At 37.3% G+C, this 144,179-nt stretch overlaps 2 protein-coding genes, 2 long non-coding RNA genes and 1 pseudogene across 9 annotated transcripts; 4 read left to right on the top strand and 1 right to left on the bottom strand.

Moving 5' to 3' along the window:
- Positions 1 to 2,802: 2,802 nt before the first annotated feature.
- Positions 2,803 to 10,501, top strand: CD69 (CD69 molecule). Its single transcript, XM_077169988.1, has 5 exons — positions 2,803 to 2,940; positions 6,525 to 6,647; positions 7,679 to 7,878; positions 8,238 to 8,341; positions 9,421 to 10,501. The coding sequence occupies exons 1-5, from the start codon at positions 2,877 to 2,879 to the stop codon at positions 9,527 to 9,529; spliced, it is 600 nt and encodes a 199-aa protein (XP_077026103.1). The 5' UTR covers positions 2,803 to 2,876; the 3' UTR covers positions 9,530 to 10,501.
- A 24,403-nt stretch (positions 10,502 to 34,904) lies between these two features.
- On the bottom strand, positions 34,905 to 115,035 carry LOC143691476 (uncharacterized). 3 transcript variants are annotated; one of them, XR_013179538.1, is made up of 5 exons: positions 114,861 to 115,035; positions 60,651 to 60,696; positions 41,070 to 41,380; positions 39,809 to 39,913; positions 34,905 to 36,804 (listed from the first exon to the last, which is right to left on the bottom strand). It is a non-coding gene; the product is annotated as an uncharacterized LOC143691476 (long non-coding RNA). The 3 variants fall into 3 exon arrangements; XR_013179536.1 differs by having other exon boundaries at positions 34,905 to 39,913; XR_013179537.1 differs by having other exon boundaries at positions 34,905 to 39,913; positions 41,134 to 41,380.
- CLECL1 (C-type lectin like 1) lies at positions 50,862 to 89,156 on the top strand. 4 transcript variants are annotated; one of them, XM_077169986.1, is made up of 7 exons: positions 50,862 to 51,048; positions 76,078 to 76,143; positions 78,114 to 78,200; positions 80,471 to 80,569; positions 81,954 to 82,123; positions 88,110 to 88,222; positions 88,819 to 89,156. In XM_077169986.1, the coding sequence occupies exons 3-7, from the start codon at positions 78,155 to 78,157 to the stop codon at positions 88,934 to 88,936; spliced, it is 546 nt and encodes a 181-aa protein (XP_077026101.1). In that variant the 5' UTR covers positions 50,862 to 51,048; positions 76,078 to 76,143; positions 78,114 to 78,154; the 3' UTR covers positions 88,937 to 89,156. The 4 variants fall into 4 exon arrangements, with proteins under 4 accessions (XP_077026101.1, XP_077026102.1, XP_077026098.1 ...); XM_077169983.1 differs by lacking the exon at positions 50,862 to 51,048 and having other exon boundaries at positions 75,929 to 76,143; XM_077169985.1 differs by lacking the exons at positions 50,862 to 51,048; positions 78,114 to 78,200 and having other exon boundaries at positions 75,930 to 76,143.
- LOC143689810 (uncharacterized) lies at positions 89,530 to 107,720 on the top strand (annotated as a pseudogene).
- Positions 115,036 to 137,214: 22,179 nt separating the features above from the next.
- LOC143689773 (uncharacterized) lies at positions 137,215 to 141,483 on the top strand. Its single transcript, XR_013178912.1, has 2 exons — positions 137,215 to 137,737; positions 139,922 to 141,483. It is a non-coding gene; the product is annotated as an uncharacterized LOC143689773 (long non-coding RNA).
- The last annotated feature ends 2,696 nt before the right edge of the window (positions 141,484 to 144,179 follow it).

Here is a 144,179-nt window from a genome sequence, read left to right as displayed (position 1 = left end):
TGTTTAAGGATATTCCTTCTCTTTATTTATACCCCACAGACTTGGGAGAGCTCAAATAATGTTGCAGATTTATAACAGTGATTTTATCTCATACATTCTTCAAAACATGGCATATGTAATTAGTGGCAGAATGTGGCATTTTAACACAAATCACCTTACTCTAAAAGGATAAACATTTAAAAATGGAGACTTTTAACTCAATGGAATGAGCAAAAGCATTAACAACAGGTTCTGCTAATCCCAAAGGTAGTAAGGTTAAATCCTTTGTCATTCATCAGCAGTATCCAAGAACACCATTCCTAATCAATGACCCTCTGTGCTGGTTTAAAAGGATGTACGCCCACTAGAAAAGCCACGTTTTAATCAAAATCCCATTTCATAAAGGTAGAATAATCCCTGTTCAATACTGTATGTTTGAAACTGTAATCAGATCATCTCCTTGGATGATGTGATTTAGTCAAGAGTGGTTGTTAAACTGGATTAGGTGACGACATGTCTCCACCCATTTGGGTGGGTCTCGATTGGTTTATTGGAGTCCTATAAAAGAGGAAACGTTTTGGAGAACGAGAGATTCAGAGAGAGCAGAACAACATAGCCACGAGAAGCAGAGTCCACCAGCAAGCAACCTTTGGAGATGAAGAAGAAAAATATCTCCTGGGGAGCTTCATGAAACAGGAAGCCAGGAGAAGCTAGCAGATGATGCCATGTTTGCCATGTGCCTTTCCAGATGAGAGAGAAACTCTGACTGTGTTCGCCATGTGCCTTCTCACTTGAGAGAGAAACCCTGAACTTCATCGGCCTACTTGAACGAAGGTATCTTTCCCTGGATGCCTGTGATTGGACATTTCTATAGACGTGTTAATTGGGACATTTTCTTGGCCTTAGAACTGTAAACCAGCAACACATTAAATTCCCCTTTTTAAGAGCCATTCCGTTTCTGGTATATTGCATTCTGGCAGCTAGCAAATTAGAACACCGTCTAAACTCATACATTTCTCAATCCTACAATCTCAATGACCTCCCTGAGTATCACCCCATATTTGAGGATTTTTCTCATTTTCATGCATATTTTTTCATCCATTCATATTCATTAATTACTTCCTTCATTCAGCAAGTATGTATTTAATACTTATTAGGTTTCAGTTATCCTGTCAGGTGTTAAAGACACAGAAGGGCAAATCAAATGCATTCCTTTCATCCAGGCAACTTATATTCTGATAAGGCAAGTAGATAATTAAAATGATATATGTATTATCAAATGTTGAAGAGAAAGATAAATGTAAGAATAGACTGTGATGTTCTATGTTAGATATGATGGCAAGTGAAGACCTCTCTGTGTCTCTGGCATTTTTGTGAAATAACAAAGCGTTTACTCTTGGAGAGGGCAATGACTAATAAGAGTGCTAAAGAGGGAATCAAGTGCCAGATCTTGTATAAAGCTTTCTCAGCAATGAAAATATATTTGTACTTTATGGTGATTCTATAAGAAGCTTGGGGGCAGAAGAGGGAAGAGTTGAACATTTTCACCAAAATGATACAACTTAATTTTAAGCAATCTCTCTGTCTGCTCTGTGGGAAATGTACTGGAAAATTGACTGAAAAATAGAGTGGAAGCAAAGAGACTATTTAGAACCAATATTTGCTACATTATGTCGTAGGCAGACAAACACATCTAGCCACGCCACCATAGTAGGTGATGATTTCTAACCCATCAAAGCATACCATTTTCACAAAGGCTTTACTCGAAGAGTATTAAAATGTTAAGCACCAAGATTATTAGCCAGAGTGGTATTTTGATCCCCCTTAAATCATTATACATAAATAGTCTACATTCACTTGTGTTGAGCTTAATAATATATCTGGATGAGATTGATACCATAGTTATATCAATAATCACACTACAAATATCTGGAGTCTTCAGAGATATCTGAACTGAATAACTTTAGAAGGAAGGACAAAAAAATAGGAGAATAAGACATTAGGTGAAACAGAGGAAGGTTAAATGACGGTAAACTATGACCAAAAAAAATAGCAGGAAATAAATGAAACCGATAATTTAAGATAAACAATTTTAGAACATAGCAAGGAAGTTTCAGACCACAAGCTTTCTCTTTCCTGCATTAAAGCAACTATTTTCTAAATGAGGCCCCTAAACTTGTAGACTAAAAGAATTAGTTTTCAGGGGAGAAATGAAATGATACGTAAGTAGAACTCTTCCAAGCTGGTTAAAAGGATCTATGTGGATAGAAATCTTAAAATTCTTATTCAACAGCATATCATCTGGCCCCAAATTATGTACAATAGTGCATGCTCAGTAATATTGATTGTTAAATGTATGATAAACGGATGAAAAGGCTCCAGGGAAATGCCATACTCCTATTCTCCAAAATATTTAAGTCCCAAAGATAAGAATCCCAAAACAAAGAGGAAAAATCAATGCCCCAGAAGATATACCCAGAATTGAACTTCATAAACTAAGAGGTTCTACTGAAATCCAAAACTTTCAAATCTTTACTTAGATTATGCTGTCCTAAACTGTTTTTTTTTTTTTCTCCAAACTTAAAGAAAAATATCTCAGGTTCAGGGAAATTCTGCTTGCCCCTGCCTGCTGCACCTAGGGTTGAGGGAAAGCACATTTCAGACAGTAGGGAAAACCCATACCTCACCACAACAAAACATCTGAAGTTGTCTGAACCACTGGAGCATAAATTAAAGAGAACTGGCGTAGTTGAGCAAGTGGGAGGCAAGAGGAAGGGGGTGGAGACAGCCTAACAGAATATAAATGCTGAGGTGCCACAGAGGCCGGAGACTCACAGACTGAACAAGAGCTCCAGCAGATTTTTATTGCAGATTGATTTACCTTGAGCGGGAGAGAAATGAATTCTGAAGATGGTTCTATAACAGAGAGCAGCTCCTTCCATCTTGAGAGTGGAGAACAATGTAAGTCAGATCTGATTTCTTATATATTGGTGATAGATGATTCATTGATAGACAGATGATAAATAATAGATTAAATAGATAGATAGATAGATGAGAGAGATAAATAGTTATGAAAGAAAATGTAGCTTTGTCTTTTTTGAGAATTTGATTAGGTTCTATTTAAGTAAGGATAAAGGAGAAAATGGGAACATATGAAAAAGTAAGATAGCTGAGATGTGAGAGGAACCCACGAGGTGAACTTCAGCGGCCTTTTAAAGATCCTTTTCTTTGTTTCAAAGTACATCATCTCAGTTTTTTAGATTTAATTAGAAAACTCCCTGTCCTAGGCCAGTGCACATGCCATCATTTTGCCATATCCATCTGTACATACTCCAGGAAGCAGCACCTGTCCTTATGGAAAACTCTGTGTTCATTATAAACAATCTTGATTGCCTTCCATGTATCTTTTGCTTCTTCTACCTCTGACGTGAAGGTTTAGAACCCTTGAAAAAATAGCCTTAAAAGTATCTGAATCCTTGAAAATGCAATCTGCTGCTTCAGTATGTTTATGGGCTCCTTTTCTTCTACTTGATCCTCCTATCTCTCTCCTCGATCCTCCTATCTCTCTCCTCAAATCATAGACTTCAAATTCTACATGAATCCTTTATTTTTCTTTGAACCCAATCATCTTAGCTATTGCTATTTGTATATTCTGTCCCCATAACTATTCTATTTCTATTACTAGGATTTTCCCTATTGTTTTTCCATATCTGTAAAGCTTTCTTGATTTTTTTCCTGTTTATCCCACTTTCTCTCTAATTAAAGAGTGCAGAAAATACTAACATTTAGAAATTGGAGTTTATTTGAGCCAAAAATATATAAGGGAAGGTTTTTTTTTCCCCTATGCATCAGCTAGACTGGTTTTCTGTAGAATAGCATAGATTTATTTTGATAAATCTGTCCTTTGCCTAAGAACACAAATCCAAGTATGAGTGACAATTCCAAAGCTTGCAACGTTTCAGCGAACCAGGTGAACCATAAGTTATTGCTTAGTTGAGCAGCCAGAAGGAAAATAATAATAATAATAAAACTATTCAACAAATAATGTGGTTGAAAGGAGGGCCTGATGAAGGAATTTACTGAGATCATCCTAATTTTCTGCTGAATTTTTACCCTATGCTGTACCAGAGTTGCTTCATTAATATGAACTATCATTGGGTATCACCCTTGATACAATAGGAAATAGATGGATTTACTTTCAACTTCTACATCAGTGACCCATACCTGCAATCAGAAAAGAAGGGTGCTGTAGAGAAAGCATTAGTCACCCAGGAAATGAACCAAATTGTGGATAACCATAATCCTCACGAATGGATATAAAGTACCATCTGGGAGTCATCTCCATGGCTCTATCACTGGGTGAGCCATTGGATTGAACCAGGCTCTGTAGGGCATGGGTATTTGGCGGAGTGGGGACTTGCTAAGGAGACAGGGCTTTTGCCATATTAAGTCCAAGCAGCATGAATGACTCTCCACGGTGAGAAGTGAAACTAGACAGAATTCTGAACTTGCTACTCTACCTGCCAACGACTGCTTCCGGTGATAACTGAATAAGGGTGAGAAAGGAGGATCCGCTTTGAGAGGCTGAGAGAGACAAAACTAGACAGGAGTGAAGTAAAGGCTTCTCTTGCAAAATCTGAACGTAAGTCTAGGACAGAAAGAGCAAACCAGACGAAGCAACGCTGATACTGTAACACAGGACGCGCTACACTATGTGGAAGAAAGCAACACCCCTTACCTCTTTTCCCCGTTTAACTTCAGATAGAAGTTTTAAGGGACAAAAATGGATTTCAAGACATTTCTTATGTATATGTACTTTTTAACTATGAAACTCATCTACTTTGTAAAACAGGAACGTTTTTGCATTTTGAGACTATTTTCATGCTCAGTTACAATATCGTTCAAGTCACTGTTTATTTCCATTTTTGAAAACGGATTTTTTTTTTTTTGTGGAGTCAGACTTAAAACAAACACTGATAGCTCATCCTAGCTAATGTCAATTCCAAAATCCAAGTTAAAAATTCTCCTCCTCTACTTTTTCAGTTACATAGATTCGAGAACAGAGATCTTTCTAGGTTTTTTTTTTTTTTGTAACTAAGAATTAGCATTCACATCATATTCATATTTAAAATTCTTTCACAGAAATTTTTCTTAATGGTGAAAAAAATCTTTGACTTTGTTTCACATTATACAGATGGATAAGTGAAAAAAAAGATTAGCTTCTACCCAGTTTGGTCCATAATATTGTTGTGGTTCCTCTAATTTCTATTCTAATTTCCCTTAGAAAATTCAAACATTTTACTGCTCTTTCATACAGCTTTTTTTCCCCCCACCCTTACTCTAAGCCCTGAGCTGCTTTATAAGAAGGTGAGACAAAATGATTTTTAACTGCGGTGTAAGTTATATATAATTGATACCCAATCACAAATGCAGTTTCCTGCGTTTTGAAAATTGTAATAACCACAACTCTAATCAACATGTAGAATATTTCCAGCATCTCAGAAAGTTCCTTCCTGACCTTTTCTAGATGGACGCCCTTCCCATACACATAAAGTTAACCACTGCTTTGATTTCTATCATCATAGTTTAGTTTTGACCATTTCTGAACTTCCTATAAATGGAATTATAAGGTATATAATCTTTCGTGATCAGAGATTTTCATTCAACATAATTTTGAGATTCTCCATGTATCTAGCCACAAAAAAATTGCATACTATATAATTCCACTTATATGTTCAATGTATCTTTTTTATTTTTATCGCTAATTAGAATTCCTCTGTTTGGATATAGCATACTTTTTTACCCATTCTCCTGTTGATGAATATTGGGTTATATCTAGAATTTTGTTTTTATGGGTGAAATTGCTATGAACACTTTTGTACAAGGCTTTGTACTGACATATTTTCATTTCTCTTGGAGAAATGCATAGGAGTAGAATTGCTGGATCATAGGGTAGGTGTATTTTTAATTTTATGAGAAAAGTTTTCCAAAGTGTTTCACCATTTCATATTCACGCCAATAATAGATGAGAATTCCAGTTGCTCAAGTCTTCACCAAATATGGTACTGTCAGTCGTTTGTTTTTAGTCATTCTAGCTGTAGATATTTATATATCAATTCAATATTTTATTTTATCACATTATCCACATTTATCCCCATTCTCATCATGTTACTATAGGGAGGTTAAGACATTGTGCCTGGATATTTTTTTTCATATATCTTCTTGGGTAATCTGATATTTAATATGTGTTCTGATTATTATTAAAATAATAAAATTATGATAAACTTACAATTTGTGTAGCTACTAAGAACACATATGGGTTTTATAAGGTTACAGTATTATGCCTAAAGTGTTTAATTTCTAATCACCAGTTTAACTTTCCAAATTCATTCAAGAGTTGGGGAAAACTGACTGTTAAGTTTCATACAAGGAGAAGGGGAAACACATAACTAGGTTTTTCATTTAACTGCCTCAAGAGAACATGCAATGTCCCTGCCTTATTTCTAGAGTCTGCTTGACTTCATCAACAACTCTCTCCTTCCCAGGTAATGCCGCCCGTCCCCATTTTGTGACACATCATGAAGGGTCCCTGCAGGTTCCTGTTCCATGTGCTGTCTTGGCAGTAGTCATCACCGTCAGTTTAATCATAACTGTCATCGCCTTAGCAGGTGGGTCAGCACTTCATGAATTCATTCAGAGACTCCTAGGGGTAAGACTCCGCCCAGCTGGAATCAGTGGTGATTGTCTCAGTCTAATTAATCAGAAATTCTGGTTTACTCAGGAGTATCACATATATAATATATGGCTAGTTACCTAAACAAAACTATATATAATTCCATGCTCCTTTGATGATTAATGCAATACTTTTGAGTTGTCCAGAATGTTATAAGTACTAAAAAGTAAATAGGATATTAAAAGTGCATATGGTTTATGCATTTAGACAGGAGAAAATTATATTTGAGCAGATATTTGGATCTGGAATGAAGGGAGCTGATTTGGATTCTATGTAAATGGACATTTAGTTGGAAAAAGTGCAAGTTTCACATTTATTGTTGGTGAAAAAATAATTTCTAAGTCATAAATACATAAAGAATTGGTCAGTCTTTTGTCTTTTATCTCAAAGACCACAGAATCATGATTATGGATAATTAGGAGTATATCTAGAATTATCAAAGCACCTGTAGTGACTGGTATGGTAGCCAATACATATAGTCATACTAAGATACATTCATGTCTTTTATAAACATACGTTTTACGATTTTATGAAACATCCGCAGTCACAGACCTTTATGTATTTTTTACTACTTCCCTACAAATTCCTCTCTTAATTTATTATCACATCCTTTGCATCTTAAAATTTCTCTTATTCTACATTCAGATTACTTGGAATGTATAATGCACTTTACTCTTTTCTAGTCCAAAGACCATTTTCAGGATTTTTCTCTTTTCCTGCCACTTTCTGACATTATGGCCAAAAGGACAGCTCCTTATCTCTCATACCCTGCACAGTAATGTGGGAGAAATGGAGGATAGATAAGATGAGAACCTGCTGTCTTCTTACTCTTCTAAGAATGTTTGTTCTCGGCCATTATCCTTTATTAGCTAACAGTACGAAATCTCCAGAGCTACTTTTATATGCTGTGGGTATTTGGTTCCTTTTTTTTTTTTTTTAACCAACAAACCATTTTCCTGTTCACAGTGGGCCAGTACAATTGTCCAGGACAATATCTGTCCTTGGTGCCTCCAGACAGCCATGTCACTTCATGTTCAGATGAGTGGGTTGGACACCAAAGGAAATGCTATTTGTTTTCTACTATGAAGAGGAACTGGTCCTTGGCTCAAAACTCTTGTTCAAACCATGGTGCTTCTCTTGCAGTCATTGATTCTGAAAAGGATATGGTAAGATAATAGTATTCAAAACTGTTTCAAAATATTTATATTTTATTTTTTATGTGTAATCTGTGGTTTCCCTCTCTGCTCCTTTCTAAGAGAAGATATTATACCTGAACCCCATGTAGGAAAAGTGAGTCTCAGAAAGTCATATACTTAGTCTGAGGTCAAAATGAGAGTTCAATTTTTTCTTTTATATTTGTTTTGATTACTTATTTTCAAAGATCAGGAACCCAAATGAGCTGATTCTACATAGAAGTAGTAAGCTATCATCTTGGTTATCATACCTTTAACTGCAAAGTCAGAGAAATAAGATTTATTATATACTTACCCAGAGGGGTTAACATACATTTTGTGCTTTCTTCAAGATCTTTCTAAAACAGTATGTGGGTGGAACTGAACACTGGATTGGGCTGAACAGTGAAGCTGGTGAGACATGGAAATGGTCAAATGGCAAAGTATTTAGTAACTGGTAAGTCTCAAGAATTCACTTCCCCTCCCTAGTCTGGCAGCTCAGGAAATCCATTTTCCTTCTCTCCTTTTGAAAGCACTGTTCAATATGACATTTTTGCTTTTTATGAACAAAATTCTAACCTCTTTTGTAGCTTCTGTTCTTATTTTTTTATTATTATCTTTTTATTCCCTTGAAATTCATGCCACAAATGCTTTCAGTAATTTGCTCTCAGTGAACTTCAGTGTACATAAAAACTCAATTACATTGGAAATATTCCAGGCATAATTATGACGATGCAAAAAAATAAACCCCCAAGCACAACATTTCCAATCTCATGTTTATATTTTAGTGATCAGGTAGTTACTGAAAAAGGATTAACTCTTCCCTTTCCCCAGTTCCCATATCCACAAGAACAAAGAACAATATTTTCAGTGGCTAATCAGAAGCTTCTATGGGCTTGAGAGAAAACTTGGCTCAGAATTAAAGATAGTGACTCTATTTTCCTTACTCCTAATAAAGCTAACTTTTAAATTTTGAAGGGTATTTTATAGATTTTGTGTTAATTCATGCCATCTTAACATTCAGAGTTGAGTCAGTTTCTAGCAATCTTAACAGTTTTATGATACTTACCAACATCATATCAAGAAGATGAAAATGCAAGTCTCTGGAAAAGGGAATTTTATTTTGTGTCCCATAGCCTCATATCTAGGACAGGCTTCAGGAATCATACACCCCCTAAAATTGTATGCACAAGCACACATAAATGTTGAATGTATATACTTTCTAAAGTGCTTCTTGATGGGCCTGAAAATTTTAAAATGGCCAAGGATCCTTTCTCTGGGATTTGCCAGCTACGTGAATGGAGAACTTTACTCTTCACTCCACATACCACTCCTCCTTTCCACATACCTCTCCTTCCAATTCTTGTGTGTACTATCTCTGCAGATTAGTCTATGATTTTTAGACTGGCAGACTTGCCTCATGCATTCGTACTAAATAAAAGGTCAGAAGATTCAGCCACCACAAAGTTTCTTTTCCTGAAACTGAACAGAAATGACTAACTGAAAATAATTCTAAGTTTCTCTTTTCTTTGACAGGTTCAACCTTACAGGATCTGAGAACTGTGCATTCCTCAATAGCACAGAAATTAGCAGAGAAGAATGTCAAAATAATTTACATTGGATATGTAGCAAACCTTCCAAATAATGAAGAAACATATTCAGTTCTGGACTATCATGGAACAAAAAGAACTGAGTGCTGGTTGACGCTGCTCAGTGGTCAGAACTTTTCCATAAGGACTCTAGGCGAAGTCTGAACATTACTTTGGACACCTTTTTCCAAACAGGACTGGAGAACATAAAGGGAAAACCTGTGCTGTGGAATATTCCTGCCTTGAGCTAAAAACATCACGGGGTAATGGATAATCATGCCCACGAATGAGAAGTATGACTGTAAAACTTTCAGATGCACTTTATGATTTTTAAATCTAGAAATAATAAAATAAGTAGGTTTAGTGCCATTATTTATTGTTAAATGACTGCCAACAGTGAGTGCCCTTCATTCATTTGCACTATGTGAAAGAGTGAGATGGTGGTATCAAAAACTGAATGTAAACAAAGAGACTGGTGACAGTTCAGATATTTGGTCAAAATGAAGTGCTTAACCTCAAAGAACCTTTGAAAGTGGGCAAGTGCCTATGAAATTGAGTTCAAGAATATTTCTCTCTTTTTGGAGAAGTATTCCAAGTTACTTTGTAATTTTTGTGCCTTCAAAGTGTGCTTTGACCATGTATTTATATTTGTTTATTTGTTTTTTACTTCCTCAATGTAACTGTTTTTTTCAATGTTACATTTTTCTTTGCCTTTAAAAACTTATATACAGTATTTGGCAGAGAAAAAACAAAGGTAAAAAACATGAAGGATAGTTGGAAAACGGATGAAAGTGTTGGAAAGTGTGCAATAGGTGATGTGGCAAATATCTATAAGGAAAGTTCTGTGTTAGAAGCTGTAATAATACTGGTCTTATCTTAAATTTGTGTCTTCCCTAATTAATTCTGTTATGTGCAATATTTCATGTGAACTATTTTCTTTGTGCAATGAAGTGTGCTTATTTATGTTTTGAATTCTACAATTACAAGCTGCTTTTAGGTATGTGAAAATAAATTTAGAATCAACAGAATTGTTTCTGAGAAGTGTGCGTAACTTCAAAATGCGTTAAAACTTAGATATGCTAGAAAGCAAAATACTCTGACATTAACAAAAATCACATCTATAATAAAACCTTAGATTTGTAATTTGGCTTATACTTTTTTAATTGTTTTCATATAAAACAATTATACACAATTGTATAAAATTATGAAATAAATATACAAAATAAAATATAAATTTAATAATATAAATATTATATAAAATAAATATTAAAAATTAAAAATATAAATATAAAATATAACTGTATAAAAATATACAATTGTGTAAAAATATATATATATATATATATACAAGTATATATAATTATATACAACCTAAAGGGCCCTATCTAATTTTATGTATTTAGCAGATGCTCAATAAATGCAGGTCTAAATGATTTGGAAGGAATTTGGCATTTTTGAACATTTTTTTGTTTCTATTATTTATTTTTTTTCTTTTATTACTTATCACCCTCATGCCAAAAATGCAGGGAGAAATTAGGAGACACCTATAGTCCTTCCAGAATCAACGTGAGGATGTATTCATAAACTCGTGCTCTTTCTAATAAGACAATAAGTGGTCCCCATAACTGGTGCTCTGAAAGCATCTTGTTAAATTCTGAAGCAATATAAGCATTTCCGTTATCTACTTAAAATAGTGAATTAAATAGACACAAGAACTGTATGATAGCCATGTGATATTTTAATCAGTAAGAAATTAATTACCTCAAAATAATTTTATAAATATATTTTGCAATATTCTTCTCTAAAAGTTGAAAATGTATAATATATATGGTATCTTTAAATTGCTGTCACTAGTATGCCATATTGAAAAGAAATGTGGATTATAGACACTGCTAAGTGATAAATACTACACCGATTTCTTAACCTCTGTGCCTCTCAGTTCCCACAGCTGTAAGAAACAAATGATCTCCTGGCTCTAATGTCCTAACATTAAAAATGACATGCCATCAAATTTCCAGAACTGAAATAAAAAATTAGTCTCAATTTTCATAAATTTGGCCAGACTTTCACAGGTAAAACTGAAATTGAAATTAAAATGCTAATGAAATTCTGAGGAAAATATTATAGCCAAGAAGTTAGGATTTAGGGGGTGATATGATTACTGAATCATTATATAAATACTCCTTTTTATTTTCTGGTATTTTGGAGGAGACAGAAATCTGTTTCCTGAAATCTCTGAACTGTAATCAAGCTGCCTTGATCGCTGATAATAATTATATAACTACATAGCCTTTATCTTCTGATTACAAAAACTTTAGTGACTGACCCTTTATCTGGTGTTTCAAGTTGAGAATCTTAAGAAACATAGAGACCTTATGTTTATTAATGGGGGACCTGAGCCAGGCCAGAACTAAACCATGGCAATTCCAAAGCTATCTTTATAGACGGAGCTGGATCCGACTAAAATGAGCCCACCTGATATTCACAGTAGCTTAAACGTTAACCTGTAATTGACCTATAAATTCAATAGTAAAAACCACGCCCATCATCATATTAAGTCCACCTTTTTTTTTTTTTTTTTTTGCATGGGCAGACAGACACTGAGAATCGAACTCGGGTCTCCCGCATGGCGGGCGAGAACTCTGCCTGCTGAGCCACCATGGTCTGCCCAATCTGCCATCTTTTTACATACATTTTGTGACTAAGCATGTGATCAGTCTGTGCATGCTCAATAATTAGATAATTTCTAACCTCATCATCTGGAGCCATTGTGCTCATTATCCTAAAACCTGCCCATTTTTTAAACTACAAATCCATCAAACTTACTGGAGTTCAGGAAGTCAGGAAGACAGATTTCTAGGCCAATAGGCCATCTGATCTCCTGTTTTGCACCTAGAATATACTTTATCTTTCTTTGAAACCCTGGTGTCTCAGGATCGGTCATTTGAGTGCATTGGGCAAGTACCCATTGCTTTTGATGGGTTTTAGTATTGGGAAATACATGAACGCAAAGATTGCTGGTCTATGGGAAGGAGTGTGACAATCCTTATCAAAGCCTTAAAATGATTCATAACTTACATCTGACGCAGTAATTTTCTTTTGAAGGGTTTTAAAGGAATAATCTTGGATTTGCAAGACATAACCACAAAAACGTTTAGAAAACAACTGTTTTCAATACTGAAAAATCAAAAGCCACTCACTCCAAAAAAAGAAATTAGTTAAATAAATATAATTTTATTACATGATGAAATGCTTTGCCAACATTTAACAAAATAATAATGAGGAAGAACATTTATGTTTATGGGATAATACAGTTTATTGCTAAACTGGTTAAAAATACTGTATACAACATGCTATTCCAATTAATATTGAATGTTTTATAGATTAAGAGAGGAAAAACCCACCAAGGTAAGCACACTGTTTTTCCCTGAGTGTTAGGAAGTCACACAATGTTTATTTTCTTCTCTCTGCTTCTCTTCATTTTCTAACATTTTCTAAGAAATCTTTTAACCTAAATAAATGCAATATAGGATCAGAATGGCATAATTTCATTATTTAAAGTGCATTTCTATTTTTTAGTGCTTAATTACAAATACTGAAAATGAATTTGCCTTAAGGTTCCCCAGAAAAGTCCCTATGCTAAATTAAGACCGGATGTTCCCCAGACACTGTGTAGGACACCCAAAGGCTTCACTGCCATCTGGTGGCAAGATATGGTCACTGCACTTCACCCAAGGCTTTACTGCCATCTAGTGGCTAGATGTGGTCACTGCACTTCTGTTTTAAGTAGTTCACTGACAAGGAACAAAAAAGATTTCCTGAGTGTTCTTTACTCCCAAGTGGCCTTTATATTGATTTCAGTATTGCCTCATTCCCAGGTTCATGGAATAAAAGCAGTGGCAGTCACCACTCTCTCAACAAAACCTTTTATATTTTTCCTAGCTATAAAAGGAAGTAAATGATGTTACAAAGGGAGAACAGGGGATGAAGTCAAACCTCAAGAAGCCTTCACCCTAACCATATTTCTCAACATCTTTAACGCTAAGTAAAAAATCTAGTTAAGGTAATGTATGGTAAAAGAGCTGTATACACAAAAGCACTATATTAGCTTAAGCCAAGATACTTCAAACTTTTCAGAAATTAGTACATACGTATCTTTGCTCTTCCTAGCTTCTGGTGACGCCAGGTATTTCTCAACACGAGGCAGCACAGCTCCAATCCTGCCTCTGCTTTCACATGACCATCTTCTCCCCGTGCCTCCCCCATCACGTGGCCTTCTCCTCTCAGTGTCTGTCTCTTCTCTCCTCTTCAAGCAAGGACACTAGTCCCGAATCGAGGGTCCACCCTAACCAGTGTGTCTTCATGTTGACTTGGCTAATTACATCTGAAGCTACCTTATTTCCCCAGTAGGTCCTGTGGGTTACGACTTCAGCATCTATTTTGGTGGGACACAAATCAATTCACAGCTTATAGTTAACAGAAATTAGTACATACATATCCCAATAAGATATGAATATATTCATATCAGCGGAAAACCAACTGGGCTATGCTGTGCCTAGATTTCCCACCTACAGATGCTGAGAGATAAGTGGGTGTGGTTTCAAGCCACTAAATGTGTTATGGCACCAACAGAAAATCAATACAGTATAGTTCTAAAACCTCATTTTCAGCTTGTTAGTGAATAGAGATATAAATGATTTTTTTGTATTGACCTTGCATCTAGTTACCATCTAAACTCACTTATTGATTCTTAACAATTTATCTATAAATTCTCTCAGATTTTCTATGATCATATCTATAGGTGATGTGTGCTATGTTTTTGCCTTTCAGACACTTGTAACTTTTCTAAATTTATCTAAAATTGTCTAAAATTTATGTTTGCTAAAGCCATGAATAATGATGTTAAATGATAATGAGTATTTTTGTCTTGGTCCCACTTTCAAAAGGAAAACTTTCAATATTTTATTGTTAACTATGATGTTTGGGATAGTTTTGCTTGCTTGTATAGTTGGTTGGTCTGTTTTCATGAATAAGGAGGAATATATATTATCATATCAAGAAAGATCTCTCCTATTTCTTCTGAGAGCTTAACTTTAATTCTGGAATTTCTGCTTTGTTCTTATTCATTATTTCCAGATTTTAGCTCCAAATTCTAAAATATGTCTTTGATGTCCTTGAGCAAATTATTTTAAATATGTATTTAAACATTTTATATTGTTATATATTAAATATTTTTAAATATTTAAGGTATTATTTAATATATAAATGTTCTAACATAAATCTAATTTTCTTTGGATAATATTTAAGCATTGCGCCAGTTTGAAAGGATTTATGTACCCTAGAAAAGCCATGTTTTAATCATAATCAATCTTGTGGAGCAACCTTTCTTTTACTCTTTATTCAATAATGTAGGTTGGAAACTTGATTGGGTTATCTCCACCAAGATGTGACTCACCGATTGTGCGTATTATCCTTTCATTAGAGGTAGATGTGACTCCACCATTCCAAGATGTGTGGGTCTTGATTAGTTTACTAGACTCCTTAGAAAGAGGAAGCGTTTTGGAGAAAGCTTCAGAATGATGGGAGAGCAATAGAGTAGAGTTACGAGAATGACGAGAGCCAGAGCCCATACAATCAGAGACTTTTGGAGATGAAGAGGAATACACCTCAGGAGAGCATCATGAAATAAGAAGCCTGGAGAGAACACTAGCTGACCTCACCATGTGCCTTTCCAGTTGAGAGAGAGAAACCCTGAATTTCATCAGCCTTTCTTCGGTGAAGGTAACATCTTGTTGGTGCCTTAATGTGGACATTTTTGGTAGACTTGCTTTAACTGGGACATTTTCTCGGCCTTAGAATTGTAAACCATCAACTTATTAAATTCCCTTTTTTTTAAAGCCATTCTGGGAGGGGCCACGATGGCAGTGTAGTGATGTGTGGAATTTAGCTTGTCCTCCAGAGCAGCTAGTAAATACCCTGGAACAATGCAGAACTGCTGGGGCCACATCAGTGACCGGACACAGAGTGTGCACCAGTCTGGACAGGCTGGACCAGCTGCGAGTCCACCCAGAACTGTAAGTTCCCTAAGCTTCGGGGGCCAGTGCCCCTCCCCCGTGGCATGGCAACCTGGTTCCCAAGGACAAGGGAAAAAGACTTTACTAGCAGCAAGGGCTTAGCTCGACTCGTGAAATTAACAAATTCTGACTAGTGAAAATAGGCCCACAGCAAAGGTAATCCTGGAATAAGCACTAAAGGTACTAACTAGGAGTTTCTGCCCTGGCAGAGAGGTGACAGGGTTGACAGAAAAAGGAAAAAAAAACTGAAGCTTTGTGACTCAGACAGCACAAAACAAAAGCTGGAGCTTTTTGAGTCCAGAAAAGGACTGGACCCTAAAAATGGGGGGGGCGGTGGTGGCACATAGATCCTCAAGAAAGGTAAAACCACGTACCAATTCAAATTCTTGATTGACAAATCCAAAGCAGGGATTCTGTTTTGAAGGGATTTTTTTCTTTGTGTGTGTGTGTGTGTGTGTGTGTGTGTGTGTGTGTGTGTGTGTGTGTGTTCTTTGTTTCTACTTAACAGACCAGAACTGGAAGCCTTCTCGAGCACCAGCTCTGCCCCAGGCAAGGGTATAACTAAGCTCTTCTAGAACAAAGTAACTAGTCAGGTAAAAGGAGTTAATTTCTTAAAGGCTGTACCTCTCCCCCAAAAAAAGGTGGGACCCAGTTTAAATGGAATCCCTCCCCCAAGGAATTCAGGCCCCAGGGAGTGGAAAGCTGATAAAATTAAGGCCAATCTACAACCTCTCATCTATCTCAACCATGTCTCCAGGAAGGAAAGTTGGCTGCAGATAAAGGCAGTACACCACTTTATGCTGGTGGAAGCCACAGGCAGGAAAGCACCACATGCTGGGCAGGATAGGGATAGGAAAAGCACAGAGTCTAAAGACTTCATAGAAAGTCTCAAAACCTGCTGGGTCTCACCCTGAGGAAATATTGATGCTGACAATTCTTTCTTCCTGAGAAGATGCCAGTCTGATCTAGGAAAATCTGACTGGGGTCAATAATATCTGAGGAGACCCTCCTTAAAAAAAAAATGCTCCATATATGCAAGGAACAAACAGAAAAACAAGAACTGAAAAATTCTGATCAGTTAAGCAGAACCTGTGCTAGCAGTCTAGAATAAGTTGAACTGAATGTCAAAGAACAGATAGAAACAAAGCAATGCAATGAGAAATCCTAGGCAAAAAAGTGAGATGTTTTCACTCTTGCATGAATATACATGTTGTGGGTATCCCAGAAGAAGACAAGGGAAAAGGAGGAGAAAGACTAATGAAGGAAAAAGTCACTGAAAATTTTCCATCTCTTATGAAAGATGTAAAATTTCAGATCCAAAAAGTGCAGGGTACCCTAAACAGAATTGATCCAAGTAGACATACTCCAAGGCACTTACTAATCAGACTGTCAATGTCAAAGAGAAAGAGAGAATTTTGAAAGCAGCAAGACAAAAGCAATCCATCATATACAAGGAAGGTCCAGTAAGACTATGTATGTGTTTATCATCAGAAACCATGGAAGTGAGAAGGCAGTGGTATGACATATTTAAGATTTGAAAAGAGAAGAACTTTCAAACGAGAATTTTATAACCAGCAAAATCTTCCTGCAAAAATGAGGGGGAGATTAAAACATTCTCAGACAAACAATCAAGAGAATTTGTGACCAAGAGACCAGCTCTGCAAGAAATACTAAAGGGAGCATTAGAGGCAGATAGGAAAAGGCGGGAGAGAGAGGGCTGGAGAACAGTACAAACTGAATATTGTCAGTAAAGGAAAAAAAGATTGAAAAAAAAACTACAAACTAGATATAACATATAAAATCCAAAAGGCAAAATGGTACAAGAAAGTATTGCCTTTATAGTAATAACACTAAATGTTACTGGATTAAACTCCCCAATCAAAATACATAGACTGGCAGAACAGATTAAAAAGCAGGACCCATCTATATGCTGTCTACAGGAGACCCATTTTAGAGCCAAGGGCAAAAATAGGTTACAATGAAAGATGAAGAAAAGATATTTCATGCAAACAGAAATCAGAAAAAAGCATGAGTAGCTATACTAATATCTAACAAATTAGACTTCAAATGTAAAACAATTAAAAGACAAAAAAGGACAGTATGTATTAATAAAAGAAACAATTCAACAAGAAGACAAAACAATCATAAATATTTATGCACTGAGCCATAATGCTCAAAAATACACAAGGCAAACCCTGAAAGGAGAAATAAACACCTCTATGAAAATAGTTGGAAATTTCAATTCCCCCACTTTCATCAATGGATAGAACATCTAGACAGAGGATCAATGAAGAAACAGAGAATTTGAATAATACAATAATTGAACTAGACTTAACAGACATTTACAAAACATTACACCCACAACAGCAGATACACATTTTTCTAAAGCGCTAATGGATCATTCCCAAGGAGAGAACATATGTTGGGTCACAAAGCAGTCCTCAATAAATTCAAAAAGATTGAAATAATATAAATACTTTCTCAAATCATAAAAGAATGAAGTTGGAAATCAATAACAGGCAGAGAGCCAGAAAATTCACAAATATATGGAGGCTAAATGACACACTCTTAGACAACCAGTCAGTCAAGGAAGAAATTACAAGAGAAATCCATAAAAATATCAAGGCAAATGAAGATGAAAACACAACATATAAAAATTTGTGGGACACCGGGGGGCCAAGATGGTGGCTTGGTAAGGTGCACACGTTTTAGTTTGTCCTCCAGAGCAACTACTAAATAACCAGAAACAATACAGAGCAGTTCCCGGAGCCACAACAGAGACCGGACATGCAGCGTGCCCCAGTCTGGACCAGCTGGAATGGCTGCGAGTCTCCGCAGCAGTGAGTTCCCCGAGCAGCACACACTTCCCCAAGCTGCGGCAGCTGGCGGCCGGCGCCCCTCCCCCACAAGCGGCTTCCCAGACCGGCTGCAAGTCTCCGGACCAGCTGTGAGTCTCGGAGCAGCGAGTTCCCCAAGCCGCGGCAGCTGACGGCCAGTGCCCCTCCCCCACGGGCGGCTTCCCAGAGGGAAAGGAGGGAGTCTCCAACAGTAGCAGGGACTGAGTCTGACCGAACACCAATAGTGGCATTAATGAACAAATTCTGACTACTGAAAATAGTCCCCCAGCTCAGGCGAAACTGATCAGGGCGGAAGTCGCCTATTGGGCTGGCTGGAAGGAAGGAAAGGGGATGAAACAGAGCCTTCTGCAGCTGTTTCTACAGAGGCTTGGTTGCCTCTGGACTCAGCGCCGGGATTACACAGGCTGCAACTGCCCCAAACACAGAAACAGGCTGCTTTCAGGGCTGTCTACCACCTGAACCTTCCCCACAGGAGGGGTGAAATGCAACTCAGGTGGAATCCCTCTCTCAAGGAATTCAGATCCCAGGGCTTCACAATTTGAAGCCATTAAAACCAGCCTACACCCTTTCCTCTGTCTCCACCACACCCCCAGCAGGGAGAGTCTTCCAAAGTTAAAGGAGCCACAACATATTTTGCTGGTGGGACCTGCAGACAGACAAGCATCATATACTGGGCAGGATAAGAAAAACAGAGCCCAGAGACTTCACAGGAAAAAATGACGCAGGTGATTCCTTCCCCCCAAAAGGAGGCCAGTTTAGTCCAGGAAAACCCAGCTGGAGTCTGTAGTACCTATGTAGACCCTCTGAAGGGTAGGGAGGGAAAAGGCACCTTACAAGCAAGACAAGAAACAAGAAAATAAGAACTGAAAATTTACCCTCTGTTAAACAAAACTTAAGCTAGAGGCCCAGAAAAAGCTGAACTGAAGGTCAATGAACAGATAGACAACAAATTCATCTAACAAGAAAACCCTAGGTAAGATAAGTGAAAGCAATCTCCAGAATAAACTAATTAAGGTAATTAAATGTCCAGATGCCAGCAAAAAATAACAAATCACACCAGGAAAATTGAAGATATGGCCTAGTCAAAGGAACAAACCAATAGTTCGAATGAGATACAGGAGCTGAGACAACTAATTCTGAATATACGAACAGAAATGGAAAACCTCTTCAAAAACCAAATCAATAAATTGAGGGAGGACATGAAGAAGGCAAGGAATGAACAAAACGAAGAAATGGAAAGTCTGAAAAAACAAATCACAGAACTTATGGGAATGAAAGATACAGTAGAAGAGATGAAAAAAACAGTGGAAACCTACAATGGTAGATTTCAAGAGACAGAGGTTAGAATTAGTGAACTGGAGGATGGAACATCTGAAATCCAAAAAGAAACAGAAACTATAGGGAAAAGAATGGAAAAATTTGAACAGGGTATCAGGGAACTCAAGGACAATATGAACCGCACAAATATATGTGTTGTGGGTGTCCCAGAAGGAGAAGAGAAGGGAAAAGGAGGAGAAAAACTAATGGAAGAAATTATCACTGAAAATTTCCCAACTCTTATGAAAGACCTAAAATTACAGGTCTTTTACAAGAAGTGCAGCGCACCCCAAAGAGAATAGATCCAAAAAGGCATTCTCCAAGACACTTACTAGTTAGAATGTCAGAGGTCAAAGAGAAAGAGAGGATCTTGAAAGCAGCAAGAGAAAAACAATCCATCACATACAAGGGAAACCCAATAAGACTATGTGTAGATTTCTTAGCAGAAACCATGGAAGCAAGAAGACAGTGGGATGATATATTTAAATTACCAAAAGAGAAAAACTGCCAACCAAGAATTCTATATCCAGCAAAATTGCCCTTCAAAAATGATGGAGAAATTAAAACATTTTCAGACAAAAAATCACTGAGAGAATTTGTGACCAAGAGACCAGCTCTCCAAGAAATACTAAAGGGAGCACTAGAGACAGATATGAAAAGACAGAAGAGAGAAGTGTGGAGAAGAGTGTAGAAAGAAGGAAAATTAGATATGATATATATAATACAAAAGGGAAAATGATAGAGGAAAGTATTACCCAAACAGTAATAACACTAAATGTTAATGGACTGAATTCCCCAATCAAAAGACATAGACTGGTAGAATGGATTAAAAAACAGGATCCTTCTATATGCTGCCTACAGGAAACACATCTTAGACCCAAAGATAAACATAGGTTGAAAGTGAAAGGTTGGGAAAAGATATTTCATGCAAATAAAAATCAGAAAAGAGCAGGAGTAGATATACTAATATCCAACAAAGTAGACTTCAAATGTAAAATAGTTAAAAGAGACAAAGAAGGATATTATGTACTAATAAAAGGAACAATTCAACAAGAAGACATAACAATCATAAATATTTATGCACCGAACAAGAATGCCCCAAAATACATGAGGAATACACTGCAAATACTGAAAAGGGAAATAGACACATCTACCATAATAGTTGGAGACTTCAATTCCCCACTATCATCAATGGACAGAACATCTAGACAGAGGATCAATAAAGAAACAGAGAATTTGAATATTACAATAAATGAGCTAGACTTAACAGACATTTATAGGACATTATACCCTACAGCAGCAGGATACACCTTTTTCTCAAGTGCTCGTGGATCATTCTCAAAGATAGACTATATGCTGGGTCACAAAGCAAGTCTTAACAAATTTAAAAAGATTGAAATCATACACAACACTTTCTCAGATCATAAAGGAATGAAGTTGGAAATCAATAACAGGCAGAGTGCCAGAAAATTCACAAATATGTGGAGACTCAACAACACACTCTTAAACAACCAGTGGGTCAAGGAAGAAATTACAAGAGAAATTAGTAAATACCTCGAGGTGAATGAAAATGAAAGCACAACATATCAAAACTTATGGGATGCAGCAAAGGCAGTGCTAAGAGGGAAATTTATTGCCCTAAATGCCTATATCAGAAAAGAAGAAAGGACAAAAATTTGGGAATTAACTGTTCACTTGGAAGAACTGGAGAAAGAACAGCAAACTAACCCCAAAGCAAGCAAAAGGAAAGAAATAACAAAGATGAGAGCAGAAATAAATGAAATTGAGAACATGAAAACAATAGAGAAAATCAATAAGACCAGAAGTTGGTTCTATGAGAAAATCAACAAGATTGATGGGCCCTTAGCAAGATTGACAAAAAGAAGAAGAGAGAGGATGCAAATAAATAAGATCAGAAATGGAAGAGGAGACATAACCACTGACCTCACAGAAATAAAGGAGGTAATAACAGGATTCTATGAACAACTTTATGCCAATAATTACAACAATGTAGATGAAATGGACAAGTTCCTAGAAAGGCATGAACAACCAACTTTGACTCAAGAAGAAATAGATGACCTCAACAAACCAATCACAAGTAAAGAAATTGAATCGCTCATTCAAAAGCTTCCCAAAAAGAAAAGTCCAGGGCCAGACGGCTTCACATGTGAATTCTACCAAACATTCCAGAAAGAATTAGTACCAACCCTGCTCAAACTCTTCAAAAATATTGAAGTGGAGGGAAAACTACCTAATTCATTCAATGAAGCCAACATCACCCTCATACCAAAACCAGGCAAAGATATTGCAAAAAAGGAAAACTACAGACCAATCTCTCTAATGAATATAGATGCAAAAATCCTCAACAAAATTCTAGCAAATCGAATCCAGCAACACATTAAAAAATTTATACATCATGACCAAGTAGGATTCATCCCAGGTATGCAAGGATGTTTCAACATAAGAAAATCAATTAATGTAATACACCATATCAACAAATCAAAGCAGAAAAATCACATGATCATCTCAATTGATGCAGAGAAGGCATTTGACAAGATTCAACATCCTTTCCTGTTGAAAACACTTCAAAGGATAGGAATACAAGGGAACTTCCTTAAAATGATAAAAGGAATATATCAAAAACCCACAGGTAATATCATCCTCAATGGGGAAAAATTGAAAACTTTCCCCCTAAGATCAGGAACAAGACAAGGATGTCCACTATCACCGCTGTTATTCAACATCGTGTTGGAAGTTCTAGCCAGAGCAATTAGACAAGAAAAAGAAATACAAGGCATCAAAATTGGAAAGGAAGAAGTAAAACTCTCATTGTTTGCAGATGATATGATACTATACATCGAAAACCCTGAAAAATCCACAGTGAAACTACTAGAATTAATAAACAAGTACAGCAAAGTGGCAGGTTGCAAGATCAACATTCAAAAATCTGTAGTGTTTCTACACACTAGCAATGAACAAGCTGAGGGGGAAATCAAGAAACGAATTCCATTTCCAATTGCAACTAAAAGAATAAAATACTTAGGAATAAATTTAACTAAAGAGACAAAAGACCTATACAAAGAAAACTACAAGAAACTGTTAAAAGAAATCACAGAAGACCTAAATAGATGGAAGGGCATACCATGTTCATGGATTGGAAGACTAAATATAGTTAAGATGTCAATTCTACCTAAATTGATTTAAAGATTCAACGCAATACCAATCAAAATCCCAACAACTTATTTTTCAGAAATAGAAAAACCAATAAGCAAATTTATCTGGAATGCCAGGGTGCCCTGAATTGCTAAAAGTATCTTGAGGAAAAAAAACAAAGCTGGAGGTCTCACACTGCCAGACTTTAAGGCATATTATGAAGCCACAGTGATCAAAACAGCAAGGTACTGGCATAAAGATAGATATATCGACCAATGGAATCAAATAGAGTGCTCAGATATAGACCCTCTCATCTATGGACATTTGATCTTTGATAAGACAGTCAAGCCAACTCACCTGGGACAGAACAGTCTCTTCAATAAATGGTGCCTAGAGAACTGGATATCCATATGAAAAAGAATGAAAGAGGACTCATATCTCATGCCCTATACAAAAGTTAACTCAAAATGGATCAAAGATCTAAACATTAGGTCTAAGACCATAAAACAGCTAGACGAAAATATAGGGAGATATCTTATGAATCTTATAACTGGAGGCAGTTTTATGGACCTTAAACCTAAAGCAAGAGCACTGAAGAAATAAATGAATAAATGGGAGCTCCTCAAAATTAAACACTTTTGTGCATCAAAGAACTTCATCAAGAAAGTAAAAAGACAGCCTACACAATGGGAGACAATATTTGGAAACGACATATCAGATAAAGGTCTAGTATCCAGAATTTATAAAGAGATTGTTCAACTCAACAACAAAAAGACAGCCAATCCAATTACAAAATGGGAAAAAGTCTTGAACAGACACCTCTCAGAAGAGGAAATATAAATGGCCAAAAGGCACATGAAGAGATGCTCAATGTCCCTGGCCATTAGAGAAATGCAAATCAAAACCACAATAAGATATCATCTCACACCCACCAGAATGGCCATTATCAACAAAACAGAAAATGACAAGTGCTGGAGAGGATGTGGAGAAAGAGGCACACTTTCCACTGTTGGTGGGAATGTCAAATGGTGCAACCATTGTGGAAGGCAGTTTGGTGGTTCCTCAAAAAGCTGAATATAGAATTGCCATATGACCCAGAAATACCATTGCTAGGTATCTACTCAGAGAACTTAAGGGCAAAGACACAAACGGACATTTGCACACCAATGTTTATAGCAGCATTATTTACAATTGCAGAGAGATGGAAACAGCCAAAATGTCCATTAACAGACGAGTGTCTAAACAAACTGTGGTATATACATACGATGGAATATTATGCAGCTCTAAGACAGAATAAACTTATGAAGCATGTAATAACATGGATGGACCTAGAGAACATTATGCTGAGTGAGACTAGCCAAAAGCTAAAGGACAAATACTGTATGGTCTCACTGATATGAACCCACATTAGTGAATAAACTTGGAATATGTCATTGGTAACAGAGACCATCAGGAGATAGAAATAGGGTAAGATAATGGGTAATTGGAGCTGAAGGGATACAGACTGTGCAACCGGACTGGATACAAAAACTCAGAAATGGACAGCACAATACTACCTAATTGTAATGTAATTATGTTAAAACATTGAATGAAGCTGCATGTGAGGTATAGTTTTTTTATTTTTATTTTTTCTCTCTATTATCATTTAATTTCTTTTTCTGTTGTCTTTTTATTTCTTTTTCTAAGAAAAATGTACTAAGAAATGATGAATATGCAACTATGTGATGATATTAAGAATTACTGATTGCATATGTAGAATGGAATGATTTCTAAATGTTTTGTTAGTTAATTTTTTTAATTAATAAAAAAAAATTTGTGGGATGCAGCAAAGACAGTTTTAAGAGGGAAATTTATTGCCCTAAATGCCTATATTAAAAAGAAAGAAAGAAAAAAATTGAGGGATTAACTGTTCACTTGAAAAAGCTAGAGAAAGAACAGAAAACTAACTACAAAGCAAACAAAAGGAAAGAAATAATTAAGATTATAGCAGAAATAAATGAAATTGAGAACATGAAAACAATCAAGAAAATCAACAAAGCCAGAAGATGGATCTTTGAGAAGATCAATAAAATTGATGGAGCCCTAGGTAGGTTGCTAGGCTGACAAAAAGAAAAAGACAAGATGCAAATAAATCCAATCAGAAATTAAAGAGGAGACATAACCACTGACCCCAAAGAAATAAAGGAAATAATGAGAGGATTCTATGAGAGCTATATGCTAAAAAAATGGACAATGCAGATGAAATGGACAACTTCCTAGAAAGGCATGAACAACCAGCATTGACTCAAGAAGAAATTGATGACCTCAACAAACCAATCAAAAGCAAAGAGATTGAATCAGTCATAAAAAAAGCTCACAGAAAAGAAAAGTCCAGGACAAGATGGCTTCACATGTGAATTCTACTAAGCATTTAAGAAAGAATTAGTACCAATTCTTCTCAAACTCTTCAACAAAATTGAAGAGAAAGGAACACTACATAACTCATTCTATGAAGCCAACACCACCCTCATACCAAAGCCAGACAAAGATACTACAAGAAAATAAAATTACAGACCAATCTCTGTAATGAATATAAATGCAAAATCCTCAACAAAATACTTGCAAATCGAGTCCAGGAACACATTAGTATTATATACCATGAGCAAGTGGGATGTATTCCAGGTATGCAAGGATGGTTCAACATAAGAAAATCAATTAATGTCATATACCATATCAACAAATTAAAGCAGAAAAACCATGTGATCATCTTAATTGATGCCTAAAAAGGCATTTGACAAAATCCAACATCTTTTCTTGATGAAAACACTTCAAAGGATAGGAATAGAAGGGAACTTCCTCAACTTGCTAAAGGGAATATATGAAAAACCCACAGCTAACATCATCCTCAATGGATAAAAGCTGAAATCTTTCCCCCTAAGATCAGGAACAAGATAAGGATGTCCACTGTCACCATCATTATTCAACATTGTGCTTGAAGTTCTAGCCAGAGCAATCAGACAAGAAAAATAAATAAATAAAAAGCATCCAAATTGGAAAGGAAGAAGTACAACTCTCATTGTTTGCAGATGATATGACTATACATCAAAAATCCAAAAAAATCCATAGCAAAACTACTACAGCTAATAAATGACTACAGAAAAGTGGCAGAATATAAGGTCAACACCTCAAAATCAGTAGTATTTCTATACACTAGTAATGAGCAATCTGAGGAAGAAATCAAGAACAAAAATTCCATTCACACTAGCAGCAAAAAGAATTACATTTAGGAATAAATTTAACTAATGATGCAAAAAACTTATACATAGAAAACTACAAGAAATTGCTAAAAGAAATCATGGGAGACCTAAATAAATAGAGAGGTATGCGTGTTCATGGGTTGGAAGACCAAATGTAGTAAAGATAACAATTCTCCCAAATTTATTTATAGATTCAATTGAAATACCAATTAAAATCCCAAAAACTTACCTTTCAGAAATAGAAAAACCAATAACCAAATTTATTTGGAAGGGCAAGTTACCCTGAATAGCTGAAATTATCTTGAGAAATAAAAATGAAGTCAGAGTTCTCACACTACTTGACTTTAAAACATTACAAAGCTACATGGTAGGTTGGTATTGGCATAAAGATAGATATACTGACCAATGGAATTGGATACAGTGTTCAGAAATAGACCCTCTCATCTGTGGACAATTGATCTTTGATAAGCCAACTCTCCTGGGACACAGCAGTCTCTTCAATAAATAGTGCTTGGAGAACTGGATATCCACATGCAAAAGAATGAAAGAGGATCCATATCTCACACCATGTACCAAAATTAGCTCAAAATGGATCAATAACTAAACATTAGAGCTATGACCATAAAACTTTTAGAAGGAAATATAGGGAAATAGCTTATAAAACTTGTAATAGGAGGTGGTTTCCTAGATCTTACACCCAAAGCACAAGCACTGAAGAAAGAAATAGATAAATGGGAACTCCTCAAAATTAAACACTTACATACATCAAATAACTTTGTCAAGAAAATAAAACTGCAGTCTGCACAATGGGAGACAATATTTTGAAACCACACATCAGATAAAGGTTTAGTTTCCAGACTATGTAAAGAAATTCTTCAACTCAACAGCAAAAAGACAAGCAACCCAATTTAAAAATGGGCAAAAGACATGAACAGACACTTTTTAGAAGAGGAAATTCAAATGGCTAAAAGGCACATAAAAAGATACTCAAATTCACTGGCTCTTAGGGAAATGCAAATCAAAACCACAATGAGATATCATCTGACACCCACTAGAATGGCCATTATCAAACAACAACAACAATGAAAGAGAAAATGACAAGTGCTGGAGAGGATGTGAAGAAAGAGGCACATTTATCCACTGTTGGTGGGAATGTAAAATGATACAACCACAATGGAAGACAGGCGGTTCCTCAGGAAACTAACTATAGAATTGCCATATGATCCAGCAATCCCATTGCTAGATATCTATACAGAGGACATGAGGAGAAGGACACAAACACACAGTTGCACACCAATGTTTATAGCAGCACTATTTACAATGCCAACAGACAGAAACAGCCCAAATGTCCATCAATGGATGAGTGGCTAAACAAGCTGTGGTATATACATACAATGAAATATTATGCACTTGTGAGACAGAATAAAGTCATGAAGCATGTCAAAATGTGGATGGGCCTTGAGGACATTATGCTGAGTGAAATTAGCCAGAAACCAAGGACAAATACTGTATGACCTCACTAATATAAACTAACACTAATGAGTGAACTTGGAGAATTTAAGTTAAGATCATAGGTTATCAGGAGTTAGAAATAGGATAGGGATTCGGCAATTGGTGCTGAGAGAATACAGATTGTGCAAGAAGATTGATTATATCACAATAACATACGTACTCTGAATGAAGCTTAATATGAGTATGACAGAGGGAGAAGGGCTGGGGGCATGTATGAAACCAGAAAGAAAGATAGAGGATAAAGACTGACATGGTAAAGCATGAAAACCTAGAGTGTACAACGATGCTGATTAATTATATCAATTAAAAAGTGTTTTTGCATGATGGAGAACAAATGAATGCCAATATTGCGGGGCATTGAAAATAGTATATGGAGAAAAGTACAATCAATGTAACCTAGGGTCTACAGTCAACAGTGACATTGTAATATACTTCCTCTCAATGTAACAAAGGCATTATGCCAAAACTGAATGTCAATAGGTGATTGGGAAAAGTGTATGAATTCTGTGTGGAAGAAAATGAAATGTCTTCAGATAGAGTATGGTAGTGAAGGCAGGACTATAGAGTGAGGCTGGATTGTACGATGTGTGAATAAAACTGTTTAAAAATGAACTGGGAGAAACAAATGCTAGAGAGAATGTGGAGAGAGAGATATACTTATTCACTGCTGGTACAGAAATGAGACGTCTAGTCCCTTGGAGCGCAGTGTGGTGGCTCCACAGGAGGCGAGGGGTGGGTTTGCCACATGATTGAAACCCCACTGCTCACTATATACCTGGAGGAACTGAGAGTGGGGACATCAATGGACATTTGCACAGTGGTATTTCTGCTGGAAGTGACTGTGATCCACAAGGAATGGCAGTGGCCGAAGGGTACAATGACTAAGGAATGAAAGGGGGAACATTGTGTGTACGTAGAATGGAGTACTGAGTGACCACAAGAAAGAATGCAGTTGTGAGGCATGCAACTAGATGAATGAACCTGAAGAGCTGTATGTTGAAAGAAACGTCAGGATCAAAAAGACAAATATTATCATGCCGCAATCAGATGTACTAACTATAATATAATAATTTAATTCAGTGAATTAAAGTCAAGAGCATGGGTTATCAGATTGGGGCTTATTGTAAAGGGTCCTAGATTGTAAGCTCTTACAGCAGTCACATATATTTATGAGGTGTAACTGTTAATTCTAAATTCTGAGATACTGAGCTGTTTTCATAGAACATTGTCTTTCCCAGAAACTTTGGTTACTTATGTCACACCTAAGTCTCAAAGTTACAGCCCTGAAACTTTGAAAGTCAGCACTACCCCATACATGGACTGTTTAAAAAGGAAGCTGATCTGGGCAGTAGTAACGAATATCAGAAGACTGGATAAAGGAGTATATCATCCATGTTTTAAAACTTCAACATCTATGTGAGACTAAAGGAGAGATGTTTATTTGGTGCAAAATTTATATATTGGGTAGTGCATTTCCTAATTTAACTTGCATGGGCAGTTTAGTTAACACCACCATAAGTACATGGAATCTTGAGTAGAGCATGAGATTTTGTTGGTTTGTCCAGGTTAGTGTGGCATCCCAATAAATCCCAGAGTGATTTGAATAGTGAATAAAGAAGTATTTGCAAAGCTCCCTTGGGGGAATGGGAAGAAAGGAGGCAAAATTCAACATTCCCATATGGAGGATTTCTGATATTCTAGCTAGCAAGCAATGGGATCAACCAAGTCAATAGGGTGAGTCCTCGATCTTGAGGGTCACCCGTATGAAGCCCATTCCTGCAAAAATAGGCTTAGCCTACTTAAAATTAGGCCTGAGTCACCTCCAGAGAACCTCTTTTGTTGCTCAGTTGTGGCCTCTCTCTCTCTAAGCCAACACAGCAAGTGAACTCACTGCCCTCCTCCTCTATTTGGGACATGACTCCCAGGAGTGTAAACACCCCTGGCAACATGGGACAAAAAATCCTGGGATGAGATGGGACCTGGTATCAAGTGATTGAGAAAAACTTCTTGACCAAAAGGGGGAAGAGAGAAGTGAGACAAAATAAAATGTCGGTGGCTGAGAGATTTCATACATTATCCTGGAGATTATTCTTATGCATTATATAGATGTCCCCTTTTTAGTTGATGGTGTATTGGAGTGGCTGGAGGGAAGTACCTGAACTGTAGAGCTGTGTTCCAATAGCCTTGTGTCTTGAAGATGATTGCATAATGATACAGCTTTTGTAATGTGACTGTGTGATTGTGAAAACCTTGTGTCTGATGCTCCTTTTAACTAGGGTATGGACAGACGAGCAAAAAATATGGATAAAAATAAACAAATAATAGGAGGAACAAAGGTTAAAATAAATTGGGTAAATGGAAATACTAGTGGTCAAGGAGAGGAAGGGGGTAGGGATATGGTATGTATGCGTTGTTTTTTTGTTTGTTTGTTTTTGCTGGAGTGATGCAAATGTTCAAAAAAATGATCATGGCGATGAATACACAACTATGTAATGATTTTGTGAACCATTGATTGTTCACCATGTAGGGAATGTTTGTATGTTAAGAATGTTTTTGTGTTTGTATGTTATTTTATTAATAAAAATATATTTTAAAGCCATTCCATTTCTCATATATTGCATTCCAGCAGCTAGCAAACTAGAATGAGCATACTCATTTTAAAGTTGACACCATGAGCAATCACTTCTGTTCAATTTCAGTAATGGAAAGGATTTGAAGTTGAAATTAATCTCTCTCAAGAGTCCTTCTGCATCTGGGACAGTGGTTTCAACTTGGGGTGATTTTGAACCTCAGGGGATATTTTGCAATGTCTGGAGATATTTTTTTATTTCCCAACTTGGCATGGAAATAGGGAGTTAACAGTGGCATCTTAAAGTAGAATTAAGGGACGTTGTTAAGCATCTTCCAATGGACAGGACAGCCTCCAACAACAAGGAAAAATCTGGCTCAAAAGATAAAGAGTGGCGAGTTTATGAAACATTGTCATAGGGTGCAGGCTTTTCATGAATCAACATGATATATTGGTTTTACCAATCCTCCCACCACCCCTTGAAGACTTAAATTTCCCTATCCCCTAAGACTGCCAAAAGTACTGCAGAACTCCTCAGCTTCTCCACCTCTCTGAAAAATTTCTGTAGAACAAGCAGTTCTTCTTTCTGGTTTTCAGCTTTCACCTGGGTGTGTATTGTGTTATTTTTCACTAATTTGCTATCTTACTGATGTCTTTAGGATGTTTTTACAGAATTTCGTCCATCTTTACAGGTTTTTCACATTGGGGTGAGGGTTGGCATTACTTATAGCACATTCATCTACGTTTTCTTGAATAGCCAAGTAAAATAACTTAAGACTTCATGTTGCATTTAAGAAATATTCTCCATTTCTGAATAATTCTAAGAATTCCCAGAAAGTGATCATGAAACCTATGCGTTGCTTAATACATCTCACTCTTGACTGTTGCTCCAACCTGCTCCATTGATCACAACTTCCTGATTTTTAACTGCTTCCATATATTGCATTTTTTCAATGCATAACTCTTTGCTAAGCTTCACAGAACTTGTTCTTTTATGACCCAAAGCACCAAAAAAAAAAAAGTTAAAAAAGATTTATATTGGGTAATGGCAAGAAAAATAACAAAATTGCAATAAACATTTGTATAGTGCTTCTATATGCCAGGGACTATTCTAAGTGCTTTATAAATGACTAATTCACTTAATCCTGATCCCCAGAGCAGCTCTATGGCTTAAGCATTATTCATATCACATTTTAATATAAGAAAACCACATCACAAGGGAATTAAGTAAATTGCCGAAGGGCTTAAAATTTCAGATCTAGGATTCACACCCAACCAATATGGGTATAGCAACTAACACAAAAAAATTCACTCTGGGATAGAATCAACAATTGTGGTACATAAAAACATGGAACATTTAAAACTGAATATCAAATGTCACTACTGCTAAAATTTATGACCAGCCACAATCAATGGGCCTTGAGTATTAGAACATCTCTTTTTCCCCAGTTTACACCTCATGGCTGAAGCCTGTCTATTCACTTTCAGATCAGATTTTTTTTCCCCTATCTATTTTTCACCCAGTTGCTGGGCCACAGTCTTTATCTCTTGGATACTTCAAGAGAAATGCAAAAATCTGCTCATAATTCCTTTTTAAAAAAATCAGGCCTGTCAAAAAATAAATAAATCCGCCTGTCCCTCCCTTAGGCATGTCCATGTTAACCTCTTTAATGTTTACCCTCTCTCGATAAACATCTCTTTTTAATAAACTTTACTACTTATTCCTACTGGTCCTCTCAAACCTGGATCGGGGCTCAGCTGGCACAACAGCAGGGCACTGGTTGCATATTCTGGTAAGCCTGCCAGGAGTGATTTCAAAAGATCCACGAAGTGCAGCATCTTCCACATAAGACACCAACCCTCGAGACCTGCATTTCTGCTTGCAGTAAATGACAAATCAGAAATTCATCTTCAACATAAAGAAACTTTTAAAAGAAGCAAGAGTACATCTAAACATGACCTGTCATCTGTGACATCTGTTTGGAACAGCTCAATCTGGATAATTACTGAAGGTGGGTCATGGGCACCAAAACTTCTAGTTCAACTGCACACCAATATGTAGGATAGCTGAGCACATTCAGGTGGGACCAGGACATCATTATATGACAAAGTAAATGAATAGGGGGCAAAGCAGCTCTAAGTGAGCCAAAGCATACTTGCCATCCCCTGTTAGAAAGAATGCCATACCTGAAAGAGAATAAACATTCACCTGATTGTGGAGAAGAAAAGAATTTATTCACAATCTTGCAAGAACAGGTGCTTACTGGCAAAATGATGGCTGGCACAACAAACAGTAGAATGCCACAGGTATTTATATCTTAAGCCTAGCTCACAGGACCCTCCCCTGTCTCTCCACTGATTTGATACTGCAGAGGTTACAGCCTATCCAGCTATTCAAACATTCAAATTTCCTGCAGACGCTTCCTGTTTTTGATTACTCTTTACGTTTCAATGACCTGTTGTTACTTATTTAAACTTTGTTTCTACCTATTTGGCACCAATTCAGCCTCACATTAGAGGTGCTCTCTTTCCCTGCCTGCAAGGTCAGTTTGAGATGTCCTGCAGCCCTTTCCTGTGCCATTTTGTGTGAAAGTGAAACTTAATTTTCATACAAATCTCTCCTTTCTTTTTTAATTCTTTTAGTTTTCACATTTTAGTCTTTAAGAAACTTCTCACACTTTTCACCATAGGGATCTTCCTTTTTAAGGGGATACAAATTGTTTTGCCTATCCTGAATAGGTATTTGCTTGGTTAAAGTAACCTCAATGAGTCTCTGAACTAATCCTTGTGCATACTGGATGATGCAGCACCCAAATGCTGTGAATACCCCAGCTACAATGATTAAAGAAGTTAGCATGGACAGTGCCACCCCTTTCCATTTCCTAGACCAGCTTTCTAATCATCCCATGAGGGGGTTATCAATGCCTGAATTTTTCACCAATTTTCAGATAAGGCCATTAGGCCTTGTGTAGCTTTAGTGGTCATTCCATTTGAGGCTTTATTGTTGGGGATAAATGTACAACAACTAGCCCTGACCATAACACAAACGCCTCCCTTTTCAGTTAGCATCATATCTGGGCCATCCTATTCCCCCATGTCATTCAGATAGTAGCATCCAACTGTTCTGCTATTCCCTTAACTGCATCTTTATTAATTGATAAATCTTATCCACCAGAATAAGGATGACTGGAATCCTGCATCTACTTGATTCCTAGCCTTAACTCATCTGGGATTTCCCTCGGCATCCCAGATGAGTTAACTTCTTTTCTTTTTCTCCTTGGGTTAGAACTTCCTTCTCCCTTTCAAATGCCAGGGAGAATGGAATGGCTAATTGGACCAGAACATAGGTTCCCTCCCACTTCTTAGGTAATACTGGTCAGAGGATGCCCTTTCCACAATATCACCAAAGGCTTGCTTGGGGGTTGGTTAAACTGGAGAAATTGCCAGTACTGTTCTCAGTCACATCCCATGCTTGGGTACATGAGGCCATGGTCCCAAGGTCCTGGAGCCCTTCTTCCTGTCTAGACTGACAGGCAGAGCGGTTTCCTGGACCCAGGTGAGAAGCTGGTATGACCTTGATTTTTCCACCCCTAACTGGAAGGAAAAGAGAGGACAATGTACTACAATTTTCACTGGAAGTAGTATTCTGAAAAAGGAGTACCACGCATTTGAACTCTTTTCATGTTCCTCCATACCCATCGGAAAGGGCATGACAAGGGCAGGAGGTTGGCCGGTTGTACAAGCGTAAGTTGCTTTTGTCTAGACTCTGGACTGTATATTCCTAATCCATTCCACCCAGGCATTTGTATCTCTGTACCCTGTCTCTATTTCTCCAAATTTTCTGTTTTGTCTCCCTAACAACTTTGGGATCATTCTGTATTGGGGAACTAACCTCCAGCTGAATGTCTTTAGATGCTATCAAAGAAGGCGTTATTGGTGTGGGGGACAGGACTTGTATCCTGAACCTTCCTAAAAGGTCTTTTCCAGTGAGATCTGCCCTGATCCCATATATCCTATCAATTACTACTGCATCTCTGCTGCTGCCCCATGCTGGATGTTTGTCTCTTTACTTAATGGTTATCACCACTAGTTTACACTGCCTTTAGGTCTGTGAAATTAATCCCATGTTCATGGTCCTTCCTTGAAACTGGGTAGTCCATCATACATCATCCTATCAGAGTCAAGGAAAGGATCAACTGCAACACCCCCTACTCGTTTTCAACAAAAGCACTTGTTTTCCCCACTCAATTGCCATTGATTCATTAAGTCTCTTCAGTCTATTACTTGTCAAGCATCAAATGTTAGGCCTGGAGGACAGGACCCCTTCCCCCCAGGATGTAACCCTCCCCTGACAAATATTTCAGAAAGCTTCTCTTACCCCAAACTGCCCCAGCCCAGCATCAACTTCGCCCTCCATCAGCTGCCCTCTTATGATAACCTCCCATTATTCAGCCTCCACTCTCCAGCAAATGCATTCTCAACTCCCCTATTTACTATACCCTCTCCAGCATTTTATAACCCTGCATGCTTAAGGCAATGTTTAAATTTTAAACTTTACCAGTGTAAAGCTGCCAACTCCAAGCTTAGCTCCTTATTTCTGAAAACTAGCCAATAGGGACCTGCTTAACCTTTGTCCCCCAACTCCCTAACCCTAAGCCATAAAAACCCTATCCCCTGCCACCCTGGGGCAGCCATTTTTCTCTTTCCCTTGAAGTACTGCCTGTGTGGCTCTGTTTCTTTTCTTGACAATAAAACCTTTGCCTGAACTTTTGTTCCACCTCCTTCCTGGTGAGTTTACTAAGATTGCCTTTCATCAAACTGAACAGTTTGGGACTTTACACCTTCAGTTACATGTACCACCAATCTGACAGGGCTTGTTGCATCCCCAATTTGGAAATTGGGCCTTAGATCCCTCATTTGTTTTCCTTGGGTAAGACTCTTCTTTAACCAGGGTCAGTTTGATTAAAATAAAGAATTCAAACCCCAAGTCCAAAAACCCCTTCTTCCCTTCCAATGATCATCTCTTTAATATGTTTTTTTAACTGTGAAATCTAAAATATATACAAAAAAAGGAATAAATTTCAAAGTACATTTTAACAAAGAGTTATATAACAGATCTCAAAGTTCATTATAGGTTACAGTTCCACAATTTCAGGATTTTCCTTCTAGCTTCTCTAAGACACTGGAGAATAGAAGAAATATCAATATAATGATTCTGCAGTCATTTTTAAATCATATCTTCTCTGTTATAACTATTCCTTCTCCTTTGATCCTTCTCCCAATCATTAGGGATAATAGGGCTAGGACTATTCTAACTTTTTCATGTTGAAAAGGGGTGTTGACAATATAGGATAGAGAGATGGAATTAGTTGATGATCTTGAAGAGGTTGGCCCCTCTGGGTTTCAGGACTTATACAGCCTATGAACCATCTGGAAGCTATGGTTTCTGGAAAATAGACTTAGAGCATGAAGCTTTTGTAGAGACAGGGGTGTTCTTTGGGATTAACAGGAAAATATTGTTTGGGGGTTGGCAAACTATGGCAATTAGCAATATCTAGCTGAAATATGCACAAAAGTAACCTCCAGAATAGCCTCTCAACTCTACTTGAACTCTCTTAGCCACTGATACTCTATTTTGTTACATTTTCCCCCCTTTTGTTCTGGAAAGTTTCTCAATCCCACAGTGCCAGGGCCAGGCTCAGAATAACAGTCATGTCCCACGTTGACAGGGAGACTTTCACTCCTGAATGTCATGTCCCATGTTAGGAGGAGGGGTGGGAGGCGAGTAATGATTTTCCTTGCAGAGTTGGACTTAGAGAGAGAGAGAGGCAATAAAAGAGGTTTTCTGAAAGTTACTCTTAGGCCTAATTATATTAGGCTTAGCTCTTCTGCTATAGAAGTAGGTTTCACAAGAATAAGCCTTAAGATCCAGGACTTGCCCTGTTAACCTGGGAGTCCCTAATGTTTGAGAGAATTTCAGGGGTTTCTCAGGTGGGAAAGTTTAATAGTTCCATATTTTTTCTCCAGTCCCTCAAGGGACTTTGCCAATATTTTAAAATTATCTGCCCCAAGTACCCTGGAATGCATGTGGGTATTACATTAGGCTATACAGATTTATAAGCCCTCATTTCCATTCTGGGCTCCATGTGTTTGGGTTGTTTAAATGAGCTGTCCAGGCAGGCTGATTTAGGTTGTGTGTTACAGAAAATTTAGGTTTTGAACAAAATAAACATCTCTGCCTTTGGTCTTATATAGTAGGTGAAGTTCCATAGTACAGACAATATCATCCTTTGCCATGTATTCCCAATAATAACATCTTAACATAACTATCATATAGTATCTTTTCTAAAGGATCTGAAGTTGGAGTTATTTCCCAGGAATCAGACTGTGTTTTGGATACTTATTATCCAGCTCAGGTATTGGTCCTTTCACTCGGGTGTGGTGAGTTCAATCTTTCTCTGCCATCTGGATAGCCATTTCAGTTGTCAACATCTTTCCCAGGCCGGTTGGAGTTTGGATGCTTTCTATGATTTGATGAGGACCCAACAGCCAGGTTGGTGTTGATGGGCAGCAAATTCAAGAGTTGGGGTCTGGGCCAGCAAGTCAAGGTGCCTGAGGGATGACAGATTAGAGGACAAAGCCAGTACATGGTTCTTAAGAGGTCCTTTGCGAAGACATCTTCTATTCTAAGGCAAAACTCCCTTCTGGCCCTGGACCTGTAAAACTCAGAATAAGTTATTTGCTGCCAACATACAAAGGAGGGATAGTCATAGGATACATATTCCCATTTTCATAAGGAAAAATTAGAAGGAACACAGGCTTCACCATACCCAAACAGTTTAAAAAACCTGCAGGGCAAACTGCATTAGATTTCAAAGCCTGAGTCATTTATCTTCGGAGCTTTAGAAAGCAACAGTTCCATCCTTTCCAAGGGCCTACACAGTGGCCTGCATCTCTCCAAATGCGACCCTGGGAACACTGGGGAGACCACACCCCTCTTGGCTCCATCCCCTCCAAGCATCAGGCAGCACTTAGGTCTTCTGCCATCTCCAGGGCAAATGCCCAACCCCTCTACTTGGTGACAGCCAGACTCCCCAAAATCCAATAAATGTGCTCAACCCTCTCCAAGGCCTGGGGTGTCACCACTCCTCCACCATGAGGCCTATCCTCTTCCTTCTGGGCAAATTTGCCTTCTCCAAGTGCTTGAGTTGGTCTGTTCTCCAGTCCAAGGCCTCCCAACTTCAGATCCCAGCCTCTATAGTTCTGCCCCTGAAGCCATTTTTCCTCCTTGTGTCCTTCTCTGTCCCTCCCAGTACCAGCTGACAGTGGCTCTTTTTATATAGATGCTGCAATGCTCTCACTGGCTTTCTATGTAGAAGCCTTGGGTCATGCCCATCAGCCAGTCCCATGGGTACTATCAGTTCCCTTCTGTTGTAGTTTGCTAGCTGCTAGAATGCAACACACCAGAGACATACTGGCTTCTAATAAAAAGGGATTTATTTATTTCATTGGTTCTTCAGAGGAAAGGCAGCTAACTTTTATCTGAGGTTCTTTCTTACATGGGAAGGCTCAGGGTGATCTCTGCTGGCCTTCTGTCCAGGACTCTGGGTTCCAACAACCTTCCCCGGGGTGATTTCTTTCTGCATCTCCAAAGGCCTGGGCTAAGCTGCTTGTGCTGAGATGAGGCATGCTGAGCTGCTTGGGCTGTGCTACATTGAATTCTCTCATTTAAGTACTAGCCAATTTAATCAAACATCATCCATTGCAGCAGGCACGCTTCCTAGCCGACTGCAGATGTAATCAGCAACAGGTGAGGTTCACATGCCATTGGCTCATGTCCACAGCAACAGAACTAGGCACCTTCACCTGGCCAAGTTGACAACTGAATCTAACTCCTACACCTTCCCAACAAGTTACTCCCAGATTCTGGAATGTACAGCAGAGGGCTTATAATTTGGTTATCTTCTCAACAGACATTAGTAGGTTTGAAAATGGGGACTTTAAATCTTTCCCTTTTTACCCCTAAAACTGTGAAAGAGCTACTGGAGTGTTCAATTCCCTTTGGGATATGGTTCACAGAAGATTAAGCTGCACTAATTCCAACAAAAACGTGATTTCTCCCTGATATGGGCCTACCCTTAGATTTACCAAAGGCTTCAGTGGGCTCATGAGATGAGCAAACTCTGACCTCCCTAATCCTCAAAAGACATCAGGGTTATCACCTGACCTTCTTTGTTTAAACTCAGGTATTACCATTTGAAATGACCAGATTTCCCACAGTGGTAACACCCTGCTGAGTCCTATGCCCTCCTCGCTTCTTTTCCCCCTTTAGCCTAGACTGTTTCTCTATCTTGCCTCTGCCTGTCTCCTCCCTGCTTTATCTCTAATTTCTTCTTGACGATGCAGTTGATCGTGCCCAACATGACTTCAGTTTATGGCTTCTGCTTTCCTCTTCCCTTCTCACAACTCACTATAACCAAGGGCATGGCAGGGGAAACCATGCAGCCACGTAACTTGGTTTCTGCACTTGGCAGGCAGCCTGGGGAACCCCAGCCAGCATTTGTGCTGGCCCCTCAGCCAGGCCTATCCCTGGCCCACCCTGGCACTGGTTCCCACCCCCAGAGGGGCCAGCAGCTGCACAGTCCTGGGAGCCCAGGGGTGGGCCGCATGTGGCAGGAGGGTTTGGGGGCTTAGAGAAGAGAGCCAGGCAGGTGCTGAACCTACACTTTCAGTCCCGGTGCCTCTGTCCCCTCAGTCCCCACCCCCAATATGCCAGGTGGCTCTGGTTTGCCTTTCACAGCCCTGATACTGAGCAGTTCTGGGCACTGCCCTTTCACCTGCTCCCCGCCTCCCCTCATATAACATCTCAGAGAAGACAAACAACAAACAAAAGCCCATGCCTGCACCAAAGAAGGAACATATGATCCTGTATCTAAAATAAAATGTGGAAGCAGAGAAAGGGGCCTGATTGGGTCTCAAGGGCCGCCATCACCAGTAAAGTTGAATACAACAAAATGTCATAATTTAAATGCGCTTTGAGACTCTCTCAATAACTATCCTAGTGGTTTATCCCTCCACCCATTCATTTTCTGGATCTTTTTCTGAATGTCAGCTAAGACCCCTTTATGTCCTTAGGCCACAGGACTCTCAGGGTCCATCCCTGAATATTTCCTCATGACTGGTCCCTCAACTTTTGCCGGTAAGCAAAGGGAGTTTTGTTTAAACTCATTCCCCCAAAAAACGTACCAAAACATATTTTGCTAGAAAAGCTGCATAAAAGATGTGGCTAATGTCCAAGAGATTATTTAAGGTTTTTGTTTGTTTGTTTCCAAATGAAGTCTTCAGTTTAACAAAGTATCCCTTGTGTCTCTTTTAATCATCCAATCTCTCCTTGGCTCAGCTATTTGCCCAAATAAATCAGAAAGCAGCATCTTTTCTGCCACCTCAAATAATGCCAACATTATTGGCCAGAAGAAGTTGGCAGGTCCTGTCAGGAGACACCATAATCCTCCTAGGAGTCCACTTTCTACACTGACACTGCCATCAAGACTGAACTCCTACAGGAAAATGCTCCTACATCCAGATAGGTTTATTCAACGATTTGCTTCACTCTTACCTGTAGCAAGTCTGCAAGTCCTGCATTTGGCTAAGGGACTTATTATAGAGAATCCCAGACTCTGCATCAAGTGGTCACATACCATTTTGAAAAAGTCCTATTAAACTAAAAAGGCAAAACCAGAAAATTATCAGAATATCAGTAGCTCTAGATAGCTTCTTCAAGTCCCTTTTAAGTACTAAAAATTACTGGGTAGTTTAAGCTGCCTTTTTCTTGAGCCACCTCAAAAGTTTTATTTAAGTTCTGAGATTTGGGTACAGCCAATTTTATCCCCCATGTAGTGAGGTCTTAAAGATCTCTCACCCTGTCTTCCTGATCATTATTATTCAATTGAGATCTACATTGGGGAATTTCTGCTGTGCTGCTATTACTCCTTGTCTGGATGGGTGTTGCTCTCCCATTCACAGCTGTCTTCCTCACCATTTCCCTTTATTTCCCCATAAAGAGGAGAGTTGAGATAGACATAAGTTCAGACCAGGTATATAACTGATTTCCCCTGGTCCAATAGGTATCTCTCTCAGAGGGTACAGGGACTCAACAGGTCTATGTTCTTTCACATTTTTTCCTCAGGAGCCCCCCAAAATGAAAAATTCCATAATTTTTTTTTTACATTGTTCCAACTTCTTCCTCAATTGTTGAATGGTTGTGATGGTGGAGCAGTTGGCCCTGATTGCCCCTCCAGCTCCCCGGGGATTAGTTCTATTGGGACTTCACGGTCCAACAGTCCCTGCCCTGGGGGAGAAATATAGGGCAGAGAAAGGCTCAACAAAGGACCCCAGGCTTTAGCTTCTAAAGATTCAACATCTGGCTCTGGGGTTTTGATCTTTACAGGATAAAGAGGGGTCCCCCTTCCCTTCAGCCAATACATGGCATAATCAGACTCCTCTTTGAAGACGGGATTCTCTTCATTAACATATAGCATGAGGTCAGCACAAAGCCAATCCTCATTTGCCCTGTTTTTTGGACAGAATACATGGGGTGGCACAATGCTTTCTTCTTGTCCAAATGTACGTTTTCCTCTCCCCTTGGTCTTATCACTGTTGGTCCAACGTACCAACACTCTCCCTATGGACTATCCAGGGGAATGTTCTTGGGGAACTCTATAGGTACCCCTCCCTTTTTCCCCAGCTGGCCAACTGCCTCTCCCCATTCTGAGTCTTGCCTGGGTTCCTCTGTCTCAGCACCCTCTTGGTTTGTCTGGCTCTGGCCCTTTCCTTCATGGGAAAAGTGAACTGTAGATTGGGACGCCACACTCACTTACTCAACACCAGGCTCATCAGCGTTCATCCTGACTACCAAGGCAATATTAATGGTCTTTTTCTTACTTCAGTCCTTGCACAGAGATGCCTGGTCACTATGGGGCAGATTTTCTCTTCCCCATTTTCTCCTTCACAATTGGCAGATCTAAGCATCCTGGTCTCAGGTCCTTCTGGCTGCTGGAGGTGGGCCCTCAAAGGTGAAGTCTGAGACTGCTCAATCAATGGGTCATGCCTCCCTTCATCTTCTCTGGGGTCCTCCTCTGAAGCCTCGGATCTCGGACAAACCCCAAAATTGTTAGAAAGAACGCCATACCTGAAAGAGAATAAACATTCACGTGATTGTGGAGAAGAAAAGAATTTACTCACCATCTTGTAAGAATGGGTGCCTAGCTGAAAAGTGGTGGCTGGCACACCAAACAATAGAATGCCACAGGTATTTATATCCTAAGTCTAGCACCCAGGTCCCTCCCCTGTTTCTCTGCTGATTGGATACTCCAGAGGTCACAGTTTGTCTGTATGGTCTAACTCAAATTTCCCGCCAAAGGTTCCCGCTTTGAATAACGCTTTATATTTTAATGACCTTGACCATTACTTATTTAAACTTTGTTTCTACCTATTTGGAGCCAATTCTAGGCTTACATCAGAGGTGTTCTCCTTCCCTGCCTGCAAGACCAGTTTGAGCTGACCGGCAGCCCTTTCTTGTGCCATCTTGTGTGAAATCTAAACTTAATTTTCTTACATCCCCCAAATGCTATATTGCAAGCTGTAAATCTGTAACCTCCCATTCTCACACAGAGACTTGTGTGGGAGAGGTGGCAGGAAGGTTTTAAGAGTGGTAAAATGGGGTGGATTGTAACATAATATTTTTATATTTTCCACTAACCCCCAAACCTTCCAATATTGTCAGCAATTAATTATACCCATTTCTACATGTACTCTCTCAATTTTATGAAAACATAAAAAATTTATCCCTCAACCTCCCTTTAAAATTAAAGGGATTGAATTCTTTCAGTGTGTGTGTGGGGGGGGGAGGGCATTGAAGAAAGATAAAATAGGACAACTGTAAGTCCTGGGAAGCCAACTTCCTGGGACAAAAATTTTTCTAAAGCCCCCCAAACCTCCTCAAACCACTGAAACCTCCCCAAGCCATAAAAGCTTATAAAATTCTGGGTCCAAAGCAAACTCTTAGTTAATAATGGGAAGCATAGGGTCATAAAGATCATTAACCATTTGCCCAAAGACAAATTTTAGGTATGTGACAACAAACCATGAATTCTTCTATCTCCTCCTAGAATAAAGAAGACACCTAATATTCGAAGGTTACTCTGGAAACCTGGTACCTACAAAACTTTCCTATAAAACAAGCTGGTCCACTCCACTCCTTGTGTGCCCCTTGCTTGGGCACATCTGTATTCTCTCTCTTTGATATACTTCTCTTTTACTAAACTTTACTAGTTATTCCTAAAAAAAAAAAAAGTAATCACCTCATGATGTCAATAGGACCTTAACTTTGCACAATCAAAAGGACCCTAATATCTATACACACACCCCAAAGTTTAACTCTAAAATAAAATTCTTCTATCATTCCTCATTATGTAAAAGAGGTATAGAAAGATTTTATCTTTCATTTTAATCCTTCAGATTCATATTTTAAGATAGAACTACTAATTAAAATACCTCTGAAGTATTTATTGACCAACTCCAGGCCTAAAACCATGTCAGTTGTAGCACAACAGTAAAAAAATGAAGATAACGTTTGGATATCTGTAAGAATGGTGGGGCAAGGACCTCCAATTTTTTCTTTGATCCAAAAAAGCAATATAAATACTGGCAAAAATTGTCAAAATCAACTTTAAAAACTCTGGAAATTAACTACTGGCTTACAGCAATTTGGGAAGCATATATTCAAGAGAACCAACCAGATAACTCTTGGAAAGAAAAATGAGTTTTATGTCATGTTGACTTGCCTGATTACTATCTCCCCCTCCCCAGCACTGTGGTAGCTTCAATAACCAACACCTTCACAATTACAGTGACTCTGACAGCCTAGCAGTCACTAGTGGTCAGAGAATAGGTCAGAAATTCCTCCAAGCTCCATTCCAGAGAATTGTTATAATTTGACCTGCCTAGCAGTTCTGCAAAAAACACTTCTCTAATTTGATCTGGCACAGTTTCCCTCTTGCATAAGTCCTTTATCTCATGGGGTGTTTGTGGCAACTGTATCACCATAGCTACCTGAAGTGACAATAATAACAACTGGGGCAAACTAAAATCTTACCAAAAAAAAAAAAAAACTTTAAAGGAAAAACTGAGCAAGAGATGTATAGAGCAGGCTTTGAAAAACTCCATGTTCCTGTGACTCTGGATGGTCACATACACATATGGGGCATTGCATGTGTCCAGGTGTTTTTGCATGCCCAGGAAGGACCTGGACAGACTCTAAGCTGTCACTTCTAACAGATCCTGAAGCTCTGCCACAGCAGAAAATGAAAGCTAACAAATAGATATAAACTGCCTGGCAGGATGATAACAGTGTGTCTCAATGTACACACAGAACCACTGAAAAAGACAGGGAGATCTATTGGTTCCAGGCACTTAAGGAAATCTGGTTTCAAATCTTTGCTCTACTCTTATCCTTCTTTACCTCATCAATAAATAGAATAATGGTACCTACCCCTGTAGTTATTGTGATGCTGTGAGGTTAAAGCAAGCTAATGACATGAACAGTACTGAAAGTTATACCCAAAATACAGGATATTCCTAATAAAGTGCTAACTTTAACTAGTAAAGTAGCCAGAGTATATTTACAAGTTTCATGAAATTGCGGTTGCTACTTAAAGTACACATCTTTATGCGAATTCATGAAAAGTTCATCTGATAATATAACACAGTCTTTCCCTGAAATATTCCTTGGAGATATATATCTATATATTTCAGGTGTCAAGAATATGGGCTTGAAAAGTATGTTCATTAATATCATCAATCAAGTTGCTTTGTAATAATATTGGATAAATAATTAAGAATAATAGTCTATGTTTTCCCTATAAACATAAATGATTTTTTAAAATGTTTATTTCCAAGCAGATAAAATAATATTTAAAAAATTCAGTCAGGGGGTTCTTGGTAAACTTGTAATATTGAGCCATCGTATTTGTTTCTGCTTCCTCCTAGAAACTCAATTAAGATAACATTAATTAAAAAAAAAATTAGGGCAGGCCACGGTGGCTAAGCAGGCAGACCTCGGCTGCCATGCCGGAGACCCAGCTTGGATTCCTGTTGCCTGCCCATGGAAAAATTAAAAAATAAATAATAATAAATAAGTTATAAAAATTAATGCCGGGAGGCGGGGCCAAGATGGCGGTTTAGTAAGGTACGTGCGTCTTAGTTCCTCCTCCAAGGCAACTACTAGGTGAACAGAAACAGTGCAGAACAGCTCCCGGGGCAATGGCAGGGAATGGACACACAGAGTACCCCAGTCTGGACTGGCTAGTCTGACTGCGAGACTCTGCTGCGGTGAGATCCCCGAGCGGCACGCGACCCCCCAAACAGCGGCAGCTGTGGCAGCTGGAGCTCCTCCCTCCCTCCTTCCCAGGCCAGCTGGGAGTCTCGGAGAGGCAAGTTTCCCAAGCCGCGGCGGCCGGCGCCCCTCTTTTGCGGGCGGCTTCCTGGTCTGGCTACGAGTCTCGGAACAGAGGGCTACCCAAGCCGTGGTGGCCCTCCCCCGCAGGCGGCTTTCTGCTCCAGTGGTGAATTCCCCAGGCTGCGGCAGCCTGCGACTGACGCCCCTCCCCTGCGGGCGGCTTCCTGGTCCGGTAGCGAATTCTCCAGGCCCGCTGCGGCCGGCGACCGACACCCCTCCGGGGAGAGGAGGGAATTTCCGACAGTGGCAGGGACTGGGTCCAACCAAACACCAATAGGGAAATTAATAAAGGAGCCACAGGATCCCCTCAAGCCGCAACGGCTGACGCCCCCACCACGTGTGGCCCCCCGAACCAACTGAGAGAATTGGATCGGAAATCCCCAGGCCGCGGAGAACAGTGACCAGGGGGATCCCTTCCAAACATGTGCCACGAGCGCCACCTACTGGGCAGGATAAGAAAAACAGAACCCAGAGATTTCACAGAAAAATCTTACAACCTTGTTGGGTCCGACACCCAGGGAAATCTGACTAAATGCCCAGACACCAGCAGCAGAAAATAACGGTCCACGCTCAGAAGATTGAGAATATGGCCCAGTCAAAGGACCAAACCAATAGTTCAAATGAGATACAAGAGCTGAGACAACTAATGCTGAATATACGAACAGAAATGGAAAACCTCTTCAAAAAGGAAATTGAGAAATTGAGGGAGGGCATGAAGAAGACATGGGCTGAACAAAAAGAAGAAATGGAAAAACTGAAAAAACAAATGACAGAACTTATGGACGTGAAGGATAAAGTAGAAAAGATGGAAAAAACAATGGATACCTACAATGATAGATTTAAAGAGACAGAAGATAGAATTAGTGATTTGGAGGATGGAACATCTGAATTCCAAAAAGAAACAGAAACTATCGGGAAAAGAATGGAAAAATTTGAACAGGGTATCAGGGAACTCAAGGACAATATGAACCGCACAAATATACGTGTTGTGGGTGTCTCAGAAGGAGAAGAGAAGGGAAAAGGAGGAGAAAAACTAATGGAAGAAATTATCACTGAAAATTTCCCAACTCTTATGAAAGACCTAAAATTACAGATCCAAGAAGTGCAGCGCACCCCAAAGAGATTAGACCCAAATAGGCGTTCTCCAAGACACTTACTAGTTAGAATGTCAGAGGTCAAAGAGAAAGAGAGGATCTTGAAAGCAGCAAGAGAAAAACAATCCATCACATACAAGGGAAACCCAACAAGACTATGTGTAGATTTCTCAGCAGAAACTATGGAAGCTAGAAGACAGTGGGATGATATATTTAAATTACTAAAAGAGAAAAACTGTCAACCAAGACTCCTATATCCAGCAAAATTATCCTTCAAAAATGAGGGAGAAATTAAAACATTCTCAGACAAAAAGTCACTGAGAGAATTTGTGACCAAGAGACCAGCTCTGCAAGAAATACTAAAGGGAGCACTAGAGTCAGATACAAAAAGACAGAAGAGAGAGGTATGGAGAAGAGTGTAGAAAGAAGGAAAATCAGATATGATATATATAATACAAAAGGCAAAATGTTAGAGGAAAATATTATCCAAACAGTAATAACACTAAATGTTAATGGACTGAATTCCCCAATCAAAAGACATAGATTGGCAAAATGGATTAAAAAACAGGATCCTTCTATATGCTGTCTACAGGAAACACATCTTAGACCCAAAGATAAACATAGGTTGAAAGTGAAAGGTTGGGAAAAGATATTTCATGCAAATAACAACCAGAAAATAGCAGGAGTGGCTATACTAATATCCAACAAATTAGACTTCAAATGTAAAACAGTTAAAAGAGACAAAGAAGGACACTATATACTAATAAAAGGAACAATTAAACAAGAAGACATAACAATCATAAATATTTATGCACCGAACCAGAATGCCCCAAAATACGTGAGGAATACACTGCTAACACTGAAAAGGGAAATAGACTCATATACCATAATAGTTGGAGACTTCAATTCCCCACTCTCATCAATGGACAGAACATCTAGACAGAGGATCAATAAAGAAATAGAGAATCTGAATATTACTATAAAGGAGCTAGACTTAACAGACATTTATAGGGCATTACATCCCACATCAGCAGGATACACCTTTTTCTCAAGTGCTCATGGATCATTCTCAAAGATAGACCATATGCTGGGTCACAAAGCAAGTCTTAACAAATTTAAAAAGATTGAAATCATACACAACACTTTCTCGGATCATAAAGGAATGAAGTTGGAAATCAATAATAGGCGGAGTGCCAGAAAATTCACAAATACGTGGAGGCTCAACAACACACTCTTAAACAACGACTGGGTCAAAGAAGAAATTGCAAGAGAAATTAACAAATAACTCAAGGTGAATGAAAATGAAAACACAACATATCAAAACTTATGGGATGCAGCAAAGGCAGTGCTAAGAGGGAAATTTATTGCCCTAAATGCCTATATCAGAAAAGAAGAAAAGGCAAAAATGCAGGAATTAACTGTCCACTTGGAAGAACTGGAGAAAGAACAGCAAACTAATCCCAAAGCAAGCAAAAGGAAAGAAATAACAAAGATTAAAGCAGAAATAAATGAAATTGAGAACATGAAAACAATAGAGAAAATCAATAAGACCAGAAGTTGGTTCTATGAGAAAATCAATAAGATTGATGGGCCCTTAGCAAGATTGACAAAAAGAAGAAGAGAAAGGATGCAAATAAATAAGATCAGAAATGGAAGAGGATACATAACTACTGACCTCACAGAAATAAAGGAGGTAATAACAGGATACTATGAACAACTTTATGCTAATAAATACAACAATTTAGATGAAATGGATGGGTTCCTGGAAAGACATGAACAACCAACTTTGACTCAAGAAGACATAGATGACCTCAACAAACCAATCACAAGTAAAGAAATTGAATTAGTCATTCAAAAGCTTCCTAAAAAGAAAAGTCCAGGACCAGACGGCTTCACATGTGAATTCTATCAAACATTCCAGAAAGAATTAGTACCAACTCTCCTCAAACTCTTCAAAAAAATCGAAGCAGAGGGAAAACTACCGAATTCATTCTATGAAGCCAACATCACCCTCATACCAAAACCAGGCAAAGATATTACAAAAAACGAAAACTACAGACCAATCTCTCTAATGAATATAGATGCAAAAATCCTCAACAAAATTCTAGCAAATCATATCCAACAACACATTAAAAGAATTATACATCATGACCAAGTAGGATTCATCCCAGGTATGCAAGGATGGTTCAACATAAGAAAATCAATTAATGTAATACACCATATCAACAAATCAAAGCAGAAAAATCACACGATCATCTCAATTGATGCAGAGAAGGCATTTGACAAGATTCAACATCCTTTCCTGTTGAAAACACTTAAAGATAGGAATACAAGGAAACTTCCTTAAAATGATAGAGGGAATATATGAAAAACCCACAGGTAATATCATCCTCAATGGGGAAAATTTGAAAATTTTCCCCCTAAGATCAGGAGCAAGACAAGGATGTCCACTATCACCACTATTATTCAACATTGTGCTGGAGGTTCTAGCCAGAGCAATTAGACAAGAAAAAGAAATACAAGGCATCAAAATTGGAAAGGAAGAAGTAAAACTATCACTGTTTGCAGACGATATGATATTATACATCAAAAACCCGGAAAAATCCACAACAAAACTACTAGAGCTAATAAATGAGTACAGCAAAGTAGCAGGTTACAAGATCAACATTCAAAAATCTGTAGCATTTCTATACATTAGCAATGAACAAGCTGGGGGGGAAATCAAGAAACGAATCCCATTTACAATTGCAACTAAAAGAATAAAATACCTAGGAATAAATTTAACTAAAGAGACAAAAAAACTATATAAAGAAAACTACAAAAAACTGTTAAAAGAAATCACAGAAGACCTAAATAGATGGAAGGGCATACCGTGTTCATGGATTGGAAGACTAAATATAGTTAAGATGTCAATCCTACCTAAATTGATTTACAGATTCAATGCAATACCAATCAAAATCCCAACAACTTATTTTTCAGAAATAGAAAAACCAATAAGCAAATTTATCTGGAAGGGCAGGGTGCCCCGAATTGCTAAAAACATCTTGAGGAAAAAAAACGAAGCTGGAGGTCTTGCACTGCCTGACTTTAAGGCATATTATGAAGCCACAGTGGTCAAAACAGCATGGTATTGGCATAAAGATAGATATATCGACCAATGGAATCAAATAGAGTGCTCAGATATAGACCCTCTCATCTATGGACATTTGATCTTTGATAAGGCAGTCAAGCCAACTCACCTGGGACAGAGCAGTCTCTTCAATAAATGGTGCCTAGAGAACTGGATATCCATATGCAAAAGAATGAAAGAAGACCCATATCTCACACCCTACACAAAAGTTAACTCAAAATGGATCAAAGATCTAAACATTAGGTCTAAGACCATAAAACAGCTAGAGGAAAATGTAGGGAGATATCTTATGAACCTTACAATTGGAGGCAGTTTTATGGACCTTATACCTAAAGCAAGAGCACTGAAGAAGGAAATAAATAAATGGGAACTCCTCAAAATTAAACACTTTTGTGCATCAAAGAACTCCATCAAGAAAGTAGAAAGACAGCCTGCACAATGGGAGACAATATTTGGAAATGACATATCAGATAAAGGTCTAGTATCCAGAATTTATAAAGAGATTGTTCAACTCAACAACAAAAAGACAGCCAACCCAATTACAAAATGGGAAAAAGACTTGAATAGACACCTCTCAGAAGAGGAAATACAAACGGCCAAAAGGCACATGAAGAGATGCTCAATGTCCCTGGCCATTAGAGAAATGCAAATCAAAACCACAATGAGATATCATCTCACACCCACCAGAATGGCCATTATCAACAAAACAGAAAATGACAAGTGCTGGAGAGGATGCGGTGAAAGAGGCACACTTATCCACTGTTGGTGGGAATGTCAAATGGTGCAACCACTGTGAAAGGCAGTTTGGCGGTTCCTCAAAAAGCTGAATATAGCATTGCCATATGACCCAGCAATACCATTGCTGGGAATCTACTCAAAGGAATTAAGGGCAAAAACTCAAACGGACATTTGCACACCAATGTTTATAGCAGCGTTATTTACAATTGCAAAGAGATGGAAACAGCCAAAATGCCCATCAACAGACGAGTGGCTAAACAAACTGTGGTATATACATACGATGGAATATTATGCAGCTTTAAGACAGGATAAACTTATGAAGCATGTAATAACATGGATGGACCTAGAGAACATTATGCTGAGTGAGTCTAGCCAAAAACTAAAAGACAAATACTGTATGGTCCCAATGATGTGAATCGACATTCGAGAATAAACTTGGAATATGTCATTGGTAACAGAGTCCAGCAGGAGATAGAAACAGGGTAAGATAATGGGTAATTGGAGCTTTTGGGATACAGACTGTGCAACAGGACTAGATACAAAAACTCAAAAATGGACAGCACAATAATACCTAATTTTAAAGTAATCATGTTAAAACACTGAATGAAGCTGCATCCGAGCTATAGGTTTTTGTTTTGTTTTGTTTTGTTTTGTTTTTACTATTATTACTTTTATTTTTTTCTCTGTATTAACATTCTATATCTTTTTCGGTTGTGTTACTAGTTCTTCTAAACCGATGGAAATGTACTAAGAAACGATGATCATGCATCTATGTGATGATGTTAAGAATTACTGATTGCATATGTAGAATGGTATGATTTCTAAATGTTGGGTTAATTTCTTTTTTTCCATTAATTAATAAAAAAAAATTAATGCCATGGGAAAGATTAAAGAAAATAGCCACGGATGAAAAAAATTTTGAGCACTGTAAGTAACTTAGGCTATAGGTGCTCAAATATTGTAGACACTTGGCACCTCCAAAGTTGGAAATGGTGGGCATGCTCTAAAGTGGCCACCAGGATCTCTGTGTTCTGGTCCTGACACCCTTGTGTGATCCCCTCCGCTTGAGTGTGGAGGGAACCCGGGACTTGCTTCTAACCAACAGAGTACAGCAAAGGTAATAGGATGTATGTGATTACATCATAATATATGGTTATGTTACATAAGATGATAAATTCTGGCTTGCTGGAGGTAAATGTCTCCATTAATGGCTTAAAAAAGCAAGAGCACATGTTTGGAAGGCTCATGCAGCAAGAAAGGAGGCCTCTGCTGGCAGCCAGCAAGGAGCTGAAACCCTCAGTGTGACAGCCCACAGGGAGCTGAGGGCAGGCTGCACCCCACATGAGCTTGGAAGCAGATCCTTCTCAGTGGAGCTTCAGGTGAGACCATAGCCTTAGCTAGCTAACACCTTGATAGCAGCCTGCGAGACCCTCAAGTACAGGACCTTGTTAAACCATTCCCAGACTCCTGACCCACAGAAATTGTGAGATAATAAATGTACACTGTTTTAAACCACTAAATTTGTGGTGATTTATTATGCATCAATAGAAAACTAATATGGTATGGGTGCAAAAAGAAAGAGGGAATATGGATAAAACTGGAGGATGCTTTGAAACTATGTAAAAGGAGCAGTTAAATCTCTTGAAACACTTCTCTTTGTGAACAACCAAACTGCAACTTCCACATCTATGCAGAAGAATGGAACTTTACTGTCTGGCAAAATTGCTCCAAAAGAAATCTGATTTCAGAGGACTGGGGTGCTCAAGAAAGTTTGAGGGATGAGGTGTTTGTTAAAAACAAAGGCACTAATTGGAAGTCTACGCAATGGTTGGAGAAACTCTTTGATTTATACCCTAATCATATCCAAGATCTTTGATATCCAGGCTTCAGGCACCCAGGCAAAAACTGGAGGAGTCTTCCTTGGGAAAACTGCATAGTCCAATAGAAAAGAACTACAAATGCTGAGAGCTAGAAGAAATGGGCTGTTTATGCCAAAACAGTAACACCCACCAGTCTGAGACATAGAACTTCCCATTGCTTATTTAGTATCTCATGTATTAATGGGCAGTTAAGGATCAAAGATATTTAGGAAAACCTCTAAAGAAAGCACAGACCAAAATAAGCCATATAAGATGAAGTTCAGACTAAAACTGGCAGTGAAAACAAAAATTTAACAAAATCTTATAATTAATAATCTCAGGAGGCTAGAGAAAATATTTTATCACTTAAACAAAAGAGCAAATGTGAAAAGAGAATCATCAGAGAACAAGAAAGTACTCCAGAAACTTAAAGTTGTAATGAAATGTTTTTAAAAGCAAATTCCATAACGTTTCTGGAGGAAAATTTTGAGGAACTCTCATAGCTTAGTGAACCTAAGCAGAAAGAGGGAAACAATGGGGAAAAAATAGCGATATTAGAATATCAACCCAAGAGCCCAATACTTTACCAAATGGAACGTTAAAAAAAAGAGAACAGATTAAAAAGTTGAGAAGAAAATAGGAAAACAAATATGAAGAGAAATTTTCTCAGATTTAACAACATGAGTTTTCTTTTAAAATGTCCCATCAAATGCCCGACAGAAAGGATAAAAATAGACTCACACAAGAAGACACTTCATCACAGAATTTCAGAATCCAAAGAATAAATAAAAGTTTCCAGATAAAAAAGTTCAGTCCCAGACATAGGATCAGAAACTTGAATGGTAATGATTTTTAATAACAGTGACAAATAGTGCTACTAAAATTCAGAGGGAATATAATTATCAATTTAATCTTTTCTGTCAACCTAAATATATTTCAGATTCAAAGGTATAATAAAAGTCCTTTTTAGACAAATATTTGAAACTGTTATTCTTTATTCTCTCTCTTTATTTCTCTTCATATGTGTTGCTTTGTTGAAAAACATCTTTAGCAAAATCCCTAATAAAAATAAGTTAGGATACCAATAACTAAATGTCTCTGTGTTACATTTTTTATTGCATGGGCAGGCACTGGGAATCAAACCCAAGTCCCTGGCATGGCAGGTGAGAAAACTGCCACTGAGCCACTGTCACATTAATCTCTGTGTTCCTTTTTTTTGGATTTTTTTTTTTCTTTTGCATGGGCAGGCACCTGCCATGCCAACCCGAGTCTCTGGCGTGGTGGGTGAGAACTCTACCTGTTGAGCCACTGTGGCCTGCCTCCTCTGTCTTACTTTTAACATCACTTAACTAGCTATAAAATATCAGGACCTTCACTTTTACTTAAACCTAAATTTATTTATTTGGATTTGACATTTATGATTCTATGGTTTCTTTTCATCTTAATTTTCTGTTCTTTAATTCAGAACATATTTCCTCTTTTCTATAACTATCTGACAGTTCTGAATTACACAATTTCCCTTTCATTAGAGTCTCCTTAAATGTGGCTACTAGCTTAAAACATTATATTGTCTCTTTTGTGTCTTTGAAATTTTAATATTATAAGCTTTTAATCTTCTATTGTGCTGTTTGATCTTCCTAAATTGTTGTTTAATGCTTTTCAAATTAAAAAAGCATATAATTTTTAATTAAATAGTGGTTGTTCCTTAAGCATCAGTAGTTTTAGTTCCTTACTGTAAAAGCAGAAATGCCTCATTTATAGTACCAGATAATAGAAGAAAGACAAAATAGAGCACCATAAAAGGATGAGCAAAGGGTTACAGAAGTAGTAGAGTACACGTTGGGGCAAGAAGTCAGTGGTCAGAAAAGAGAAAAATAACAATATTTAAGTTAATTACATCTTACATCTCCTGACAATATTTCAATATTTATATCATTACATATCTGCAGATTAGAGTATTATCAAAAAAAAAAAAGATAAATTTGCATGACAGATGTTATTTAACCACTACATTTTGGAGTCAAGACTTAGGTTAGGGATTTTAAAATTCTAAATCAAGTTGTATTGATTTGAATTTGTGGACCCCAGAAAGGCCACATCCTTTGACCCTCATTCAGCATTGCCGGGTGGGAGTTTTTGGTTGTTCCAATGGAGATGACTCACCAGATTATGGGTATTAACTTTTTTTTTTTTGGCATACAGGCTCTGGGAATTGAACCTGGGTCTCCAGCTTGGCAGGCAAGAATTCTTGCCACTGAGCCACCATTGCAACCTGTGTATTAATTTTTTATTAGAGGGAGATGCAACTCCACCTATTCTAGGTGGACCTTGAGTGGAATCCTTTAAGAGAGGAAACATTTTTTAGAGAGCCCCTTTTTAAAGTCATGACAGAGCCTGCATAGCCAGAGACTTTTGGAGATGCAGAAGACTAATGCCCCTGGGAGAATGTCATGAAACAAGAAGCCTGGAGAGATAGCTAGCAGATGTTGTTGCCAAGCTCACCATGTGCCTTTTCAGTTGTGAGAGAAAACCTGAACTTCATCAGCCTTTCTTGAGTGAAGGTAACCTCTTTTTGGTGCCTTCATTTGGACGTTTCTATAGACTTACTTTAATTTGGACAATTTCATGGCTTTAGAACTGTAAACTTGCAACTTAATAAATTCTTTCTTTTAAAAGCTGTTCCATTTCTGGAATATTGCATTCTGGTAGCTAGCAAACTAGAACACAAGTACACTATTAGTCAGGGTTCTCTAGAAAAACAAAACTACCAGAAGATATCTGTAAAAATGAGGTTATATAAAAGTGTTTCGTGCAACTGTAAGGATGCACAAGTACAAATTCCATATTGGAGCTTCAAGCTGACAGCTACAATAAAGGTCATCAGTGAACTCCCCAGGAAAGGCTGACTGGCTAAAAAAACAATGAAAATTCTCTCTTCCCCTCTGAAAGTTTTCAACTGATTGGATTAAATCCAATGGATTGAATTCTCACATTGTGGAATACACTCCCTTAGTTGATTATAGATGTAATCAGCCGCAGATGCAATCAAATGAACTGATGATTTAAGAAACCAGCTTTGTGATTTATTATCTACCCATGAAATGTCCTTATAGTAATGGTTAAGCCTTTGCTTGCCTGACCAGACAACTGGGCACCATCACCTGGCCACACTGACACATGAACCTAACCATCACAAATACTGTTATTAAGGGTTGTGAACAAGACTTGAAACCAAGCAATACAGCAAAATTGAAGCAAAAAAAAAAAAAATTAGCAATGAAAATCATAAGTCTAAGTAAACAACAAAGTAGTTTTCTGCTGAACAATTTTCAGTACTCAAATACAGTGGGGAGACATTCAAACTCTGACAAGCCAAAGTCATCAGTGATCACCAGAACCATTCAGTAAAGGAAGTCACACCTCAATGGTGAAGATAAACCATCCTTGAAAAGAAGACTATACTAGTACCTATCGCAGCAACAGTTACAAAATGATTAAACTTATCCGCAATTAACTTAACTGTGTGACAATTTTTATATGAAGATAACAAACCCGACATTTTTAAATGACACAACAAAATTAAAGCATTCATAAACATAAACTCACATTGTCCAGAATCTAATCAGACATTATCTAACATGCTAAGAAACAGGATATGTGAACAATGCCAAGTAAAAAATAACTAAACAGAAACTGACCCTGGAATGACAAAGATGATGCAAATAACATAACAGGAAATTAAAACAGCTATTATAATCACATTTAAATATTTAATAAAAACATGAAAACTATGGGAATAAAATTAAAATTAAATAAAGAACAAACTGAATTTTAAAAAATGAAATAAAATGATAATTTCAGTAGATGGGATTGGATCAAATGAAGATTACATACTTCAGAAGAGAAGATAAATGAACTTGAAGAAATAGAAATAAAATGTATTAAAATGAAGCAGAGAGGAAAAAAGAAAGTAAACTAAGTGGGATTTAGCTACTTGTTGGGGAATTATAAAATGGGCTAATATATGTGAAACTGGGTTCCCAAAAGAAGCAGAACACAGAAAAAATGTCTGAAGAAACAATTTCTAATAGTTTTGCAAATCTAATGAAAAAATAGACCCAGAGATCTGAGAATAAGCAGGATAAACACACTGCTTACAGAGGTATGAAGATGAGAAAGAAACACATAGAATTCCTATCAGAGATTATAGTATTCAGAATACAATGGAATGACTTCAAAAAAGAGCTGGGGAAAAAGCCTGTCAAATAAAAATTCTATACCAAAATAAAGATAAAAGTTAAAATAGAATTTTTACATAATCAGGCAAAGAAAATATGAAAGAACTTGTCACCAGAAGGACTGGACTTAAGAAATATTGAATTTGCTTAAGCAAAAGGGAAAACAATGAATGGAAATACAGACCTACACAAAAGAATGAAGAGTGTGAGGTGACTTCATCAGCATGGTGACATAAACATCCCTTGAGAAAAGCTTCTCCAGAAATTTAATGAATAAAAGAACAAATTCCACTTGCTTTGAATTCTGCAGGGTAAAAGAGACTGAGAAATGACTCCACAAATGCTGAATTGAAGAAACTAAAAAATACCAGGTAGGAAAATTTCATCTCAGACCACTGGATGGTACTTGTTTACCTGCCCTCTCACATGATTCTACACAGCTCAAGAGCCACATAGAGACAACATGGCCCCAGATCCCACTGAACATGGACAGAGGCTTGACCAAATCACAGAAGAGAGCTATATTTCATGCATATTCAGGTACAGGGACTTAAGTCTGCAGAGACCCAAGGTGGAACACAAGTCACTGAGGAGTATTGCAGACAAAAAGGCCCTTGGGGGGTGGGTATAGACAGATTGTCACCAAAAGTCTGGTAAGAACTGTTGTTTCAGGCAGTTAGACAAATTAAAGGCAAAACAGACTTCTCTGAAGTGATCCACTTTTCTAGACTGACCCCATCTCACTTGCTGGGGTGGGCTATCCTAACACAGAAGAAACTGGAGGCAGTAAAGCCTCACAGAGAAAGAAAAAAGGGGGGGGCAGGTGTAGCTATAAAGAGTTCTGCTGTAAGATAGAATTAGTCCCAAAACTGAAAAGTGGGCACTGAATGAGGGAGCGAACTTAAACAAATCATAGGAGCTGGAGAGAAAAGACTAGACAAAAATAGAACAGAACAAGATTCCCAAGCAAGAAACAGAGAAATAGAAGCTTTCTCCTGGAGGTGGAACAACTGCACAAAAAATGCAATCTTAAAAACTGCACCACATATCTAGGACAAGAATCAGATGAAAAAGAGCTCTTTTCTTCCAGAAAATCTGAACAGTTGAACACAGACTACAATAAAGTTCTAGAATAAGTTAGATCAAGTGTCAAAGAAGAGCCTTAGCACAAAGCCAATCAACAATAAAATCCTAAACAGGAGGGAGAAACAGGCCTTCAGGGTTAACCCATCAGGAAAATCAGACGCGTAGAAATCAGCAAAAATCACAGGCTATACTAAAAAACAAGAAGATATGGCTCAGTTAAGGAGACAAATTAAAAACTTCAGAGAAGATTCAGAAGTTGGAACAACTAATTGCAGAAGTTCAAACAAATCTTTTAAATCAATTCAAGGAAATGGAGTAAAACATGCATAAAGAAATAATGGTCAGTGAGAGGGAGGGATAAAGGATATGGTGTGTATGAGTTTTTTCTTTTTATTTCTTTTTCTGGAGTGATGCAAATGTTCTTAAAAATGATCACGGTGATGAATATATAACTAGTGATGATATTGTGAGCTATTGATTGTACACCATGTATGGAACATTTGTATGTCAAGATGTATGTGCCTGTACATTGTTTTATCAAAATGATAATAAAATGATCATAAATGATAATAAAAATGATAATAAAAAACAATGTGTGAGCATAAAGAAGAATTTGAAAGTATAAAAAGAAACATAAAAGAAATTATGGGGATGAAAGGCACAGTAGTAGAGATTAAAATGCACTAGAGCCATATAACAGCAGATTTGAACAGGCAGAAGAAAGAATCAGTGAGCTAGAAGATAGGAGAATCAAAATTGTACAATTAGAGAACAGATGGAGAATAAGAGAACTGGAGACCATCTGGTGGGTGCAAACAGTCTAATACAGAAGCCTGGAGCTTTCAGAAGTGCCTGGATGGGGAGATGGGGAATAGGAGGTAAACCAAGCTACATTCCTTGAATATACTATCTTAACCAGCACAGTCCCACTACCTGCTACTCACTCCACACCCCATGCACCTGAACCCTGTCATCTGCCCCTATTCCCTGCACTCCAAGCCAGGGGCAGAATGGATTAAGAAACATAATCCAGATATGGGCTGCTATTAGAGACTCATCTTAGACACAAGGATACAAATAGACTGAAAGTGAAAGAACAGAGAAAGATGTTCCATGCAAGTTGTAACCAAAAGAAAGCAGGAGTAGCTATACAAATATCAGACAAAATAGACTTTAAATGGAAAGACAACATAAAAGACAAAGAAATTAATAAAAGGGACAAATCACCAAGAAGAAATAGCAATCATAAATGTTTATGCTCATAATCAAGAAGCTGCAAATTACATGACACAGACATTGGTAAAACTGAAGGAAGCAATAGATGTTTCAATGATAATAGTAGGAGACTTCAATACACCACTCTCCTCTATAAATAGAACAACCAGACAGAAGACCAACAAGGAAATAGAGAAATTAAACAACTTGATAAATGAATTTGACCTAACATATATATATATATAGGTCATTACACCCCAAAACACCAGGATATACATTCTTCTCTAGTGCTCATGGAATATTCTCCAGGATAGATCACATGCTGGGGCACAAAACAGGTCCTGATAAATTTAAAAACATTGAAATTATTCAAAGTAGTTCCTCTGATCACAATGGAATGAAGATGGATATCAATAAACACCAAAGAACTAGAACTTTCACAAATATATGGAGATTAAATAACACACTCTTAAACCACCAGTGGGTCAAAGAAGAAATTCCAAGAGAAATCAGTAGCTATCTTAGTATGAATGAAAATGAGAATACAACATATCAGAACTTATGGGATACAGCAAAAGCTCTGCTGAGAGGAAATTTATTCCCTAAAAAGGCCTATATTAAAAAACAAGAAGGAGCAAAATTCAAGGGCTTAATGGCTGACTTGGAGGAACTTGAGAAAGAATAGCAAACTAAGCACAAAGAAAATAGAAAAAAAGAAATAGCAAAGATTAACGCAAAGTCAAATGAATGAGAGAACCAAAGAATCAATAAAACCAAAAGTTGGTTCTTTGAGGAAATCAATAAAAGTGATGGGCCATTAGGAAGACTGACAAAGAAAGCAAGAGAAAGGATGCAAATTTAAAAAAAAATCAGAAATGAGAAGGGATGCATTACCACAAACCCTGAAGAAATAAAAGAAATCATAAAATGATACTATGAACAATTATATGCCAAAAAACTAGATAACTTAGATGAAATGGACAAATTCCTGGAAACACACAAACAAGCTACACCGACTCAAGAAGAAATAGAAGATCGCAACACACCAATCACAAGTAAAGAGATTCAATAAACCATCAAAAATCTGCCTACAAAGAAAAGCCCAGGGCCAAATGGCTTCACAGGGGAATTTTATTAAACATTCCAAAAAGAATATATGAAAAACTGATAGCCAGCACTGTACTCAATTGAGAGACTGAAAACATTCCCCCTAAGATCAAGAATGAAGCAAGGATGCCCACTGTCACCCTTATTATTCAGCATTGTACTAGAAGTTCTAGCTAGAGCAATCAGGCAGGACAAAGAAATAAAAGGCATCCAAATTGGAAAGGAAGAAGTAAAACTTTCATTATTTGCAGATGATATGATACTAGAGAAATCCTGAAATATCTACAACAAAATTATTTGAGCTAATAAGCAAATTCAACAAGGTGGTGGGATATAAAATCAACGTGCAAAAAATCAGTAACATTTCTATACTCTAGCAATGACCTAATTGAGGAGTCAGTTAGGTCATTGCTAGAGTAGTCACCTACTCTTCTCAAATTTTTCCAAAAAATTGAGGAAAAAGGAACACTACCTAACTCATTTTATGAAGTTAATATCATTTTAATGCCAAAACTGGGTAAAGATACTCTAGAGAAAGGAAAAGTACAGGTCAATCTCCCTAATGACCATAGATGCAAAAATTCTCAACAAAATACTAGCAAATCAAATCTAACAACACATTAAAAGAATTATGCACCACAACCAAGTGGGCCTTATACCAGGAATGCAAGGGTGGTTTAACATAAGAAAATCAATACTGTACATTAACGAATCAAAAAGAAAAGAAATCACCTTTGATCATCTTGATAGACGCTGAAAAAGCATTCAACAAAATTCAACTACTTTTCTGATAAAAATACATCAAAAGACAGGAATCAAAGGCAACTTCCTAAATATGATAAAAGGCATATATGAAAAACTGATAGCCAGCACTGTACTCAATTGAGAGACTGAAAACATTCCCCCTAAGATCAAGAATGAAGCAAGGATGCCCACTGTCACCCTTATTATTCAGCATTGTACTAGAAGTTCTAGCTAGAGCAATCAGGCAGGACAAAGAAATAAAAGGCATCCAAATTGGAAAGGAAGAAGTAAAACTTTCATTATTTGCAGATGATATGATACTAGAGAAATCCTGAAATATCTACAACAAAATTATTTGAGCTAATAAGCAAATTCAACAAGGTGGTGGGATATAAAATCAACGTGCAAAAAATCAGTAACATTTCTATACTCTAGCAATGACCTAATTGAGGAGTCAGTTAAGGCAAATATTCCATTCAAAATAGCAACTGAAAGAATCAAGTACTTAAGAATGAACTTAACTAGGTACATAAAGGACTTGTACCCAGAAAACCACATAACATTGCTAAAAGAAATTAAAGATCTAAATAGGTGGAAAGACATTCCCTGCTCATGTATAAGAAGGTTAAATACAGTTAAGATTTCAATTCTACCCAAGCTGATCTACAGATTCAATGCAGTGCCAATAAAAATTCCAATGATCTACTTTGAAGACTTGGAAAATCTACTTACCAAATTCGTCTGGAAGGAAGAGAGACCCCAAATAGTTAAAAGCATCCTAAAAAAGAACAAAGTAGGAATATTAACACTTGATAACTAAAATTTACTATAAAGCCACAGTGGTCAAAACAGCATGGTACTGGCACTAAGGTAGAAGTATTGACCAATAGAATCAAATCAAGAGCACAGAAATAGACCATCAAATCTGTGGCCAACTGATTTTGACAAGGCCCCCAAATCCATTGAAATGGGACAAAATAGTCTTTTTAATAAATGAGCTTGGAAGAACTGGATATCAATAGCCAAAAGAATGAAAGTGGTCCCTTACCTTACACCCTACACAAAAATTAACTCAAAGTGGATCAAACACCTAAATATAAGAACTAGTACCATAAACATTCTAGGGGAAAATGTAGGGAAACATCCTCAAGATCTAGTAATAGGGGGTAGCTTCCTAAACTTTACACCCAAAGCACAAGCCACAAAAGAAAAAATAAATAAGTGGGAACTCCTCAAAACCAAATGCTTTTGCATCTCAAAAGACTTTGTCAAAAGGTGAAGAAACAAAGTACAAATGTTTGCGAAGATGTGGAGAAATTGGAACACTTACTTATGCACTGCTGATGGGAATGTATAATTATACAGGCAATATGGAAGACAGTTTGGTGGACCCTTAGAAAACTAAATATCAAGTTGCCCTATGACTTTGAAATACCACTACTTGGTATACACCCAGAAGAGATGAAAATAATGACAAAGACAAATATTTGAATACTTTTGTTCATGGAAGCATAATTCACAGTAGCAAAAAGATGGAAACAATCCAAGTAAGATGAAATGAGGTTCTGAATCATATGACAACATGGATGAACTTTCAGGACATAAAGCTGAGTGAAATAAGTCAAATACCAAAGACTAGATACTGTATGATTTTTTTATTATGACCATGGTAAATGTAAACTCAGAGGATTTTAGAGCTACATAGAAACTAGGGATAGATGAATGGTTAGCTAGTGAGGTTGAACTTAAATGTAAGGAAATAGAAGTGGAAGCAGTTTACTACGGGGCCTGTTAGTATAGTTGCCATATTGAATGTGAATATGATTGAAAGGGGTTTTATAATGCCATGTAGCTCATTAATTAACACTACAAATATAAATACATTCTTGAATGAACTGCTTGAAGGGATTGAATATGGTACAAAGAGTAAAAATATATAGATAAATGTAGTTGGAAAACTACTATTGCATGCTATGTTCTATATTTCACAGGAAGATATCAGGAGTACAACAGCAATACCAGGGTAAATAATTAGGGGTGAAGGACAAAATATAGGGGAAGTTTTTTATTTTATATTAGGTGAATGTGTGTTTTTCTCTTTGTACCATTCAAAATTGTTCAAAACTTGAGAGTGCTGATGATTGTACAACTGAGGATAATGTCAGACATGGATTGTTGGCAATGTACATAACACATGATGTCCAATAGATGGAAGTTACATTGACTCAGAAGTAGAATGGGGAACTGTGGTTTATACATATGATCAAATTACAGAAAGGAACAAAGTTGTGAAGTATGCAACCATGTGAATGAACTGGGGGGCTATGTGAAACAAAATAAGCCAGAAACAAAAGGATGAATATTGTACGGTCTCTATTAGGAAATACTTATGAGAAATTGGGACATAGATTGTGGGCTTTTATATCAGTTACATCTAGTCCAGAGCTAAAATTGTTATTTTTACATTTTGAGATATTGTGAAAAAAAAAAGGTGAAGAGACAGGCAACTCAATGGGAAAAAATATTTGGACATAATACATCAGACAAATGTTTGACTTGCTGTATACATAAAGAAATCATACAACTTAACAACAAAAGAACAAACAACCAAATTATAAAATGGGCTAAAAATATGAATAAGCATTTTTCTGAAGAGCAAATATGGATGGCAAAGGAGAGTGAGCTAATTAGTTGCTTTGTGCAAGCTGTCCTTGGACCACATTTCATTAATTTTGCCACTTGGACAGGCAGGATGTCTCTACGGGTGCAGGGCTATCTATTCTAGTTGAGCAAATTTTTTTTTTTCTGCAGGGGCAATGGTCTTAGTTAGCACTATGAAGGATTACTGGTGTGTCAGCCTAACTCAGTTTGTTTCTGTTTCTTTATAACTCTCTGGATAAAAAGAAACAAGCATATCAAGTTGATTAGTAAAGTTATTAGCCATTCCATTTTCACAAGGCAAAGCTGGTGAAAGACATGGCGATAAAGGTTTTGAAAAGCTCTGACATATTCATGGGCATCTAGAAGGCCCCTCACATACATAGGGCTGTGCACATTTCCAGAGTTGTCTGCACACTAAGGATGGAGCTGAGAAAGCCATAAGCTCTCACCTCATGCTGACCCTGAGACTCCGCAAGCAGGAACTGAAAACTAAAGCAGGTTTGTAAATAGCCAGGTTGAGTGTTGCACATGTGCCTCAACTCACTCACAGGCAGTGAGTTGCTGGGAGACTTATTGGTTCTAAGTGTTTCAAGAATTTTCAGTAACTACACACACAAGAACATAAACTTTATAGTATTAGCTCCAAAGAGTAGCTAAATAAGCAAAAACTAATAAAAACAATGAATATCAACAAGCCCTTGGGAGGGGGGAGAATCTGATTTCCAAATTTGCAGCATGGTATTATTTAAAGTGTCTAGTCTTCAACCAAAAATATGACACATGCAAAGAAACAAGAAAGTATAGTCCAAATACAGGAGAAAAATAATTAATAGAAACTTTTCCAGAAGGAATCCATATGACTTTAAATTAGTTTTTCAAAATCTATTCAAGGAACTTACAGAAACCATGTCTAAAGAACTAAAGGAAAATGTGAGAGCAATGTTTCATCAAGTAGAGAATGTCAGTAAGGAAATGGAAATAGTGAAAATGAGCCAAATGGAAATCTGGAATGGAGAATTACAAGATCTGAAATGAAAAAATAAAAACAAAACCACTATCAAAATTCAACAACATGCAGAGACCTGGGTTCAATTGCCAGAGATCCAGGTTCAATGCTTGGAGCCTGTCCATCCCCCCAAAAATAAAATAATAAAATAAAAATTCAACAATTGTGACTAGTTCCACTGTGAACATCAGTGTGTAAATATCTGTTTGTGTCACTGCTCTCAACTCCTCTGGGTATATACTGAGTATTGATTTTGCCTTGTCATAGGGCAATTCAATATTTAGTTTTCTCAGGAGTGGCCAAACTGATTTCCATAGCCACTGAACCATTTTACATCCCCAACAACAGTGAATATGTGTTCCAATTTCTCCACATTATCTCCAACATTTATAATTTCCTGTTTGTTTAACAGCAGCTATTCTCATAAGGGTGAGGCGATATCTCATTGTCATCTTAATTTGCATTTCTCTTACAGCCAATGAAGATGAACAGCTTTTCATGTGCTTTTTAGTTATCTGCATTTGCTTTTCAGAAAAGTGCTTACTTATTTCCTCTGCCCATTTTATAATTGGATTGTTTGTACTTTTGTTGGTGAGCTGTGTAATTTATTTATGTACATAGGATATCAAGCCTTTATCTGATATGTGGTTTCTAAATATTTTCTCCCATTGAGTTGGCTGCCTCTTCACCTTTTTAACAAAGTTCTTTGAGGCACAGAAGCTCTTGATCTTAAGACGTTCTCATTTGTTTATTTCTTCTTTCACAGCTCGCGCTTTAGGTGTAAAGTTTAAGAAGTAACCTCCTATTACTAGATCTTGAAGATGTTTCCCTATGTTTGTTTCAAGAAGTTTTATGGTACTGGCTCTTACTTTTTGATCTTTGATTTATTTTGAATTCATTTTTGTATAGGGTGTAATGTAGGGGTCCTTTTTCAGTCTTTTGGCTATTGAAATACAGTTCTCCCATGCCCATTTATTGAACAGACTATTCAGTGGATTTGGGGGCCTAATGGAAGATCGAATGTCCATAAATTTGGTGGTAAATATCTGCACTCTTGATTCTATTCCACTGGTCAGTCCTTCTGTCTTTGAGCCAGTACCATGCTGTTTTGACTGCTGTGGATTTATAGTCAAGAGATGGAAACAATCCAGGTACTCATCAACAGATGAATGGATAAACAAAATGTGGTATATACATATGATGAAATAGAATGCAGCAATTAGACAAAATGATGTCTGAAAACCCATGACAACAAGGATGAATCTTGAGGACATAATGTTGAGTGAAATAAGTTAGACGCAAAGAATAGATACCATATAATTCCATTATTAAGACTCTGATAAGGCCACCAGTGTTTTGCAGCAGTTAGAAGGAAAAATCTGAGTTGAGGGCATGGTAGCCCAATACAAACTAGGGGAACTGTTCTATAGCTGCTTGTTGAAGTGTGCTTTGAAAATTATTCCTTTTTTTTTTTTGTAAACATATGTTATAATTTACAACTAAAAAACCGTTTAAAAAACTATAGGGGGCAGGCCACCCTGGCTTAGTAGGCAAAGTTCTTGCCTGACATGCCGGAGACCCGGATTCAATTCTAGGTGCCTGCCCATGCCAAAACAAACAAACAACAACAAAAAAATTATAGGCAGTTATAATAATATTAGATAAAATGAATTCCCGAAATCAAAAATTTGAAAATATTTAGTAACATAGCTTACTACTTGCTCTAGTTTGCTAGCTGCTGGAATGGACCAGGAATGGAATGGCTTTTTAAAAGGGGCATTTAATAAGTTGCAAGTTTACAGTTCTAAGGCTGAGAAAATGTCCCAATTAAAACAAGTCTACAGAAATGTTTGTCCAACAAAGGCATCCAGGGAAAGGTGGTTCAAGAAGGCCGATGATGTTCAGGGTTCCTCTCTCAAGTGGAAGGGCATGTGGTGAACATGGTCAGGATTTCTCTCTCATCTGGAAGGGCACATGCCAAACACAGTGTCATCTGCTAACTTTCTCTTCTGGCCTCTTGTTTCATGAAGCTCCCCAGGAGGCATTTTCCTTCTTCATCTCCAAAGGTCGCTGGCTGGTGGACTCTGCTTCTCGTGGGTGTGTCATTCTGCTCTGCTCCCTCTGAATCTCCTTCATTCTCCAAAATGTTTTCTCTTTTATAGAACTCCAGAAACTTATCAAAACCCACCCAAATGGGTGGAGACTGGTCATCACCTAATCCAGTTTAACAACCACTCTTGATTAAATCACATCTCCAGGGAGATGATCTGATTACAGTTTCAAACATACAATATTGAATAGGATTTATTCTGCCTTTATGAAATGGGATTTTGATTAAAACATGGCTTTTCTAGGGAACATACATCCTTTCAAACCAGCATACTACTATAGCAAAGTTGATATTCATAATAACTTTTACTTGCTATTTTGAGAACACTTAGTTTTGATAGTTAATCAATGTTATTTAAGATACTGTTTAATATTTAGAATTCAAGTAATGCTGATATCTGTATTTATAGATTTTTTTCCTTCTTTGCTTTAATTTTAAATTGGTTTGTGAAACATTGTACAAACAGGCTTTACAATGATTATTTAGATATACTTTTTTAATATGCCTATGGATAAGCTAAGATATTCATTTTAGGTGGTTAAGATTTCCATATGTTAAATGTAAAAATATTTGTATCTTCATATTTTCCTTCAATAAGGAAAATATTCAGTAACATAGGCCATTAATATAGCAATGCAGATATTTGTAAGAACTTTCTACCTGATATTTTGGGAACATTCACAGTTTTGACAGCTGATCAGATGGTATCTGTTAGTTTTTAATACTTAGAATTTAAGAACTTTGCTATCTGAATATGTAGATTTTTCCTTGTTGCCTTAATTTTAAATTGATCTATAAAACTTTACTGCTCAAACACAGGCTTTGTGATGATTATATTTATATTTTATTTAAATATGCCTATGGTTAAGCTAACTAAGATATCCATTTTTGGTAGTTCTAAGTATATTTTTGGTTTCTTAAATTTAAAAAAAAATTTTTTTTAATTCAACAACAGATTTGAGCAGGCAGAAAAAAACAGCAATTGTGAAGATAGAGTAATCAAGATTATACAATTTGAAGAAAAAAGTGAAGGAGATTAACAGGTCTACAGAGAGTTGTTGGATACTACTAAGATAAAATATGCAAACTGGGAGTGTTATGATAGGAGAGAAAGAAAAGGTAGAAATAATATTTGAAAAAATATTTGAAGAAATTTGAGCATCTATCCTATCTGGTGTTTGCATATGCAGATTTGGATGTGTGGGAAAATCCAAGTCCGTACATGCGAACTCCAGATAGGATAAACTCAAAGAGATCTACAACTAGACATAAAACTTCAGAAAGACAAAGACAAAAAAATAAAAAAGAGTACCCTAAATTCAGCAAGAGTAAAGCAACTCATGATGTACAAGGGATTTTTATGAGATTAACATCTGAATTCACAGTACTGTTTCAATAACAGACAGAATAATTAAACATCAACAAGGAAATTGAAAATGTGAAAATACTACAAATGGACTAGACCTAAAAGACATATGTAGAACACTTTCCCCAGTAAGCATAGAATACATATTTTACTTCAAGTGTGCATGGAACATTCTCCATGATAGATCAGATGTTTGTCCACAAAACCAATCTAAATATATTTAAAATGATTTAATTAATATCAAGCATGTTCTGTGGCAACAATTGATTGAAATTAAAATTAATAGCACAGGAAACTTGGGTCATTTACAAATTTGTGAAAACAAAACAACACACCACTAAATAATCAATGGATCAAAGGGGAATATTAAGGGAATTTATGGAAAAAAACTTTGTTACGAAGGAAAACTAAAACACAAGCTAACAAAACTTATAGGTACAGTGAAGGAAATTTTTAGCTGTGAAAATCTTTATTTAAAAAAGAAGACCTCAATTCAATAACCCAACCTTCCATCTTAAGATATTAGAAAAAGAAGAGCAAGCTAAAACCAGAGCAAGTAGAAGGAAGAAAATAATGAAGACTCCAGAGGAAAATAATGAAATAGAAATTGAAAAATAACAGAAAAATCAACAAAACCAAAAGCTAGTTTTTTTAAAAGATCATTGAAATGGACAAAGCAAGATTGAACAAGAAAAAAAGAGAGAAGGCTCAAATTACTGAAACAGGAAATTAAAGAGAGAATATTACCAACATTTCAGAAATAAAAAGAATTAGAAAGTGTGCTGGTTTGAATTTGTGGATCCTAGAAAAGCATGTCCTTTAATCCTCTTTCAATAGTGCTGGGTGGGAGTTTTTAATTATCCATGGAGATGTAGCCCACCCAATTGTGGTGGTAATTTTTGATTACATAATTTCCATGGAGATGTGTCTCCACCCATTCAGGGTAGGGTTGATTACTGGAGCCTTTTAAGAGAGAACCATTTTGGGAATAGTTACAGACCCCTTGCAGTCAAAGACGTTTGGAGAGGAAGAAGGAAAATACCCCTGAAGGAGCTTCATGAAACAAGAAGCCTGGAGAGAAAGCCAGCAGAGATTGCCATGTTTGCCATGTGCCTGTCCAGATGAGAGAGATTCCTTGAACTTCATCAGTCTTTCTTGAGTGATAGTAACCTCTTGTTAGTGCCTTAATTTGGACATTTTTATAGAAAAATTGCTTTAATTTGGATATTTTCATGGCCTTAGAACTGTAAACTAGTAACAATAGATTCCCCCTTTTAAAAGCCCTCTGTTTCTGCTATATCACATTCCAGCAGCTAGCAAACAAGAACAGAAAGGGATAATATAAATAATTTTATGCCAACAAATATGATAAACTAGATGAAACTGACAAATTCCTAGAAAGATACAAACTAATAAAACTGACTCAAGAAGAAATAGAAGATCTGAACATATCTATCGAAAGTAAAGACACTGAATCAGTAATAAAAAAAATTTCCCAAAGAAAAGCCCAGGACCAGATGGCTTCAATGATGAATTCTAGCAAATATCTGAAGAATTAATATCAATTCATTCCAAACTCTTCCAAAAAATAGAAGACGTGGTAACATTTTCCAACCCATACTATGATGTATATATTTCCCTAATACCAAGACAGTACAAAAACATAAGAAGACAAAACTACAGGCAGACATCCTTTATGACCATATACATAACCTTCTGGAATTAAATACCACTGTTCTAGTTTGCTTGCTGCTGGAATGCAATATACCAGAAACAGAGCAGCTTTTAATGAGTTGCAAGTTTACAGTTCTAAGGCCGAGAAGATGTTCCAATTAAAACCAGTCTATAGAAATGTCCAATCTAAGGCATCCAGTAAAAGATAACCTTGATTCAAGAAGACTGATGAAGTTCAGGGTTTCTTTCTCAAGTGAAAAGGCACATGGTGAACACAGTCAGGGCTTCTGTCTCAGCTGGAAGGGCACATGGTAAGCACGGCGTCATCTGCTAGCTATCTCTCCTGGCTTCCGTTTTCATGAAGCTCCCCAGGAGGTGTTTTCCTTCTTCATTTCCGAAGGTCACTGGCTCATGGACTCTCTGCTTCATGGTGCTGCAGAATTCTCTGCTCTCTCTGAATTTCCTTCTTCTCCAAAATGTTTCCTCTTTTATAGGACTCCAGAAACCTATCAAGACCCAAATGGGTGAAGACATATCATGAACTAATCCAGCTTAACAACCACTATTGATAAATCACATCTCCAGGGAGGTGATCTGATTACAGTTTCAAACATACAGTATTTAATAGGGATTATTCTGCCTGTATGAAATGGAATTTAGATTAAAACATGGCTTTTCTAGGGGACATACATCCTTTCAAATCAGCACAACCACCAGACCAACCAAGCAACATTTAAAGTATTATACACTGTGAGATGAATCACAGGAGTTTAATGTTGGTTTAACATACCAAAATCAGCCATTGTAATAAACCAGACTTTATAGAATAAATAACTAAAATACATGATCATCACAATAAACACACAAAATGCATTTGACACAATTGAACATTCGTTCATCATAAAAACACTCAACAAGGTTGGAAGAGAAAAGAACTTCCTCACACTAATAAAGGGCATATAAAGAAAAACCCACTGATAACATCATACTTGGTGAAAGACTGAAGCTATCCATCTAAGATCCATAGCAAATAAATGGGTCTACTCTCATCTCTTCTATATAACATTACACTAGAGGTTCTTCTCAGGACAATCAAGTAAGAAAGAGAAAAAGAAAATACAGCTAGATAAAAAAAAGTTTTCGTTTGCCAGGCTGCTATGTCAAATAGCACACAATGGATTGGTTTAACCAACAAATACTTATTAGCTCATTGTTTTGAAGCTTAGAATTCCAAAATCAATGCATCAGCATGGCCATGCTTTTTCTCTGAATTCGGTCATGTTCTGGTGTTGGCTTCTTGCAATCTTCTCTGGGGTTCCTTGACTTGCATCTCTGCCTTCCATCATATGGCAATGTCCTTGAGTTCATTCTTTGTTTTCCTCTGACTTCTGGCTTTTTATAATGCCCCTAATAATATGGATTAAGGCCCTTCCTGATTCAGTCTGGCCATACCTAAATAGAATCTTCAAAGATCCTATTCACAAATGAGTCCACAAATGAGTTCAACTGAAAATGCATCTTCAGGTCCTGTTTACAAATGGGTTCACACTCACACAACATGCTTTAAAAATAAGAACATGTCTTCTGAAGGGAAGTCCATAAATACAATCTACCACAGAAAGGAAGAAGTAAGACTATTGTTATAAGTAGATGTCATTACCTTATATATAGAAAATTCTAAGGAATACACACACACAGTTTAAGTTAATAAACAAGTTCAAAAAGATTGAAGGATACAATGTCAATATGTAAAAATTAGCTGTATTTCTATGCACTTACATTGAACCATCAAAAAATGAATTAAGAAAAGAAGTCCATTTACAATAGCATTAAAAAGAATAAATTACTTAGGAGCAAAAATGACAACTGAGGTACAAGTGTATATTTAACAATACAAAATGTCATCGACAAAAATTAAAGGAGGCTTAAGTAAAGGAAAGATATCTTCATGTTTATAGTTTGAAAGACAATATTGTTAAGGTTGCAATACTCCCCTAACTGTCTTCCAGATTCAAAGCAATACCTATCAAAATCTCAGCTGCCTTTTTTTTTTTTTCAGAGATGGACATACTTATCCTACATTTCAAAAACATAGGGTCAAGGATGCTATTGCGAAATTGAAAGTAAAGTTGTAGTATGGGAGAAAATATTTGCCATCATATATCTGATAAAAGTTTTGTATTTAGAATGCATAAGAACACTTACAAATCAACAACAAAAAACAAAACCCAGTTAAAAAGTAATCAATATTTTAATAGACATTTATCGGAAGAAAATACACAGATGGGCATTATACATACGAAAAGATACTTAACCTATTCATTAAGGAAATGCAAATCAAAACCACAATGAAATACCACTTTAAATACTCTAAAATAGTTAAAATAAAAAAGACAAAACATCACAAGTGTAATATATGGAGAAACTGGAAGACTTGTGAATTGTTGGTTGAGATGTAAAATGGGAGAGCTGTGGTGGAAAACAATTTAGGAATTCCCTCAAAAACTTAATATGACTCTGTAATTGCAATCATGGATATATGCCCAAGAGAAGTGAACACGAGTTCACACAATAGCTTCTACATAAATGTTCACAACAGCATTATTCATAATAGAGAAGAAGTAGAAATAACCCAAATATCCATCAACTAATGAATGGATTAAAAGTGTAGACTATCCATAAAGTGGAACATTATTCTTTAATAAAAAAAATAAAGTATTGCTATATATTACAACATGGATGAACCTTGAATATATTATATTAAGTGAAAGAAACCAACCATAAAAGACCACTTATTGTATGATTCTCAGAATTCAAACAGAATATATATGAAATGTCCATAACAGCAAATCACTGAATGTAGAAAGTAAATTAATGGGTGCCAGGGCAGTGAGCAATGGATGAAAAGTGACTGCTACTGGGTTTGGGATTTATTTTGAGCATGATGAAAATGTTCTGGGATTATATAGTGTTGCATGACCTTGTAAGTATACCAAAAACCACTGAATTGTACAATTTAAAAGAGTTAATTTTATAATATGTAAATTATATCTCATTTAAAAATAATACATAAAAAAATAATCCAACCGGTTGAATCCAGTATTTTCACTCTGGGAGGAACTTTCTTGCCCATTGTTCTCCTAAAATCATCATTTGTGAGTATTACCAGTTAGGATTAGCAGCCCACTTCTTAATGTTTCCAATTATTTATTATAACCAACGATATTGGTTAATAACGTGCAGTCACGTTATTCATCCGGTTCTAGGATTTCATGGAAAATTTCATGTAAAAATTCAGAAATCTACTGTCCTATTTGATTTCTTGGAATTTGTAAGACTAGAAACCAAAGGCAAGTATCTTGTTCAGTCAAGATTTCCATGTCTTTTTCTGAGGTGAATGTAACTTTTCAGGCAGACCATGTACAGCAGAAGATGTTTGGGTGGTATCTGGAGGAATTAATCCTCTCCCAGTTCTCTGATTCCTCCTTTGACTCAATCTTTATTTATTTATTGCCTAGTTTCTTTTGTTCAGATCAACTTTTTTTTTTTGGTGTGAGATAATTTTGTCCTTCAGACCTAATGAACACAAGAATATAAGACTTTTAAATTTCTAGCTGCAGGCAGATATATTTCTTAGATGTTTCCTCTTGCTGGAAACAAAGCTTGCTGTTTCCTCTCTTCTTTCAAGGTAGTAACTTGGTTGTAGCACCTCTACTGTTTTCAACATTGTAGTGAAGTCTACTAGATAGGAAACTGACATTTTCACTTTCTTTTTGGATCTCTAACTGATTACAATGTGCTTCTGAATTGGTTTAGAATCTAAGATGAAGAATACATGAGTTATTATATTTCAATAAATCTCACCTTTGCAGCAATTTAAAAATATATGATAAATCAAAAATATCCTCAACATGACAAAAGAGGCTGATATAATAGAATTTTTTTTTTCCTCCCTGGTCGTCTAGTGGCTAGGATTTGGATAATATTTTTAAATGCAAATTTTATTATATTAAAATTAAGCACTTCTATTCATCAAGAGACATTATTATAAGAGCAAAAATCAGCCCATGAAAATGGAGAAATGACATTTGAACTGGCCAAAATGAGAAATCAGCTATAGATAAGTGAATTTGGGAAGAAAGGATTATCAGCCAAAAGGAAAGAATAAGCACAGACATTAAGGTGAAACAGTACATTGTGTATGCTCAGATCAAAGGGCATAGTTGAAACATAATAAGTAAAAATGTTAGTAAATGGAAATAAATTTGGAAAGCTAATTGGGGACCAGATCATTAAGGAGCTTAAATGCCAGGATAAATAATCTGACAAGTAAGTGCTAAACAAAGAAGAACCATTGATGTCTTTTAATTTGAGGAGTAATATCATCATAACTCTTTTTTAAAAAAGTTAATCTTGCTGCTGGAGATCAGTTTCAGGGTGGAGAGAAGCAGAACAAAAGGAAAACCAGCTAAAAGGCTGCCTCAATATTCCCAACAAAAAGCCAAGACAATTATAAGAGCTATAGAAAATGTTAGGAGGAAACAAAAAGATTCTCCAAATTGGGATAATCAGAGTTTATTTTTAAGCAATTGTATTTAAATTTTATTTTGAAAGAGAAATAGTTTTGGAGTTTTAAAGATGAGACCCTCTGATCCATGGGTCACAATAAGAATAATGCAATAGAGATGAGAGAAAAATTGCAAAAGATGCTAAAGAACAAGAATAAGTAGACTTTGGGAAGTGACCAGGGGCACAGAAGATTTTAAGCCTGAGTTTCTGGGAAAGCAGTGGGACCACCAAAACAATGAGGTGGCACAGTGGAAGAGAGGGAAAATTTAGTTGCTTTTGATTATTTTGGGTTCGATTCTGTTGAAACAAGTCTTGTACTCCAGGAAACCGGCCAGGATTGGGGATCCAGTTTGGAAACCATGCACAGAGAAATAATTATTAAAAGATGTAATTATTACAATTGTTATTAAAGCTAGCTCAATAATAAACCATATTTTAGATGCATATTAGTCCATTAGTTAGTAGTGATATCTATCAATGACAATTAAACATCCTCAAATTTAAATCATATTTAAATCCTCATATTTAATGCTTGAAGTCAACAACATTCAAATGTTATAGCCCAAGAATGTTGTCAACAAATTTGAAACTATCACAATAATCATAAAATTTTCCCCATACAATGCAACACCAAACTAAATATTTAAATTATTCACACTTTACCAATGAATATTTGATTAGTTTAGGCTACTTAACCTAAGTAATTTTACAATTAACTTTATGGTGTTACCAAGCACATTTTATTTGGATTATTCAATAGCATACTCTCAAAGTACCAGTACTTTTAATATTTCATTGTTAATTTATCTGAAGTTTGATTTTATGTAGAATGTTCTTCCTAGCTAAATGAGCCCTACTCACAAATATCATGCCATTTATTCAAAGTCAAACTTAGCAAAATCACAGATTACTGCATGATACAGACCCCGGTCATCTGGGAGTGGGGGGAGAGGATCGTCAATATTAAATTTGTAAGTTCCAGGGATTCATTACATATTTATATACCTTAAATAAGTTCTCTACATATTATTATTTTTTTGGTTTTACATGATGAGGTCATGTCATATTTTTCATATGACTAATTTTTACTCACAAATTGCTTTCACTCTGGAAAGATGTTAGAGCCCAGCAATAAAATTCAGTCGAGCATTAATTGATTTGGTATTTCAAGACATAATTATTGAGTGTCTATTAAGTTTCATGTATAGAATGAGTGAGAGAGACAAGAATAATAAAATGTGATTTTTTTCTCAAAGTGCTGAAAATCTAGAGGCAATGGCTGCATTATGGCATGGACGTTGGACTCAGTTTGATATGAGTTAGAATCCTCACTCTTAAATTTACTGGTTGGCCATGTGCAAATAGCATAGCTTCTTAAAGTCAGGTTTTCATGTGTAAAATGACCGTCAAAATGCGGTAGTTATTGTCTAGTCATCTAAAATTTTTAGCCCAGAAAAGAGGAAATGCCACAGCAAACTCAAGAGGTCACACCCAGAGTGAGAAATCTTCTGGGAGTCAGTCATTTTCCGAAGAACTCCTAAATAGCTGAGTGTCACGGTCTGTTCTCAAGATTTTTTGAAATTAATTTAACTTAAATTCTTTGGATGTCTTTGGGGGTAAGGATAGCTGCTGTTTAGACAATTGTGTGCAATGCATTGGGCTAGATGTTGAGGAAACCAACTCTCATCTGCAGAAATCCAAGTAAGCACCAGTTGGAAGCTAACAATTCTTGCCCTCCTAAATATCTGGTATTTCTGAATCATGAATTTTACTAGAATTTCACAGGTTTTTAGGACCTCTCCTCAATTATTTCGCACCGCATATTCTAGGTTTCAACTTCTAGGTTTCAACCTCTACTTTGCTTCATCACTTGCCACCTCTCCTTCTACCATCCATCTTCCAGGAATTTGCTGATTTTTTTCATCATCTCTAGAGCCCTAACACTTTTTTTTGTTGTTGCTGTTGTTTTTGTTTTGGACTTAAATGAACTTATTCCTTTAATACAATTCTAGTGAGTTTCAGAAGAAACAGGAGATAAAAACCTATACTTAAGGTGTAAACTGTGGAAAATTTCTATAAACCTCAGTAAAAATTGGGTTTACTTTTCTTTATGATATAAACTTGAATTATTATCTTCAATAAAATTGTGCTGTTTGGAAGTCCTCTGTATGATCCATGCTTTCCTCGGTTTAGTCTTAGTAAAATAGAGCTCATGAGGGAAAGAAGATTTTTCTGGGGAACTTTTAAAGTATTATGTAAATAAATGCAATGTATTTCAAGAAAAGGATAAGAGAATCAGTTTTCTATAACATCCATAATTAAATTCCTCCCTCCTTATCCCCTTTCTTGTTATTCCTCATTGAGGGTAATGATGGATGGTCAGAGTTTCTGCAAGAGAATACGTGTATGAACTAAAAGAAGTGGTTGACAGAACAAGAAAGTCCTGAGTTATCTTCTGTGGTATTAAAAGTTAAAGTTATTCCAAATTTAGGCAGAAAACTAATTAAAGAGCAAGAACTCACTGTGGTCATAGTAGTTAAACTTCTCTGTATGCACTGTGTATTCATCAAAGTATTTCCTTGGTTGTTAAGACTGAGCTCATTGTTTTTGTGATCTCTTGTCAAAGAGGAAGCCCATTAACTAGGGAGAGTAGGAGGAAATGCTCCATCTCAATTTACTTACCCAAGGTTGGGTTGTAGAAATACAGAACTCTCTTGTGCAGACTATCATTTGTGATCTCTCTTTTTAACACATGCGATGGCTGGGGATATAGTCTATGCTGATATCAAAACTGTTCAGACTTCCTCTTCAAAACATTCATCTCCACTTCAGAAAACTGGTAAGTTGGGTTTAGGGCTCCCTGTAGGATAAGTATTCTACTTTTAATTTCCGTTATTTCTGTCCTTATGTCTGCAATCGTTTTACTGCAAATTGTTAGGTGACTGAGTTCAGAGCAAAATTCATTGAATGTAAGAATTAGAATGAATGTTTTTAATGAAGCAAATTGTTTACAAAGCTTAAATGTAACATTGGCTCTAATATGTAAATCTTTGCTTTTGGTTTTCATAGCCTATCTATTCTTTATTTTTCTTGTGGGAAACATTCGTACTCACAAGTAACTTCTATGCTCATGACTACTTCTGCTCTAGAGCATTACCCACCCCCACCAAATCAGTCCTTTTAAGATAAGGTGATTAATGTATTTACACTAAAGCAAATATCTCTGACAAAATTATTCACATTGTTATTTATCCTTTTTAAATTTGGATATTGACAGGATAAAAATGTTAAACTTCATTGAGACATGAAATATTAGTCTATTATTTCATCAAGTTTAGAATTAATGACTATATGAGTAATGGAATATTCTGGAAATGAGGAGATAGAAATATGGCTAAAGTCGAGATTTTTGTGCCTCAATCACAAAACCACCTTGCAGGTGATATATTTTCAATGTTGGTTTCTTGTATTTTCTGACCCATCAAGGAAATTTCTTAGCAATGTTGCATTTCCATTCTCTCCTCTAGGGTAAGAATTTTGTTTTCTATAAAAAAAAACTGTATAGAATATTTAAATAATTTAAAGTCTTGTCTTTTCACTTGCCCTTATATAGTATTTTTGAGTCTACATTCCTGTTGATAGATAGAACCCCAATCCCTTCCTGGTTTAGGAATTTGGAGATGACATCTTTAATGTTATTTCATCCAATAATCTAATATTATAAAAGAAAAGACATAAACATTTAAAGATTAAATGATCTACCAATATCATGCTTATGGTCAATAGAGTTGGGGGAAGTCAAATCTACTGTTGCTGTTTCTCTGTATATCTCTAGTGTTGGATATGACACAATATCTGTTCTGATATGCCCTATCAGTGCATAGGCAAATTACTATTGGGCTATCATGTTTTACCAAGGCCTACATGACTATCCCTGACCTTCCTTTTTTAACTTCATCCATTTTACTTGTTATGATCTGGCCATTTGTTCCATAAAATTACCATGTTTCCCCATTTCAGAACCTTTGCATGTGTGGATCCCTCTCCCTGATCCTTTAATCCTCTGTAATCGGCACCTCACAGAGAATTAGATACAAAGCAGTTAAGCAATAAATGCTTATTGAGTGGATTAATGTATAAGTAGATGAACAAATGAATGGATATCATTAGATATTAAATAAATACTGTAGTTTCATTGGTCTTCTGAAATATAAGACATAGAGGGATGTCACCAGGAAACTAGTGTGTTGGTGAGACAGGTATGAGTATATTTCAGGCTAAGAGATGGAAATTCATGCTTTGCTTAAGTGTTACTAGGGTCTAAAATAATTCCCTATTACATTTTATGGTGGGCCTTTCATAACAATATGATGATTTATTATCCCAAGCTTTATGGTTCGTAATCTAGTTTTTCATATTAGAAACATATAAAGGGATATAAATACATCTTAGATGCAAAGGGACATTGTGATTGTGATTGTCTTGCCTCCCACAATTTGGACTGTTCCACATGATAAATTAAAACATACGGACTTTGTTCCACCAGGAATAATTTAAATCCATTCACAATTTTATAGTCCCCCTGTACACAAACAAGAGAGCTGAAGATATGTGAGTATTTATGTATTGAAAAAAAGTGAAAAGAAGACAGAGTGAATAAAGAAGCTATGTTTACATATTTCAGAGGAAAGTTACTCAGGAGCATTATAACTGAAAACTGAGAAAGTTTATCCAGCTTTCCCCTACCCTCATTATGAAAACCTCAAATTACCTTCTGGGCCTACTAGTGAAATCTATCCAATTTTATAGATTCTCACCATTATGGAATTTTCCAGAAAGCTGGATGTGCAATGATCATCATCCTTGTGGTAATAGTAATTGTGCTGAGCACTATTGGTGAGTAATTAGTAATATTATTCATTATTCCTGTGTCAGTTTACCAGAGCTGCTAAAATGCAATATAACATAAATGGATTGACTTTTACAAAGAGAATTTATAAGTTACAAATTACAAATCTAAGGCCATGGAAATGTCCATTTAAGGCACCAACAAGAGGATACCTTCAATGAAGAAAGGCTGATGGTATCTGGGTTCCTCTGTCACATGAGAAGGGACACGGTAATATCTGCGGGCCCTTCTCTCCTGGATTGGTTTCAAAATATCTCTCTTAGCCCCGTGGGTCCTTCTGGTTTCTGCTGGGGTGTTTTCTTATTCCACGTGTCTGCTTTGCTCCAAAATGTCTCTTTCTTAAAGCACTCCAGTTAGCAGAGCGAGACCTACTTTGAAAGGGTGGGGCCACAACTCCATGGAAACAACCTAATCAAAAGGTCTCCTCTAAACAATAGGTCTGACCCCACAAGATTGGTTTAAAAGAATATGGCTAAAAGAATTAAAGGAGAACATGACTTTTCTGGGGGAGATAACAATTTCAAACCAGCACAATCTCCAAGTATTCCTTGAAAATCTATTGCAATTGTGTTTGTTAATAAAGGGGTTCCTAAACAATAGAGTACAACTTCATGAAGGAAGTGTGAAATATGATAGATTATTAAAATTAGAGAGTTTATATAAAACTTCAGTGTAGTAATATAATATATATAATAGAGTCATCTCACTGATAAGGGAAGATGTCAAGGTCAATGGTATATTTTATGACAAAGACCAAATGATGCATTATGCCTGTCCCCAGTGCAGTCAGATAGTGGGTTATATGTATAAAAGTTTATAAAGTACATTTGAGTGAAGCTTGTATAAATTAGATGCCTCTGGTCATCATCAATCTTGGATCCATAAGTGAGAAGTGTGTCTCAAATCGATCAATTCAATCAACCATTTAAAAATCATAATCGCATACTTTGGTCATAGCCGAACATTAACCCAATTATTCATATGGTAATTACTTTAATATTTTTGTTGAATAAATTTTTAGAGAAAAGTGCCTCATGAATATATCTATAGAACAAACATAACCTACAGAGTTTATATATTACAAGGAATGCAAGCTTCCAGATTAAACCAAATATATGTCACTGAACTCTTAGGAATGACATTAGTAATTAGAAGGAAATAGGCAGAGTCATAGAATTCTGGAATTGGAAGGGGCCCTAGAAATCAGCAAGGCCAAATCTCTTGGATTAAAAGAGCAATATAAAGCCCAGAGGCATTAATGAATGTTCAGATCAATTTCATATAACTAGTCAGTGGCCTAATTGGGGCTATTAAAATAGCGCACACACACAAAGCAGCAAGAGGCATTAGCATAAAAACCTCTGTTACATTTTTTAAAAAATATTATAATAGATTTGTTTGTTACAAAAATAGAAAATGTAGCTTGCTACTAAAATAGATTTAGTCCTAGAATAGATATGTTTCTAAAATACATTTTAAGGATAAAATGTCTTTTTAAAAAGTTTATCTATGAGGCAAGAATATGTAGGATTTCTTGCCTCAAGCCAGAGTGTCAGCTTTCAAATCCCAGCACGTAAGGTGTAAGGAATAAAAGTAATATATATCAATATAAATATTACAGATTATATTTAAATGCATTAAATATATTATAAATGTAGTACTATGTGCCAATGACTGACAATGGCAAGCACTATATAAATACTTACTTTTATTATTTTAGTCATTTTATTTTGTCCGAAATAGTATCAATTGTCTAATATGCTACCATGAAAATATGAATTAACAAAAATAGCATCTATTAAATGGCCAATAGAAAGTAGAAAAACTAGTCTAAGTTTATCCCCACACTTAAATATATGCAGCATTTACATGCAAGATATCAAAAGGAACAGAATCAAGAACCAAACCCAAAATACCAAAAACCCTTTCCTTGAAGGAAGTGACATCTGAATAATAGGAACTCAATAAACTCAAATTATCCAAATGGAGCTCAGACTCAGATGGTTATTTTGTGCTAATTAAAGGAAATATGAAAGCTCTAGGGGAAAAAAAAGTGAGTGTCCATTTGTTCCCAGGTCTTATTTCTCCAATTCTCCTAAAGATAACATTATTTTGATTAATAATAGTACAAAGGAAACTCCATCTCTTAGAAAAAATAATGTTTTCCCCCCAGTCATTTAACTTATGATGGAATTTCTAGAACCCAATTGTTTTGTGCTTTGACTTTAACTAAGAAAATGTTTCTTTTTTTCGTTAGTCATCCAATTCAACTCTGCAAGACATAGGGAAGCAAATAATGAATCAATAAAGAAAGACTGCACTGGGGAAAAGAAATCTGGAAAAGACAGCTCAATAGGTAACTTTTTAAAATTTATTATCTAATTCCTGTGTAATCAAGAGTTAACCTACATTTGTTTTTCTGGAATAACTGAATACAAGAGAGACTCCTCTACCCCTACAGAGGGATGATTTAGACCATTATTTCCCAGGGTTAATTACAGTCCATGACAAAAATGTTCAATGGTCCAAGGCAAAATTATAAAAGTTATACAGTGAATTTTTAATTAATTTAAAATATTTCATTGAAGTAATTGCATGTTATGATTTTTTTTTCTACTAGGATATATGCAGGGTGTGGTTATAACATCTTTCCTTTTACAAAATAATGGTCATAGCAGGTCAATTTTGTCAATTTTTAAAATGTTATTGCATGTAAAAAATTTTAGTGGGAATCTTATGTTAGTCATTTTTTAACATTTGTGGTTGCCCCAAACTCTGCCCTCTGGATATTCAGGTTAGGAAAGATTGCAGGTGGTTTGCTGAAGGTTTAGCCACCCTACATAGCACCAGGTTTGGCCTGAGGCTAACAATGATAAAAATGGGACACTCAGACCTTGCCAAATTTTCTCCCAAATGTCAGCAGCTATCCTCCAGAATGTGCATGCCTCTCTTCACTCTTCAAAGCCTTCAAGCCATTGTGTGTGCGTGTGTGTGTGTGTTTGTGTGTGTAGAATATTATTTGCAGGGACACTAAATTATTTTGATGTGACTAGGATACCCATGCATCATCATATAAACCTGCAAGCAAATATTATAAATTAAATCTACCTGCTACCAACACGTTTTTGCACGTCAACATCCTTTGGTCTATCTGATTTTGAAGGGCCACCAAATACACAAATTTTGCCTAAGCGAAACTATTCCTGTGTGATATCCAACTCCAAAAATTTCTGATGCCTTAGTGAACCATTAATTAAGCTCTCTGATTTATAGATTTCTTTTAAAATTTTGAGCTCCATAAGGCTTGGATGTTTATTTTATCCTAGTGTCTGGTGTTCCCTGGCTGATAGAGAGTATGACAAAGTTTTAAAGAAAATAAATGAAAGAAAGAAAAGGTGAATGAATAATGTGGTTGCAATTCTGATTATTTCGACTTTTTTTTTCCCAATCTACCATGGAGAAAAGCACATATGTTTGTCAAAGAAAGTTTAGCATATAGTTAGATAAATTCTGAGAGTTTTTAATCAGTTTTCATTTTCAGGGATATATTTGTGACTGTCTTTTTTTTTTTTTCATTAGAGCGACAATACTGAGAATTCAATTACCATACTAATAAATTTAGAATTGTACTCTCAACTTTAAATAAATTATAGAGTGATTATTTATAAAACTTAGTTGCAATTATGATCAAAACAGTAACATTTGTGACTGTCTTTTAATTCCTCTTTTTTTCTTTCAAGATTCTTCCAATTCTTCCACTGCCAATCAATCCTGCCCCTCCAAAGACTGGAAGCTGCATGGAGGGCAATGTTACTGGGTTTCTGAAAGCAAGAGTTCTTGGGGAAAAAGTCAAGCTGATTGTGCCACAAAGAATTCGCATCTCGTTGTGATTCAAAACTTCATTGATATGGTGAGATATTAAATGTGGTGATTGTAAGCATCTCTTACATTTGCAATATTTCTTGTGCTACAAGTTAGACAAATGCCAGTGGAAAAAATATTTTTTTTTAAATCTCATCTTCTTATAACAACATAAATACTGGTTAAATGAATCAATGAGCAAAATGATTACTTCAGGCTTCTTTTGGCTGGGGGTTAGGGGGATGAGGAATTCATTTGGTGTTATACACCTATGTTTATCTCGACAGTGGGCTCCTGCTTCCTACCACAGTCCATTTTTAAATGGAAGAGATTAAAATTCTTATCTCCCACGTTTACCGCAATACTCACAAAGACTACAGTCAGATACCATAGCAACTGAAGTTAAGGAAGACATTGTGAAAAAAAGAAATACACAATAGTCCTTCCCACTTAGATTTAGTTCTTCCGAGGGGAGAAGTGAATATTTAACTATGCTGGCCTAATTTAAATAGAAGTTTTACTACATGAAAGTCAGATACTACTTTTTTCTGAACTGATAACACAAATATAGATGCTAATTGGCAAACATCAAATAAGGATTCTTAGCATGAGAGGTAGGGTGTTAGAACCAGAAAAAATGTCAAAGGCTCAGTTTCTAAAAACCTAGTGCCTAGCAGTGCTTTACAATCCTGGTTGAACATCTGCCATCTGAGGGGATTCATGAAATGCAGCTGCTGAAACTTATGAGGGGAAAAAAACCCTTCTGAGTTTCCTGGAAACCACCACTAACAAGAAAAACAAAAAGAGCAGTAATCTATCTTTGGTATAACCAGGCAATAACCCCAGATATCAAACTGTGAGACTCTTTGTCACGTGCAGGGAAATATGAGCCAAATTCAGGACAGAATCAACATCTGAAAGAGACCTTTCTCTACCTTGAGGTAAATTTTCAGAATTAAGAGGTAAAGCGTGGTTCAACTTTAATGCTTCTAACAGGAATATTCTGAATGAATAAACAATAAATCATTGTATGGAGAAATAGTGCAAGGAAGACTTTACTAAGACTCTTACATACTTCAGACTCACTTCCAAAGGGAAGGATGCTGAAATGCAGGGAAGACAAATTTCCTGAAAAAACAAACTGGATTTTGAAGGATGGTTGTCTCAAACAACATACTTCAAGTTTTCTCTTGTGTGTATTTAGTAGGTTTGCCAGTGTAAGTGTACAATTCAGTGTCATTAATTACATTTGCAATGTATAAAGCTTTTTCGTCACACCACAAGAACTCAGTACTCGTTAAGAAATTACTGCCACTTCTCCTTTCCCTGAGCCCCTGGTAACCTCTAATCTACTTTCTATTTCTATGAATCTGCCTACAACAATATTTCATGTAAGTGGAATCACACCATATTTGTTCTTTTGTGTCTGACTTCTTTCACTTAACATGTTTTCAAGTTTCACCCATGTTGTCACATGTACCAGAACATCATTCCTTTTATGACCAAGTAATATTTTATGGTGTGTATATGTTATATTTTGCTTGTCTACTCATCTGGTGGTTGTTCTGGGGTGCACCAAAAGAGAGACCACATAATTCAAAACTGCAGGCCAATTTGGGGTCTTTCTTAGCCGGCCGGTGAGTGTTTCAGAAACTTCCAAGAAGGAAGATTCAGAGAGCAGCCCCCAGAGGTTTTCAAGGTGTGCTTATAAAGGCTAAAATTATGTTGTGGTTTTGCAGTTGCTACCAAGCAAACGTATCATAGAAGCAGAAAAATACCGTTAGCTGTTGCCAACACACATCCCATTCTCTCAGTTTCCTAATATTGGTTATTGTTTAACTCTTGGGGACATTCCACCCCAATGTTGTGGGAACTTTCCCTGCTTGGGCCTGATTGATTGCTCCTGGCCTTCCACACTGGTGACAACTTGAGGTGTTTCCAGCTTTGGACTATTATGAATAAAACTGCTAGAGGCATTGGTGTACAAGTATCTGAAACTCTGTTTTCAATTCTTTTACATATATGTTGAAGAGTGGAATATCTGAGTCATATGTTAATTCCATATTTAACTTTTTTGAGAAACTGCCAACTTTTTTTCCACAGAAGCTGTACCATTTTATCTTACCACCATCAATGTATGACGGTTCCAATTTATCCACAGCCTCACCAACACTCATTATTTTCCTCCTTTTTTAATATAGGTATCCCAGTAAGTGTGAAGTGGTATCTCAATGTGATTTCAATTTTAATTTCCCTAATAATTGACAAAATGTTGAGCATAGTTGTTGATGATTTATAAAACTCCATTGGAGAAATGAGTATTGTTAAGTCCTTAGCCTATTTTTTAAGTTTGATTGTTTGTCATTTTGTTGTTGAGTTGTAGAAGTTATTTATATATTTGGGATGATAAATCCTTATCAGATATACACTTCTCCCATTCATTAGGTTGTCTTTTTACTTTGTTGATAATGTGCTTTGATGGAGAAAATATTAATTTTTTATGAAATCCAATCTATTTTTTATTGTTGTGGTTCATGTTTTTGATGTTATATCTAAAAATCAACTGCCAAATTCAAAGTCATGAAGGTTTACCCCTATGTTTTCTTCAAAGAGTTTTATGGTGGTAGCTTTTATATTTATGTGGTTCATCTATTTTGAGTTATTTTTTAATCTTATGTGAGGTAAGGATCCAACTTTATTGTTCTTCATGTGACAATCCATTTGTCCCACCACCATTTGTTGAAGGGATTTATTATTTCCCCATTGAGCAGCCAGGGCACCATTGTGAAAAATCAATTGATCTGAGAAGTATGGGTTTGTTTCTGAACTCTCATCCTATGCTCTTGGTCTGTATTTCTATCTTAATGCAGTACCACATACTTTTGATTACTGTAATGTTTTGGTAAATTTTGAACTCAGAAAGTATAAGTCCTCCAACTTTGTTCTTTTTTTTTTTCAAAATTGTTTAGATATTTTGAGACTTGTAATTCAATATGAATTTGAAGATTGGATTTTCCATTTCTGCAAAAGAGATAGTTAGAACTTTTAATAGGGATTTCTGTAACTCTGTAGATTGAATTCAGTACTATTGCTAATCCTAACAAGATTAAGTCCTCCAATGCATGAAAATGAAAAGGCTTTCCATTTGTTTAGGATTTTAATTTCTTTCAGCAATAGTTTATAGTTCTTATTGTATAAGTACTTCCTTGATTAAATTACAAAATTAATTAGGAAGAGAAAGGTCTTTTTCAGCTCAGAATAAGGGGTATTGGCAGGAGATCAACTCTTCTTGATTAAATTAATTCTAGATGTTTTAATCTTTTAGATTCTATTGTAAATGAAATTGTTTCCTTAATTTCCCTCTTGGATTGTTCATTGCTGATAGATAGAAATATAACTGGATTTTTGTATTGCTTTTTTACCCTGAAAATTTGCCGAATTTTTGGATTTCTTCTAGTAGCTTTCTTGTGATTTTTGGAGATTTTCTATACATAGGATTGTGTCACCTGTGTACAGAATAGTTTCTTTTACTTGTCTAATTGCTCTGGTTAAACCTTACAGTACACTATTGAGTAGCAGTGGTGAAAGCAAGCATTCTTGTCTTGTTTCTAATCTTAGGGGTAAAGCATCCAGCTTTTTACAATATAGTGAGTTCTTTTTTTAATCCTTTATACCTTGTTGAGGGAGTTCTCTTCTATTCTTAGTTTTCCAAATGTTTTTATCATGAAAGAGTGTTGAGTTTGGTCAAATGAATTTTCTCCATCAGGTGATATAATCATATAATTTTTTCCTTTCATTCTAAATTCAGTTTTTTTTTACTGAGCTGACTAGAAGCAGGTGGAAATTGCCAAGAGATCTTTCTGAAATGTCCTATATCATATCAGACCCTGAGTAAGTTCAGAAAATTAATCAAGTCCCCTTTTGGGGTCATTGAAGAAGCGAGGGGAAGACAGATTTAAGAAACAGATTTTCACCCTTCCCTTCCCTTGCAGACTTTAAATAAGTTTTAGGAGAGGGCTGTTTTCAGGGAAAGTTTGCGTGAAGGCCCAGCTACGGCTAAAATGGAGCATTTCATGTCCCATATGGTTTGATGTTCTGGGTGGGGACAGGAACCTAGAATTGCCTTTTATAACATTCTGCTGATGTCACTGTTTTAGTATCTGAGACTGTATGCTGTAATGGAAACTGACTTCCTCCATTTTAGCTTACACCTCTTTACATTATTCCAAGCAGATAAATGGACCAGACATACTCCTCTTCAAAGATAAATAAGAATTTAGAAAATAAGAATCTGAAAGGAATCTCTGTTGTATTAAAAAGGTTTCGCTGAAAATGAAGGATGGCTGAGTGCAGGGTAGTAACACAGTGGGAAGTCCTTTTGGGTTGCAAAAATTGGGGAAGTCCACACCCTCTTGCAGGCTCTTTCTCTAGAAATGTTACCAGGCTTTCAGAGCAAAGACTGGAAAGAACCACAAAGAAGTGACCATCACGTTGCAGACATGAGAGATAAAAATGGCAGTAATTTAGTGGCAAGAAATCCACTCAGACCCTTCTACCCTACCCGCTATCTGCCCTATAGAACAAAATATTCAATATAGGAGAGGACAAGAGCAGCACCGATGCCCTTAGAGAACACGTGAATCACTGCGGGTGGGAAACACGGTCAGTACGAAAAAAAAAATACCTATTCCTGTGGGACAGGCAGGTGTACACAACTGGATCCACTATTACAGCCAGGGCAGGGGCAACAGAACTGAGGTCACCCACTCAAGACACAGGGACCCCGTGCCTGCTTAAGATGGAGGCATAATCAGATGAACAGAGACCACTCCCCTCAACAGCCTCCCTCTACCAAGCTAACAAATTTCGAATAAGAAGAATACTGCTGGGAGAGGGACAAGAGAGGAATACTGCAAAGAGATACCATCTAAGAAACGGTGCAGAAGAAAAACTAAAATGTTCAGCATCAAATGGATATTCCTCTGGCAAGTAAACCCTCTACTAAGCACAGAGTATCATTACAGGAACTTGAATCCTGTGGAACACTGAGGATAATCATATCAAAAGCAAATCTCAAACCCAGTCCATTTCTCAACTACCCCAAGTCATTGATTTTAACATAGTTCCAATTTCAAAGTGTTAAAATGGGGGAAAAAAATCTGTATGAGGATAAATGCAAGAGGTCGTCTCTCTCACACAGTAGTCCATACTTCTTAGGGTTTTCAACTCGTGACTCCGATCAGTAGGGTGCTGCCCTTGTCTACCTAGTCTTGACTGGGTCATCACCATGTCCACATACAGCCAGCAGAGAAAGAAGAAAATGATGACAGGAAGGGTATGGCCGTATTCTCTAAGTGCCTGATTCAATGTCCAATATAACTTCCATTCGTTTTGTCATAGGGAGGGGGGGAAATGTAGTCTTTATTGTATTGTGGCTGTATTCCTACACAAAAAAGAAGAAAAAAGATATTTGGTAACTATAAGCAATATTTGCTACATCAGCTCACACATTGGTTTTTCTTTAATTTTCCCTGCACATTCTCTTTCTTCTGTATATTAATTCACACCAATATTTGATTATAATGGTTAATATTTATGTACTGAGCATGTATTCTCACTCAATGTTTAATAATATTTATTAACAAAGTAATAACTCTTTGAGATAGGTACATTATCTTAATTTTAGAGACTGAAAAAAAAATAAAACAGAAATGAAAAGACTTCATAACTCATCCAAGGTTGCACAATAGTCAATGATAGAGCTAGGACTCGAATTGGGCATTCACACTCTACAGCCTACTTCCATTGTGCCTAACTCTGCTTTAGCAGTCGTCAGAGTGTGTTGCAATTGTTTGTTTGCATGTCTGTTCCTCTTCACCATGATGTATTGGAAAATAGGAAGTATGTTTTACTCCCTTGTTTATTCCCAGCTTCTAGCCTGATGTTAAGCATATAACAGGTACTCTTGAGATATTTTTATTTTATCTGTAAGAGTCAGTCAGCTTTTCTCATATAACATTTACTATTCCCTTTAGAGTTTCCTATGGTTGCACTTAAATCATTCAAGATTATATTGGATTGGTTTGAGTATTCCCACTGGAAGGGATTCATGGACCTGGATAGACAACAGTTCTTTTGACCCAAATCTGTGAGTTCATTGTAGTTTAGACTTTTTGTTGTTGGATTCTTTATCACATGACAAGAAAGGGCTGTCTAATGCTTTGGGCTTGAAATGAGTGAACATATACATATATATATATATATTGCTTGATTGACTCTCACAATCTGAAAAATAATTCTGATAAAATGGCACACACATGAAATCACACCACCCACTTACAAGATGTGTATGTGACACAGGATTTCCCACTGCTGCTTTTGTATGTTATCATTTTATCTAAGAGGTAAATTGGGGAATGTAAAACCTCTTAGGAGAGCAGAAGGTCCTCAAAATTAAATATATTTCTGTTCATTTTTGATCCTGGTCACTACTTTTATAAATGAAAAAAATTGGTGGTTTTATTAAATATTAACAGATAATACTAGAATGTCACCACTGGGGAAAATAACTCAGGGTAAGAAGAATTACTTTACCTAGCATGTTATTGGGTCCTGTTTAAATTGTCTCAATGATCATGCTTTCATTTAAAAATTAGAAAATATTAACTGAGGACCTCTTTAGCCTCTGGACACATACATATTTTCAAGGCTCATGTAAAGATGTCATTTTCTTTCTCTCTACAGGTTTTTAATAAAAACAACCAGTCCACAGACCCGGAGAACGAAATGTGCCTATGTATCTCACACTGAGATTACTGCAGAAAACTGTGAGAAAACTAACCAGTGGATTTGTGAACTGTAATCCACTCTGCAAAGAAATCAGACTCCACTCTGTGACTGAAAGATATTGAATGATATTTAAGTTCAGTACACAGAATATCCAGAGGACTGTGTGTTCAAGAGAGCCCCGTATTTGTGTGAGTGTGTATGTGTCCATTTATGATATGCATGAATATGATGCCACTTATCAGAGGCCTGGGAAAGGTGATTTAGAGGACATAAAATGTTATACAAAATGAGAAGGTATGATGAATATTTTAAAATTTTGTTTGCATATCTTCAATAGTTATCCAATCATCATTGTTACTTTTCATTTTTTTTTTTAAGAACTTCAATCTTCTTTATTTTCTTTACATCTTCCCTCTAAATAGCCTTAGCTAATCACATCTATTCTCATGGTTTCAAAGCAATGCATATCAAATTTTTATCTCTACTTCGGATCTTTGCCTGATAACCAGGCCCATATAACATACTGCTGATCTGACATAGTAAATCTCAAATCTCAAAGATACTTCAAACTCAACATATAAAAACAATTTATTAACATTTCTCAGAAAATTAATAATCTTCTAGTGCTCCATATCTCAGTAAATGTCAAGGCCACCAAAGAAGGTTATGCCGTTGGTAAGTCAGTTTGATGTCACCTTTGCACTTCCTCCCCTCTCCCTTCACCCTTCATATCCCCAAATCTTACTGTCTTTTTTCTAAATATCCCTCAAATTTGTCCTTTTCTCTCCATCACCATTTCCATGATCTTGATACAAAGTGCCTAAATAACTGCAATAAAGAGGTCTTCCTCTTCCATTCATTCCATTCATGAAGGCTGAGTGACATTTTGAAACGATATTCTGACGATATAGCTTTCCTATTGAAAACACTTCAATATCTTCCTTAGAATAACACCAAAATCCATAGCATGGTCTAGGAATTCTGTTAGGTCTAATCCTTGTTTACGTAATCGGTCTCTTCCTGCACCAAATTCACCCTCGCTCTCAGCACCATGACTATATTGGACTCATTTTAGGAACCCAAATTGCCATACCTTATTTGACCTCAAGCATTTTGCAGAAGTTGCTCCTTATCCCTAGAATTCTCTTTCCTCTCTTCTCCATCAAGTTAACTTCCAAACATTTTCTATATCTCAGTTCAAATTTTGATAACCTTTCTCTAATCTATGACAAGGTTGAATTCCCCTAGACTGTGTTTCCCCTCCCTGGCTGTATCACATTTTTAGCCTCACATATACCTGCCTTTGAATGAAAATTTACTAATATTCTCCAACCTTACTTGAGTGTAAATTACAAGAGGGTCTTATATCTATTTTTGCATTCCCAGTGCTTTTTAAAGTGCTTACCACAGAGTAGGTGCTCAATAAATGATTTAGTTATTAAGTTTTTCCTAAAGGTTGCAGAATTAAAATATTGATATGTGGCTGGGGAGAAAAAGTACAAAAAGAAACAGAGATTTAACAAAGGACATCCAATTGGTGAGTCATAGAATGTCAAAGAAAATCTGAAATCTATGTTATCTGAGTTATGGATACCCAAAGAGAATTAGAAGTTTAGCAAAGAGTTAAGGACTTCAGAGATAAATTTTGCCAACAATTCAATGTTACATTTATAGAGATTATATCCTTATAATTATTTTATACACCATATGACAATACAACAAACGACCTTACGTTTGCTGAATTGGACCCTGTATATAGATAGAGGAGTAAAATATTCATACTGTGGCATGCTGGTACTGCATACAAGCAATAATTCCTTTTTTTCATTTTATGGGCACAGTATTGTTCATAAAACTATATGAATATTTAGTGAACTGCTTTTCAAACTAAGCAACTTAACAATGCAGAGATACTTTAAGGACAATAATCATCAAAGACTTGCTGTGTAGACACCAAATTTAAAGAGCCACTCCCTTTGATATATATCTACACAAGTTCCAAAATTTTAATACTGAGGAGAGAGAGGCTGCCAGCATCCACACTCCAGGCAATAGGGGCTTCCAAAACAGGGGTATCTGATAGATGATGAGAATAAAAGTCTTGCTAGGCATCATAGTTTGGGCAAGAGTGGTATAACAGGTCTTTGGAAGATAACAGCCACCAAGAGATGGTTGAAATAAGCAATTGATGTCCAAGATTTTTGGAAAATTAGGGGCCAACTTAACAGAGGCTATCTGGACATAAGCTCTCTGGGCAGTGTTTAGTAGTATGGAATTAAGTAGGCTTGTGTCAGAGATAAAGCCTGGGGGTAAAAGAGAAAGGGTTGGTGATAAGAGATGAAAGGCAAATGGATCAATAGAATCAGTGGAGAGGGTCAGGAGTGGTGAGTCAATAATAAATTGGTGAGAGAAGGTGTGGTCAGGTGAGGAGGTAGAGTCAGAGATAAAGTGAGGCCTTCTTGAGGAATAGGATTTCGTTTCTGTACATGCTAGAGGACAAGTGGAAAAGACAAGTGGTGGGGTAGAAGAAAGTTTAGTAGGGACATAGAATTTAGTCACAGAAAAGTCTCTGGTGGCAGATAGGACCCCAGTGGTAATGGTAAGCCAGAGAAAAGAGAGGGAAGCTAGCATGTAGGTGGCAGGGAGGGTTCTGGTGGTAAATGTGAGAAAGTTAAGTATGAGAGTAAACAAAGGGCATGCAAAGTATCAGGGTATCCAGTGGCCAGGAAAACTCTGGAGGCACAGAATATACACCATTGGTGGGCCAGAAGGAAACAATTCAGCAGAAATGTACAAGCTTATGTCAGAGTGACTTCTAGGGGTAGAGACAAGGCCAATGATGTGAGTGAAAGGAGTCCTGAGAAAGTAGGACCCAAGGTGAAGTGATGATAAAATGAGAAGAAAAGAGATGTTGAAGAAGAATATGTCAGAGCTGAGTTAGGAACAAATTGTTTTTAATGGATCTCCATAATCTCTTTTTGTTGCTCAGATGTGGCCTCATTCTCTCTAAGCCCAACTCTGCAAGTGAAATCATTTCCCTCTCCGCTACATGGGACATGACATCCAGGGGTGAAAGTCTCCCTGGCAGCATGGGAGATGACTCCCAGGGATGAGTCTGGCCCTGGCACCATGGGATCAGCAACTCCATCCTGACCAAAGGGGGAAAAGAAGTGTAACTAATAAAGTGTCAGTGGCTGAGTGAGTTCAAATAGAGTTGAGTGGCTACTCTGGATGTTGCTCTTAAGCAAGCTTCAGTTAGACATTGCTGCTTATCATAATTTGCCAAACACCAACCAAAACCATTCCAGCTAATCTTAACAAAGATCTAAGGCAATATATAAGATTTCACAAGGGTTCCATGTACTAGAGTAACTTTCCAGAAACCTACAACCTGCAGATGCGTCCCTGCACCAGATAAGTACTGAAACTTAAAGGGCCCTCAGCCTCTCCAGAACATCAGCCAATTCCATCTTTCTACCCCATATTATTGGCAGCCCCTCCCAACCTGAAAGTTAGAATAACCATAGCCCAAACACCCCTGAAGAGAGGGTTAGAAAGATCAAAGGTGATGGTGGAGTTATACAGAGACGATAGGATTTAACAAATGAATACAACTGCTGAATTATTAAATTGATATCAGTTTTAATCTCCAGTATCTTAGAGCAGCTAGATGTAAAAACCTAAAATTGTGGAATTGTAACCCATGCCAAACTCTGAAATATGTTCTACAACTAATCGTGGTGTTATGCTACAAAATTTATTGCTTTTTTGTATATGTGGGGTTTTTCCCTCTGCTTCGTGATGCTGTGGCATTCTCTGCTCCCTCAGATTCTCCTTTTCTCTGAAATGTTTCTGCTTATATAGGATTCCAATAAACTAATCAAGACCCACCTGGAATGGGTGGTGACATATCTCCACCTAATCTAGCTTAACAACCACTCTTGATTGAGTCACATCTTGAGGGGAATGATCTAATTAATGTTTCAAACATACAGTACTGAGTAGGGATTAGAAGAAATGGCTGCCTTTACAAAACGGGATTAGGATTAAAACATAGCTTTTCTAGGGTACATACATCCTTTCAAACTGGCACAGGTGGTATGGTAGGCCATGACAAACTCTGGGATCTGTCCTGTAACTGTTTTTGAAGAATGTTCTGAAAACTATTGCTTTCGTCTTTCTTTACTTTGTGTATATGTTGTATTATGCAGCAAAAAAGTAAAAAAAAAAAAAAAAAAAAAAAAAAAAAGGGCCTCCACTGGGTGTCAGTATGAGTGGGTGACAAAAAGACCAGAACTAAAGGATATTAAACAGCTGAGTGTGTAATTGGACCTCTGGAGTATCTGCAGAGGGAGTGAATGCCAGAGATATGAAGGCTCAAGCCAAAGAGATAAAGAAGCCAAAGCAGATGAAAGGGCAAAGCTTCTCCCACATGGTCCTCGCAGGGCAAAATGTCTTTTTCACCAATGCTACAGCAGATATCTTGTGGCAAGTGTTGCCGCCAGTGCTCTTAATGGAGAACATTTTCAGGTGGCTGCAGGAGACAGGAGATATAAGCTCCAGCCAGGAGCAGAGCAGAGTCAGAAGGACTCGGCAGTCTTAGCAGATTCACATTTGCTCACATTTCCCCATATCCCTTACTTTATCATATTCCTTTTCTTTTCAAGACGAGCTTTGTTTTCACATTCCCCTCCCTATGCATTCTCCCACCCAATGTCAGCCCAGGCTTTACTGGGGCTCTGGAACTGCATGAACCATGCTAGGAAGAGGAATACAAGACAGAAGGAAAATGAAACAGTCACCTCTCCAGAAGAAAAAGTTGGTTGTGTGCTATCTTAATTCCTTTATAACCAAACTCTTCAAGTGAGGAAATCAGGAGACTCTTAAAAATTTTCAGATCAGAGCAAAGGAAACTTATATGAGGATGAGCAGAATTACCCTTGAGGAAGATTTTTGGGATGGGACTCTGTTATCCCCAGTTATTAGTATACAGGGTCAAATGGTCAATGACAATAATAGTTAAGATAAGTGTATATATATATACATATATGTGAATTTTTGTGTGTGCATCGCTTTAAATTTACACACACATATGTGTGTGTGTGTGTGCATCGCTTTAAATTTACACACACATATATATGTGAGTGTGTGTGTGTGCATCGCTTTAAATTTACAAAGTACTTTAACTTACATTATAACATAAAAAGTTCACAACCTTGTAGGGTATGGAGGTAGCTTTTTTCTAAATGAGGAATGTGAGATTTAGGAAAATTATACAACTTGTCCAGAGTAAAACTAAAGTTCTGTCTTTAGAGAGATATGTACAATGGGAAAGTGACTGTTTAACAATTCTGACAAACTCTGTCCTCCTGCAGGTATCCTGAACTCTTGTAATAATCAAATTATGGCTATGGAATGACTGTTCTTGTGGTTTTACCCCGACCCTTCTGCCATGCTCAGACAGGTGCTCTGAGACCTCTCTAACCCCTGCTCTAGCTGATCTGTTCCTCTAGAAAGAAGATATTTCATTCTTTTCTGAGAGTTACAATCTTGGGTAACTCTCTTTGTCTGCCTGATTTATGTAGAAAAGTGGGAAGGACACAGGTACAAAATAGAATCAACCTCTAGTACTCCCTAACCTCACTGAGGTCCTTCACAAATATTAGCAAAAATTGATTCCTCTGTTGGGAATAGAGTAACAAGAGGAGAAGTCCTATTCCACAGAAAGTTGAGGATGCAAACAATGATGTTTGTGCATCTTGAGCTTAGCCATGGAGCATTATATGTCCTCAATGAAAAGAGATAGTTCTCAATCATCTGAAGCCCACTGCTGCCTCAGGTGACTGAGAGCTGAGAAGTGAGCCTTAGTCTAGAATTCCCAGTCTGCATTACAGAGTTTTGAAACAGTCACAAAAGGTACTTCTGAGTGGGAGGAAGCACAAGGATAGGAAGTTCAGCTTCCCCATACTTATAGTAGTTGAGCCCTCCAACCCTCCTGGGTTCCTAGATCCTTCAACCCTTCCCTGGGCATTCCTATTTTCATACATAAAGATGCATATAAATACATATACTCACATACACACACACATACACACACACATATATATATTGTTTATTTCTTCTAAAAACTAGATATTAGCTAGTTCTCCCTTGATCCCTTAGTCCTTTACTTGGACCACTACTTGGTCTCCTCTCCCCTTTACAACTTCAGGGTCTTCTCTGTCTTCAACTCCGGATTCTTCTAATAATCTGTTTTTTTTTTTTTGCCTTGCCTCAGCCCAATAGTGAACTCAATTCCCTCCCCCAAAATCCCCACCAAAATCCACATTTAAAAAAGAATTAGTGATGAATATAGTCTTTGCTAAAGGTTCTGCAAGAGTATCACTCAGGGAAAAGGGTAAACATCATAGCCCAACACAAACAACTTTAAAATCACCTCTGTCTGTGAATATCTTTTCTTCCCATATCACTTTGGAATTTTCCTGCTTTGAGCATTTTCAACTCCCCTCTCTATCCATGCATTTCCCGCATTTCTGATCACTCACTTTCCAGATACCTGCCCTTCACCTAATATTTTACATTTCTTTTTATTTTACAGAAAAATTAACCTCTTTCAAATCCCTATCACAACTTTAGCCAAAAATAATCCATGAGGGAGTGAGAGACTCCTATACCACGCTCCAACCTCATACTAGAATAGTTGAATTTGTATACAGTAATGTGTTTTGGTTTTTTCCACTATGAAATTTTCCTTGATTTTTTTCCCATATACTTTCATCTTTTCACCAAAATCTCTTTTAGTCTCTCAATAGTTATTTTTAGAAAGATAATAGTAAGATGTTAGATTTAAACCTGAATGTATTAGTAATTAAATTGAACATAAATGAACAAATTCCCCAAGTAAAACAAGATGGCCAGATTTTTTTAAAATGAAAGAAAGAAAGAATGAAGAATGAGCGAGAGTGAAAGTGAAAGCAAGAGCGAGCAAGAGAGAGAGTGTGAGAGGGAGAAGAAAGAAAGAAAGAAAGAAAGAAAGGAAGGAAGGAAGGAAGGAAGGAAGGAAGGAAGGAAGGAAGGAAGGAAGGAAGGAAGGAAGGAAGGAAGGAAGGAAGGAAGGAAGGAAGGAAGGAAGGAAGGAAGGAAGGAAGAAAGAAAAAGAAAGAAAGAAAGAAGGAAAGAAGGAAGGAAGGAAGGAAGGAAGGAAGGAAGGAAGGAAGGAAGGAAGGAAGGAAGGAAGGAAGGAAGGAAGAGAAAGACAAAGTCTCTTTCATGGACAAATAGAAGAAGCAGAAAGAATTAGTTCTTTATTTTATCAGGCTGCCATGCCAAATGCCACACAATGGGTTTTCTTAAAACAGTGAGAATTTATTGGCTCACAGTTTTAAGCTAGAAGAAATTCAGAGAGGTGTCAGTGAGGCCATGTTTTCTCCCCAATGCTGTAAACATTCTGGAGCTGGCCACAGGGTATATGTGCTGGTTTGAGATTGTTATATACATCAGAAGAGCCATGTTTTCTCAATCTTGTTTCAATATTGCAAGATGGGACATTTTGATTGGATTGTTTCCATGGACATATGACATACCCAATTGTGGGTTGGATCCTTTTATTTGATGGAGATGTGACTCTGCCCATTCAAAATGGGTCTTAATTAGTTTACTAGAGTCCTCTAAAAAGGGAAACATTTTGGAGAACGCTCAGAGTTTACAGAGTCGTAGACATTTAAAGATGCTTGAAGTGTTGACAGAGAGAGCAGACACCTAGACAGGAATATTTGGAGATGCAGAGCCCAAGCAGACTTCACCATGTGTCTTCCTGTGAGATGCTAAGTAAACCAGAATCCAGAGTTGCCCAAGAGGAACTACGTGAAGGCCCCAGACACTTAGAAAGGAGACCACTGGCACCAGAAGCTGGAAGCAACAGAACCCGGGACAAGAATCAGCAGATACCAGACACATGCCTCTCCAGATTGGCCTTTCTTGAGTAAAGGTATCTTTCTCTTGGATGCCTTAGTTTGGACATTTTTATCATCTTAGAACTGTAAACTTGAAATTTAATAAATTCCCTTTTTAAAAGTCATTCTATTCCTGGCATATCGCATTCTGGCAGCATTTAGCAAACTAAAACACTGTCCTCGGGGCTTCATTGTTTGTATGCCTGCCTCAAATCACAGGGTGATGTCTTCTCCTTTCTCTTCTGGGTTCCTGCTTTCTTCATGACTTCCAGCTCTGAGTTCTCTCCAAGTGGCTTTCTCTGACTGTGTCTGAATTTCTTCCACTTATAAAGGACTCCGGTAATCTAGATTAAGGCCTACCCTGCTTCAGTTGAACACACCTTAACTAAAAGTAGCATCTTCAAGAGATCCTATTTACGCTGGCTTCACTTCTAATGGGGTTGCCTATTAATATTAAGAATATGTCTAAATTTGGGTACGTAATCCAATCCTTTACAACAAGTATGTAAGAGATTTGAAAAACATAATTAACAAACCTGACCTAATTAACATACATCAAGTAGTGCACTAATCAACTGCAAAATACCTTTTCTTTTCAATTATACAGGAAACATTTACAAAATGCACCATAAGCCATTTTTATATGATATATTCATATTTATGACATATTTTTGTAGGATAGATTTAGAATAGGCAAATTCAACAGAAAACAGATTGGAGATTACCAGGAACTGGAGAGAGGAAGGAATGAGGAGTGATTACCTCACAGATATGGCTGCTTTAACAGGGTGATGAAAAAGTTTCGAAACTAGAGCGAGCTGGTGGTTGCACAACATTGTGAATACACTAAAAACCATTGAATTGTACACTAAGTACTCCTGAATTACATACTTCTATCAAGTATTTATTTTTGTTATTAAATTAAGTGTCTGCTATGTGAATTTCACCTCAAAAAAGGAAGAGAAAATCACAAAAATATAATAAGAGAAAACCTATATGTTTGGCAATTAGTGATACATCTTTAAATTAGCTCCATGAATCACATAAAAATCGCAATGTTAATACAAAATATCTTGAAGTGAATAATAAAAAGATATAATAAATATCAAAACTTGTGGGATATAGTCAAAGCCACATTTAGAGGAAAGTTTGTGTTAAAATGCTGAAAGTGCTGAAAATCAATGACCTGAGCATTCATATAAAGATAGATAAGAAACAATTAATTAAACCAAAATTAAGGGAGATTTAAGGGCATGATTAAGTTAAGAGTAAAAATTAAAGAACTGAACATAAAATACAAATAATCAACAAATTCAGTGGCGCTTTTTAAGACCAATTAAATTATTGAAGCTTCATTGAGACTGATCTAGATAAAAAGATTGCAGGCACAAATAAGCAGTATAAAAATGAAAAAGGGGGCAGGCAACAGTGGGTCAGTGGCAGAGTTCTCACCTGCCATGCCAGAGACCTGAGTTCGATTACCAGTGCCTGCCTATGCAACAAAAAAATACATAAAAAATGAAAAAGGGTGCATTACAACAGATCTTGATGTTAAAAAGATAAAAGGATATTATATATATATTCATATTATAAAAATGAATTTGACATTTTCTGTGAAATGGAAAGATTCTAGAAAGAAAAACAGAATTTACAAAAATTAATTCTGTAAGAATTTTTTTTAAATGCTTTCCTTTAACCATAATGAAATTGGATCCTTATTTTAAAAACAAAAATAGAGAAAAATTCCAGGCCTGGATGTCTACACTTTTAAATTCTAACATTTAAAAAAGATTTAAAACCAATCTCATTCACAGACTATAGCAAAAGCAAATACTCCCCAAACTGTTTGATGAGGCCAAAATAATTGTGACACCAAAACTTTAAAAGGGCACTGTGCTGGTTTGAAATAATGTATGCACCCTAGGAAAGCCATGTTTTAATCCTAATCCCATTTTGAAAAGGCAGCTACTTCTTCTAATCCCTATCCAGCACTGTATGCTTGAAACTGTAATTAGATCATTCCCCTGGAGATGTTATTTAATCAGGAGATTAAATGTGGATTAGGTGGAGGCATATCTCCACCCATTTGGGTGGGTCTTGATTAGTTTTTGGAGTCCTATAAAAGAGGAAACATTTTGGAGAAGGAGGAGATTTTAGCAACCTTTGGAGATGAAGAAGGAAAATGCCTCCTGGGGAGCTTCATGAAACAGGAAGCCAGGAAAGAAAGCTCGCAGATGACGCCATGTTCACCATGTGCCTTTCCAGATGAGAGAGAAACCCTGATTGTGTTTGCCATGTGCCTTCTCACTTGAAAGAGAAACCCTGAACTTCGTCTGCCTTCTTGAACCAAGTTGCTTTCCCTGGATGCCTTAGATTGGATATTTCTATAGACTTGTTTTAATTGGGACATTTTCTTGACCTTAGAACTGTAAACTAGCAATTTACTAAATTCCCGTTTTTAAAAGTCATTCTATTTCTGGTGTATTGCATTTCAGCAGCTAGCAAACTAGAACAGGCATTAAGGAAAACCAAGAGTTAATCTCACCTACAAACATAGATTCGAAAATCCTAAACAAAGTATTAGTAAACCCAATTTAATGATATAAAAAATATGAATACTTTTCATTAAATTTGAAACATTTGATTTCATTTCAAGTGAAGACCCCATACCTGACTGGTGGTAGCCTGAAAGGATACATGGGCTCCTACAGTGGTGACCACAGAAGCACGGATTCTATTTGATCCCCACTGGGGGCTGAGGTGAGAACAACAGAAGCGATCAAGGGGCAGGGGCTGGGAGAGTAGACTCCTCCTGATGTGAAGAGAGGTTATCAGAAAACCAGAGAAGAGGGTCACTGGGCTTCTTTTCCTTTAGGAGAAAGAACCCAGGGCACTGGGAAAGCCGAAGTTTGTCTGAGTGTAGTGACCGGGGGTTATCATAACCTTGAAAGTCCAGGCACTTGACTCTAAAGCAGTGATGCATTGTACACCTGCAAACAGTGGGCAGGCAGAAGTAGACTCTCAGCAATCTTACAAAAAATGATTCATCAGAGTTCAAAGGGAAGTCTCCATGGTTAACTTAAGCACACTAGACACCCTGTGGAAAAGTGGGCTGAGGGCCACAGAGCAGCTGAGAGGTTGCCCCAGGAAGAGTTACTCAAGAATGCCAGGGTGAAATATCCACAGCAAGAAAATTGTCTGAAGTAAAGGCTGCCTGTAGCCAGGTGGAACCATCCACTGTTTTGAGACAGCAGAGTCTCTTTGTAGTCAGCTTCTCAGGATTGTTGCTATTTTGAATCATTAGGATCTAAAAGAATAAGCCAAAAGAGCCCCCATCTGCCAGATTACAGGCAGAGTAATTGAAACAGATGCTAAATGTATGCTAAATGTTAAACATCTTCCAAGGGCTTTTCAGAAAAATTCAATGCAAATAAAGTGAAAACACAGGAGAAAAGAATGGTCTCCCTCTCAAGCCAAGCTGTCTGGGCTAGAAGATTTATTTATTTTTTACATGACGTTCTTAATTGCCAAATAAAGCCAGATGGCAGCAGGCAGTAGGGAAACTCAAACACAGGGCTCTATGGCAAAATACATTGGTAGACTAGATCTATTGGGCTGTGAAACTTCCAAATGAAACTTCCAGAGAATGAAATTTCCTTATGAGAGGCAGAGCTGGGAAGAAAGGTACAGGGCAATAAAGAAAGAAAAAAGATAAGAGGCCAGAAACTTACTCTTCCGGGTCCTTCACAATGAAACTAATGATTTCATCTCTGACCTAAATTCCCTGGAAATTTTCCAGTTATGTCACAAGACTTGACTAACCAGTCACTGCATGTTCTACCTGATAAGAAAATCAAGGCAGACTCTCTCCTGCAGATGAAGTCACTAAACTAAAGGAATGCTTAGAAAGAGGTTTCTGAGAGACTGAGAACAATCATTAAGATCAATAACCACTTCCCCCACTAGGGTTTACTGGTGTAGAAGGAAAAAGAAAGAAAAACCATAATGAGCAGACAGGAATTTAAAATTTCTCTGCTTAAAAGACCCTGGCATTGGTAGAGACTCTCTAATACACAGCACAAAACACAAGTTGAACTGTCCTCAGGATTCAGTGAGACCGCGTGGTCCCTGGTGAATTACAGAAATAAAAGGGAAGGCTTCATCTCTGTCCTGACAACTTGGATAGAGTGAGGAGGAGGTGCCAAGGACCTGTGGCCAAGGGAGGTGTTTAATGAGATTGCAGGGACTCAGAAACTGGGATAGCTAGGATAGACGAAAATTCACAATGAAGCCAACACAGTCCTGTGTTCTACTGTTCTTTCCCTTCACAGGGTTTCAGGGAACTTGTCCACGTTGCTATACAATATTTTGTCATTTTAGAAGTATGGTATATTCCTTTGAGAAATAGTCAATGCTTCTTGTTATCATTCTTCTATATTTTGGACACATAAAGCAAAAATGTCCCTCCATTATTAACAACAATGTGTCTATTAATTTATCAATTACACATCTTCTACTAATATAAAATATTTCTCTCAAATGTCTCTAAGAATAAAACTGATTTGGCCTTATGATCTGATTCACAAGTCTGTACAAAAAATGAGATTTTAATTTCAGCACCAGAATATGACTTTCAGCTTAATCAATTTTTGTGAATTCATAACCCTGATGAGCTTCTGTTCAGAGGTTATGATGTAATTGGCCACAAGAGAGTCCAGGATTGTATATATTTTTAAAGCAAAGTCTTTCTAATGAAACCAGGCCTGAGTACCACTGCCTCTTCCTCTCATAGCCTTCTGATTTCATAGATTACTTTAAAAATGTATTATGAGCCTGAAGGCGACAGTTATTCACCATTTCTGAAAACCTCTTTTTTTGTGTGTGTGTGGCAGATTTTTATTTGCCAAATGTCATGCAATGTTGCAAAATGTTTTTGCTGTATTTAAAAAATACTGTTTAGGGAAAACAAAGTACAAAAGTTGAATCTAATCCGAAGGTCATCAATTTGTCACTCTTTAATTAGACTGTTTTTTCCCCCAAAGGAAATATAAACTATTCAAAAGGGAATTTGGCGGGTGGTTCAGTGGTAGAATGCTTGCCTTACATGTAGGAAACGTGGATTCAATTTCCGGACCATGTACTATCCCCACCCCACCCCCCAAAAAAACAAAATCCAAGAATATGAGATTTAGAATCAGAGAACCTAGCTTCAGTTATGTGAGACTGAAATTTTTCTTTTTTTTTTTTGTATGCTGTACGGCAGGGTCACATTTCATTCTTTTTTCCATGTGAGTATCCTGTTATTGCAGCACCATTTGTTGAATTTTTGTTTGTTTGCTTGTTTGTTTGTTTTTGAGAAGTGCGTGGGCCAGGGATTGAGCCCAGGTCACCCACCTGGCAGGCGAAAATTCTACCACTGAACTACCCTTGCACCCCCTTTTTTTTCTTTTTGAATCTTAAACTAAAACCTTCTTCATTTTTTTCACCACTTAAACATGGAACTGAGACCAGACAATACTAAGGAACTCTTTCAGCTTTAAAATTCTTTGGATATTTTACCACAGAAAAGAATAATAAAAAATAATGGGCCAGTTTGCCTACAATTTGGGAGGTTCCAACTTAGGACAGAGAAACAAGGCATTTTTTGAGTGCCTACTCTGTCAAGAAACATGCTAAATACATGTATTATTACATGTAATCTAGCTAGCAGACTTTATTGGGTGGGCATTTTATCCCCCTTAGTGCAGATAACTAACTTGCTCAAGGTCATACAATGTCAGAGCAAAATGGATATCATGAAATGCAGCTTAGTTATAAAACAGAATTTTCATGAGGATCAATTGTGCAATGCCTGAGGAAGCATGCTGCAGGTTAAATATGGGGGTGAGGGGGACATCCAAGAACTTCAGGAGGGCTAGTCAGGTGTTTGACCCCAATATTTGCTGCACTGGAGTTTCCCACCGTGCAGAGATTCCGAAGTGGTTCAAAGAGGGGCCACCTGCTGTGTAAGCCTGAGCTTGGGCCCAGCGGTGGCTGTGGGGCACAGAACTGCACTTGAGTCAAGTATGTGTCCATGGTGCTGAAAACCTCACCCATCTGCATGCTCTTCCATCTGGCCCACTTGCCAGCTGTCGGGGTGCATCCCAGTGGCCACCTTCATTTCTTTTGTCATTATTTTTTCCTTTATTTGAGACATTGATATAGTTTATAGAACAATCCCGCAGAAAATACTGGATTCTCATCTACCAAGCCACCACCAACACATTGCATTGGTATAGAAAATTTGTTACAATTCGTGTTAGCACATTTTAATAATTTTGCTATTAAAGTCTATGGTTTAACTTAGGGTTTCCTGTTCATGTATTGAGTTTCATGGATCTTTTAAAAACATTATTTTGTTGCCATGTATGCAATGTAACATTTCCCCGTTTAATCGTATACAGATATATATTTCAGTGCTGTTAATTGTGTTCACAATGCTATGCAGCCATCATCCCCATCCATTACCAAAACATTTCCATCATTCCAAATAGGAACTCTGTATATTTTAAGACTTAACTTCCATTAAAATAAAACCTTTTTAATACAACAAAGCCGTTATTACAATGCCTGAGTTTTATAGGAAACTAAGCAAACACATGATAATAAACAGGAATACATATATATATGCACAAGACATACTGATATGCTGTGCATTACATACAAATATATAAGAATTTTGTATTATATTTTTAACAGAAAAAATATTATTGATGTTAGAGAAAAATGGAAAGTTTTTCAGAAGGTAAAAAGAATTTTAGAGGTCAACTCTGGAAGACAATATCACATGTAACGTAAGAAGTGAGATAATACATGCTTTTCCTATAACATGCGGTCACTCACATTTTTTCAGGAACAAAATATAATACTAAAAGATAAAATTTGTTCCTTTTCTAAAAAGGTATGAATTATATGAAAGAACTATCTTTCGTATACACCCATCCTTATACCTTGAGTGTTCATTATTATCTTCAAACACACAGTTGTTAGGTTTCAAGTAGACGTTATATATTTTTGTTTATATATGTATGTGTATTTGTTTATGTCTTTAATAGAAAATACCTCAAGATATCTAAGTATCTTCTGACTTTTTTTAGTTCAAGAGGGGAAAATATACCTTACCTTTCACAAATGCTGGTCTGCAGCTAGCCTACATTTAGTCCTTATGAAAATTTGAAAAAGATGCCACTTATTGGTGAATAATTTTTGAAAAGATACACTCTGGGCAGACAACCCTGCACCTGGCCTCACAACCTGGGTGGGGCCGGATTTCTATCCCCACTCACTCACTGGTCTGGCCAGAATTTCATGCAATGTACAAAAAGACCAATTGGCAGCATTAATACATGCCATCCATTTTACCATTTACATTTTATTCATAAGATCACCAGACTTTCTCAGATTACTGACTTGAACTAAATGTATGAATTTCACATGCTCCTATCTATAGCTTCAGCATTCTCCAGAATGGAAATGGGTACCTGCAGCTCTGGTATGTACACTTAGTTTACATATGATGCTCCTTATTGTTTTTATTCTATTCCCTCTAATGCCAAAAGAATGAAGAGAATATTATTTCTTAGTATTTCACACAGGTTAACACATTCTCTCTTCACTTGCCTATTTAGCTTCATTGACAATACATCTTCCTTGTGCACACAGAATTCCAGTATCTCTAAGCTCTTGAGCATGCCTTACACTCTTATTACTTTTACCATTACCCATGCAACTTCTACTGCTATTGGGTAATAAGTCCTATTTCCCACAAAAACCATTTTCAAGTCCTAACCGCAGGCCATGTGGGTGTGAACCCATTTGTAAATAGGACTTTGGAGATGTTATTACTAGTTATGGTGTGGGGTCATTGTGGATTAGATCTTTAAAGATCCTGTTTAAATGAGTTCAACTAGAATCAGGGTAGGTCTTAATCTGTATGTCTGGTGGCCTTCTACAGAGAAGAAATTCAGATGCAGTTAGAAGAAACCAAAAGTCAGCAGAAGGGCAGGCCGTGGTAGCTCAGCAGGCAGAGTTCTCTCCTGCCATGCCAGAGACCTGGGTTCAATTCCTGATGCCTGCCCACACACACACACACACACACAAATGTCAGCAGAAGCTGGAAAAGCAGACATAAGGAAAGTGTATGTCACAGGGGATTTCCAGAACACTACAGATCCCAGTAGAAAGCAAACCCTGAACAGAGAACCAGGCACCTCAAAGCAATTCACACTGAAATACAACCCACCTAATTCACTTCATGAGAGCAGAAGTCTGTCTCCCTAAAAGAGATGGAGCAAAAACACACTAATCATTCAGACTTCTGACCCAGAAACTGTGTCTGGAAACTGTTCTTTAAATCAAATTATGAGTAAAGACCTTGTAAGTTAAAAAATGATACGTGTAAAAGAAAATCTTAACAAAAATATTAATAAAGAAGAAAGAACAATATTTAACCATGAAGAAGCCATAACAATAAATACATGGAAAGGAAAAAGTAACTGGTAGCTGTAAATTCCAATGTCTAATGAATAATATCTACAGCATGCAAATGTTTAAAAACAACGTGTACAAACACTTAAAAAAACAAAATAAATCTCGGCACTGTACTTCAAGCAACCAATAGATGAACCAAAATTATGATAAACCAAAGTGGACAGCACGAAGCCCACTTAAGAAAGATATAAAATATATCATATTCAGTAATAAACAAAATGAGAAATTTTCAGGACATAACTAAAGAAAATTAAATATTATGATCTAAGCCCTTGAAATTTCATGAAGGAGATAATCATATGAACATTGTTAGCCATTTGAGTTGAATGATACCTACATTTAATTGTAGGATCATATTAATAAAAAACTTTTTTTTAGAAAATGAGTTCAGAGTGTATATTAGTCAAAAGACAAGTGACTATAGGTGACAAAAACCCAATTCAGGTTAACTCAAGCATAAAAGGAATATGCAAATATATGAAACTAAGAAATCCCAGATTTAATCAGCTAGGCTTCAAGATGAATTTTGATGAATCTATAGATTAATTTGGGCATGGGATCAGTATTTTAGCACACTACTGTGTCTCCTGACTCCTGAAAACCATACTCTCTATTTACTTAGGTCTGTAATTCTCTCAACTATATTTTGTGATTTTCAGTGTTCAAATCTTGCATACCTCCCATTAAATGTATCAGCAATTGCTTAATATTTTATGCTAATGCAAATTGTGCTTTTATTTCAATTTCCAGATGGTTATTGCTAGTATGTAAAATGTGATTTTTGTGTATATTGATTTTTCATTTTGCAGTATTGCTAAACTCACTTAACAATGAAGAACTGATACATTTTTCACAGATGTTATCTCTTCCAACCTTACCACACAAGAACCCCCAAAAGTGAATAGAAAGAGATTTTTCATAACTCTAAAATTATCATCATCTTTGTTCCATTTCTGGTGATTCTAATAAGTAAACTGCCCCGAATTTCAGCAGGCACGTTGCCCATATCCCAAATATACTCATGTCAATTCTCCCATAAAAATTTCATCCTTTGTGTGTTTTCATACTTTAGAGAAACCATCAGGGTAATTGCAGACCCATCCTGACCTTCACATATGGAACTAGCATATGTCTCTACTTCTATAAACTGAGGGTAAGACCTATAAGAAATATTACATAGATAAAAATAACAGTATTAGAGAAATTTCCTTCTAAATCATTATTTTTTATAGCCCTTATGAGGTGGGATCTTGTGGTAAAATGTAGGTCACCATACTGCTTCCTTCAGCAAGAAAGTCTTGCTGTGAAAATATATCAGATGAACTAAGTGGTGTGTGTGCTGACACAGTGAATACACGTTGCACAACAAGCTCCATGCTTGTTCAGAGATGTTGAATAAATCTTGGGGGCACAGAATTTTCTCCAATCTGTCCTACGACATTACATTTATAAAGGAAAGGCAAGTCACTAGTAACTCCCATGAAAGCAGGACTCCCTGACAGATCCTGTCCTCACACTTTCATGTAGTTCGCGCAGGCTTGTTTGCAGGATATAGCCTTGCTGGGAGAGAAGAGCAAGGCTGAACTCAATCAGCAGTTAAGTCTAAAGTCTGTGGAACTTGCAGAACTTGCCCTAGAAAAGTACTCCATTCCACTGCCCCTTATTTGTTATCCAGAAAAATCCTCTGTGCTGAAGTTGAAAACCCTAAACACATAATAGCAGATGGAACATCCACTTGCAAAGAGACTCACAAACCTTTTAGTTGCATTAAAAAACCAAACCCCAACAGTAGAACTTTCTCAGTGTTTAGGAACCAGAGCACTTTCTGAAAATCTTGAATCTCCCTGGGAAAAATCCAAAAAGGTGTGTAAGTGTCCTGAATGTGACCAAAGTTTCAGTGACAATTCATACCTTGCTTCACTGAAGAAAATCCTTTCACATTCAGAAAAAGCATGAATGTGGTAACTGGAAGATCTTTCCTCATCAAGCCAACCTGAGGATATGCAGGAGAATCCATACTCCTGAGAAGCCTTATAAATGTTCCCCAGCCTCTGCCAGCACTCAGCTCTGCCTTTACACAAGCATCCATGTACAGGAGTAACTGCATCTGTGGCATATGAGGGAGAGGCTGTCTGTGTGGCTCCAAGGATTGGCACAGCATAGGAAAACCTATGCTGCAGAAAAGGCCCAGGAATGCGCTAAGTATGGGAAATATTTTGGTCAGAAAAAAAAAATCTTGCTTTGCATGAGCAAATGCACACATTGGCAAACTACTACCAGAGTGCCAGCATGGGAAGATTTTGGGGCAGCCTCCACACCTTGTATTCCCCAGGAGGACACCGAGGAGGAGTTGCGGGGTGGAGGCATGGATGGTAAGAGGAGGGCTGTGAGTGACTCAATGATTCTGAAAGTATATTATTAGAGGAAAATACCACAGACCAAGTTTCTCTGTTCAATCAGAAAAGACCCTGATTTTTCACAAAACTCTCCCCAGGAAATTTTATTTGGCAAATAATAATAACAAGATGGGCATTGAAAGAGCATACTAATGTATTATGTTTTAACTGCCCTGGCCAGGAAAAATTCCCAACAATACAATCAGGTCAAAATTAGGGATGCATTTTTTTTTCCCCCAATCACGCAGTCACATTGTGAAAGCTATATCATACAATCATCATCAAGAAACATGGCTACTGGAACACAGCTCTACATTTTCAGGCAGTTCCTTCTAGCCTCTCTATTAAGTCTTGAATAACAAGGTGATATCTACTTAATGTGTAAGGATAACCTCCAGGATAACCTCTCGACTCTGTTTGGAATCTCTCAGCCATTGACACTTTGTCTCATTTCACTCTTCCCCCCTTTGGTGGAGAAGGTTTTCTCAATTCCTTGATGCTGAGTCTCAGCTTATTCTAGGATTTCTGTCCCACATTGCCAGGAAGGTCCACACCCCTGGGAGTCATGACCCACATATACAGCGGGGAGGGTGGTGAGTTTGATAGTTGTATCGGCTGGAGAGAAAGGCCACATCTGAACAACAAATAGGCTCTCCTGGGAGTGACTCTTAGACCTAATTTTAAATAGGCTTAGCCTATTCTTTGTGGGGTTAAATTTCATATGAACAAACCCCCAGACTGGGGCTTATAGTTTTGGTTGTTCACACTGCTTGTAAGAATATCAAGAATTCAACTTAGGGAGGTTGAATTTTCCCCCATTCTCAACATTCCCCAAAGGGGACTTTACAAATACTTTTCCACTCACTGATCAAATCACTCTGGGATTCACTGGAGCATCACTCTGGACAAACCAACAAAATCTCATGTCCTACCCAAGGTTCCATGTACTTATGGTGTTCAACCAAGATATCAACATAAGTTATTAGGAAATGCACTAGTCAAAATATAAATTTTTGTACCAAATAAACATTTTTTACTTTAGTCTCACACATAAGTTGAAATTTTAAAATATTAATTACCATTTATTTTCAGTACCCTGCAGTAATTACATTGCTTTGTTCTTCCTCATGCAAAAACATTTTTTAAATTTGTATATTTAGTCACTATCATTATACACTCTAGGCGTTCCTAGATTATACCATTTCAATCTTTATTGTCTATCTTTCTGATTTCATTTATGTCCCCAGCCCTCCTCCCTCTATCATTCTCACATTCGGCTTCATTCAGTGTTTTAACATGATTATATTACAGTTAGGTAGTATTGTGCTGTCCATTTCTGAGTTTTAAATTCAATCCTGTTGCACAATCTGTATCCCTTCAGCTCCAATTACCCAATATCTTACCTATTTCTATCTCCTGATGGTTTCTGTTACCAACAAAATATTCCAAGTTTATTCACTAATGTCAGTTCATATCAGTGAGACCATACAGTATTTGTCCTTTTGTTTCTGGCTAATCATACTCAGCATAATGTCCTTAAGGTCCATCCATGTTGTTACATACTTCATAACTTTATTCTGTCTCACAGCTGCATAATATTCCATCGTATGTATATACCACAGTTTGTTTAGCCACTCATCTGTTGATGGACATTTTGACTGTTTCCATCTCTTTGCAATTCTAGGGGACACATTTTTGCAAGCACAATCATATATGTTTTTTCTGGAATTCAGTATTACAATTTATTAACAGAAATAAATTTAGGCTCTCGTATTTATTCAGTAGTTTACCTTGACATGTCATTTACTATGGCAACATTTGGCCTCTAGAATAGAGTATAAATTATTCACTCGACTCTTCTCTGGACACTTACTAGTGCAGTAAAAGGGAAAGAAATTCATCAGTTAAAAAATATAGTTATACAGAGTGTGGGAAATTATATGCCCAGGATAAGATGATAGAAATATTAAACAAAAACATCTTGAGGACAACAAAGCCAGGACCACCATCAAGGTAAGGCCCCCAAGCAGTCTGGATAAGCCTGGAAGACTACATATAGGGGTAATAATATAGCAATGTTCCTACCTGGGAAATTCTGAACTGGCCTCGTAAAGAGACGTGATGGGAAGAGTATGGTCTAAAGCCCAAAGTACACTTTTTCCTATGACCAGCAAAAGCCATCTCCTTTTTGCTATGCTCCTGTTCCCCTATCTTTCTACTTTACAAAAATGGTATAAAATTAATGAAGTAAGTCTTAACAAATTTAAAAAGATTGAAATCATACACAACACTTTCTCAGATCATAAAGGAATGAAGTTGGAAATCAATAATAGGCAGAGTGCCAGAAAATTCACAAACACATGGAGGCTCAACAACACAATCTTAAACAACCAGTGGGTCAAGGAAGAAATTACAAGAGAAATTAGTAAATATCTCGAGGTGAATGAAAATGAAAACACTACATATCAAAACTTATGGGATGCAGCAAAGGCAGTGCTAAGAGGGAAATTTATTGCCTTAAATGCCTATATCAAAAAAGAAGAAAGGGCAAAAATTCGGGAATTAACTGACCACTCAGAAGAACTGGAGAAAGAACAGCAAACTAACCCCAAAGCAAGAAAAAGGAAAGAAATAACAAAGATTAGAGCAGAAATAAATGAAATTGAGAACATGAAAACAATAGAGAAAATCAGTAAGACCAGAAGTTGGTTCTATGAGAAAATCAACAAGATTGATGGGCCCTTAGCAAGATTGACAAAAAGAAGAAGAGAGAGGATGCAAATAAATAAGATCAGAAATAGAAGAGGAGACATAACCACTGACCTCACAGAAATAAAGGAGGTAATAACAGGATACTATGAACAACTTTATGCTAATAAATACAACAATGTAGATGAAATGGACAAGTTCCTAGAAAGGCATGAACAACCAACTTTGACTCAAGAAGAAATAGATGACCTCAACAAACCAATCACAATAAAGAAATTGAATCAGTCATTCAAAAGCTTCCCAAAAAGAAAAGTCCAGGACCAGACGGCTTCACATGTGAATTCTACCAAACATTCCAGAAAGAATTAATACCAACCCTGCTCAAACTCTTCAAAAAAATTGAAGTGGAGGGAAAGCTACCTAATTCATTCTATGAAGCCAACATCACCCTCATACCAAAACCAGGCAAAGATATTACAAAAAAAGAAAACTACAGACCAAGCTCTCTAATGAATATAGATGCAAAAATCCTCAACAAAATTCTAGCAAACCAAATCCACCAACACATAAAAGAATTATACATCATGACCAAGTAGGATTCATCTCAGGTATGCAAGGATGGTTCAACATAAGAAAATCAATTAATGTAATACACCATATCAACAAATCAAAGCAGAAAAATCACATGATCATCTCAATTGATGCAGAGAAGGCATTTGACAAGATTCAACATCCGTTCCTGTTGACAACACTTCAAAAGGTAGGAATACAAGGGAACTTCCTTAAAATGATAAAGGGAATATATGAAAAACCCACAGCTAATATCATCCTTAATGGGGAAAAATTGAAAACTATCCCCCTAAGATCAGGAACAAGACAAGGATGTCCACTATCACCACTGTTATTCAACATCATTTTGGAAGTTCTAGCCAGAGCAATTAGACAAGAAAAAGAAATACAAGGCATCAAAATTGGAAAAGAAGAAGTAAAACTATCACTGTTTGCAGATGATATGATACTATACATCGAAAACCCTGAAAAATCCACAACAAAACTACTAGAGCTAATAAACGAGTACAGCAAAGTAGCAGGTTACAAGATCAACATTCAAAAATCTGTAGTGTTTCTATACACTAGCAATAAACAAGCTGAGGGGGAAATCAAGAAACAAATTCCATTTACAATTGCAACTAAATGAATAAAATACTTAGGAATAAATTTAACTAAAGAGACAAAAGACCTATACAAAGAAAACTACAAAGAACTGTTAAAAGAAATCACAGAAGACCTAAATAGATGGAAGGGCATACCATGTTCATGGATTGGAAGACTAAACATAGTTAAGATGTCAATTCTACCTAAATTGATTTACAGATTCAATGCAATACCAATCAAAATCCCAACAACTTATTTTTCAGAAATAGAAAAACCAATAACCAAATTTATCTGGAAGGGCAGGGTGCCCCGAATTGCTAAAAGTATCTTGAGGAAAAAAACGAAGCTGAAGGTCTCACGCTGCCTGACTTTAAGGCATATTATGAAGCCACAGTGGTCAAAACAGCATGGTATTGGCATAAAGATAGATATATCGACCAATGGAATCGAATAGAGTGCTCAGATATAGACCCTCTCATCTATGGACATTTGATCTTTGATAAGGCAGTCAAACCAACTCACCTGGGACAGAACAGTCTCTTCAATAAATGGTGCCTAGAGAACTAGATATCCATATGCAAAAGAATGAAAGAGGACCCGTATCTTACACCCTATACCAAAGTTAACTCAAAATGGATCAAAGACTAAACATTAGGTCTAAGACCATAAAACAGTTAGAGGAAAATGTAGGGAGATATCTTATGAAGCTTATAATTGGAGGCTGTTTTATGGACCTTACACCTAAAGCAAGAGCACTGAAGAAAGAAATAAATAAATGGGAGCTCCTCAAAATTAAGCACTTTTGTGCATCAAAGAACTTCATCAAGAAAGTAAAAAGACAGCCTACACAATGGGAGACAATATTTGGAAACGACATATCAGATAAAGGTCTAGTATCCAGAATTTATAAAGAGATTGTTCAACTCAACAACAGAAAGACAGCCAATCCAATTACAAAATGGGAAAAAGACTTGAACAGACACTTCTCAGAAGAGGAAATACAAATGGCCAAAAGGCACATGAAGAGATGCTCAATGTCCCTGGCCATTAGAGAAATGCAAATCAAAACCCCAATGAGATATCATCTCACACCCACCAGAATAGCCATTATCAACAAAACAGAAAATCACAAGTGCTAGAGAGGATGTGGAGAAAGAGGCACACTTATCCACTGTTGGTGGGAATGTCAAATGGTGCAACCACTGTGGAAAGCAGTTTGGCGGTTCCTCAAAAAGCTGAATATAGAATTGCCATATGACCCAGCAATACCATTGCTAGGTATCTACTCAGAGGACTTAAGGGCAAAGACACAAATGGACATTTGCACACCAATGTTTATAGCAGCATTATTTACGATTGCAAAGAGATGTAAACAGCCAAAATGTCCTTCAACAGACGAGTGGCTAAACAAACTGTGGTATATACATACGATGGAATATTATGCAGCTTTAAGACAGAATAAACTTATGAAGCATGTAATAACATGGATGGACCTAGAGAACATCATGCTGAGTGAGACTAGCCAAAAACTAAAGGAAAAATACTGTATGGTCCCACTGATGTGAACTGACGTTAGAGAATAAACTTGGAATATGTCATTGGTAACAGAGACCATCAGGAGTTAGAAATAGGGTAAGACAATGGGTAATTGGAGCTGAAGGGATACAGACTGTGCAACAGGACTGAAAACAAAAACTCAAAAATGGACAGCACAACACTACCTAATTGTAATGTAATTATGTTAAAACACTGAATGAAGCTGCATCTGAGCTATAGTTTTTTTTGTTTTTTGTTTTTTTGGATATATTTTTTTATTTTTATTTTTTTCTCTATATTATCATTTTATTTCTTTTTCTGTTGTCTTGCTATTTCTTTTTCTAAATCGGTGAAAATGTACTAAGAAATGATGATCATACATCTATGTGATGATATTAAGAATCACTGATTGCATATGTAGAATGGAATGATTTCTAAATGTTGTGTTAGTTAATTTTTTTTAATAAAAAAAAAAAGTTAGGCAGAGGGTGCAGAGGTAATCCAGCCATAGAGTTCTTGCCTGCCATGCTGGAGACCTGTTTCGCTGTCTGGCCCATGCATTTTCCAAAAAGCAAACAAAGTAAAAACAAACCAAAATTCAGCAAATGGTGCTGCAATAATGGGATACTCACATGGAAAAAGAATGAAATGTGTATAACTCGGCAGCATTAATCATATTTGTAATACCATGCTACCATCCATTAACACAACTTTTCATCATCTCAAACAGAAACTCTATACTCAGTAAGCAATAACTCACCATTACCCCTATCCCAAGACCCTGTCAACCTGTAATCAACTTTCTGTCTCTATGAATTTGCTTATTCTACATATTCTATGTAAGTAGAACCACACAATATTTGTCCTTGTGTGTATACCTTATTTTGCTTAACATAATGTCTTCAAGTTTCATCCGTGTTGTAGCATGTATCATAACTTCATTCTTTGTATTACACATATATTATAAAATCTATATAATAAATATAAATTATTTAATATGTATAGAATATATAATGTTAAATGTTTATATAATTAACATATACTATTTAATATTTATTATATAGTTATACACTGCATCATATATTTGTATTATAGAAATATATATTGTATATACCCTGTAAATTTTACAAAATGACTATATACTATTTAATATTTGTGTAAAAAGATTTATCATTTGTTATAGAATTATATAATTTTAAATGTGTATATTATATGTAGGATATTATATATAGAGTACATATATGTTTAATACATTATGATTCCATTTGAATACCCTAAGTTTTTGTTTGTACCTCTTTAACTTTTTAAAATTGGAAATGTACTTCACTTTTTCATTTTTTCTCTCCTAAGAGCTTCTGTGAAAGGTTTTATATCTTATTTAGTAATGATAATATTTTCCAAGGTGACATACTTTACAGTTTGCATGACTTTTTTCACTTAAATGAGTCATTTTTATTCTCAATCATTAATTTAACCTGATCCCATTCTCTTATACCCGTCTCTAATGATTTCCCTCTACATAGTTGTTAGGATTAAGTATGTAAGTATCTAAACATTTTTACACAAAATAATTTATGGTCTCTAGCACCTCAACTCTCAATCTTAAATACTCTCTACATATTAACTATTTCCCACTGTGTAAAGACTAGAAACCATAGCTATCACCACCACCCTAGCCCAACTGCTCCACTCACTCACTCCGTATAGCCCACTGTCTTACCTGGGTTTGACAGCAATTCAGTCAGTTTAAGGTTTTTGTCTACATTTCTGGCCTCACTCATTGCACCTCCAGTTTCCACGAGCAATCTAAACCAGTATCTAAGTCTTTTGTCAAACAATTTAGTGTAAAGGTTAAGATGTTGAAGCTGAGAGGAGAAAAAACCCTGGAACTGGTACTTTATGACTCTGAATATTGAGGTTATGCTTTTTAACTTGACTAATAGTGGAAGAGAAAGACAGAAAGAAATTTTCACCACGTGACATCTGGTAAAGATTTAAAAGAGAAGTCAAAACTGTAAATAGTAATATTCTGCAAGATTAAGTTCAGTTAAGAAAAGAAAGTAAAGACATATTTTACTTATTTAGTTTAGTCTTCTGTATCTTAAAGCAACTAGAATAAAAAACCTAAAATTGTGCAGTTGCAACCCATACCAAACTCTGAAATCTGTTCTATAACTAATTGTTATAATGTGCTTTGAATTTTTGTATATATATTATTTTTCACAAAAAAGAAAAAAAGTGGATTGTGATGATAAAAGCACTGCTATATATGATGATATTGTGAACCACTGATTATACACTTTGGATGATTACATGGTATCTATATAATATATAATATATATCAATAAAAATGTATCATTAAAAATAATGCAGGGCATCTTGTTAAAAAAAAATACTCAGAATTTTTAAGACATCTCCTTTGATGGGACGCTGTATTATGGCAGGCGTCTTGTGCCCTGTGTAACTGTCACTGAATGTAATGTGATTTTTTTGTTGTTGTTGATTTACAATTTACTACTTCTTTTTGGGGGGGCGCAGGCACTGAGAAGTGAACTCGTCTCTGGCATGGCAGGTGAGAACTCTGCCACTGAGTCACAGTCCCACTGCCCAACGATTTACTAATGACTGCTCATGCTCAGTGCATTTGCTTCTCAAAGGCGGTAATTTTCTCCATTTTTTAATCCTTAACAGTAGTTGCTCTGCTTAACCACTTTCATTCATTTCTTCCAGATCCTATTCAGGATGAATTGGAATGAAATAAACACCATTTCTCCTACCCTTGAATAAACATTTACATTTGGGATATTTAAACTCTGGCACTGGCCAGTCCAAAGAGTCTCTGGCCAGTAGCAAAGTGGCTTTATCTGAACTTTAATCCTGACATGAATTACCTTAATCCTGACATGATCAGCTTCATTCTCATCTCATCATTCTCATCTCTACATACCAGGTTATACATATATACAACAGCCTCTCAAAATCCAAAAAAAACAATTATCACTCCAGACTACATGTGACCACTAGAAGGTCTTACAATTGAGGCCTCTGTTTTCTTATAAGTATTTTCTAAATGAGACCATACAGTATTTGCTCTTCTGTTTCTGGCTTATTTTGTCTCACCAAATGTCCCACAGGTTCATTCACAATGTTGCATGTCTCCCACCTTGGTTCCTTCTTGTAACAGCACAGCATTCGATCATATATGTATACCATCCTTTACCAATATACTTCTCAGTCAGTGCATCCTTCAGCAACCTCCATTCATTGGGTAAGATGCCCTGCATTTTTATTTTGCACTTGGCCCCACATTGACGTAGCTGGTCCTATGTGTGAATGACATGTGTTCAGCCAGTAGGGTTTTCCACTAAAGCATTACAAATTATTTCATTCAGCTCAGTGACATCCTGCTAGTGGCTGCAGGAAAGCCAAGCCATGACTTTCGCTTCATCTTTGAAATTCTCATATGGTGGCAGATATAGTATTTCCCGAGAACAATAATTCAGAGTAAAAATTTATGAAACATTTACTGAGTCAGAAACAGTGGCAAGGGATTTTCAGGCTGTGATCTTACAACTAACTAGTGATGCTGGTATTATTAATACCCATTTTTCATGTGGAAACTAAATTCTGCTTAAGGGGCTTTGAAGGTGATAAGGGTCACAGGGTTAAGTCATGAAGTCCATGGTTTAGGTATGTGGCTTATAAAACTAGCTTAACAATAATAGGTCATGTAGGTTCACATTTTGACTCAAATTTCATTTGTGGGTCAGTTACACACATATAGTTTATCAAAATAATACCTTGCCTCTTACTTTCTAAATTTCTGGAGAAATTTAAATTTCTTTGTGAGAAAGTTAGCAGAAACTAAGCAAATAGGACCATCTTGCAATTTGAGGCATCTCTGCATTCCACAGCTATGGTTTGAGCACTACCTGTACCTGAAGCACCACCCTTGGTTCTGACCTACAGAAAGTGAACTAAGCATAGCCTCTGCCTTTAAGTTACTTTCCTAGTTAGAAATCCTGAACAAATGAAATTTAAGGCAAAAAAAACACATTCTTTGGCTTAAATAAGGTTGATACTTACTGAAAAATATATATATTAGTTCATCAATGAGCTGTACTTGTATGCACTTATAATGTAGTCTGAAAATATCTACAGTGAAATTCATAGCATTACAATAAAAAGTATTGAAAAACCCATCAATATGGACTTTAGCTTGCCACCATAAAATTGTTATACCAAACAGTCAGAAAAAAAATGAGTAAAAAATATGGATACAAAGTAAAACAATAATGGGTTTATAGCATCTTTCTTCATAATCACCCCAACTTGGAAACAACACAAATGCTCTTCAGCTGATAGAGTAAACAAACCATGGTGCACCCATGTTGTAATATTACTCAGCAATAAGTAAAAATGAAAGAAAGGACTATTGATACACAATACAAAATGGACTGAATCTCAGGTACACTGAGTTAAAAAAAAAGACTCACAAGTGACCTTCTATAGGATTCCATTCATATGACATTCCTCAAAGCAAAATCATAGGAAAAGAAAAAACGATCGGTGGTTGCCAAGGCTTCAGGGCAGGGGAAGGAAATGACTATCAGGAAACATGCGGGAATTTGAGAGGCAGGAGGGCTGGGTATAGAATAGTTTTATGTCTTAATTTTGATGGTGTTAACTTATAGAAATGTCCACCAAAAGCAAGAATTTTACTGAACATAAATTATATGTTTAAAAAAGTTCCTGCTGACTTTATTTCAATGCTATATTTCATTCATTTCAAATAGATCTCCCAACTAATAGGATCTCAGCTTGAATGGGGAAGGAGGACTGTCCAACTGGATGATTTTAAACAGTGTAAATGTCATTTTGAATTTGGCTTCATATAAAAGTCTTAGAGCGCACAGATGGTTCAGTGGTAGAATGCTCACCCTTCATATGGGAGACCCAGGTTCAATTCCTGGACCATACCCCGCCCCCTACCCCCTGAAAAAACTCAACTTTCATTCTTTCTTGTTCTACATTATAACAAAAAGGCCTCAAGAGACTCAGTATACAATGACTTTCATTTTTTTCATTGAAAATAAAGTAAGATGTAAAACTTAATTCAACAAATCGTTCATCTACCCCTCTAACATATCTTCTAAAATTCCTTATTTTCTCTTTTCCCCCCTATATCTAGCTCTTCCTATTAGCATTTATCCTTATATCATGTTCCACTTTCTCACTTGCTTACTTGTTTCTCTCATACATTTCTTATAGTGTATTCTCTTCCTATAGCCTTCAAAATTCATATACCTCCTTATATCATCTCCACTTAACACAATAGCACTCAAATTTCTAGTTGAAAATATAGTATTAAGAATTATCGCTCAGAAGAACAAAGTAATGAGCTATATCACTGATGTAATTTTTTCTCTTAGTTGCATGACTCATGAAACTTACTTGCTTTTCAAAACAAGCTTGTATTTTAAAAAATAAGTTTCAGAATTGCAACATATGACATTGCGACAGAATAAATGTGAGTCTCAGTTATGTAAGTCCTTGGCTGCACTAAAAAAAGAACTTCTTTTCCCTAAGTATAAACCCCATCTTCAGGGAATCCAATATCTTCTCTTCCCAAACAACAACAATAACAAAAACAGAAATATGGTGGGTGGAAAGGAAAGAAAAGGAAAACAAAAAAATATTTTTTTTCATCAAGCAGATGATAACGCATTCATAAAATGTCTCCTTTATACTAGACTGAAGTAAAAACATGCACTGATCATGTTGTTTCCCTCCTTCATTAAGTTTGGCATATACTGAAAAATGCTGAAGGATTTGTTGGTAGACAGGTTCACCTCCCTATTCCTACCCCAGAACCCCCACATTTCTTTTTAAATTACAAAGAATCTACACACCAGTTTTTGAGGGCAACTTTTGCTAGTGTGTATATTGCAATGTTGTTGGAGTCCCTGTGATTGCAGGGATATAAAGGGATATAAAGGGCCTGCTGTTTAACATAATAGTGTCATTTGACTGGGGTGGAAGTGGGAGGAACTTGGACAGAGGACTAACAATATGAATACAAAGAATATTGTTTTCTCATGCTCTTATAATTATGTAAGATAATTATATATATAATTATATATATTCACTGCATATTTCTTTTCTCGCAGAAATGTATAAATAACATGCAGAGTAATACACTAACTGATTTTACAATTAGATGCCTAGACTCCCACCCACCTTTGAGGCCAACAACCATATCCCTTTAAATGGAGATTGACTGTGAAGTGCTCAGTAGTCTGAAATCTAGTTTCTTTCGCACTTCCCTGGAAACAAAGCTCCCCCTCACCAACACCTTTTTATTTTTCAAAGTTCATCAGTTAGGCCCCAGATCTTCCCTTCTTGATGTTCTCTCTGAATTTAAGGCCAGTTTGTAATATTTCCAATGAAGCTTTTACAGTGGTCGTCTTTCTGTTTAGATGAACACTCTGCAATATATTTTTAAAGAAGTTAAAGTGTCAGAAAGTGAAAAAATGGAGGCTAAACTTTGAATTGTTTGCCTTAAACTTCCCTGTGACTCAATAAGTTTACAAAGTCAATTTCTACATAATCAGGCTGGATTACTAAAATGGGATTCTTTGGGAATGAGTGTATTGTAAGAAATTACCCTATTATAAATATTTCCAGTCACAACCATGTGTATGGGACAAAATATCTGCCTCTGAGAGAGAGAGAGAGAGAGAGCACACTCTAGAATAGTGGAGAGTAGATGACACTGAAAATGGAATGACCAAGAGTTTCACTAATCATCTTAATCTGGTTGAACTTCCTTTTTATTTAGGGAACTACAAAGAAATAGAGAATCACTGAGTCAGGCTGACACACTGCAGAGAAGGAACAAATCATGCTGATACCAGCAAGTCTGCTTATCTTCACTAGATAGGCCCATTCCTGCAGAATTATCTGTCCAAGTTGCAAAATTAATGAAACATAGCCCAAGGACATCCTAACCCTGGCAACTCATGCAGCTCACTCTTTGTCTCTGCCCCATTCTCCCAACCCTCCCTTTGTTTCTAGCAGCCATAGAAACTGTTTCCCCAAAGCTTTCTTTTTGGGCAGTCACCTTTGTTGCTGGTCCTCATTAATGTTACTTTAGTTCAATAAATTTCTTCTATACTTTGGTTTTCAGAGTTGTTTTCAACTAAATAATACAAAGTTAAGTAGATGCTAATCAAAATAAGTGAAATTGATAAATCCTTTAGTTTTATAAAAATACAAAGTTCCTTTACTTTATAAAGATCAACTCCAAAGTCTTCTGTCTCTTGTCAAGATGGAACAACAGGAAGAGATTTACTTCCTGCCTGAATCTTTAAAAAAATCCTTTTAAAGATAAAATATATTTAAAATGGTTTTCAAGACACTAACCATCAAGCAATGAAGGAAAATGGACTCTGGAAACAAAATAAGTGAGCCCCATACTTGCCCCAGCTTACAGACCTCAGAGAGTTTCAATGGCACAGCTTAAGAAGGGGAAATCCAAGCAAAGGCCAATGGAATTCCTTAGCTGAGGAGACAATGCTCAGAGATAAGAAAAACAAAGCTGCCAGAGTTCATAGGAAAGCATCAGAGAGGAGAAAAATGCAAGATGTAACTGGGAATTAAGGGTTAACACATAAATATAGTTACTGAATCATCGTCTGGATGCTTTCTTACTTTTTAATATATTGTTGAGTAGTCCAAAGCAAATACCTAAAATACTGAAGCTCACTGAATGGTAACTCAGCTGTATGCTAAATTTTTGATGTGGCCAGTAGCAAATATCTGTAACTACTGAAACTCATTAAACTGTAACCCAGATGCTTTGATGCTTTGATGATGATGCTTTACTGTATAACTATATAATCTTTACTTTGTAACTGTAAAGCCCCATGATAATTTGTGACTTGTCCCACTTGTACCCCCTTAGTCTTGCAACTTTGAAATCTTGTGATCTTGTAAGCATCCCCTTAATATTTATTAATGAAGGAACTTGAGTTCCTTCCTCATAGCTAAACCTCCCAAATTCCTATGCTATATTCCTAGATAAAGCTACTTCTAAATACCGTTGGCCTGCCTGACTTGTACAGTAGCTTAAACTATAAACCATGAGTGACTTATACCTTATTTTAACACTAAAAATAATACTCATCATCATGTTAAGGCTGCTGTTTCCTTACATGTGCTCTTTTTTTATTAATTAAAAAAATTAACTAACACAACATTTAGAAATCATTCCATTCTACATATACAATCAGTAATTCTTAATATCATCACATAGATGCATATTCATCATTTCTTAGTACATTTGCATCGATTTAGAAAAAGAAATAGAAAGACAACAGAAAAAGAAATAAAACGATAATAGAGAGAAAAAAAATTTTTTTTAATTTAAAAAAATAATAAAACAAAACTATACCTTAGATACAGCTTCATTCAGTGTTTTAACATAATTATACTACAATTAGGTAGTATTCTGCTGTCCATTTCTGAGTTTTTGTATTCAGTCTTGTTGCACAGTCTGTATCCCTTCAGCTCCAATTACGCATTATCTTACCCTATTTCTATCTCCTGATGGTCTCTGTTACCAATGACATATTCCAAGTTTATTCTCTAATGTCAGTACTTTGCTGTACTCATTTATTAGCTCTAGTAGTTTTGCTGTGGATTTTTCAGGGTTTTCGACATATAGTATCATATCATCTGCAAACAGTGATAGTTTTACTTCTTCCTTTCCAATTTTGATGCCTTGTATTTCTTTTTCTTGTCTAATTGCTCTGGCTAGAACCTCCAACATGATGTTGAATAATGGTGGTGAGAATGGACATCCTTGTCTTGTTCCTGATCTTAGGGGGAAAGTTTTCAATTTTTCCCCATTGAGGATGATATTAGCTGTGGGTTTTTCATATATTTTCTTTATCATTTTAAGGAGGTTCCCTTGTATACCTATCCTTTGAAGTATTCACACAGGAAAGGCTGTTGAATCTTGTCAAATGCCTTCTCTGCATCAATTGAGATGATCATGTGATTTTTCTGCTTTGATTTGTTGATATGGTGTATTACATGAATTGATTTTCTTATGTTGAACCATCCTTGCATACCTGGGATGAATCCTACTTGGTCATGATGTATAATTCTTTTAATGTGTTGCTGGATTCGATTTGCTAGAATTTTGTTGAAGATTTTTGCATCTATATTCATTAGAGAGATTGGTCTGTAGTTTTCTTTTTTTGTAATATCTTTGCCTGGTTTTGGTATGAGGGTGATGTTGGCTTCATAGAATGAATTAGGTAGCGTTCCCTCCACTTCAATTTTTTTGAAGAGTTTGAGCAGGGTTGGTACTAATTCTTTCTGGAATGTTTGGTAGAATTCACATGTGAAGCCGTCTGGTCCTGGACTTTTCTTTTGGGGAAGCTTTTGAATGACTGATTCAATTTCTTTATTGTGATTGGTTTGTTGAGGTCGTCTATTTCTTCTTGAGTCAAAGTTGGTTGTTCATGCCTTTCTAGGAACTTGTCCATTTCATCTACATTGTTGTATTTATTAGCATAAAGTTTTTCATAGTATCCTGTTATTACCTCCTTTATTTCTGTGAGGTCAGTGGTTATGTCTCCTCTTCCATTTCTGATCTTATTTATTTGCATCCTCTCTCTTCTTCTTTTTATCAATCTTGCTAAGGGCCCATCAATCTTGTTGATTTTCTCATAGAACCAAGTTCTGGTCTTATTGATTTTCTCTATTGTTTTCATGTTCTCAATTTCATTTATTTCTGCTCTAATCTTTGTTATTTCTTTCCTTTTGCTTGCTTTGGGGTTAGTTTGCTGTTTTTTCTCCAGTTCTTCCAAGTGAACAGTTAATTCCCAAATTTTTGCCCTTTCTTCTTTTTTGATATAGGCATTTAAGGCAATAAATTTCCCTCTTAGCACTGCCTTTGCTGCATCCCATAGGTTTTGATATGTTGTGTTTTCGTTTTCATTCACCTCGAGATATTTACTAATTTCTCTTGTAATTTCTTCCTTGACCCACTGGTTGTTTGAGAGTGTGTTGTTGTGCCTCCACATATTTGTGAATTTTCTGGCACTCTGCCTATTATTGATTTCCAACTTCATTCCTTTATGATCTGAGAAAGTGTTGTGTATGATTTCAATCTTTTTAAATTTGTTGAGACTTGCTTTGTGACACAGCATGTGGTCTATCTTTGAGAATGATCCACGAGCACTTGAGAAAAAGGTGTATCCTGCTGTTGTGGGGTGTTGTCCTATAAATGTCTGTTAAGTCTAGCTCATTTATTGTAATATTTAAATTCTCTGTTTCTTTATTGATCCTCTGTCTAGATGTTCTGTCCATTGATGAGAGTGGGGAATTGAAGTCTCCAACTATTATGGTAGATGTGTCTATTTTCCTTTTCAGTATTTGCAGTATATTCCTCACGTATTTTGGGGCATTCTGGTTCGGTGCATAAATATTTATGATTGTTATGTCTTCTTGTTTAATTATTCCTTTTATTAGTAGATAGTATCCTTCTTTGTCTCTTTTAACTGTTTTACATTTGAAGTCTAATTTGTTGGATATTAGTATAGCTCCTCCTGCTCTTTTCTGGTTGTTATTTTCATGAAATATCTTTTCCCAACCTTTCACTTTCAACCTATGTTTATCTTTGGGTCTAAGATGTGTTTCCTGTAGACAGCATATAGAAGGATCCTGTTTTTTTAATCCATTCTACCAGTGTATGTCTTTTGATTGGGGAATTCAGTCCATTAACATTTAGTGTTATTACTGTTTGTGTAATACTTTCCTCTACCATTTTGCCTTTTGTATTATATATATCATATCTAATTTTCCCTCTTTTTTTTTATTAATTAAAAAAAGAATTAACAAGACAATTAGAAATCATTCCAATCTACATGTACAATCAGTAATTCTTAATAACATCACATAGTTGCATATTCATCATTTCTTAGTACATTTGCATCGATTTAGAAAAAGAAATAAAAAGACAACAGAATAAGAATTAAAACAATAATAGAAAGAAAAAAAACAAAAAAAACAAAAACAAAAAACCTATACCTCACATGCAGCTTCATTCAGTGTTTTAACATAATTGCATTACAATTGGGTAGTATTGTGCTGTCCATTTCTGAGTTTTTATATCCAGTCCCGTTGTACAGTCTGTATCCCTTCATCTCCAATTATCCCTTCTCTTTTTTTTTTTTTTTTTAATTAACGGAAAAAAAGAAATTAACCCAACATTTAGAGATCATACCATTCTACACATGCAATCATTAATTCTTAACATCATCACATAGATGCATGATCATCATTTCTTAGTACATTTGCATTGGTTTAGAAGAACTAGCAACATAACCGAAAAAGATATAGAATGTTAATATAGAGAAAAAAATAAAAGTAATAATAGTAAAATCAAAACAAAACAACACAAAACAAAACAAAAACCTATAGCTCAGATGCAGCTTCATTCAGTGTTTTAACATGATTACTTTACAATTAGGTATTATTGTGCTGTCCATTTTTGAGTTTTTGTATCTAGTCCTGTTGCACAGTCTGTATCCCTTCAGCTTCAATTACCCATTGTCTTACCCTGTTTCTAACTCCTGCTGAACTCTGTTACCAATGACATATTTCAAGTTTATTCTCGAATGTCCGTTCACATCAGTGGGACCATACAGTATTTGTCCTTTAGTTTTTGGCTGGATTCACTCAGCATAATATTCTCTAGGTCCATCCATGTTATTACATGGTTCATAAGTTTATCTTGTCTTAAGGCTGCATAATATTCCATCGTATGTATATACCACAGTTTGTTTAGCCACTCTTCTGTTGATGGAGATTTTGGCTGTTTCCATCTCTTTGCAATTGTAAATAATGCTGCTATAAACATTGGTGGGCAAATGTCCGTTTGTGTCTTTGCCCTTAAGTCCTTTGAGTAGATACCTAGCAATGGTATTGCTGGGTCGTATGGCAGTTCTATATTCAGCTTTTTGAGGAGCCGCCAAACTGCCTTCCACAGTGGTTGCACCCTTTGACATTCCCACCAACAGTGGATAAGTGTGCCTCTTTCTCCGCATCCTCTCCAGCACTTGTCATTTTCTGTTTTGTTGATAATGGCCATTCTGGTGGGTGTGAGATGATATCTCATTGTGGTTTTGATTTGCATTTCTCTAATGGCCAGGGACATTGAGCATCTCTTCATGTGCCTCTTGGCCATCCGTATTTCCTCTTCTGAGAGGTGTCTGTTCAAGTCTTTTTCCCATTTTGTAATTGGGTTGGCTGTCTTTTTGTTGTTGAGATGAACAATCTCTTTATAAATTCTGGATACTAGACCTTTATCTGATATATCATTTCCAAATATTGTCTCCCATTGTGAAGGCTGTCTTTCTACTTTCTTGATGAAGTTCTTTGATGCACGAAAGCGTTTAATTTTGAGGAGTTCCCATTTATTTATTTCCTTCTTCAGTGCTCTTGCTTTAGGTTTAAGGTCCATAAAACCGCCTCCAGTTGTAAGATCCATAAGATATCTCCCAACATTTTCCTCTAACTGTTTTATGGTCTTAGACCTAATGTTTAGATCTTTGATCCATTTTGAGTTAACTTTTGTATAGGGTGTGAGAGATGGGTCTTCTTTCATTCTTTTGCATATGGATATCCAGTTCTCTAGGCACCATTTATTGAAGAGACTGCTCTGTCCCAGGTGAGTTGGCTTGACTGCCTTATCAAAGATCAAATGTCCATAGATGAGAGGGTCTATATCTGAGCACTCTATTCGATTCCATTGGTCGATATATCTATCTTTATGCCAATACCATGCTGTTTTGACCACTGTGGCTTCATAATATGCCTTAAAGTCAGGCAGCGTGAGACCTCCAGCTTCGTTTTTTTTCCTCAAGATGTTTTTAGCAATTCAGGGCACCCTGCCCTTCCAGATAAATTTGCTTATTGGTTTTTCTATTTCTGAAAAATAAGTTGTTGGGATTTTGATTGGTATTGCATTGAATCTGTAAATCAATTTAGGTAGGATTGACATCTTAACTATATTTGTCTTCCAATCCATGAACACGGTATGCCCTTCCATCTATTTAGGTCTTCTGTGATTTCTTTTAGCAGTTTTTTGTAGTTTTCTTTATATAGGTTTTTTGTCTCTTTAGTTAAATTTATTCCTAGGTATTTTATTCTTTTAGTTGCGATTGTAAATGGGATTCATTTCTTGATTTCCCCCTCAGCTTGTTCATTACTAGTGTATAGAAATGCTACAGATTTTTGAATGTTGATCTTGTAACCTGCTACTTTGCTGTACTCATTTATTAGCTCTAGTAGTTTTGTTGTGGATTTTTCCGGGTTTTCGACGTATAGTATCATATCGTCTGCAAACAGTGATAGTTTTACTTCTTCCTTTCCAATTTTGATGCCTTGTATTTCTTTTTCTTGTCTAATTGCTCTGGCTAGAACCTCCAACACAATGTTGAATAATAGTGGTGATAGTGGACATCCTTGTCTTGTTCCTGATCTTAGGGGGAAAGTTTTCAATTTTTCCCCATTGAGGATGATATTAGCTGTGGGTTTTTCATATATTCCCTCTATCATTTTAAGGAAGTTCCCTTGTATTCCTATCTTTTGAAGTGTTTTCAACAGGAAAGGATGTTGAATCTTGTCGAATGCCTTCTCTGCATCAATTGAGATGATCATGTGATTTTTCTGCTTTGATTTGTTGATATGGTGTATTACATTAATTGATTTTCTTATGTTGAACCAGCCTTGCATACCTGGGATGAATCCTACTTGGTCATGATGTATAATTCTTTTAATGTGCTGTTGGATACGATTTGCTAGAATTTTATTGAGGATTTTTGCATCTGTATTCATTAGAGAGATTGGTCTGTAGTTTTCTTTTTTTGTAATATCTTTGCCTGGTTTTGGTATGAGGGTGATGTTGGCTTCATAGAATGAATTAGGTAGTTTTCCCTCCACTTCGATTTTTTTGAAGAGTTTGAAGAGAATTGGTACTAATTCTTTCTGGAACGTTTGGTAGAATTCACATGTGAAGCCATCTGGTCCTGGACTTTTCTTTTTAGGAAGCTTTTGAATGACTAATTCAATTTCTTTACTTGTGATTGGTTTGTTGAGGTCATCTATGTCTTCTTGAGTCAAAGTTGGTTGTTCATGTCTTTCCAGGAACCCGTCCATTTCCTCTAAATTGTTGTATTTATTAGCGTAAAGTTGTTCATAGTATCCTGTTATTACCTCCTTTATTTTTGTGAGGTCAGTAGTTATGTCTCCTCTTCCATTTCTGATCTTATTTATTTGCATCCTCTCTCTTCTTCTTTTTGTCAATCTTGCTAAGGGCCCATCAATCTTATTGATTTTCTCATAGAACCAACTTCTGGCCTTATTGATATTCTCTATTGTTTTCATGTTTTCAATTTCATTTATTTGTGCTCTAATCTTTGTTATTTCTTTCCTTTTGCTTGCTTTGGGGTTAGCTTGCTGTTCTTTCTCCAGTTCTTCCAAATGGATAGTTAATTCCTGCATTTTTGCCTTTTCTTCTTTTCTGATATAGGCATTTAGAGCAATAAATTTCCCTCTTAGCACTGCCTTTGCTGCGTCCCATAAGTTTTGATATGTTGTGTTTTCATTTTCATTCGCCTCGAGGTATTTGCTAATTTCCCTTGCAATTTCTTCTTTGACCCAGTCGTTGTTTAGGAGTGTGTTGTTGAGCCTCCACGTATTTGTGAATTTTCTGGCACTCTGCCTATTATTGATTTCCAACTTCATTCCTTTATGATCTGAGAAAGTGTTGTGTATGATTTCAATCTTTTTAAATTTGTTGAGACTTGCTTTGTGACACAGCATGTGGTCTATCTTTGAGAATGATCCACGAGCACTTGAGAAAAAGGTGTATCCTGCCGTTGTGGGGTGTTGTCCTATAAATGTCTGTTAAGTCTAGCTCATTTATTGTAATATTTAAATTCTCTGTTTCTTTATTGATCCTCTGTCTAGATGTTCTGTCCATTGATGAGAGTGGGGAATTGAAGTCTCCAACTATTATGGTAGATGTGTCTATTTTCCTTTTCAGTATTTGCAGTATATTCCTCACGTATTTTGGGGCATTCTGGTTCGGTGCATAAATATTTATGATTGTTATGTCTTCTTGTTTAATTATTCCTTTTATTAGTAGATAGTATCCTTCTTTGTCTCTTTTAACTGTTTTACATTTGAAGTCTAATTTGTTGGATATTAGTATAGCTCCTCCTGCTCTTTTCTGGTTGTTATTTTCATGAAATATCTTTTCCCAACCTTTCACTTTCAACCTATGTTTATCTTTGGGTCTAAGATGTGTTTCCTGTAGACAGCATATAGAAGGATCCTGTTTTTTTAATCCATTCTACCAGTGTATGTCTTTTGATTGGGGAATTCAGTCCATTAACATTTAGTGTTATTACTGTTCGTGTAATACTTTCCTCTACCATTTTGCCTTTTGTATTATATATATCATATCTAATTTTCCTTCTTTCTACACTCTTCTCCACACCTCTCTCTTCTGTCTTTTCGTATCTGACTCTAGTGCTCCCTTTAGTGTTTCTTGGAGAGCTGGTCTCTTGGTCACAAATTCTCTCAGTGATTTTTTTGTCTGAAAATGTTTTAATTTCTCCCTCATTTTTGAAGGGCAATTTTGCTGGATATAGAATTCTTGGTTAGCAGTTTTTCTCTTTTAGTAATTTAAATATATCATCCCACTGTCTTCTTGCCTCCATGGTTTCTGCTGAGAAATCTACACATAGTCTTATTGGGTTTCCCTTGTATGTGATGGATTGTTTTTCTCTTGCTGCTTTCAAGATCCTCTCTTTCTCTTTGACCTCTGACATTCTAACTAGTAAGTGTCTTGGAGAATGCCTATTTGGATCTATTCTCTTTGGGGTGTGCTGCACTTCTTGGATCTGTAATTTTAGGTCTTTCATAAGAGTTGGGAAATTTTCAGTGATAATTTCTTCCATTAGTTTTTCTCCTCCTTTTCCCTTCTCTTCTCCTTCTGGGACACCCACAACATGTATATTTGTGTGCTTCACATTATCATTCAATTCCCTGAGCCCCTGCTCAAATTTTTCCATTCTTTTCCTTATAGTTTCTGTTTCATTTTGGATTTCAGATGTTCCATCCTCCAGTTCACTAATTCTAACCTCTGTCTCTTGAAATCTACCATTGTAGGTTTCCATTGTTTTTTTCATCTATTCTACTATACCTTTCATTCCCATAAGTTCTGTGATTTGTTTTTTCAGACTTTCCATTTCTTCTTTTTGTTCATCCCTTGCCTTCTTCATGTCCTCCCTCAATTTATTGATTTGGTTTTTGAAGAGGTTTTCCATTTCTGTTCGTATATTCAGAATTAGTTGTCTCAGCTCCTGTATCTCATTTGAACTATTGGTTTGTTCCTTTGACTGGGCCATATCTTCAATTTTCCTGGTGTGATTTGTTATTTTTTGCTGGCGTCTGGACATTTAATCAGATTTCCCTGAGTGTGAGACCCAGCAGGTTGAAAGACTTTCCTGTGAAGTCTCTGGGCTCTGTTTTTCTTATCCTGCCCAGTATGTGGCGCTTGTCTGTCTGTGGGTCCCACCAGCAAAAGATGTTGTGGCTCCTTTAACTCTGAAAGGCTCTCCCTGCTGTGTGCGTGGTGGAGACAGAGGAAAGGTTGTAGGCTGGTTTTAATGGTTTTAAATTGCGAAGTCCTGGGATCTGAATTCCCTGAGAAAGGGACTCCACCTGAGTTGCATTTCACCCCTCCCATGGGGAAGGTTCATGTGGTAGAGAGTCCTGAAAGCAACCTGTTTCTGTGTTTGGGGCAGATGCACCTTGTGTAATCCCGGTGCTGAGCCCAGAGGCAACCGAGCCTCTGTAGAAACAGCCGCAGAAGGCTCTGTTTTGCCCCCTTTCCTCTTTTTCAGTTAGCCCAATAGGTGACTTCCGCCTTGATCAGTTTTGCCTGAGCTGGGGGCCTACTTCTCGTAGTCAGAATTTGTCCATTAATGCCACTATTGGTGTTTGGTTGGGCTCAGTCCCCGCTACTGTTTGGAGACTCTTTCCTTTCCCTCCAGGTAGCTGCCTGTGGGGGAAGGGCGCTGGTCGCCGGCCGCTGCGGCCTGGGAAACTCGCTGATCCAAGACTCGTAGCCAGTCAGGGAAGCTGCCCGCAAGGGAGGGGTGTCAGCCACTGGCCTCCGCGGCTTGGGAAACTCACCTGTCCGAGACTCCCAGCCCGTCCAGGAAGGAGGGAGGGAGGGGCGCTGGCCACCAGCCGCCGCAGCCCGGGAAAGTGCGCGCTGCTCAGGGAGCTCACCGCAGCGGATTCTCGCAGCCGGACCAGCCAATCCAGACTGGGGTACACTGTGTGTCCGGTCCCTGCCATGGCCCCGGGAGCTGTTCTGCACTGTTTCTGGTCATTTAGTAGTTGTTCTGGAGGAGGAACTAAGACACGCACACCTTACTAAGCCGTCATCTTGGCCCCTCCCTTACATGTGTTCTTGACTAAGCATGTAATCAATCTGTGCATGCTCAATAATTAGACTACCTCTAACTTCTTTTCGAGCTATTATACTCTTTATCCTAAGCCTGCCCACTTTTGCTTGAATAAAACTCTTTGAGTTCTGCAATTCAGAAAGACAGGCCTATAAGCTTCCTGCTTTCCTTGCTTTGTGCTTTGCAATAAAGCTTTTCTCCCTTTGAAACCCTGGTGTCACAGGATTGGTTATTGTGCGTATTGGGCAGTGTACCCACGCTTTGATCAGTATCAAAGAGAGAGAACCCTGGAAATCTATGAAGGGTCCCTGAGTATTCAGCAGACTACTGGTCAGCCCTGTATGTAAAGAAACTATCCAAGGATGGAGAGAAACCAATAGGAGGTAAGTAAAGGACGCAGTACCCACCATTGACACAGAGAATGGAAATGGTGCCTGTTCACACTAAGCAGGGTGGAAAACTTCACATTCATAAGGCATTGGGTAGAGTACTCAGAAATGTTTTGCTTCAGTACAAGGGCACAATTAACTATAGACATAATGGTGCCCTATCCCATCTTTTTTAATCCAATTTTAAAAACAAGACCCCAAAGCACAGACCTAACTCCAAATAATTTAATTATGTTCCAAAACAAGATTTGAAAATATTTAGTTGAATACAAAAATATCTAATAAATTATAACCCCTAATGAGGAGAAAAATCAACCAGTCAAAATAGACTTAGAAATGGCACTAATGTTACATTTATAAGATAAGGAATTTAAAATATTTATTATAACTATGAGCAGAGACTTGAAAGATAGAAAAAAGTTACAAATTAAACTTTTAGAGATGAAAACGGCAATGAATAATATGAAAAATGCACTGGATAAGGTTAATGGCAGATTAGGCTTATAGAAAAAGAGATTAATGAACTTGAAAACAGTGAACTTCAAAACATTTGATAGAGTAAGCCTCATAGTAAACTATCACTGAATTCCTAACAAAAAGATAACTCACCTTTGACAAAAGTTCACTGTTCATTGTTAGTATTAGGAATTATTTAAAATATGTTTTTACTTGTTTTGTGGCATTTCAAGAATTTTACAAGTCTGTTATCTGTCAGAACGAGATACATGAAGATAGATCTATCTATCTATCCATCTGTTTTTATCTGTTGAGAGTGAAAGCGAGAGAGAGAGAGAGAGAGATCTATTATCTATAATATAATAATCTGGATAGAATGTAAATGCCCTTCAATGGTAGAGAAATAGATTGTTATATTCATATAGTAAAGCTCTTAGAGCAATAATAAAGAACAAGTTAGTGCTATCTATACCCCACAACATGGAAAACACATGTATGTGTATTTTACTTTGATTTAGGAAAAGAAAATTATTTTGGCAAGGAGAAAACACCATAGATACCACTACACATCCACAGTAATGGCTAAAATATTAAATACTAGTATGTAATCTTATGGAAGATATGGGACAACCGGAAAGCTTAAACACCACTGGTGGAATGTTAATTTTTGTAACAATCTTAACACTCTATGGTGGTAACTACTAAGTTGAACATGATCAAACTATTATCCAGCAACAAAATCCATCTACATGATGAGAAAACGAATGTACAAAATGTCCATGACATCATTATCTGTAACAGCTAATAACTGGAAACTCAAATGTCTGTTAATAGTAGTATGGAAGCATATACTGGGTGTATCAATTCAGTATAACACTATATGGCCATGAAAATGCACACATTCCGGCTACAGGCAACCCCATGGATAACTCTCACCAGCATCATGTTCAATACAAGAACTCAAGACACAACAGAATACATCTGTAGTGGTTCCATTCATATAATATTCAAAAACAGACCACGATGTTAGAAGTTAATAAAAAAGTTTATGTTGGGGAGCCAAAAGGGGCCAGTGATTAGCGTTAGCCCTAGAAGGCTTTGAAGTTGCTGTTAATATCCTACTTCCTGGACAGGGTGGAGGTTATACGGGCATGTTCACTTCGTAATAATCAAAGTCAATGTGCCCAAAAAAAGTTTATAAAATATATACAATGTTTACTTAGCAAAAACAAATAAAGAAGCATTCATTGAATGCATTAGAATGGATGTCTGTGGTAGAATTGGGATAGGAATAAAAAGAGAATAAATGCAAATAAGTAAAATAGGAGAAGCTTTACAAGAGTCAAGGGTGATGGCTCTACAACAGACTAATTAAATCATAATCTATGGGGGTGTATTTGAGCATCGTATTTTCTAAGCAGTCCTCACATAACTTTAAAGGCGAGACATGGTAAGAATCACTGGGATATAGAACATCAAAAATGCAAAATTAGAAAATGATAATGGTAAGTTTATCAAGGTAGATGAGAGGCAGTAAGTTACCAGAAATACAGCCATCAGAGGGCCCTGAAAGGTGTTCTGCAATGGGGATAGTAATGATAGTAATGATCAGACTGTGCTTTTAGGAGGTTTAGGCTCCCATGTTAATAGGATGGAATAAAAGTGGAAGAAACTAGATGAAATTAATGGAAGCACACTTCCTATGCAACTTTCTCTTATGTCCTCTTGCTTTTATAATGTACATTTTAAACTTTCTGAAGTCCATTATTTTCTTTTGGTGTTTATACTTGAAATGCTAGCCCTTCTACTGATACATACTAGCGGAAAATGACACAGCAAATATAAAAGGATAGAAAGTATTGCCTCTTCCCCAATACCTGAGGGGAGGGGAAACCCCCACCATTCACAATTCCACTATTTTATGTCATAAAATCTAGTTCTGTTAATATAGATAACATTCACGAATGTATCAGCACTGCTATCCTACTTAGTATAGATACTTGCATAAAAATGTAAAACTCTATTTTGTTTGTATTATATAATAATGTCTTAATAATATTAAAAGACAGAAAAGGGAGCTTTTATATAACAGCTAAACTTGAGAGTTTGTAGCTTTGTCCTGTAAAACATGGGGATCTAATTATTTGCTTTGCCTGATAAATGTTGCGGTTGTAAATTGATGTTTATTTTCCAATAGTACAAATACTTTATTTTGCTATAAGCTAGAGAAGAGCTTCAGAATTTCTCCTTTCTTCATATATAACTGTATAATAATAAATCTATGTATTTAAGATTGATTCCTAAATTTAAAAAAAGATATTCAACTCCAAGTGGGAGATAAATAAGATGGTAATTTAAAAGTCAAACGTTATACTTTGACATAATTGTAGATTCACATGCAATCTTAAGAAATAATACAAAAAGATCCCAAGTTTCCTTCACCCAGTTTCTACCAGTTGTAACATCTTGGCACATCTAGGGTATATCACAACTGTGGTATTGAAATTTATACGCTCAAGAAACAGAGCATTTCCATTAGAACGAGTACCATTCAAACTGGGCCTTTTATATCCAATTCCCTCAGGTCTGCATCCCCTCCTTAATCTGGCAATGCATTTCTGTGGTTTGGTGATTTCAAGAAAGTTATATAAATGGGATTCTATAGTATATAACATCATTTGATTGGCTTTTTTCACTCACCCTGATTCTATGGTGATTCATCCAACTTGTGTGTATCAACATTGTGGACTATTTTATTGCTGAATGAGTAGTCTGTGGTGCAGATGCATCAGAGTTGGTTTAACCATTGAAGGAGAACTGGGTTGTTTCCAGTTTGGAGCTATGCCCAATAAAGCTGTGAAAACATTTCAATTCTCTGGGATAACTGCTCAGAATTACGATCACTAGATTGTATGGTTGTTGTATTTTTAATTTTAAAAGAACTACCAAAATGTTTTCCACAGCAGCTGCCTCACCCAGCAATGTACAGTGATTCAGTTTCCTGCAACCTGGCCAGCAGTTGGCATCATTATTTTTTATTTTAGCCATAGTGAGAGGTGTGTAGACACTTCCTTCTAGTTTTAATTTGCATATCTTTAATGGCTAACAATGTTGAGCCTCCTTTCATGTGCTTATCTGCCCTGTGTATGATCAAGAGGTTTCTTCTGTGAAAGATCTCTTAATAGGCCTTTTGTCTGGTTTCTAATTGTATTGTTTATATTTTTACTGTTGAGCTATGAGAGTTCTTTGTATATTACAAACAGCTAGAAACTACATTTCCAAGCCGTCCTGACGTCTAATTGTGGTCACAGGATTAATTCTCACCAATGGAACATGAATCAAAATGGGTCATGCCACTACAAGGCACAGGCCTTCAAGTCCACACATCCTCTCAAAAGCTTTCACCTCCCTTCCTCTACTTAGCTGAAGATAACAAGGAGGTCAGCGGTGGCATAGTCTCAAGATAGAAGAAACCTTTTCCTTGTGGAAGAAAGCTGCACTCTAACATTTCGCTGTTACATGACCGATACCTAAATATATTTCGTGCATCAGAAGGACAGACACCACTATTGGTGCTGAAGTAGCCAACAGACGTGCTACTCACACAGCACTGGATGCAACAACATTTTATTCACATGGAGAAGACACAGAACAAGGTCAGCTAAACTAGTGGGCACGTGCTTCCCATAGACAGTGGGTCTCAATCTTTGACCAAGGCAGGGGGATATTCTACAGGCAGCATCCCTCTCTTGGTTTGTATGCAATAGCAGAGGAAGCCCACCAAAGACAAATAGACAACCAGGTATGAGATGGATATCTTAAAACATGCCCACCATGGTCAGGCTATGTCCAGTGAATGCTTTCATATGCTTGAGTTCAGAGAGGAAGGAATGCATTGGCCGCACCCTTATCTACTAAGGTATTGTGTTTTATCCTAAGGCATTCTATTTTATCCTGACAGGTTGGCATACTTGGTCATGAGCACAGGATGTTTTGTTAGGTCCCAGGGAAAGGTGGCAGACTGCACTAAGACTGTCCTCTACCACACCCTGAAACAAGTGAATGTAATTGTTGCAGCAGCTGTAGCCTATTTAATAAAAGACTAACCATGGTTTTTCATATTTCAGTATTCCCAATCATTTTACTATCTCATCAGATATTTGTAGAACATTCATTACTGTGGTTGGTGCTGGGAAATAAATGCTACTTCAGGTCAGAGTTTTCACAAGTGTCCATCCCAGCCAATGCAAAGAATTGAGGGAAAGATGCAAGCTGAGCTATAGAGTCGCACAGAACTCTGAACCAGCTTTTCCATAAGCCCCTAAGCAAAGACTACTAGGTCTAACCCAGAGACACTGCTCTCCATACTACCAACACCAAATGATCTGCCAACAATACAGGGCAGTTTAAGGGCCCCAGAAGATCTGCTGGAGACAACCAGATGAACTTTCCCTAAGGGTCGTTAGAGGGCGGGGCCCACTTTACCCTCAAGTCCCTGGCGAAGTCCCTTTCTCCTTAGATCCCTGAGAAGTTGGCTTATTTTCTGGTTTTGGATGTCCCGGAGGTGAGACCCTCCTTCGCCACAAATAGGGGGCGTTGGAGAAGGGAGACAGAGTGCTGACTTGGGGACTGGACTACAGAACTGTGCTCCCAGGCCCGCGTGCTCCCACAGTTCCCGGGCTCCCCGCGTCCCTGCGCACACCAGAGCCCTCGGGTTCCAGGTGCACCGCCGCCCCTCACAGCACCACCCAGGTGGGCCCCGCCAGCCAGCCTGCACGCAGAGGCGGAGATCTGCCTTCTATTTTGTATCCTAGGGCTTCGTTTCCATTTAACACCTTTTGGTTTCCTTTCTCCATACTGGTACCGCTGCCCTCCTGCTGCTACACTGCTTTGTTAACAGGAAGTGGTTGTGGATACTTGGCTTCCTCTTCAGATAGGCTAGAGAATTTGACACCCCCCAACTGTGAGAGCTTGTTGCGGCTCTCCTGACCCAGGAGCAGGAAGAGGAGAGGAAGCCTTTAGTCCTTAATCCTAATTCTGGGGCAGAATCCTAGAATTCCGGGAAACCTAGCCGAGACCAAGACCCAGGCCAGCCCTCCAACTTGATCCCTTCCAGGCAGATGCAGGGAAAATGCCTCTGAGGGCTCCCCATTCTGGGGTCAGCGAGGCCCAGAAAGGGACAGGGGCCAGCCTGTTTGGGGATGACCCCTGCCTCCACAACCCTTTCTTGGAATGTTGTGGGGTGATGGGATTTCACAGCGGGAGCATCTGTCCACAATGGAATTTTTTTCAGTTCTCAAAACAAAACAGTAACGACAGAATGTATGTATGAGGAGCCCTCATACATTGCTGATTGGAATGCAAAATGGTGCAGCTGCAGTGAAAAATAGTTTGGCAGTTCCTGAAAAAATTATACATAGAATTATCATGTGACCTGATATTATGGATTGAATCATGTGCCCTGCAAAGACATGTTCAAGTCCTAATCCCCAGTCCTGTAATTGGGAGTTCATTTGGAATTGGGAACTCATTTGAAGATGTCATCAGTTAACATTAGTTATCCTGAATCAGGATAACCTTTAACCCAATGTGGCATATTTCTCAGGGATTGGAGCCTAGTTATACTTAAAAAGTTTTAATCATTTCTACCTTCTCTCCCTGTCTCTCATGTCTGTAGCCTAACTCACTGTTCTCCCTTCCCCCCCCTCGTCAGAAACCTCCCGTCTCAGTAGCTTATCTCAAAACTACAAGCCTTCTTGTTATTCTGTCCTTGCCTCTAGCTATCTTCTGCCGCCCTTGCCTAGCAACTACCTTTTAGCTTGTGTAATTGGCTCTTCGAACCCCCTACCCTCTCCCCTACTCCCCCCCCTTGTGCAACTGTATTTAACCTCAGCTCCCTGTAGCCTCGGGGTCTTTAGAGCACTTGAGCCGCTTCGGTACCTAAGCTCTTACGATGTAACAATAAAGAAGCTTTGTACTGATTAATTGGCCTTTGGCTCAAGTCCTTCAGTCCCCTAGCTGAGACGGCTAGGTTTCGCTTACCCAGGTTTGTTTCCCGCGAGCTCGCCCCCTAATTCACCCAGTGCTCCAGTCGCGCGACCCGGCTGAAGCTATCAGTGGCAATTGGCGCCCGAACAGGGACCCCTCCGTTTCCGCCTGGACACTGGAGATCCTAGGACCACGGAACCAAGGTAAGCATCTAGACTCTCTCGCGAAATAAACGCCGTCCTAGGATTCATTCTTATTCACGCAGAGTAGTCCTCCTAAATTCAAAATGGGTTCATCTCTTTCTAAAACCCAGGTCCCCCAAGTGAGAGCGCTGGCCGCTCTGCTAAATACCCATAGGTGTAAGGTTTCAGCCCGGCAGCTGCAAGTTTATTGGGACCTCCTGCTGCCGTTTAACCCCTGGCTGCTAACGAGCCCGCTTTGGACTCCAGCTACCTATGATCAATTGATTGCCAGGGTCACAGACGAAATGGAGCATGAAGGCAAGCGTTTTCCTCCGGAGCTTCTCCCCACGCTAATCACTATTCGCTCTTGCCTTCAAGGCTCCTTGCCCCCCACTGATGGCCGGCCGAAACCAACTAAAAGCGTCACTACAGCAGCCGCCGCAGAGACGCAGTCCGGCTCTAAGTCGGAGCCCGACTCCGATGCTAAGTCCCTCCTCGAACAGCTTGAGGAGCGCCTCGAAAGGCACCCGCCCCTACAGGACTATGGCGGAGAGCCTCAGGGCGGATAAACTAACTCCACCCTTCCGCCTTCTTCCCCATCATCCAAACCGGAAAAGGGCCTTTATCCCGCCCTCCCGGAGGAAGTGGAGGCGGGACGTCCTGTCCCCTCCTCCTTACCCTCCGGCCCTCCCCCGGCTGCCTATCATCCTCCCCTTAGCAACACCAACCCCTTCTTCCCGAAAGCGCAGCCGCAGTTTTACGCACCCCCGCCACCACCTTACGCGGGGCCGTGCACAAAACTATCGCCATCTCGTTCACCCCGGCCGCCCTGTTACAATCCCACAGGCGGCAACCCCCCCTCGGGTCCAGGGCAGCTCTAGCCCTCGGTCCGGCCGCTGCCGCCGACACAGGCAGCACTCTTCCCCATTAATCTCACCCCATCCCCGCAACGCCCATTCCCGTGAGTTCCCCACAGTGAGGAAAATATAACGCGACTGCTCAAAGCAGGCAAAGAGGATGGGCTTACCGGTCCTTACGCTACCCAGCAACAGTTGCTCCAAAGAATTAGAGCCTCTTCAAAAGAATCCTACTTGCCATAATTTTCCTGTGCATCATCGCGTTTTAACCTGCTCATTTTCTTCCTCTAGGTGCTAACCTGCTTATTATTTTCAGTAAAAATGTTTTTTCTAGCACACCCCTCCGGAATTTTCACCTGGCGACTCCTCCCTGTAACACTTCTAATTTTCTCCACAGCCACTTCTGCAAAACCTCCTGAAAGCGAAGTGTGGGCCGCAATCTAATATCCCCCAGGATTACTGTTTCTCACTCCTAATTCCTCCACATTTCCACAACCTTTTGTTAATGATTGCTTACTAAATCTCCCGTGCGATCCCAATGTCCTCCCCGCTAGTGCGTTTCTCAACCTATCATCATTCCCCAATTTCTCCCCCCCCTCCTGAAACCCTAGCGATTAACCTTACCTTTTTGCAGAATTCGTCAATGCAAGCCATCCCCGAAGTCTCCCAGCCAAACAACAAACTACTAAACCTCATATTAGCTAATCTTTCAGAGCAAGCAGAAAACGGGCTCCCGTGTTCTCCTCAATAGCCTAATTGCATCCACCTTATCTACTCCCGAACCATAAGCGCAAGTATACTCCGTGAGAACAAGTCAAAAGCCCTCCTTTTCACAGGACCTTGGCCAGCTAGAGGAACTGCACCTGGATATAACCGAACTCGCCCGCACCCGCCGGTGCGGCCCCCAGTTCCCCTCTGCTCACCTGGCAGCTTTACACCCTCGACTTCCTTTACAGAAATCCCGTGGCTTCCGTGTCCTTCTCCCCCTCGAACTCACAACTCCTCCAAATATAACTTCTTCGTTCCCTATAACCCCCCCTCTTTCTTAATGGTACCAGCAGTTTCACCCACCTCTCTCTCTGTGAAAACCTCAGCTGCCTAGACCTGCGCCCCTTCCTCGGAGCAACCGAATCCCAAGGGCGCCTGGTCACCTTCAACAGCACCCAGCAGCCCCCACCTGAGGGTAACAAGGTTACCGGTCCAGGCTACTATGCATTTAATGTTTTAGGTGGCAAAAACTTCACTTCCACGGTCTTTTTAAGTCCTCCATTCTATTTCTTTACCTGCTCAAACTATAGTCGCCCGGACACATGTCACCTACTTAACTACCTTAATGCCTCTTTCTCAGTAGTTTTCATAGTACTTCAACCTAGACTCCTGTAGATCCCACTCAACGCGACCAGGTGAGTCGCTCCTGCACTGCCCATGGACAGCTCCGTCACTCAGCTCAGCCCACACGCGAAACGAGACTTCGGAATCACCGCCGCCATCTCTGCAGCCATCATCGCCTCTGTAGCAGCAGCCGTCACCGCAGCCGTCACCCTCACCCAAACATCTACCACCGCTGAAGTGCCGCGCAAACCGGACTCAACATCCTGTTCCCTACGGCAATAAATAGACTTACTAGCTTTATATGCCAAAGCACTGTATGAGGCAGCCGCCTCTACTTTTGATGGACGTTACCCCTTCTCCCGCCTCTGTATCACACCTGTCCTCGTCTATATCTCTTGGCCCCGTCTCACCCTGCGTGAGTGGACATTCTCTGCCTATAATAAATCGCTCTGGAACTAGGTGCACAGCCTACTAACTCAACTTCTAAACATAAAAAGCTTGTCTGTACCCAAACTCTCTAGCTCTGTCCTTACAAACCTCCTCCGCAAGTTTCTTCCTTCTGTCAACTCTCTAATCTTATCTTCTACGGCATTATGCTAATAATCCTCATCTGCATCTTCTTCCTATTCTAGTGCCTTTTCTCAAAAATACCTCACTATAAACGACAAACTCAACTCCTAGCCCTAGCTACTCTTAAGCTCCAAAATCCCGCTGCCGATACAAACAATCGTCGGCAAGCACAAGTTTGGCTGGCTAGTGTCACTCACCCCCAGGACTGATCACCCTGAGGCCTGAGTTTTGCCCTCAAGACTGATCACCTTGAGGCGCCCGCTGCTTTAACGCCAGCTCAGCAAACTGTGTGCCTCCGCCACTCCTCTATCCTCTATATTCCCCTACGGGGGCTGCACATAGTCAGAGTACGTGCATCTGGGGCCAGCTGGCTACCAGATGGGTACCGCTGGGTGCAAGGCGAAGCACTGCAGAAGATGGGCCGCTCAAACAGGCCTCCTCTGGCTCTTCTGGGGCACATGAGATTTGCATAAGGGTTGGCTCAGTACATACCCTTCCCCTGAAACTCTGAGCCTCACGCACAAGGGGAATCTCATCCCTACCCCTCCCAGCAAAGGTTAATGCCCACCACCTGTCACGCAGGTGAGCCTTTAAAAGAAAAAGGAGAGGAATTGTGGCATATTTCTCAGGGATTGGAGCCTAGTTATACTTAAAAATTGTCAATCATTTCTACCTTCTCTCCCTGTCTCTCATGTCTGTAGCCTAACTCACTGTTCTCCCTTCCCCCCCTCGTCAGAAACCTCCCGTCTCAGTAGCTTATCTCAAAACTACAAGCCTTCTTGTTATTCTGTCCTTGCCTCTAGCTATCTTCTGCCGCCCTTGCCTAGCAACTACCTTTTAGCTTGTGTAATTGGCTCTTCGAACCCCCTACCCTCTCCCCTACTCCCCCCCCTTGTGCAACTGTATTTAACCTCAGCTCCCTGTAGCCTCGGGGTCTTTAGAGCACTTGAGCCGCTTCGGTACCTAAGCTCTTACGATGTAACAATAAAGAAGCTTTGTACTGATTAATTGGCCTTTGGCTCAAGTCCTTCAGTCCCCTAGCTGAGACGGCTAGGTTTCGCTTACCCAGGTTTGTTTCCCGCGAGCTCGCCCCCTAATTCACCCAGTGCTCCAGTCGCGCGACCCAGCTGAAGCTATCAGCGGCAACCCAATATAAGTTAAGAAGTTTAGATATGTTAGGAGACAGAAGGGGAGATATGGCCATGCAATGGAGGTAGGGATTGAGTGATGGGTTGCCAGCAAACCACCACAAGAATGCTCTAGGTTTCAGAGGCAGCACAGTCCTACCAAGGCCTTGATTTTGGACTTTTAGCCTCCAAAACTATGAGACAATAAAGTCCTGTTGTTTAAACAATCAGTGTGTTATTTGCTGTAGCAGTCCTGATAAACCAAGAGACCTGGCATCTCTACTTCTAGATCCCATGCACCAAGGAATTGAAAAAACAGAAAGTCAGATTCTTGTGCATAGCAGCATCATTCACAGTAGCTAAAAGGTGGAAACAACTCATGTCATCAACAAATGAATGGATAAATTAAATGACATATACTCACAATAGAATATTATTCAGACATAAAAAGGAATGAAGTTCTGATCATGCTGCTATAAGCATGGACCTTGAAAACATTATGCTAAGTGCAATAAGTCAGATATAAATTGCCAGATATTATGATTTCACTTATAAGAAATATCTAGAATAAGAAATTTCATAAATAAAGTATATTAGTAGTTGCCAGAGGGAATGGGAAGATATTGGTTAATGGATACAGATTCTTGCTTGAGTGACAAAATAGTTTTGGTGATGGGGGTAATGGTAACACAAGATTGTGGATGTAATAAATGTCACTTGATTATACACTTAAAAGTTTTTAATAATGACAAATTTTATGTGCCTATATATGTTAACCACATAAAAACTAAATTAGTATGAATTAGATAAGTGAAAAACTTATGCTTTGGGGATGGAGTATTCCAGATGAATGGAACTGCAATTGACTATACTCAGAGAAAAGAAAGTATATGATATAGTTGGGAAACCACCTGTAATTAAATTGCTTGAGCACCCCCAGTGCCTATCTGTCTGCATCCAATTCTCCCCTTCTTATAAGAACACCAATCAAATTGGCCTCATTTAACTAACCACCAAGAGGTTAATTAATGGTTCTATTTCAAAATAGGGTCATGTATGGGGACCAAGGCTAGGACTCAATTCTATCTTTTTTGGGGTCAACCCATAACATTCTATTTCCCCCGTTTTCCCTCATATTTTCTTTTTCCTTAGACGTTTTAAAGTTTTACATTTTACTTTTAATTCCGTGGTGAATTTTGTATTAATATATGTTGTGTAAGATATGAGGCCAAGGATATCTAATTGTTCCAGCACCATTTTTTGAATTGTTTTGCAGGTTTATAAAAAAAAAATTGGTTGGTATTTTTATGTGAGTATATATATGGCCTTGCTATTTTATTCCACTGATTTGTATAATTTATCCTCTGCCAATACTGATTTAATAACCATATACAATCTGCCTTAATGACAGATAGACTGATTCCTTCCACTTTTCTTTTTCAAGATTATTTTGGCTATCCTAAGACCTCTTCCTTTCCACATACATTTTAGAATAAGCTTATCTCTATCTATTAAGACCTTGCTGACATGTTAATAGGAATTGCATAAACCTAAGATCACTTTGGGAAGAACTGATACATTTATTCTCTTGAGGCCTTCAACTCATGAATGCAATGTTTATCTCCAGTTATCTAGTTCTTCTTTGATATCTTTCGTCAGTAGTTTTCCATTTTGAGCATTCAAATTGTGTCCATGTTTTGTTAAGTTTACACATAAGTGTTTCATTTCCTTTGGAATGTTTATGAAAGCAATTGTGTTCTTAATTTGTGTCCACGTGTTAATTGTTAGAATATAGAAATGTGATTAATTTTTTTTGCATTGATCTTTTATTTGAAACCTTTCTTAAATCATTTATTAGTCCTAGGAGTTTTTTATTTGTTGATTTCTTTTTGAGATGACTTGGATTTTCTTTTTTCTTTTTTTTGGCACCATTTTATCTTTTACTGTCTTTTTGAACCAAAGTATATTTACTTGCTGCCACACAATAATTGAACACAGACATAAAGAGGCAAATTACATATATAAAATTAAATAGAAATGATTAAGCTTTGAAAGTACCCTATCTGTATATTGAATTATTGAATGACAAGAATGCCATTCAACTTTAAGCTATACCTCTCTTTGTAGAACTACTGAACATGAAACATTTTTGAAAACTTGGGGTCTCAGTAAGTCACACTTTAGACACTTCAGTTGCTACATATAATGTTTTATTTTTTAATTAAGAGGATAGAATTTTAAAGGAAAAAATGAAAAAGTTAAAAAACTGTACCTAGAGAATCCTGAGGATTATTTAACAAGTAAACAATGATCCCTTTAAAACTCAGGAATAAAGTCAGGGGAATTGTAGAACTCCTTTTTGTTTTTTAACTTTTTTATTGTATAGCATAACATATATACAAAGCAAAGAAATAAAAAAGCAATAGTCTTCAAAGCACTCTTCAACAAAAAGTTACAGATCCCAAAGTTTGTCCTGGTCTACCATATGATCCTCTCAGATTTTTCCTTCTAGCTGTTACAGAATATAGGAGGCTAGAGCCCTTAAATATTTATCACCACAGTTGACTTTTTTTCTTT

Source organism: Tamandua tetradactyla, chromosome 7 (assembly GCF_023851605.1).
Source record: "Tamandua tetradactyla isolate mTamTet1 chromosome 7, mTamTet1.pri, whole genome shotgun sequence".
In the NCBI taxonomy this organism is placed as follows: Eukaryota; Metazoa; Chordata; class Mammalia; order Pilosa; family Myrmecophagidae; genus Tamandua; species Tamandua tetradactyla.
The sequence above is the reverse complement of the archived record's forward strand: the minus strand, read 5'-3'. Positions and strand labels throughout refer to the sequence as shown.

Excerpts from the sequence above, each read along its gene's own strand:
- CLECL1 (XM_077169983.1), top strand. The coding sequence starts at position 76,062 with ATGGCTGGGGATATAGTCTATGCTGATATCAAAACTGTTCAGACTTCC. Across the intron at positions 82,124-88,109 it reads TTCAAAACTTCATTGATATG|AGTTTCCTATGGTTGCACTT; the intron begins GTGAGATATTAA and ends TATTCCCTTTAG. Across the intron at positions 88,223-88,818 it reads AGTTCTTTTGACCCAAATCT|GTTTTTAATAAAAACAACCA; the intron begins GTGAGTTCATTG and ends TTCTCTCTACAG.
- CD69 (XM_077169988.1), top strand. The coding sequence starts at position 2,877 with ATGAATTCTGAAGATGGTTCTATAACAGAGAGCAGCTCCTTCCATCTT. Across the intron at positions 2,941-6,524 it reads TCTTGAGAGTGGAGAACAAT|GTAATGCCGCCCGTCCCCAT; the intron begins GTAAGTCAGATC and ends TCTCCTTCCCAG. Across the intron at positions 8,342-9,420 it reads GGCAAAGTATTTAGTAACTG|GTTCAACCTTACAGGATCTG; the intron begins GTAAGTCTCAAG and ends TTTCTTTGACAG.